Here is a 136,108-nt window from a genome sequence, read left to right as displayed (position 1 = left end):
TGCATGCACACCACTGCGAAATTTTGGCCCAGTGCTGCTCCACTTATTACCTGCAAAACAATATCAAATGCTCCAATTTGCATCAAACACACCGTGCGTAGAATTTCTCATTCTGTTGCTCCATCAACAACTCTGAGGATAGTGTGTTACAACAGAATGCAGACGGTTGTCACAACAAAATCCAGTCTCTTCATTCCTCGAACCAACTCCTGTTTCTCATCAGCACAAATTCATCAAACTATTTGAACAATCGCCAAATCGTGAAGCATCACCTCCTGATGACACTTGAGCCTTTGCTTCCTTCACGTATGCTTGGCTTTCTCTCTACACATATGCTTTTCCAACTCTTCTTTTTCTCCTATTGCTTCTCTCCAAAAATGTTGCTCTTTCACAATCTCACTCTCCTCCATTCTTTCAAAGCAAATTCTGCTCGTGAAAATCCAAAACATGAATGATATGAAAGTCGTGTAATATTTCGATATTCTTATGATCCCAAATTGTTTCAAACACCTCGTCAAAAAACACTTCTTTTTCTATTTCCAGCAAATGACAAAAACAATCAGAATAAATACAGACTGAGAACTATAGACACGACTTTCGTCCAAAAAAGTCATTTCCACTTCTTTTTGCATCTCTTTGATTTCTTCTTTCTTCAGCACAATTATTTGTTGATTATGCAAACATCTCCAATTGAAAATTTATTTTTTTTCAAACTCAGCCAACAACAGATGACATTCTGTCATGTTAATCATTAGCCTTTCATCCTTTTCTTTGTTTTTTTTTTTTTTTTTTTTTTTTTTTTTTTGATTGTTGCATATTTTCGTTTTTCCCACAACAAAGAATTCCAACCTGCATTTCCTGCTCCATTCAACACTTATCAAAAGCTTCAACGCTACGTTAACAAAATCGAGTTTTCTGATTCTATTTCCTTCTTTTCAATAATATTTTCGTTTTTCTTGATATCGACTCTTTTCATCAAATTTCCCAGCATATCTTTGTTCAACTCGTCTTTCACGCTGATCATCTGTCCATCTTGTTTATTTTTAATCTTTTCGAAGAAATGCAAATGTAAAAAGTCTGCATAATATCATTGAACCTGACATGCTAAAAACAAGATTTTTTTTAATTCCACATGATTTATTATCATTTTTAAGGATATTATTTTGATATTGTGAAGTGCTGAAACGAGTTTTATTCATCGGAGGAAAAATCAAAAAATGGATGAATTTAATGAAAATGGGTTTTAACAAAAAACATTTTCGAGAAATTGCAGCTCCTGAGAAAAAAAATATTCGGCTTTTTACAAGAAAACCACGTTTTTAGACAAAGATCGAGCTTGGGATTGGTTTTTCAAAAAAGTTCTGAGAGAAAAGCATCCGAAGAACAGAATTCACAGAAAAGAGTTTAAAATGGAAAATGATGGAGAGAATTTACACTATTGAACCTGCTGAAAGTTTGGAGCAAAAAGATCAGTGTTCAAAGAGACAACATTAACATAATCGAAGATCGGAATAGGATAATTTTTATTGATCATATAACTGTTGTGGATCGGAGTTTCAGCAAAGTGTATTCGTCTAATGGCAGGAGTTCATTATGCGGTTGTGGGCTATTGAAGAAGTGTATTAAGATGTGCCTGTGTGGATCTAATATACAAGAATCCAATGGTGATATGTGGGGAATGAAAGATAGTGGAGAAAGATAAATGCGTGTGGAGAAAAAGAAAATATTAAAGAGGGAGAAGAAAAAAACAAATATGGATCTTCTGCTCAATTGAAAGAACGGATGACACCTCACAAAATAAAAAAGCGATTGATTTTTGTTTCATCTGATCGTTCTGCTAACACTCTTGTTCCTCTCATCAAATCTCACATTCTTCAGGGGACAACAATAATGAATGAAGAGTGGAAGGCATATTCTTCTTTGGGGACAAGTTACAACATTCATAAGACAGTTTGTCATAAAAGACATTATGTGGATTCTCTTGCTGGTGCTTATACAAATACCATTGAAGGAATGTGGATGCATTTTAGAGGGCTTTTCCACAAACATAGAGTTAAAGAGAGATATCTGAGAGATTATTTGGCTTTTTTGATTGCAAAAAACACACTCTTAATTCCGTTTGAAGAAGTGATATGTGTAATAATTTATTGGAAAAAAAAAGAAATGGAAGAAGAAGAGGAAACTGGAAACAAAGATGAATCCATTCCAAATATGAATGATAATGTAAATATTGAATTTTCATTAAAGGAATCCGATGATAAGAGAAGCAGCCTTAGTGTTACTGATGGAGCTAACACATCGGAATGGACGGATGATGAATAAATTATGTTTTTTTATTTTTTGACTTTTTTGAAAATAATAATATCACATATATTCATATTTTTTTAAGAAAAATATAAATTCATTTTCAGATATTTTCCGGCACTATTTAATTCACAAAAATAGACAATAAAGCTGCATTACGAATGAGATAACTTCTAAAATCGTCATTTTGTCGTGTTCGATAACATGTCAATTAACCAAAAGTCTCGCTCAAATGATTTCATAAAATCTCTCATGAACAAGAAATCAATCATTTCAATGTTTTTCATAACTTGAGAATCAACAATAATGAATATTTTTGGATTTTTAATAAAAAAACTCTCACAAATATTTTGGTGCTGCTGACTATTCAAAAGTTTTATAGAGATATTTCCATGTTTTTTGATATTTATTTTTTTGAATAAAAAACTGTTTTGTTTCACTTTATATGAACTTCACAAAGAAGATCATCATTTCAACGATATCTTCTCCAATAAGGATTATTCATATTTCAAAAAAAGAATCACTGGAATTTGCATCATCTTTTTTACACAAGTTTTTTGAAGTGGATTTGTTTAATTTGGAAAAATGAAAGTTCACTCTTTTTTGTTTCAGCAGTGAAACGCTCGAAATAAAAATATATATGAAAAAAGGAAAGATAAGTTTCACCTTTCCTTTTCAAGAACACCTCGTTCAATACGAAAGAATGGCAGAGCGAATGAAACGAGAGAAGCCACAACAATATATAAACACAAGCACTGCCTCAGGCAATCTAGGCAGTCGGGGGAGAAGAAGCCTTCACCCAAACTGGAAAGAGACATTTCTCTTTACAAAAAAAATAAAAAATTTATAAAATAAAATTAAAATTTGAAAACATAAAAGAACAACTGAACATAAGAGAAGAGGAGGCAGATTCGGAAACAATGAAATACCAAGAAGATCATTCAAAATGAGATACATTGTATTTCTTCGAGCGTAAGAAAGGGATTTTTGGCTTTTGGCTGTCAAAAGGCAAATAATATTTCCATCAAAGAATGAAAAGAAGAAGATGATGATAATGAAGGGAGGTGAAATGTGCAAAATATGTCTTCCTGAATAATAGAAGCTGTTTGTTGTATTTCTCCAAATGAGAAGGTTTCAATGAACTTATTTCGTTACCAGTGGAAGATAATGATGTGTTTGAGGTATTAATAGAAGTGTAAAATGTAAAATGAAAAGAAAAAGATGAATAAAAGAAAGAAAGAAGAAGAAGAAGAAGAAAAAGATGAAGAAGAAGAAGAAGAAGAAGAAGAAGAAGAAGAAGAAGAAGAAGAAGAAGAAGAAGAAGAAGAAGAAGAAGAAGAAGAAGAAGAAGAAGAAGAAGAAGAAGAAGAAGAAGAAAAAGATGAAGAAGAAGAAGAAGAAGAAGAAAAAGAAGAAGAAGAAGAAGATAAAGAAGAAGAAGAAGAAGAAGAAGAAGAAGAAGAAGAAGAAGAAGAAGAAGAAGAAGAAGAAGAAGAAGAAGAAGAAAAAGATGAAGAAGAAGAAGAAGAAGAAGAAGAAGAAGAAGAAGAAGAAGAAGAAGAAGAAGAAAAAGATGAAGAAGAAGAAGAAGAAGAAGAAGAAAAAGAAAAAGATGAAGAAGAAAAAGAAAAAGATGAAGAAGAAGAAGAAGAAGAAGAAGAAGAAGAAGAAGAAGAAGAAGAAGAAGAAGAAGAAGAAGAAGAAGAAGAAGAAGAAGAAGAAGAAGAAGAAGAAGAAGAAGAAGAAGAAGTGAGTGAGAAAAGAAAAGAAGAAAAAGAAGAAGAAGACGATGATGATGTGTTTGAAGCTTGAGTTTGAGTTTGAGTTTGATTTTGATTTTGTTTGGAAGAAGAAGAAGAAAATGAATTTGCACAGATGGCTTTTTTTTATCTTCGGAATCGTGAATGAAACATGAAACGAAGGCTAATTCAACGATTGATCATCTGAGTTGAAGGAAAGGAAATGGAACAATTTTCGGTTCAATTTTCCCGCTCTGTCGAATCGAACGGAATAAATGCATTTGAAGATCGATGGTTTGGATTGGCAGGCAGTGAGAAGAAATCCAACAAAGAGTACGTTGAAGAAGATGAAGAAGGTGTAGAAGAAGAGGAAGCAGAAGATAATGAGGGATATGAAGGTGGAGCAATTGAGGATTGTGAAACGAATTTAATCCTTTTAATAAAGATGTTGATGATGATTTGAGCGAGGTTGATTAAATAAAATATATCATCCGATGAGTTGATTTCAGATAAAATAAACAATCTTCATCACAAAATGTGTGAAAGAGAGAGAGATACAAACAGATGAAGAAGGAAGCCCACAAATCATCGAATGCCTTTGTGTGGTTGAACAGCTTTTCCCTCAGAAAAAGGATAATTGTGTTTGTCCAATGCTGTCAACAATTCAAGTGAACTTCATGTGTGATGAGGATATTGGCAGAGAAGAAGACATTGATGATTGAAATTATTGCCATCGAAGTCAACTTCTTCAAATGCGAGGAGAAGAAAATGAAGAATTTTATGATTATGTGATTGATGAATCGATTGTGGCGATGAACATCCTTTATTGAATTGAGACTGTTGAGAAAGATAAGAAAGGTGAGGAAGAAGGTGAAGAAGAAGGTGAAGAAAAATAGAAGATACCAGTTTTTCCAAGTCATGTTGGGTGATAGAAATAACTGAATGTGTTCTGAATGCGAATGCCCTTCCAGCTCATCAGCTCCGATAAACGAGCCGTCTCTGCCCAATACCCTCAACAAATAAGCCGAATAAACTGCATTTATCTTTCAAGCTCATGCCAAGCATTATCAGGTTATGCAGCATGAAAAACAGATGGCGGAAGTCACAAATGTTATTGTTGAATGAAACACATACAGACAAATTTATGAAACATCTGGTTCTTTTGCAAAGGATTCCAGAGCTTCTCTCTCTTTGTGGCATTCCTGTTCGTGATCAATCTGTATTCATTCAAAGAACACCTTGAAAGAAAAATGAATGAAATTAAAAAGTCAAACCATCTTTTTGGTATTAAAATATTTTCCCATCTCTAATGGATTGGTAATAACAACCAAACTGGTTTTCTTGTTCTTAGAATCCATTGCGAAGTTTGCTGTGATATCTGATGAAAATATATATTCTCCAAATTTACTCCTTTTCAAAGTCTTATTCAACGTCAAGTCTTTGCTGACGGCTTTCTAGTAGGATTCGTGCAAAATTCAAAAGAGATTGCTGTTAAAACCAGCTGAGTGTTTCTCTCTGTTCGCTTCCTCCATTGTCCAACTCCTCAATTTCCTTTCCTTTTAAACAAAGCTCAACCTCCCAATAAAAAAAATCACCCAAAACAAATCCTGCTCAAATGATATGCCAAGTGCACTGCACTTTCCCTCGAAATGAACAAGCGGTTCAATTCAATCCTTCTTAAGTATTCTGCTCGCTTATTTTGTATCTTTCTTGAGTTTTTCTCTTTCAAAATATTGCAGCAGATGTTGCATCATATGTTTTGCAATTTTCTACCGCGTTCAAATTTCATGCAACTTCCCCCCACTAATTCACTTTTCAAATGCAATCGATGCAAACAGCCACTCGCTCCTTCATCTGCAAGAAAAGTACCTGTTCTTCTGCCGTGCAATAACTCGCATGGGTGCATCTGAAACTATGCATCTGAGCGCTCAAACAAGCTCATGCTGTCGCAAAGCTCCAAAAAAAATCTTCATTTATAAAATTATAGATCTGAACCCTTATTTATTTTGACAAAAACAAGATAATTTTGTTTCATTGATTTGCTTGATTAAAGGTCAAAATCATGATGGCAAAAGAGGTTTGGACTTCAGCTTTATTAGATATTTGATTTGATGTTTTTAATTCTATTTATGCGAATATTACGTGGCAATTCTGAAAATGAATTTATTAACTGTTTTGAAAAAATTTTACGATTTCACAGTCACCTTCAAAAATACAAATGTTTCTGGGTTTGCCAAAATTTTATAAGAAATGAATGGTTAAATCAACAAATGTGCGTTTTTTCTCTTATGATTTTTCACCTTTTTTAGAGAAACTCTTACAGTTGGAACAATTCACTGAAGCTGAACAGAAACAGAAAATTGAAGAAATGAATGAAATGATTGATGAAATGGATAAAGAAGAATTCAAATCAATTTTCAACAAAGAAACATTCAACAAAATGGACAAAATGATTGACGAAAAGAAACTTTCGATGAGAAATGCCACTTGGCTGCTAAAGCATGTTGGATATTGCCAAATGCTGAGATGCATTTTTGATTATGCATTTAATTATTCTTTTTTGAGTGATCGATTTCAGGAAATGATCATTGAAGAAGAAGAGAAAAAAGAAGGGAAAAACGAAAGACTTTTGATTGATCTTTGTGAATGCTATCTTTTGTTTTACAACGGAGTTCCATCTTCGAAGTTGTTTTCAATTTGTGTGCCCTGCCTTCTGGAAGTTGCGTTGAAAAAAGAGGAAAGCGAGGAGACTCGAAAAGAAGTGGAAATGGCTTTGTTGGCGTTGAGCAACATTCCAGTATTTTATGTTTGAGCGCTTCTTTTTCATTTTTGATTTATTAATTTTTTCTTATTTTTTGTATAGGAAGTGAAAAGAGAATTGTCAACGAATAAAATCAAAGAAATTATCAAATATCATCAGGAACACAGAAATCTAACAAAACTTGCCTGTCAATCAGCTTGGCTGTTTTTGATCAACAGATTACTCTGCAACAGATTTTTGGAAGATATTGTTGTGAATGAACTGCATTTTGGAAGAGAGGCAGCAAGAGAATTGGAAGAACTGTCAAGATGCGTGGAATGGAAGAGAAAAAAAGAAGAGAAAAGAGAAAGAGAAAGAAAAGAGATAGATAAAATTTTGAGATGGTTCGAGTTATTAAATACATATTTTCTCTATCATACATCTTGGAACGAGGAATTTGCTGGACTTTTGAGCAGCGTTGCTCAGCTATTTCGAGCATCAAGAGATAATTACAGAGATATTGGTTATGAATGCATCAATTCCTTTAGAAACGCAGCAAGTAATCGATATGTGAAAGTTGATGACTTGATGAAAGGCGGAGCAATTGGTGCTGTTTTTGAGGGAATTCATCAATCAACAGTGGATGACCAAATTTCATATGATTGCTTGGAGTTTTTTTGTTTGATTTCAAGAAGATTGAAAAAAGTGGAGGATTATGAGATGGAAGAAGAGGAAAGAAAGACAACGAAAAGGAAGGTTTTTGAAAAGATGGAAGAAGAAGGATACGAAGATTTCATTGCAAGCCTCTGTGTTATATTTGACTTTTCAAACGATAAATATGGCTGTGGATTACCACATAATATTTCAAAATATTTTACGAATGTTTGAGAAAATGAAATGAATTTTGTTACTCTTTATTTTCTATTTTCTCTTTTTTTATCATTTCACAAAACGGAACAAAAATTAATTTTCATATGTTTGCTGAACAGTGTTTTTTATCCTGCTTCATCAAAATGAAGTGAAGCAACAGCTGCAAAGAAGAAGAAGAAGAAGAAGAAGAAGAAGAAGAAAGAAAGAAAGAAAGAAAGAAAGAAAGAAAGAAAGAAAGAAAGAAAGAAAAAGAAGAAACCGATTGAAAAAGAATCAAGTTTTTTGAGTTTTTCTGTTTGTGTTGTGAAAAGAAAAAAATCACAACTTTGAAAAAACAATCAAATAAAATAAAAATTCATCAATAGAAAACTTTTGTAGTTTCTAATATGAAAATTTCAATACAAAACAATGGAGAATTAGGAAAACTGGTTTGTGGTTCACAGTTCTTCTGATTTTTGACATTCTAAATCATGTGAAAAGAACTTCCTCAAACATTCATAAGATAATCAGAAATATTCAACGATAATTCATGATTATATTTTCTGTTAAGATAAACATATATTTTATAAAAGCTTGTGATGATGTCTTCGTACCCTTCTTCTTCCATCTTTTCAAATAATTCCATTTTTGTTTCTTTTCTTTTTGCTTTCTCCTTTTCTTCTTTATCCTCTTCTTTCAATTTCTTTGAAACATTCATAAAAAATTTCAAGATTTTCGCTGCAATTTCGTTATCCATTGCTGATTTATGAAGCTCCCCCCAAACAGCATCAACTGCTCCACCTTTCAACAAGAAATCAACTTTCGCTGATTTATTTCCTGTTGCTGTTTCATAAAAAATCCGAATGCATGAATTTCTAATTCTTAAGTGATTATCCTTTGCCGCTCGTGATAGCTGAGCAATGCTGCTGATAATCCCAACGTATTCTTCCCTCCACAATTTGCATCCCAAAATGAAACACCTCAATGCATAGAGCCACCTCATCAAAACAAGCTCTTCCTGAGATTCTGTTCCTCTTTCCTCTCCATCTTTCTTCTTCCAATCCACACATTTTGTCAGCTCTTCCAGTTCTCTTGAAGCCTCTCTGATGAATTTCAGCTCATTCACAAAATTTTCTTCGAAACTTTTGTCATATCTCAATCTGTTGATTAGAAATTTCCAAGCTGATTGATATGCGAGTCGAGTCAGATTGCGATGCTCCTGGTGATGTTGGATGATCTCTCTCATCTCGTTAAAATACAAATCTTCATTGCCAGGCTTTCAAAAGCAAAGTCAAAAATATCGGTTGACAAATAAACAAACAAAAAATAATACAATTTCATACAGCTACACTGCCAATATTGCTCAAAGCCAAAACTGCCATTTCCACTTCTTTTTGTGCTTCCCTGCTTCCTTTTTTGTTCAATCCAACTTTCAAAAGACACGGCACAGCAATCGCAGGCAATTCCTCCTTGGAGTTGTAATAAAAGCGCAGCATCGCACAGCATTCGCAAAGATCAATCAACAGTTTTGGATTCTTTCTTCTTCTTTTCCTTTCTTCTTCTTCTTCTTCTTCTTCGCAAATCATCTCTTTCAATCTTTTGCACAACCTAGAATTGTCAAAGTTCACCATCCAAAAATTCCGCAGCAATTTGCAATATCCAATGCGCTCCAGCAGCAAAATGGCATTTTCCATCGGCAGCTTCTCTTCTTCAATCATTTCATCCATTTCATCAAATAATTTTGTACCGAAAACAGAATTGAATTCTTCTTGATGCATCTCATATGCAATCTTATCCAGTTCTTCAATCATGTGTCTTTGTTCACTTCCGTTCCAATCTTCCAGCTGTGAAAAAATCTCTTCAAAAAACAAATATAGAAATTAAAAAACAAAAAATTCGATTGCAAAAACAATCGCAAACGAGTGAACCTATCTTTAGCCGACATCTCCTGCATTTTGGCATCCGCAGCGCAACCTGCAAATACCCTCATCAATTCAATTCAAATAGAAAACGATTCCCAACAAAAGTGAAAAAAGACAAAATTCAGAAACTCGCTGCAAATATTCCAAATTGTGCACATACGCCATTCCCTTCGATATACGTATTTTGGTCAAGTGCTTACAGATTTATGAAACTCTTTTTTGTTGATGGTTTGCTGTTATGGACACTCGGATCAAATCGGTTGATTTGAACAGGAATATCCAACGGCAAATGGTGAGATGAATGAATGAACGTTTCCTATGGTGATAGAAGTTTTGCATTCTGTGGTTTTGCGAGACAACGACAACGAATTATCGAATTTGGAATTTTTGTGTGAGAATACTCCAAAAAGCATTGATGAAGGATAACAGATTTGAAAAAATTGAATGAAAATAAGCTGCTGTATGTATTTATTATTGTTCTATTATTTGAGAAGACATATTATTTTATAACCTTTCAAAAGTCAAGAATCTAAAGAATTGAAATAAATGGAAGTTTCTATTTTCTTGCAACGAGCATCAAATGCCTGTAGAGGATATTTTGACTGCTGGAACAGTGAATAATAAGCTTTATGGATTTCTGCTTTAAGTTGAATTTCAATGAGACAACTAAGTTTTTGAGAATAAGTGTGTGGGATCGAAAGAAAAAGAAAGTTAATGATTTCAATATTTTGCAGAAACATTGGAAGCAGAAGCATTTTGGGGTTTTAAGAGTCAACAATAAGGGTCGATGGCAAATCTGAGAAAAAGCAATTGAAAACGGAAGAAATGGAGAGAAATATATTGGATTGAATTTTTGTTGATAAAAACGAACACTGTCTTTGGAATTAGAAATTGGAAATGGCTCAAAAATTAATGATGAAGGTTTGTTTCTTTATCTGTTAGTGTCTTTTTTAAATTGTTATTTTTATTTCACTCGATTTAAAAAAAGAAGGATTTGATGTTTTTGAAGAAAGAAAAAGAAGAGCGTGAAAGAAAGAGAGGAGTGAATGAAAAGGCATTACAAAAGAATGTTGAGATTGGGATTTGAAAAAGGGTTATTTTTGGGGAAAGATGATTTGAGCGAAAGAAAGGAAGGGAAGGTGGAAAATGAGGAATGAGGGAAACAGAAAGAGGATTTTTTTGAATATGTGATGGAATGGGGGGACATTCGATCCAGAAGGGCATTGAGGAAGAAAAAGACGAAATCTTGAAGAAGAGAAATAAGCAACGTTTCTTTATCATTTGTGGCATTTCTCTTTTCACATTTCTTTTACCAACCATCTCATTCAATTCACTTCACTTCATCCTGTTTTTGTTTTGTTTTGTTTTCTTCCTTTTCTTCTCTTTTTTTTCGTTTTCTTCATTTTCCTCTAATTCCTTTTTATTAATATTATTAAAGCCATTCATGGTTGAACAAGCATTGATAAAATTTTTTCTCATATCACCCATTATTGTTTATTGGCCCTTTTTTCTGACAAATGTTTCTGGCTTGCGTGCTGGCATTTTCCGCGGCACACTTTGTGCTGTCGGAAGAGATTATTCCGACGAAAGTGTACACGTATGTGAACACGGATGTTCAGCCTTCTATCGAGCATCTCCTTCAGAAAAGAGAAATGGAATTTTCGACGATTCCAGTGATGGTGATGAACAAAAAATCTCTCCCATTCTATGCAGGGGAGCCAGAGTTGCCGCGTGAGTTTAATTCGCTGAATTTTACGATGCAGTCGATGGTGCTGCAGCCGATTATTCTAGAAAAATATGGCGGAGTTTGGATTGATCAGAATGTGTTTGTGAAAAACAAGCAACTTGTCCAATCGCTGGTGGAAGAGGCAAACAAAGAAGGCGCAGACTGTTTGTGGACGAGCAAGATTTCTGAGCAAGGAGAGGGTCCATTTAATGGAATTGTTGTTGCGCGCCCTCATTCCGCGCTGATGAAGTCCATTGCGAGTGAACAACGGAAAAATCCGTTCCAAATGACACAAGATAAAATGTTGCGATTTACGTCACAAAACGACCAAAAAGACAAGATTATTGTGAAGTCGATTGAGGATCGCTTTACTCATCTGAAAATTGACTGCACAAACAGGGAGAAAGCGTTTTCAGATTTGGAGAAGGTGCGCAGCAGCGGGGCATACGACTTAGTGGAGGTCGATTGCGAATTGAAGGCATTTTCATTTCCTGTTATTTTCGTGGTTGTGTTTCTGGTTGTGGTCTTTTTCAAATTCTATCCTTCCATCAAAAACACCAGACACAAGAAATCACTTCAATGACTGATATTTTTTATTTTTTTATTCATTCTGTCTTTTGTGTGCATTGCTATGAAATATATAAACATGCCGTATTTATTAATAAACTTATTAATTTTTAATGGAGAATGCCATCAGAATTGGAAAAAATCGAAAATTATCAAAAATCGTTTGTTTCTTTGTTGATGAAAAGATAATTTTGTAAAACGTTGAATAGAATGAAAAAAAAGGTGCAGAAGATTAAATGATCATTTCAATAATCAACACAGCTCTCTTCAGCTTCGCCGTTCCACAGTCCATTTGCAGTCCACTCGAAAGACTTTTCGCTTCTGAATGTTCTTCAGCAAATTGAGCATTTCACTCGCTTTTCTTTCTTTCTTTTTATTTTTATTTTTTCATCATTGCCTCTGCTGCATGAAGAAGATGCTTCCATCTTTTCTGTTCCAGATATTCTGCCGGGCAGTTTCGATGAACAACAAACGATCATTTTTTCACAAACTTGATCTCATTCGACTGCTGCTGCAGGCTGGGCAAGAGGCAGATGGAGGAAGAAGTGCTTGTGGATTGCCGAAGAGGAAGAAGAAGAAGAAGAAGTTGAAGAAGAAGAATGATGATGATGTTATTGATAGAAATAGATGAGTTTCAGGCGAAGTGGATAATGAATGAGAAAAATCAACAACAAAGTCTTTTGGAGGATGAAACGTGGAATGTTCAATGGAGGTGCGATGGAGATGATTGATGCGCTGAGGGAGATGGAAATGTCTTTGAAGAGACTCGCTTTGCTGGCATGAAGGACATCAGAAACTCTGCTCTCTGCTTCAGATATCCTTCAAACGGACAGTGTTCTGACGATGGCAACAAGAAAATAACTGACTCGCTTTGAAGATTGAAAATGACACTGAACTGTCAGATATTCTTGTGTTGTTGGAAGTCAAACCAGACAATGAAATCCAGTTCTGTCACTCTCACCAGCCCAAAAAAACAATGCTTTGTCTTTCTCCTCCCGTGAAATGCATCCTTCCCTGTCGCATCCGCAGCCCGTCTCCTGATCCATTCCTTTGAGCCTATTTCCCTTCCATCAAACAATTCTATCTTCTGCTATATTCGATGTCTCTCCGCAAATCTTTCCCACAAATTCTTGATAATGTCCCCTTCATTTTTGAAAAGGCTTTATTTCATGAATATTGGCCATTCTTCCATTTTAACAAAATTTTCCATCGAAATTATTAATCAAATTCCTTGATTTTGGAAAGGTTATAAAATAATATGTCTTCTCAAATAATAGAACAATAATAAATACATACAGCAGCTTATTTTCATTCAATTTTTTCAAATCTGTTATCCTTCATCAATGCTTTTTGGAGTATTCTCACACAAAAATTCCAAATTCGATAATTCGTTGTCGTTGTCTCGCAAAACCACAGAATGCAAAACTTCTATCACCATAGGAAACGTTCATTCATTCATCTCACCATTTGCCGTTGGATATTCCTGTTCAAATCAACCGATTTGATCCGAGTGTCCATAACAGCAAACCATCAACAAAAAAGAGTTTCATAAATCTGTAAGCACTTGACCAAAATACGTATATCGAAGGGAATGGCGTATGTGCACAATTTGGAATATTTGCAGCGAGTTTCTGAATTTTGTCTTTTTTCACTTTTGTTGGGAATCGTTTTCTATTTGAATTGAATTGATGAGGGTATTTGCAGGTTGCGCTGCGGATGCCAAAATGCAGGAGATGTCGGCTAAAGATAGGTTCACTCGTTTGCGATTGTTTTTGCAATCGAATTTTTTGTTTTTTAATTTCTATATTTGTTTTTTGAAGAGATTTTTTCACAGCTGGAAGATTGGAACGGAAGTGAACAAAGACACATGATTGAAGAACTGGATAAGATTGCATATGAGATGCATCAAGAAGAATTCAATTCTGTTTTCGGTACAAAATTATTTGATGAAATGGATGAAATGATTGAAGAAGAGAAGCTGCCGATGGAAAATGCCATTTTGCTGCTGGAGCGCATTGGATATTGCAAATTGCTGCGGAATTTTTGGATGGTGAACTTTGACAATTCTAGGTTGTGCAAAAGATTGAAAGAGATGATTTGCGAAGAAGAAGAAGAAGAAGAAGAAAGGAAAAGAAGAAGAAAGAATCCAAAACTGTTGATTGATCTTTGCGAATGCTGTGCGATGCTGCGCTTTTATTACAACTCCAAGGAGGAATTGCCTGCGATTGCTGTGCCGTGTCTTTTGAAAGTTGGATTGAACAAAAAAGGAAGCAGGGAAGCACAAAAAGAAGTGGAAATGGCAGTTTTGGCTTTGAGCAATATTGGCAGTGTAGCTGTATGAAATTGTATTATTTTTTGTTTGTTTATTTGTCAACCGATATTTTTGACTTTGCTTTTGAAAGCCTGGCAATGAAGATTTGTATTTTAACGAGATGAGAGAGATCATCCAACATCACCAGGAGCATCGCAATCTGACTCGACTCGCATATCAATCAGCTTGGAAATTTCTAATCAACAGATTGAGATATGACAAAAGTTTCGAAGAAAATTTTGTGAATGAGCTGAAATTCATCAGAGAGGCTTCAAGAGAACTGGAAGAGCTGACAAAATGTGTGGATTGGAAGAAGAAAGATGGAGAGGAAAGAGAAGGAAAAGAAAGAAAAGAGAAATGGATAATATTGAAGTGGATTTTAGCTGTCCAAGATAATGCTTATCACGCTAATTCGAGTAAAGAAGAACGCATGGAATTTATTCGTTGCCTTGGGAAACTGTGCAAAACAGCCAGAGTGAATGAAAAAGAAATATATGAACTTTGCATCACAACTTTTCGTCATGTTGCAGACATTGAAACAGTTTTTGTTGATGTTTTTCAAAAAGAAGGAATTTTTGATCTGCTGGTGGAGGAGATTCAGCAGTCGGCGTTGAAGGATAAAGTGGCGTATGAATTCTTGGCATTCTTTTTGGGCTTTTCAAAACTGTTGAAAAGAGAAGCTCACACCACTGCAGAAGAAGAGAAAAAAAAGGAGATAAAAAGGAAGATATTTGAAATGATGGAAGAGAAAGGGCATGAAGATGCCATCGTTAGCTTTCAAGGAAAATTTGATTTCCTGAAGAGAAAATATTATTATAACGCATTTTCATTGAATATTTCAGATTATTTTGTGAGTGTTTGAGGAATTGAATTTGATTTTTGTAACACAAATCATTTTATGTTTTTCATTTATTTTCATTTCACAAATTCGAACGCAAACACTTGTTTGAAAGTTGTTTTTAAGATTTTTTCATTCCTTCGAAATGGAGAGAAGCAACGAAAAATAATGAAAAGGAAAAAGGAATTCATCATGAAAAAAAGTGGAGGTTTCTTTGCAATTAAAAGATGGATGGACTGATTCGGATCAATCACAACACTTAAGAATGAAAGAAATGTTGTTCGATGAAAACTGTCGTTCTTTTCTTGTTCTCGCTCTTCCTTTTTTCATCTATCATCTTTTTCAATGTCATCCGCAATTCGTTCCATTTCACAAATTAGATTTTTTTGTCATATTTTATTCTTTTCAACAGGTGGAAATAACAGCAACTCAAGTTGTTTTTGACTGAATGTTTGTTTGAAATCAAATGTCTGTAAAAGTCAGAATGAATGAAAAAATAAATGATGAAAGAAATTGGAATTATAATCGTTAATAAAGAATCACGATTTTGTTTTTCAAAAACAAAAAAAAAAACCATCTCTTGTTTCAGAAAGAACAGAATGGCTTCTCATGAAAAAAGCAAGTGACATCCAAAATCAATAATTTCTTTTCTATCTTTCTTTTCTTGGAATTCATTTTTTGTGAGCATTTTTAATTGAGGTTTTTTTCTAAAAAGTGAAAATAAAAACTTCATGAAAATAAAGGGTTCCTTTTTCACATGCTGAATGCTGTATTTAATAATCAATAACTCTTCTCATTTTTTTTTTACAAATGAACAAAAATAGAAAGAAATACTCAGTTACTCGGAAAACTGCAACAAAATCTTACACTGTTTTGAGAGGAGCTAGGGAAGGAGGGTTTCGTGAAATCAAATCAAACAAAAAGTTGGTGAAATTGATAGATCTTGAAAAATTTCAAAACACTGAAAATAGTGCCTGATTAAATTGTTGCTTTTCCATCTCAACAAAAACACAATTCCTCAAAAAAAATATTCAATCAGAGGTTTGTAAACTGGTTTTCTTTTATTTTTTGTCTCATTTTTTTTTTCTTTTGAGACAGAAGGTCTTTTGAATTTGGGTGATTTTTTTGATATCATAAAAAATTCCGACGTTTGATCAAATATATATTTCATTAAGGGTTGGGCTGATAAGAAAAAAATAAGTAAAATTATGCGAAAATACTGCTAAAAATATTATTATTATTGTTATTGTTCATTTATAGATATTAATTATTTAATATTTGTTTTTTTCAGTTTTCAAAGAAAATTTTTAAAATTTTTATTTAAATTGCAAAACTTTAATAAAGAGAACTTAACACGCGTTCAATAGATTATAAAACATATCTGTTATAATTTTCATGACAAATAAAACTATTTTTTTAAAAAGAAATGCGGTGTTGTTGGTTATTGAGGTATTATAATCTGATTGGTATTTTTTAAGCAGTTATTATTTATTATAAACTCTCTATGTAAAAGGCAGTTTTCATTTAAAATGATTAAACAACAAATACATTATCATATTTAAACATCTGCGTCACCTTTGAAAAGGCGAGACCAAGTCAGTCAGTGCCCGTCAGTTTTTTTTTTTTTTTTTTTTAATTTGATAAAAACAAACAATTTTTTGAAATTTGTTTTGAAAAGGATAAAACACTTACCAACAATTAATAATTTTCGAAAAAAATTTCTGCACAATTGTCAATCAACAAACCTTAATTAAACATTATTTCATTTCAGTTCTTTTTCATACTTTCACAGAGGTTATAACTTTCACTTCAATTGTGCAACAAGATTGCTCAATTTGTTTGTTAAAGTTTTTGAAGTATTATTTTCAATTTTGCATTTTCATTATAATTCATATTTGAAAAGAATAAAACTTCAGTATGTATTTATGTTTAAAAAAATATTATCTTCAATAGACATTCTTTTAACGATTTTCCATAATGCTTATTGTCATTTGCAATAGATGATTAATTCTTTTTTGTTAAGAATAGTTTGTTTTGACAAAAATAAGAATATTGCGAGTTTTTTAAAATAAAAGTGAATCAAAGATATATTGTCCATGAATATGAAAAGAAATACTTTCATGTTTCATATTTAAAAAAAAAAATGATTTCAAAAATTACATATTTTTTTGTTTTCTGTATTCAGAATTTGTTTCTTTATTTTCATTTTGAAAGTTGTTCATCTCCTTTTTGTGAAAGTTTCTTTGTCTGAATAAAAAATTAATGCGCGTCATTGCTATTCATTTTGATGGTTTTGATTTTCTTCCTTTTTATTCATTCATCATCGTCGTCATTATCATATTCTTTTTCTTCTTTTTCTCCATTGAATACTTCGTCTTCACCTCTTTTTTCTTTCACCTCCTCCTCTTCTCATCTTCTTTTGCTATTTCTATTTCCATTTCTTTATCTTTATCTTTATCTTTATCTTTATCTTTATCTTTATCTTTATCTTTATCTTATTCTTTTTCTTTTTCGCCAGCCGCACTGCATCTCTTATTTCCCTCAGCTCCCTTTTCCTCCTTTCATTCCCATAATCTTCTCTCGCTAAAATATCCGGTGCCTTTGACTGCATTTCCCACTCCTCCGACGTTCGCACCTCTCCTCGCCGTTGGATCTTATCCTGCTTCATCGCCACATCCAGTCCATTCACCATCACTGCTCACGGGTTCAAGTTCATCAGCAGCATCCAGGACTCCCCGCTCCGCTGGATGTGACGGCACCTGTGCATACCCCACAACACAACTTTCTCTGAAAATTACTCGCAGTGCTGCTGCTCCAGCATCCGTCCTGCATTCTTATTCGCAACTCCAAACAATTCTCTAACTTGATATTCAGAATTATCTTCCTCTTCCTAAACCCCATACTTCACCTCCACTCTTCCGTTTCCACATCCCCCATTCCCTTTTTTATTTCCATCATGGATCTCCATCCTTCATCACCACTTTCTTCTCCAGCTCTTCCTTCAATTCCTTCGATGCTTTCGGAGCATCTATTCCACACTTTACTCTTCCAATTTGCTTCTTAAATCTCCTTGGGTTGCACAAGCCGCTGCTCCTGCTGCTTCCTCTTCCATCGCAGCTGCATGTGGAACCCCACAGTCATCACCAATGTCACGCCCACCGTACTCACTTCAATATGCAGTATGATCGTCCACCCATGCAGCTCAAACAGTCCCCTCCCACTGCCCACCCCTTTCTTTCTCCTTTCCACAGATAATTGCTGCTGTTGCGTTGAACTTTCTTCCTTCCCCTGCCTCATCGTTCACTGTATCCTCCCCTGCCCTCCCTTCTCCCCCTTCTCCCCCTTCCCCGTTTCTCCACTCCTCCACAGCCAGCTCCTCGCTCGAATACATCACCCGCGCTAGCTCCTCCTCTTCTGCCTCGCTCTCCTCAATCACCTCCCGCCCGATTCTCCCGAACCCCCACCGCTCCGTGTTCTGCCCTGTGCTCTCAAAACGGTATGTCCTCACCCGCTTGCCCCCATCTGCCCCCCCGTACAATTATCTGGAAGAACAGCCCGCACTGCACCAGCTCCCGCTCCACAAACTCCAGCCGCGCCTGACCCGCGCTGCTTGTCCAGCTGACGTTCGTCAGCACCGGCCGGAAGTACACACCGCCTGCCCCTCCACTCGCCCCCTCCACCACACACCACTCCTCCATGATCCACCACGACCTGCTCCCCCCCGCCCGCTCCCCGTTCCGGATGCCCCGCACATCTACCACCCCGCCCCCGCGCTGCCCGATCCCGCCCTTCGACGAGTTCACAACGCTCGTGTTCCACACCCGGCACTCGCACTCCTCCACAAGCACCAGCTGCGACTCCATCCGGCACAGCCCGCTCCTGCTCCCCGCACCAAACACCCCGCTCACTGCTGTGCTCCTTACCTCCGCACGCTCCCTCCTCTGTTGGATCACCTGCATATCGATCTGTGTCAGCTCCTCCCATCTCACTACACACTCCTCAACCACCAGCACGCATCCGTCTTTCCTCCTCAATCTCCCATTTCAATTTTGAAATATCATTGAAAACATGAATAACTGTGACTCCATCACAACCAACTCTGCTGCTGCTCTGCACTTTTCAACATCCCATGCCTGCTGACAAATTCTCACAGCACCTCGCACGCTACTGCACGTCCAATCTTCTCCGAACCGTTATTCGCTTCTGATACTCAGCCTCTAAACTCCTGCCATTGTTTGAGTTTTGATAAGCACATATTTTGTCCGATCCAAATCTATGTGAAGGGCGTGCTTTAAAGATTGAAATAAGTTAGAAAAAATATTTGAAAAAATGAAAAAATAAAAATTATTCAAAAACGATAAATAAAAAATTTTAACAAGTTTAAAACTTTCATATAAACATTTTTTCAAATAAAAAAAACAAACATTTGAAAAAATAGACCACTGACTTAAATCACGTCAGTGACAGGCAGTGAAGCGAATGCCTTGGTATTAATACCATTAAAAAATGATCACGACGCAACCCATTGTTCATATAAAAATTGAAATGAACATTTTATAAAATGAAAAAAATTTTAAAAGCCTTCTCAATAATGAAAGATGAATTACAAAAAATTCAATTTTTCTTTGCATGTCTTGTTTTTTATTTTTTCAAATTTTTTTTATAAGAAAATAAAATTTTTTCATTCACGTCACGTCACTCCTAAAATGTTCACGTCAGAAGGCATGTGACGCAGATGTTTAATCATATTAGCAATAGAAAGTTTCTTATTTTTATATATGGCTAAATTTTTTTGAAAAGTGACATCAGATCAAAAATTTGACCCATGGAAGTTTATTTTTAAACATTCCGTTACCATAATTCAAATGAAAAAATTAAACCTTTTCAACTATGTTTGTTTGTTCATTGCAAACTTCTTTGTGAGAAAAAACTATTTGAAACTAAAAATAATATATCCAGTATTTAGATCAAAATAAAAATTTCAGTTTTTGAATATGAAAAGGTTTAATTAGCATGGATGGTTATGCAATTGTTTATTAATGAAATGTGCAAGGTACGTTTCAATTCTTTATCCTGACAAACTTGATTTTAAATGTTTATTTAAAATTTCCTTTGAGTGGAGTTTTTCTTTTGCATTATGCACGTGAACTTGACATGATTGCGAAGATAGAACACACATACGATGCAACTGTTAATCGGATAAGTTTAGTGGTTTCCATTTAATTTTAACAAATAAATTTTATTTTTTATTTATTATTATATCATGTTTTTTTAATTGAATAGTTAACAATTGATAGACAACATTTGTATTCTCAATGACATTATATACATAAATCTGAGTTCATCTCCTTCTCTCTCCAGAAGAAATATATGTGAGCCATTCCGAGGCATCCGATCACTCACATTGTGGAATTGTTCAATTCCCATGTTTGACAATGAAGCGCTCTCTCACACGACTTGCAGGGGTTAAGAAAGTTGTTGTGAATGGAATGATTCAGATGAGTGATGAATTGACCTTTGCTGATCAGAAGCATGAAATCAGGGGAAATGATGATCAAAGTGGCTGCAGTCTCTGATTCAGGTTCAACATCCAATTCAGCTTTGATAAAAGCAATTGTTGAAACGGAATTATCAAAACTCATCTTCTCTCTTCCGTCATCCCTTTTTCTTCGCTCCATTTTCATTCTCTCTTCATCATCATCTCTTCTTCTTCCTCATCCCACTGCTCTTCTTCTTCTATCCCAAACACAAAAATATGCACATTTATCAAATGGAGAAACTCCAACACACTTGCCTACCTTTCACCTTTGTTATCTCATGCATTAGCACCACAGCACCATCCAACATGCATCCAACAGTATCCAAACCACAAGTTCAGATACACTTTTCTCCATTAACTACCATATAATCATCAACAAATCCACTTCTACTCTTTGCACATTCTTCTTCTCCAGAAACTCAAGCAGCACTTCATTTTACGCATCCTGCGACATATTTTTCCTGTCCCTCCAATCTGCCTCCAGTACCCTCCATTCTGCTTTCACCCCACCATAAGCCCTCACTCTCTGCTGCAACACACATTCGACGACCTAATCATCAAATGTTCTTGATATAGCACAAACACTTTTCTCAGCAAAAAGTGTTACCCACAAAATTACGTAAGAGTGCCATCATACCCAAGTGCAATGATTTATGTCCTTTTCGCACTGCCATTTTGCAGCGCGATCAATCCTGTCGCTTGCATCAGCACCTCTGCCGACATCTCCGAAGCTGTAGTGTTCATCATCACCACATCACACGCAAACATCCGCGCCGCATGCATCTTCTCCCTCTCCACATACTACATCGCCTTCCATTCATCCTCAATCATCTCCCTCTTTTTGCTCAAAACATTCAAAAACTCCTGCACAACCGCCTGCTTCATCTCCACTCGTTTCCCCAAACCATTCAACTCCAGCCATTGTTTCCTCTCTTTCCTTCTTCTTCTTCTTCTTCTCCTCCTTCTATTTCTTCTACATCTTCTTCTCTTTCTTCTTCTCTTTCCATTCCTTTTACTTCTTCACCTCCTCCCCCTCCTCTTCCTTCCCCTCCTCTTCCTTTATCTTCTTCTTCACCTCCTCTTCTTCCTCCTCCTTCTTCCCCTTCTCCTCCTCCTCCTTTAAATTCTTCTTCTTCTTCTTCTATATCTACTTCTCCTTCATTGACAGTTTCCACCTTTGCCTCTTTCTCAGCCACTTCCCCCATCTTTCCTGCACCCGCCATCACTCAAACAACCACGTCAATGGCACGGACACACTCATCAACAGCGCACCGCTTTGAAATCAGTACCTCAAACACTTCATTTTCTACCACTTTTGCGTTAGCCACGCTTCGCTCATTCTTTGATGACACATCGTATTCTGTGTCTGCATCTCTGTTGGCTCCGGCGATTGTGCTTGAGGGATCTTTAACTACATTCATTGAATCATCATCATCTTCTTCTTCTTCGTCGTAGTCGTCTTCACTTCCACCTTTATCATCCTCTGCTTTTTCTTCCTTGGCCTCTCTGACTTCTCCAACATCTCTCGCTTCCTCCTCTTTCTCTGCTTTTCTTTCCTTCTCTCAGCCCATCCGGCAGATGTCCACATCCACCTCGCCTGGCCCTGCACTCACCAGACAGCCTCAGCCTTCATCTCAGTCTCAGTCTCAGTCTAAATCTCAATCTCAATCTCAATCTCAATCATTGTCTTCCTCTTTGAACACGAACTCTCTCCACACCCGCACTTCCTCAGCCACATCGTAGCAGTCACTCGCACAGGCGAGCTCTCCTTCCCGCACTTTTCATTTGGCTCATCCAGGAAGCCTCCAACAATCTGCTGCTGTTGTGGCCCCAACTACCTCATCAAACTTGCCAGCTGCAGTCACTTCGTCTGTTATCTTCTCCACCACTTCCTCCTCATCCCTATCATCTGCTCTTATTGCGCATCTTTATTCTTCCGCAACTGATGCGCCTCCGCTTCTCATTGGCATGCTCTCTCCATCTTTACACACCTCGTCGCAGAAGCGCTTCTTCTATTCGCCTCCTCGTCTGTTCAAATCTCCTACTCACCTTGATGATGGACCACCTCCGATGCCTTTGTCCCTTTCGTCGCACAAGTGCTCTTCTTCGTCGCATCTGGAGATGAGGCGGTCGATGGAGCTGCGCAAACACTGTGAAGCCATTGATACAAGCACATCGATGAGCAACTTGTCGGAAAACACGCATTTGAAATCCTGTTCAAAGCAGGTGCTTCCAGAGATGTGTGCGCTGAGGCTGATGAAGAGAGAGAAGAAGAGGAATGTGACAGATGAGATACTTGAGATGAAGAGGAGGATGAGAAGAAGGAACAGACACTAAAAAAAAAAATAGAAAATTACAAAGAAGACGACGACGAGGAGGAGGAGGAAGAAGAAGAAGAAGAAGAAGAAGAAGAAGAAATAAAATTGTAATGCAGATTCTCTGCTGCCATCTTTAATGCTATGGGAGCATCCATAGGAACAACCGCTGAGAAAGCGTGGTCGGTTAGAAATGGCGTACGAAGCATCATAGCCGCGTAAACCCATCGTCTGTACAGCATTCGACTGTCTTTTCTGAACAAATTCCTCTTCAACACCGATTCTCTTGTCTAACGTTTTGAATGAACCCGCTTCCCCCTCTTCTGCACCTCTGCCTCCATTCACTCACCCTGCCAAAACAGTTGTTTATCCGCATCAGACGCCTTATCAAGCACGCACTCAAACGCATGCACTGACAGTGTAGCTGAACAATTGCTCAGAATCTCCTTCGCATTCCCTGCTTCTGCTCCTTCTCTGCTCTGCAGTGAAGCTTCAATTCTTTTCTCCGTTGTGAACTTCACCTTCGCGGAATCATCTGTGCTCCATCACAACAGACGCTTTCACTCCGCAGTACAGTAACCATTGCTTCATCACAATGTGCACATTCGCAAGGAGGTTCAGCTCATCCTGGCTGATATAGATATCAATCACAAACTCGAACTCCTCTGCTTTGTGCTCGAACCATTCAACAAGGGAGTTATCCATAACGACAAATTCCTCTGAAATCGCCTGCTTTATCCTTGTTTCACTCTCTGTCCCATGCTGCATGAGGATCTAGCTCGGCTCTAAAGTTAGATTCCTCTTCGACTTTGTTTCTCAACTGGATCTCCGCCATTTCATCTGCATCTTTGCACAGCTTCAAGGCAGCTGCATGTTCAGCTCGCCCAGCACATCAAAAGTCTTCCCATGTGCAATGCGCGCAAGCATCTTTTGTTGATTGCCTTTTTGGTTTTAGGCACTTCTTTTAATTCCTCAACCAAATAGAACAACCACGACACTCCATCTTCTATCTGCACTCAATTTTCCTTCCATTTTCCTCCTCTTCGTCTTCTTCTTCTTATCACTCCTCATAAGTCAAACGACTATCTAACCTTTCTTCTTCATCGGATTTATCTTTTTCCTCAATAATTGTCAAATGATCAACTTATATTTCCACCTGTTCCTCACACTTCCTTCACTTCCATCTGAAATTATTCCCAAAGGCCCATCTGCTGCTTCTTCTGCTCTTCTGTTCTCCTGTTGTATGCAATAGGCTGACAAAGAACTGCATACTTCTGGTTCCACCGCATGCTGCTTGCTTACACCCACCTCAGCATCAGCCTTCACAAACCTCAGCCGACACGGCCCAAGCTCCTCCACAACAAGCTGCGCCTCGCTTATTACAGATTCCCCTGATTCCCTTTGATTCTCTCCACAAACATTCAATGCGCTGCTGGATAGCCGCCTTTCTCCTCATTCCCATCACCTCCCTTTTCTTCTCCCTCTTCTTCTCCCTCTTTGCCTCCCCTTTCTCCTTCCTCTGCCTCTTCCTGCTCCTCCAGCACAGCCAGCGCAAGCGATACTTGTGACAGAATAACATCCTCCATCCCCAGCCACACCTCTGACAGCTCCTTCGAATCAATCTCCCCAACTTCACATCCGCACACCTCGACTGCTGTGATCTCCATATCTGCGTTGATGGGTCAAATAGATCATAGATTGACGGGATCGCATTCACATCTGCCACCGCAAATATCCACTTGCTCCCCGACTTCGTGCACACCGACGTTACAAGCGAAGAAAGCAGAGCCACCAGCGGAACCGAAAGCATCACCGAAAGCGCCACGTCATAGGCACACACAAAACACTCCCACACTGCAATGCTCACAGCTCCTCAATATGTCCCCACAGTAGCAGCAGCGACTGTGGTATGTGCAGCGCATTCAAACCAGCATCCTCAGATACCGCAATCCGCAGCCGCCTCTTGATGTTGTCCATCGCTCCTGCCGATGTGTATGACGCTGCCACCACCGACGCATCCGAAGGATCAATCGCAGGCGCTGATGATGGCTGATCATCTCCTGCCGCCTTCTTCTCTTCGCTTCTCCGCCTCCGAAATGGTGAAGTCGATCGGCGTGCTGCTCCAGTTGAAGAAGACAAAGAAGACGCAGGCGCTGAGCGAAGAGACGACTTCTGCGCAACCCCTGCCACAAGAAGCATTTTGAAATAGGCTTTCGTGTCATACAACAGCTCCAATGGAAATACAAACACAACATCCACATTCGGATCAGGAAGATCAATCAGCCACGGAAATCTTCATTTTTCGAGCAATAAAAATATTTGAAGCAGGATATCTTTCAAAAATGTATTTATATAAAATGGAAGGGAGAAGAAAAAGGCACATATCAAGATGAAAGAAACTTGAATGATTCAAACTATTTGAATATTAATTTTTATAAAATTTGTTTTTGTTTGTAACAACTCCAGTTTATTTCGGGAAAAAAATGTTTCATTCCACAATTTTCTGAAATTTTATTAATAATTGCTTTATGTCAACTCCTTTTTAAATATCTTCCGATTGTTACAAGTGTATTTTTGATAAACTTTTCCTAACTGATAATTTTTTAATGAAAAATTCTCGAATTAAAGCAAATCAATTTTATTTGGTTTGCAACAAAAGAAAATAACAAAAACTTAGAGAACATCCATAAATTTATAACGAATATTCGAACTAATGAAATGAAATTGAAGAAATAAAAATATGCAACTCATATGATTCAAATAGCTGGAAAGCAGTTGCTAACAAGTGTGTATTTCGTAATAAAGTTAAAAGTTTATATGATATGAACAAATTTGTATCCTATTTTTCAATAAAAAGCGAAATAAATAACAACAAATAACATTTTCGAAACTTAAATGGGAACGGAATGATCGATATTTTTTGATCATTTTTGATCTTTTGTGGGACAGAATTAAAGTCGAGGAACTTTTCAAAAAAATTTACCCATATACAAATGTTTCTCAATAAGATATTGATTTAAAAATTTGATTTAAAAAAGTTATAGAAAAATTATTAAAGAAAAAATATTAAGATAAGAATCTATGCAATTCAGGAAGTTTTTCTTTAGACAAATCAAAAGCTCCCTTAGCGTTTTTGCAACTTCCTTTCAGACATCCACACTTCTTTTCCCTCATCTTCCTCTCTGACAATCCTTCTTCCGCTTCCTCCTTTTTTAAGCTTCCTTCTGTTATCTGGACCTCAACATCGTTCAATGCTTTGCTGCGATAGCTGATCTGCCTGTTTGCAAAACTTCCATATTCACTGATAACTCTGCATCAATTGATAATAAAAATCTTTCTGACTTATCGTTTGAGTCAGAAGTTTGATAGCTTTTGGTGCATTCTACCGTTTGCGCAGCTTCCAATTCAACTGGCCATACCAACAGCGTAACTCATGTTGCACCTGAAAACTTTGAGATGTGGAAAGACAATTTATCAGGCAGGTATAATTAAGCTCTGAAAGGCCGATCCTGAGCGACTTCGAAATGCAATAAAATATGACATGCAGTTTGTTTTTATAAATACAGCATGAAGGCAGCAATGCTGTTCAATGAAGAAAATTGATTTCTGAGCGTGTGCCGAAGTGGAGTTGAGATGGCAGGCAGGTGAATATGGCAGGGGTTTGAAGAGGCGAGGCAGTGCAGGAAATGAGGAACCAAACAAAAGCCAGAGGAGGTAATGTTACAGCTGAGCTGGCGACAGGGGCTGTACTGCTGATAAACGGCTCATCCTTTGAGAGTGTACCGCCTTATCTATGATAAGTGAGGAACAGAGCCATGGCTTGGGTGGCGAAATGTTCTTGGATGCAGCTGATGCCATCAGGTTGTTTGCCCTTGTGCATGTGATGTTAACTGGATGCGATACGAGGAATGACAAATAGAAGTTGACAATTAAAAGCATGCTTCAGGCTGTTGTGGATATAAGCCAATTAAACAGGATCAAGTTCTGCACAAACTTGAGCTTTCTCAATAAGCTTAGCGGATTTGAGTTGGACACAGCCGATTCATCTCGCTCGATCTCTCTTGTGAGTATTTCTGGGCAATCATGGTCAACAAGGCATTTGTGAAAGAGGACACGGGCTTCGATTTGCTCGCAAGTGGGCATTCGGCTGAACAATATTACGAGATACTTCATTCCATTTTAACTGGAGTAGCTGTTGGGCATATTATCATAAATCCTCACATAATGCATCTGCTCCGGCTTAACAGTCAGAGGCAGCGAGATGTTTGTCGACTGCACCGAGTTCGAAAATACTCTATCCATTTCCCTATCTTCAACCACTGCTGTGCATTGAACGACGCCTTCGTGGATGAGGATGCCTTTCTCCAGTGCTCCAGCATCCGCTACCAAATCAACGAGCACCTCTTTTCCCTCGATTTCACCCAGCCTTCCCTCGCCACAAACACCTCCATCACCTGCTCCGACTCCTCCCACACCAACACCGTTACCGTCCTTGATCTCTCCTCCTCCCCTTCATCACCTTCTTCCACACCCACCAGATATTCGTCGAATTATATACTGACTCCTCTTCCTGCCAGTACTGCTCCCCGCTTGTCCCCTGCGCTTTACTCTCCACATTTACACTCCATATCTCCCGCGCCATCTGCAACGCCTTCTGAATCTTCGCCTCCTCCTTCGATACACCGATCTCCCTTGCTTTCATCCGAGTCGATTGAACCTCGGGAAATCTTGTACTTGTTTTCTTCCCCACAACTTTCTCATTGCTATTGTCGCTTTTCTCAATAACTGCATCCTCATCTTCTGCAATATTTCTTTTCACTCTTCCTTCGCATCTGCACACTCTTCCCTCTTCTCCTCTCGACAGATCCCTCACTGCATCCTCTTCCCTCTTTTCTGCAGCCGACAAGTATGTCCACCTCAACTCCGCACTTTTTTGTGTTTTCATGAGATAACTTCTTCTATAAATCTTCTTTTAAAATTTCGTCCATCTCTCCTGCCCCACTCTTCGTTCTCTTCACATTTCTTCATTCTTTATCTCCCACGCCAACCTCTCTGCTCTCGGTGTTTCCTCTTCACTGCTCGTGTTCGGCTATGGCTCAAGCTCCTCCATCGAGCATCTCAACGCCAATGATCTCGCCGTTGCAGCTGACAGCGTTGTTCTTCTTAATACCATCTGTAATCCCTCTTCTTCTTCTTCTTCTTATTCTTATTCTTCATTTCTGCAAAATCAACAAAAGAGCTTTTTTATTATCAGTATCTCCTTCTTTTGTAACTGCTTCTCCTTCACATCTTCCTTCTCGTATACTTCTTCCTTCTCAGATATACCTCCACCGACCGCTTTGAAGCTTAGCTATTCTAGTCAGCCAAGCTCACATCACCAGAAACAGAAATCCTCTCTTCTTTCTTGCATTAACCTCCTCTTCAACTCCACCACATTTTCATTCGGCCGTATAAAAACACACCGCCAGCCGAATCTGCGTACCGATTTTTTCTTTTGCGCCTTCTCACGACATCTTCAGTGAGAATACGAAAGTGAAAGAGTAGAAGAAAGGAGGGAATCTTAAGATAGAAAAGAAGCAGCGAAGGGAATGGAGGCTGAAGAAGGGGATAGAGAGAAAAAAAATATAACCAGGGGAGAGGAAGAGAAGGAGATGGAGAGAGAAAGTGAGAGAAAAAGAATGAATAGAATTAATAATTTTTAACTTCCTTTTTAGACTTTTCACTTTTCAAGAAACGCACACACAAACAAACAGACAGGCAATTCTGTTGCTACAACAGCGTCTTCATCTTCATCTTCTGCTTATTTTATCTTCTCCTTTATCTTCGTCTTTGCCACATTTTTCTGCGCATTTTTCAGGAGTCCAATCCCGTCGTTCTCATTCAAACATGATCCTTTCTCCAAACCACGATTCACTTCCTTGACACCAGACACGCTACCAATATCTACCGTGTTTGCGTATTGTCAACTGAGAAATATTAATAAGTCAACATCTCAATCGTTAAACATTTGCGTTCTATCGTGTCCAACAATCGTATTTTATTTTTGAGTGATGCTTCTCATGAAGGCGAACAAGGGTTCCTTCACAGAAGCGACAAGGGATTCACACACAAAATACATATCTCTTCCGACACTGGCCTTGTTGGCTGAAAACACGAAATTGGTGAAGGAAAAGGAGGATTCTGACACTTGTGAGCCTTCATTGAACTCGATCATGAGAGCACCGCCTCTTCCTCCAGAACTTGTATCCTCGCTCACAGAGCAGGTGGAGAAGGCTGTGTTGCTCACCGAAAATGTGTTGGCAGAGGCAGATGAGGCGAATGAGATGCACCCGCCATTGGTAGCAGTCTGTTGGTTTTGTGGAGCTGAGTGGATGTTGGTGATGGTGCATTTGGTATAGGAGAGGGAGAGTGTAGGGGAAGTGGCAATTAACGAAGAAATAAAAGAAGAAGAAAGTGTTAGTGCAGGATGAGTGGAATGAATTATTTTGGCGATTAAGGAGCGACAGAGGGTGTATGTGGAATGAGAATGTGAAAGAAACAATAATGGAAATTATTGGATGAAGAACAAAGGAGATGGAGAAGAAAGTTTGAACGCCAAATAATCAGGTGAATAGAAAGAGATAACGAAATTAAATCAATTGTTATTCTTAGAAACATTTCCTTTTCCACAGTTTTCAATTTTGTTTTACTGTTGAAGCTGAGCTACAAAGCTGGAATGATGATTTTGTGATGTTAAATCATAAGAAATTAAAGATATCTAACAGTTCTCTTTTTTTGAAAATCAAAAAAATATTTTTTTTTTCTAATATCAAACTTTTCCAATGTATTTTGTTTTTATTTTCCTATTATCAGTATTGTAAAGTTAGTCCTGAATCTTCTACTTTTTTCCTGAAGTTTTATTCGTTTATTTTTTGTTAATTTTTAAAAAACTTGATCAAAAAATTCTCTTTCATTAAAAAACATAAAAGAGGTATGTTTTTTTGCATAAGGAAATAAAACAAATATATACGACTGAAATAAAAGCTAATGCTTGTATAAAATTTGATTTAACTCTTTGATCAAAAAATGGCACAATTGATTTTTTTTTTAGACTTTTGATCTTTTTTTTTGGTGTCAAAAAAAATCACCCACTTACCGAAAAAGGAATGAGGAGCGAAAATGTTTCAGAAAAATAATAGGGTGATTATTTTTGAAATAATCATCTTTCTATCAAAATTTTCTGTTTGAGAATTCACTTAGAATATTGAAAAATAAACAATGAAAAGTGAAAACTTTTTTCAAGGACAATTTTTGAATGAATATAATCTTAAACATGTTTGCTTTCAACAAATATCATGCTTTTTTTCTTTTGAAAGAATAATTTCTCTCCAAAGATATGAAACTTTTGAAAAATCAACACTTCTGAAAAAAAATGTGAATTCTTATATGGTGGAAAATTCGGACTTTCAAGCTTTTTATGCACAAAGCATTGAATCTTTGTTTCACTCATAACTTTATTTCGCTTTCTTAGATTTCAAAATAAAATTGATTTTCAGATCCGTGAACAGGCATCGTTGTAATCAAAACATTAAGTTTTCCAACAATTCACGAATGTCAAAAAATGGACCCATTTTTATTGCGATTTTTGATATCAAAAAGTCAATGAAAAGTGCAGTATTTTTCAGTGAAAATGCCTGAGGTGAAATATTTTGTCCCATATACAAAATGTATCATGGTTTTTTAAAAAGTTAATGTGTGATGAAAAAGAAAATAAAGCCAATAAACTCAATGCCTAACAAGGAATGTGCGAAAGAAGGATCATTTTCAATAAATCAATATCAGAGAATAAAAAGTCAAAATTGATAAACAATAAAAGTATTTTTCTTTGTTAATTCAAGAATGAGGTTCAGTTGTTCCTCAAAATCGTTCTTCCTAATAATTTCAATTTTCAAATGTTTTTAATTATCGTTGTTTGTGAATCTTTTTCAGTATTTACAGTTTTCTTTTTCAAAAATAACTCGAATACAAAAAGGATGATACACAAATAGAATTGAAAAGGATTATTGAATTCAAACAAAGAAAAAAGATTTCAAACAATAAAAATAACTTTATTTTCAACAAACAGCTCCATTTTTCACAAATGAAAATGTGTTGTCTTTCATCAACGAATTTTCTGTATAAAAATACAAAAAATGAGTTAAAAAATCCTCGATAGTGATGAAATATAATTATTACAAAATTGTATTTTCAAATCACTGATAATCCAATAAAAGCATGCAACAATAAAGATTCCATGCACAAGAATTATACACATAAATTATTTTTTTGGTGAATCCATTGAAAATGTTTGCTCAGAAATGATGCTTTTCCATTTCGCAATAATTGGTTTATATTCTTCGACTTTAAAAGCAAGAATTCTTCTTTTCGTTGAAGAAAATCACATTTCATGTAAAAGGCGAATTGAATAGTTTTGAAAAAATCATATTTCAGCTTTTATATCGAATTTTCAGTTATAATTTGTTTTCAATTTTTTGATAAATGTTTCACAATTCAAAAATATTTGTAAACGGATAGATGTGATGTGGACAAATATGTATGTGGATTATTTATTGTGATTTCAGTTTCACAACTCGTTTTTCAAATTGAATTTAAATAAGGAAAAAAAAATATTCAAAAACAAATTGACATTTTATCCAAATCGCAAACATAAATAATAAAAAGAACAAAACCGTCAGTTGCTCATCTTTCCTCAAGCAATTGTTGCTCCTCATTTCGTTTTCGAATAATGGCAACAATCATCCTTTGAGATGTGAGCAGCTGATTGTGATCATCAAATCACTTCCATCCCAAATAAAACAAACTCTTCTTTTCAACAAATTATCAATATCCACTTATCCTTTGAAAAAGAAAAAACCACAACCAAATTACAAAACACATCTCACAAGCACTCCCACTGATTCTTCGATGCAAAGATATATCACATTCTCCTTTGATCTCTCTCTCTTTTTATTTTGTTTCACATTCCCCTTTTCCATCTCACTTTCACCGCTCTTTCATCTCCTGCTTTTCTGTCTTCTTTGTTGTCTCTGATGTGTTCTCAAAAACTGTCGAATAGCCTTCTTCCCCACTCGCAAAACTGCCTTCCCCCTCTCTCGTGCTCTCCCCACCCCTTTCACAGATCGCATCCGACATCGTCACAATCACAGCCCCTGCCGGGAAATGCCCATAAAACTCCCGCTTCATCTCGCTCAGTGTCGGACGATCGTTCCAGTCCTTTCCCATCGATGACCAAACAACCTCATACAGTTCACTCCCTCGGATCTTCTCAACATTCGGCCTCTCCCCTTTCGATATCTTATCTCCTGCCACCTCTGCCTCGTATTCTCCAAACGGGATATCCAGTGTCAGACACTCCCACACCATCATCCCAATCGAGAATGCCACTGACTCCTTTGTTTCTCCCATCTTCTTGTTCATCTGCAGCTCGGGTGCCTTCCACCTCAGACACTCCTTCCTGTTGTCTTCACAATCCTCAAACGCTGATGAACGTGGTGGTGAGTCGGTGAATCTCTCGCTCATCACTGAAACATTTGACGAGGATGAAGAAACCATGGACATCGAACAGATGGATGATGAATCGGAATCGTCTGAAGATGAGCAGTCGGAGTGGAGGGCAATGCAGATCACCATGTGCTCTGAGAACAGCACAATGTGAGGACTCAGATTGGCCAGCGATGGCAATTCCTTTTCTTCATCAAATGTATGCAGTGCTCCATTCGCCACCCAGAACAGGATCTGTGCAGCTGTCTGTTCCCTCTCCTTCAAACTCCCAATCGCCATCTCCTTCTTCTCATTCCTCCCATGAAGCAGCATGAACAGCGAATCCCTCAAATCCACAATCAGCTTCTCATGAGGCGATGAGCAGGCCATTGCATCCACCAGATTCGACATCGATGAGGTTGTGGGGCACAAATCCTCCCCACGAACAAAAGTGGAATCTGAATCAGTTGTTGAAGTGGATGAGATGGATGAAATGGAAGGTGAAGGTGTTCTCTTCCTTGTTTCCTCTTCTTTTTCATCAACTTTCTCCAATGCCCATTCTAAGATCTTGTCTGAATCTCTCCCCAAGATGTATTCAGTCGATCCACTTTCAGACAGAAGATGTTCTGATGACTCCGAATGTTCCATATTCCTCTCATACACCCTCTTCTTTATCCTCTCATCGTTCTTCTTCTCTGCCTCCCTCTCTGCTCTCCTCCACTGCTCCTCAGGCGACATCTCCATCGTCACCATCTCAAATGCCTTCGGATCTTTTCTGATGTTGTCATTCACAATCTCTCTCAGATCTTCTGCTTCATTCTTTACCTTCTTCCACCGAATGGCCAGAATGATGGAAACAACAAGAACGATTATCAATACGATTCCCATGATTATCACGATCAACAACCAATAAGATTTTCCCTCTTTCCCTCCTTCAACAATTCTGTCATCTCCCTTTCCTTGGGTTTCGCTTCTGTTCTTCAGAACAAATGAATCAGTCGATGAAGGAGATTCTTTCTTTCCAAACAGAACACTCACAGACACTTCTGTCTCTTCTCCCACTGCTCCCATCTGAGCCGATGAAACAACTGCAATAATTTCGTTCTCTGACACACTTTCCTTTTCACCAATCCCATAGCTCTCAATCACCTCTTCCCTTCCATTTCTGAAGCTCAACTTCAACGAAACATTGCAGGGGAGAAGAAGCCTTCCAATCAAAGTGATCATTGTTCTCCCATCTGATGCTGTCTCATTTCTCGCCTCTTCCACAACTGGAATGAACAGTGGAGATGCTCTCTCCTCAATCGTCCCTTCCAATTCACATCCTTCATTCAAAATCCACAACGATGTATTTCTCTCCAATCCATCTCCTCCTTTCAGACTCATCACATTCAACACTCCAGAATCTGAGCAGAGAATATTTCTTCTCACAGATGGGTATTTTGTGAATCTTGGATTGTTATTTGTGAACAACCCCATTTCAATGATAACGCTTCCGCCTCTCACAGACAACCCTCCAATTGAGGCATTTGATACGATGGTGTCTTTCACTGTTGCTGGTGTGTTTTCGAGTTCCACCATTGATCCGTTCCGTCTGCAAACATCATCCTGCACAGCATTCGACTCATCCCATTTATCGTTAACATCCGCAATTCCATCAAACAAAAATGAATCCAGAGCAATGTTTTGGCATGAACTCATTTTCAAAGCACCTCCTTTTTTGTTTGCAACACTTGTGAACAACAGATATATTTGCACAACCTATTTTATGTTCACATTTGTCAACACTTATCACTGAAGATTCTTCACCAAAAATGCTGATATTCTCGAACTTTAAGTGGAGAAAATAAAAAGATTCTCTGGTTTGATCGGTGTCAACATTTTCTTTCCCTTCGATAATGACAATATTCTTTTCGACTTGAACAGAATTCACTCTGACCTTGCCGAGAGACAAATTCCCACAAAAAGAGTGAATACAAATCAGAAAAGGATATGCCACAAAAATGTTTTCAATCAAGAGATCAAAAACACTCAATTCTGAATCAACAAGCTCCACAAGAGCAAATGAAATGTGAGATTTATCAATGCTTGTCTTTCCCGAGAATTGACAACATTCAATTGAGAGAGCTGCATGTTCTGAATACAAGAATGAGGAGTGAGCTGTTGTTATTTTTGTTGGGAAGCAGAAAGAAATTAGCTTTATAACAACCGAACCCGAACATTGAACAATGCATCTCTTTTCCATTTCCGTGATTTCTTCTATTTCAATAGCAGCTGCTGTCTTCTTTCGTGACATCAAGATCACATCACAGAGTTCGATTTCGCAGTTGGTCACACTCTGCAAGTCAACAAGAAGTCTGCTGTCCACTTTATGAGTCAGATGGATGAGGGAGTAGCCAATGGTGGCACAAGGAAGAGCAGTTGTTCGGCATTGCTTTGTATCTTTCCCTCCTTTGCTCTGTTCTGAGCTCACAATAACTGTGTCTGACTGATAAATGAGAATGAAGTCGAGAAGGTTCACAGGCTCAGATGAATATTCGTTTTTGTCAATCCCAGACATGGCATTCACATGAACAAAAACGCTCGGATCAAAATCCATTTTGAACATTGTCTCGTTCAGTTGTGTGTTCAGATCGTTGCATTCAATGAATATGTCTCTCCCAACATAGGCTGTATTGGCCTCGAACTTCATTGGTTCAATTTGGATGCTGAGCTTTGCTGCGAGTTCTGTTCTTAAATAAAGCCCACCTCCCCTTCCATTTGATGTTGAGCACCCACACATTTCAACGATGGATTCTTTCAAGTGGAAATTTCCATCCTCGCACAGTTTAATGAGAATGCATCCTCCTTTCTGTGTTTCCGGTGACTGGCATCCAGAAAAGTTCGATGTTCCTATGAATATGTTCGTGTTTGTGGAGTCAAGGCAACTCAGAACACGGCTCTCATCATTCTTTCCGTTCACTGAAAGAAAAGAAGAAGAGTTGATTTGAATCTGTTTTTTCTCCTTATTTCTTTCGTCTGTGGGAACATGGTCAACATTGATCAGACTTCCTTCAGCCAGATTCACTGATTGGATTTTCATTTCAATAATTTCAACATTCACCTTGTTGGAAGTCACGATCATGCTTCGCCCAATGTTTATTGATTCCACTTCCAAATCTTGAATCATCAAACATCCCTCGAGAATTTGGACAAATTCAACTGAAAGAGGATTTGTGTGTGGAGCAAGTGAGTGGAACTGGCAACTCATTATTGTGATGTTTCCATTTTGGCAGGCAATGAGAGCATCATTCAGACACACAAAATCTGAGCTTGTGGATATTCGAACATGATTAATTGTCATATTGCGATTAACGTTCAGCAACACATTTTTGTCAGGAGACACATTCTCAAGCATCAAATTGCTCATCTCAGGTTCATTAGTTGTGCTTGTTGATGATTCAATCACCAAATCGGAAATGAAAAATTCATCTCTGATAGAACATTCTCCTTTTGTCTTTATTTTCTTTTCAACAGAATCGGACTTGATTTGCTTCATCCCTTTCCAAAAGGATTTGCAAGGATCTTCATTGCTTCCACATCTCAAAACATCAGACCCATCTTCAGACACAAACACAGTTCCATTCTCATTTTTGATGAGGAATCGGAAAAGATCAGTATTTGACAGATTTGCATCGCTTCCAACAAAAAGCGTTTCATCACTCGCCATCTGTCCATATTGAAAAGCAAACTTATCATTTGTGACAGTGGAATTCAGATCATTGCCCTTCAGAAACATGTTTTTGCCATGTTGCGCTTTATTTTCTGAAAACATGTGATCTGCAATTGTGAATGAGGGATTCTCGCCAAATAAATCAAGAAATAGTGCACCACCTCTTCCATCCTTTGTGATGCCTTGTTGAGACCAAGGCGCATGGCATGAAGTGAAACTGCATTGCTCGACTGCTAATGAGATTTGATCTTCTGAACAGACATAAATTGCTCCTCCTCCGTTTGATTTTGACTCAACTCCACAATTCAAAAACTCACAATAAGAAACATTGACTGATACAGCTTCTGAGTTGTTTTCACTCGAAATGCAAAGACAAGCACCATTCTGCTTCTGGCGAGTTATTGAATGAAAATCAGTGTTTGTGATATTCACAAAATTTCCATTTTTGTTGAAAATGGCACTGCAATTGTCCAATGTGCAAGATGAAAACTCTGAGTTTTGGATGGAAAAAGATCCTCTTTCCTCGGCTACAACCAGTCCATCATTTGAATTTCTTGTGACATTTTTCAGAATAACAGAATCTTATGTTCCTATTGCATTCTCTCCACAAACACAAATGAAAGGAAAGCCACCAAAACACATGTCTGAAACTTCGAAGTGATCAAGGTCCATTGTTCCATTGAGATCGCAGCAGAAGCAGTATTCAATAACAACATTACTTTCAGATGGAACGACACAACAATTGAGGATATTCAACGAATGTGAAGTGCAGCACAGAAGTGGCTTGCTCTGAGGCAACGAGGATGGAAGAGAGAACGATATGTTTGAAATGTCTGTCTCAATTCTTGTTTCAATAAATCCATTCTCAGGAGATGATGAATCCCCAACAACCTCAATCACTGTCCCCTTCGTTTCAACAGAAATATCATATCCCCAGTAATCAAAAACTGATGAGCAATCAAACTTGAAAGGAGAGACAATTTTGATTTTTCTTGTGGAAGAACTGAAATGAGTCTTGACAGCATATTGTAATGTTCTGCATGGAGACACTGAAAATCCACATTTCAAATGATCAGAGCCAGTTGATCCACTCACAGTCACGAACAAAGGAAATGACTTCCAAAACAGAACAAGAGGGATTGCAGTCCCTATTTCGCTTTCCTCAAATCCCATCAGCTCATCCAGTGAATTTTCATCAAGAATAAAGCCAAACTTTGAACGAAAGCACAACTCTTCAGCCCCTGTGGCAATCACAAACACATTCTTTCTATTCACTGCTTGATTCCCTGTGAAGATGATGCTTCCAAATTCAAAAGTCTTCCCTCCAGCAGAGCAGTCTATCATGATTCCTCCTCCAACGCCTCTTTCACTTCCTCCTTTATCTGCCTTGCATTGTTCGAAACCACTTCCGAATTCATTTGAGCTTTTGTTGCCTATTGACACTTCACTTCTATCTTTCATCTTCACCATCAATGCACCATCATTTCCATCGAGACAAGAGCAGTTCCGAATCCTGAAATCCACAAGAATCAATTTCTCACCCTCGTCCACTGTCACTTCAATCAACGAACCGTTTCCTGACTTTCGCACAATGCCATCGAACACTGATTTTGAAAAAGCAACATTATTTACTGATTCCATTGAAATCAAAGGATCATCCTCCAAACAAATGTGCTTGAACAAACAATTGTTGATGATTATTGTCGATTTACCTTTTGCTTCAATCAAAGACCGACTGAATAGCTGTGCCTGACTTTCGGACTCGCTTCGAATCTCACATCCTTCAAACTTCACTATACTGTTTCCATTCACAGACAAAAGACTGCCACTAGCTGAGGTTGAAGAATCGTGGACGAGAGTGAACAAAGAAATGATAAGTTCTCCATTATCCACTGAAATCAGAGATTTTCCAGAAGTCACATCTATGGAGCGAACAATCGAATTGTCACATCTGTGACCGATAAATTCCGTTTTGAATGAATTGACTGATATAATATTTTCTTCGTAATGCCCATTGAAAACAACTACATATTGAGTTGACCGTTCAGAGCAAGCATATCCGATGGTCTTGAAAGGTCTGGCTCGATATCCACAGCCAGATTCATCTGCTCCTCTAAGCCAAGAGACAAACAACTCATCAAGACTTTCGAGAGATACAACAGCATCTGGAAGCCAATAATCCTTGTTGTTTGTGCCATCAACCACTCGAGGATAGCTGCTTGTTGAATAACATCCAACAACATCTGAATCAGATATTTTATTAATCCAGCTCTCCATGAGCGTGATATCTCTTCCACGTGTGGAATCATCTGCCTCATTTCTATTGAAAAAGCAGTATTTTATTGTTCCATCGTGATTGACACCATAAATGTTGTTGAAAGTTAAAGCCCCACAACATTCAGATTCACAGCTTTTAAAATAACTATCGGTGATGTATCCTTTTCCATTTGCTGCATAAAAACACATTCCTGCATTATTTGTCGCAGTGCATGAGGAGACCACTGTTGAATCAACAAAAGAACCATCAGGATGCTCGATCAAAATGGCTGCATAGAATTCAGAGTGGCAATTGAAAAAATAGCAGTTATTCATGAAAAACTGTTGATCTGAATTGGAAGTGATTCCTCCACAGCAGAAAGACGCATTTGAATTTGTGCAATTTGAATCAAAAATTTCCACTTTTTTGCATAATGTGGAGTACATTGATCCACCATCGCAATTGATATCTGGTGTTCCACAAGAGCATTCATTGAAATGGCATCTCAAAACAAGGCAGATTATTTCTTCGCCAACAAGGCTCAAAGCACCTCCAAAATTATTGGGTGATGAGCATTTGAAGAAACAATTAACTTACGAAATGTTTCCTTCGTTGAAAGTCACTCTTGCATCATATGATAAGTTGGGAAAAATTACGCTGTTTTGGCATGTATTGAATGATGAGTTTTTAGTGATGAAAGAAATGCTGGATGGAACCACCATTGATCCGTAATATGGCTGAATACAGTTTTCGAAAAATGAAGAAGAAATATCAATCCGTTTGGATGTTGGTTTGTCATTATAATCGCCGGTTGGATGATGAGAGCATGAAATGTTCTGAAATCGGCAGTGTTCCATCATGACGTTCGAAACCTTTCCAGAATACAACATTGTCCCATCAAATTCCATCAAAACAAAGTTTTCAACTGTTGAGTGAGCAAAAACAATCGATTCAAAGTTGTTGCTGTGAACAATCGAGTTTCCAATTGTTTGTGAATGATCCACAAGAACGATATTTATAACTGACATATTAACTTTTCCTGATGATGTGATGATTGGACTCAAGGATGAAGATGATGTGAAAAAGCTTAAACGCAAGATATTCAACGATGAAAGTGAATCACAACATAAAGAATGTGTTTTTGAACACGATTTCAAGCTCAAATGAATTATATCCATTGAGGAATTGAAAAGGAAAAACAGTTGATTGTAATTTAATGGACACACATATGCTTTTCGAGCGATATCTTTAGCCTCAAAATAAAATGAATAATCCAGACAGTTCACTTTTTTTTGACAACGAAAAGAATGTAATTGTGGTGAATATTGGAAATCGAAATCATTCTTTGCATTTCTATCAAAACACTTATTCAAAGATTCACCAAAAAAGAATCCTTGTAACAAAATATATAGTCGAAATAAAACAATTAGCATTTTTATTCTCACTTGTCTGTTGAATGTAAAAAAAAATTTTGATAGAGTTAGAAAAGAAAAACGATGTTTTGAAAACAGAAAGTAATATTAATAATAGGTTCAAATTTTTGTGTGAAAATAATATGGGATAAAATTTCAGGTTTGGTGAAAAAATAAAGATTTGTACCAAACTTTTTCTGAAATTATATCATAATAAGTTTTGTATTCAAATGTTAAAAAATTTTCGAAAATTGTAAAAATTAAGAAAAATAAAAGAAATTGTTGAGTGGAACAAAATTTACAAAGCAAAAAATTTCGTCCCAAATATGAGTTTTTTGATGATTTTTTATGAAAATAAAATTTTTGTCATAACAAATAAACATTTTTTTACAGTTTTCTCTTTTCTGTTTTCATATTCATTTTTGAAAACATAAAACTTTGTTTTTATAGTTGGTGTTAATAATGGTGGACACTTTCAATAACTGTGGACAGCAGAATTTTCTCAACAACCATTGTAAGTTGCTTTTTGACAATTAACCCAATTATTCCATTATTGAATACAAACTTATAAGTCACACAAAAATGAAACAGCTTTCTCTAAATAATAAAGAAAGATTCATTTTTAATTTTCGTTGAAACAAGGAGAAATTAGATCCTCCGAGTTTCTCCGAAAAGAAAAAATAATATCTGTTTAATTTAATTGTGTTGGTTGGGTGATTAAAACTAATCATATATGTTCTTATTCATTGAGGGAATAGTTGAGTTTATTATCGAAATGCAACTGTCAACGATTGTTGAGATAATACCACTGCCCACAGTTATTGAAAGTGTCCACCATCATTAACACTAACTACATTTGTAAATTTTTATTTTATTTTTATTTTTATTATTTTTTCTATTTTGCTTTATTTTTTTTTTTGAAAACAAAATTTTTTTTGATTCTGTTCATCATAAACATTTCTTTAATAAAACGATTGATAAAAATTTTTTTAAAAAATCTCTTTTGGGAGTTAGTTATAAATATGTCTTTTGAAATTGGCTCAAAGTTTATCATTCAAATGAATGATACATAATAAACAATTCAAAATCAAGTGTTTGTGATAAGTTAATGAAATTCAGACAACAATTGGAAAAGTCTTTGTTGAATGGTTAACAAATAACAATTAAAAAAAAGAACCAATTTGTAGTTTTTTGATTTCAAATAATTATGCTTTTTTTATAATCTTTCTTATAAATGTTAATTATTTTCCTGTTTTAATCATCAATAAAACATATGAAATAAACAAAATCATTGTTTTTCGAATATCATCAAATTCAAGAATTTTTATTGAAAAACGAGAAATTATTATATTTTAAAATCAAATTTTATTCATTTTCAGAATAGGGTGATTTTTTATCTGGATATAATTTTTGTTCAAAAATAAAAAATGTTTTATTTTTATATAAATCACATGTTGAAATTTTCGAATAAAATGCAACAATCAATGGCAAATATTATCCATTACAGATTATGAAAATAATACCGGACAAGATCGATATCTCAATAACCGCAAGAAGAAAAATTCTGACAAATTTCCTCAAAATATATCTCATTGATACAAACTCATTTGATATCCAAAACTTTCAGGACAGCTTCGTTTGAGCTCAGAAAAAATGAATGATTGAAATATCGGAGAAATAGAAATTTGAGTTTCTTCGAGATTTTGATAATTTTTTTCTGAGCACAAAAAAGGCTATTTTGAAAGTCTTGTATATCACATGAGTTTGTATTGATGAGATATATTTTGAGGAAAATTGTCAGAATTATTCCTCTTGCAGTTATTGAGAAATCGATTTTGTCCGGTATTTTGTGCGATGTCCGGTATTTTATGCAATATCTGTATTACCATTAGAATTCTCAAAAAAAAAAACAAAATTTTTTTATATTTTCTAATAACATTATTTGTTTGAATCAAATCGTCAAATCTTTTTTTTTTTTAATATGCAAATAACTTTGTTTTATCCTATGGATTTTTCGAAATAATTTTAACCATAAATGGATTTATTTGATAAGAAAAAAGTAATAAATATTGGAAAAAATCTCAATAATTTTAATGATAATGCTGATTGTTCAGGTCTTATATATTTTTGTATCAACAAATGACGTATAACCTTCGGATTTTGTAATTAATAAGAATGCATTTATTGTTTAATTAAAAAACATTTTTTTGAAAGATGCAATGTAAATACAGATTTTCAACCATCATTTTTACCAGAAAAGTTTTTCGGTATGCGAATGATAAAAATTTTGAAATCGATACATTTATGACAAAACAAAGAAATGTTTTTTGATCAAAAATGTTCTTCAGTCACTGAACAGCAGCAGATAATTTCTATTCTATTAGCTATTACGGATCACATGAAAAGGAAAGAATTGATGCATATTTCTATAATCAATCTATTTCGCAAAATCGACAAAATGAAAGAAAATAAAATTTCATTAGAAAATTCAGTTTTTCTTATTACGCGCGTAGAATTCAACAAAATTCTTGAAGGCTCACACACGACCAACATTGAATATTCATTTTTGCATGATAGAGTGGAGAAGATGCTTGAAGAGGAAGTTAGAAAAGAAAAAAAGAACGAAATGCTTCTTGTCAGACTGTGCGAATGCAATCTTACACTTTTCGAAGAAAATTACAAGATACCAGATGACTTGATCACATTTTATGTTTCCAAGTTGCTGGCAATTTCTTCAAAGATAGATGCAGATGAGATGACACAGAAAGAAGTGGAAATGTCATTAGTGGCTTTAAGTAATATATATGCTTGGAGTGTTTGACTATTTTAGCTTCTTTGTTAACATTCATTTATTTTTAACTTTTTTATTTTATTTTATTTTATTTTAAAAAATTCTTTCTCTCTCTCTCCCTATTATGCGTGTGTACGCTATTTGCATATGCACATAAATGCCTATATGAATGGGATATGAGCAGGAAATAGAAACAGAGTTGTATTCAGAAAAGATAACAGACATCATTAAGCGCCACCAGCAGCATGGCAACCTTACGCGCCTGGCCTATCAGTCTGCCTGGAAATTTGTGTTTCGAAGGATAATGAGCAACAAGGGCTTTGTGATAGAAACAGCAAAAGAGCTTCATTTTCTGAGGGAAATGGCTGGAGAACTGGAAGAGCTGGGAAAGTGTGTCGATTGGAAGGGAAAAGAAGAAGATAGAAGAGGAAAAGAAGCGAAAAACTTCAACACGATTTTGAGGTGGCTGAATGTGTTTGGAGTGTATTTGTGGTATTTCAAGGAGTTTGAGAAGGAGTTTGAGGGGATTATAAGATGTGTCATCAGGATGGGCAAGGAAGCAAAGGAGAATCACACAGAAATTTGGGAGGAATGCTTTTATCTGTTGGAAAGGATGGTTGTGGTGAGAAATGTGAATATCGACGCATTTTTGAGAAGAAACAGCTGCGAAGGAGAAAGAGAAAGAGAAGAAGAAGAAAGAGAAGTAGGAAAAAGAGGAAAAAGAGGAAAAAGAGAAAGAGGAGAAGAAAGATGTGCATTTGATGCGATTTCTGAGGAGATTATTCAGCCAACGATGAATTTCAATGTGATTTCGAGTTGCTTCTGTTTTTTGCAGAGCGTTTGGATTAGACTGAACCGAAAATGCCGCGAAAAAAGCGAAGAGGAGAAGCGAAAGAAGAGGAAAAGAGAGATTTTTGACAGATTGGAAGCAGATGGACACGAAGATTGTGTTGTTAGCTGTTGTCCATTGGTTAAGAATAATACTTTAAATGTGAAGCCAAACAATAGATTTGTTAATTGCTTCGCATATAAATGAACAATAAAATCCTATCTGTTTGAATTACAAATGGACAATTTTTTTATAATTTCAATGGTATGTGAGAAGGATGATTTGGATGAGAAAGCAATTTATTTATTTTTTCTTGCTTTCATTCAACTCCTTGAGACGTTTATTTTTTAAAAAAGCAAATATTTATTTTGCAAATTAAGATTTTTACAAGTTTTGTTATTGAATCAACATTCGTTTTCTTACAACTTTCAATTAAAATATTTTATATCAGATCGACTTTTTCATTTAATGTTCTGTTGTACGAATGAAAATTGAAAGAACAAGAAGTGAAAATTTTTATGAAAAATTCTTTTATTTTTCTTTTATTCACAACAAATTTGGTTTGATTGGTGCTCATTTCAAGCATTTTTTTCACCGCATCAAGTTCAAATTGATGACAGTTATATTTTAATCTTGGTCGCATGATCAATATTTATTTCTGTGGAAAATAACCCGTTCAAAAAATGGTATTATATATCAGGATACCCTATATTATTTTCTTAAATATTGAATGGCTCATGCAATCGTTGAAGCATTGGTGAATGTATTAATTCCTTCATTGATTTTGTTTCTTATTGGTTGGCTTTGCGGAGTTTTGAGAATTATCGGAACAAATGGCACAGCTATTCTGAACACTTTAGCATTATATTTACTTATTCCATGTGCCATTTTAATTTCATTTTTAACGTATGCTCTGTTAATTTTTGTAATAACTTATTCTTTTTTTAAGTTATCCGCTTACTCCCGAAGATCTTATGTTCCTAATCCCGATTATGCTTCATAAAATTATAATGGCGTTTGTTTTGGCCATTCCATTTATTTTTTCCAAGAGGTATTCAACCTCGGAGTACGTATCACTCTATTTACATTCAATATTTGGAAATTGTATCACATATGGCAAGTATGATATGTTTAACATTCTTTATATTTTAAATTTTTTTGTAAAGTTTTTATCTTGTATCATACTATCCCACTTATGCAATGTCTCTTCTTTGTGGGCTTGCATCTCTTCCGGATTCAGTTATTGGATTTCTCTGGGCTGTTTTCCTTCTGGAATATAGAAAGGAAAAGTTAAAACATATTAATGAAAATAATGATGGCTCTAGCATGACTTGCGGAAAGACTGTTAAAATGATACTTAAAATTGCTTTACGTGTTATCAAAAATCCTATTGTTTGGGGCAGCGTATTGGGAATTATTCTCAACTACAGCGTTCTTCAAACAACTGGTGTTATTCCTTCTTGGCTGATGAAGGTTGTTTCATCTGGAGCAAATTCGGTTCTTTGCGTGTGCATGTACACTCTTGGGGTATTTGCGTATGCACTTATTATTTATTTATTTATTGTTTTGATGCTTTTTTTCATCTCGAATATATTTAAAAATTATGTCTTTTTTTTCGATTGATTTGTGAAATAATGATGATTCAAATTAATTATTGCCATTATCCTCATCATTATCATCATCGGATGAAGCGCCCATTATCCTCCTCTGGCCATCGACTTCGCTAAGCACAAGAGAAGAATTAAGCGAGCATTGTTCCGCAAAAAGAAGCACAACAAAAAAGACACAGTGAATCAATCTAAACTTGTGGAGATGGGGCAATGTTCAGATAACAAGCAAGAAGAAGAAGAAGGAGGAGGAGGAGGAGAAGGAGAAGGAGAAGGAAAGGGAGGAAAAGGAGAAAGCAGCAGTGAAAATAGTAATGATAATAGTAAAGATAACAACAAAGATAAAGACAATGAAAAAGGCAAAGGCAAAAACAGCAGGAATGAAAGCAGTTCTTCGAGCGATCAAACTGATTTGCCAGACACACCTGAGAATGAATTATTAGTGTTTCCTGCTTCTGAGTCTGCAGGCATTGAAAATGAAGCAGAAAAAGATAGCAGGAATAATAATGATGATAAAAATAATAGTGGGAGTCAGGAAATGGAGCGGGCAAAGGGGGAATATTCAACAAATAATGAAGAGCAAAATGAAGATAAAATGGAAAGAGAAGAAAAAACAGCCGGAGAAAAACAGAAGACTTCGAGAAGTCGAATTGTTGTGACTGAATTTTCTTCTTCTTCCTCTTCTTCAAATTCTTCTTCCTCTTCTGATTCTTCAGATTCATCTTCATCTTCTTCATCCTCTTCCTCTTCCTCTGATTCCATTGATGTCTCAGTGAAGACTGAAGATATGCCCAATGTGTTTGTGCAGTCAGCTGCCGAAAGCGAAGCACTTCAATTTGGCCGGTTTTCAAAAGCAGACGAGGCAAAAGAAGGGAAAAATGAAAATGACCCAAATGAACAGAATAGAAGAGAAAGTGAATCAAATAAATCAAGTGAAGATAATAATAAAAGCAATAACAATAGAAGTATTAAAAATGATGATGACAACAATAAAAATAACAATGATAATAACAATAAAGAGAATAACACTAATAACAACAGCAGTATAAGCGACAACTCACCAGAAATGAGGGCAAAAGGAGTGCTTTCGCCGCCGATGACATATCTCGACGAAGAAGGACGGGCACATTCAGTTGCACTGCTACCCAGACAGAATGACGATTCTTTTGTGAAAAGCAAAGAAAAAGAAGAGAGAAAAGAAGAGAAAGAAGAGGAAAATAAAGAAAATAAAGCAGAAGAAGCAGGAAAATCGCAAGATTTGTGTGCAATGCAAACTCTGGATATCACTTCATCATCCTCTTCCTCCTCCTCTTCCTCTTCTTCCTCTTCCTTTTCTTCCTCTTCCTCTTCCTCTTCCTCTCCTTCTCTTTCCTCTGAGAGTAACACCCCTAAACAAGACTCAACAGCACCCATCTCTCCCAAATCCAGCGATTTCAGCTCTCCTTCCTCTTCCACCCAGCCTTTGGTCTCTCATAACAGTTTCTCCGAATCTCCGAATTTCTCCGGTTCCTCCGAATCATCCGAATCATCCGATTCCTCCAACCAAACACTGCAAATTATGCACCCTTCTGCAGAATTCTCACGAGCCGAGTATTCTCCTTCCCTTTCTTCCAATTCTTCTAATTCCTCCCATTCTTCCAACTCATCTAATTCTCCGGATTCGCCTTCGGACTCAAATAATTCCGGCGACCAACATTTGGAGCAGTGTTTTATTCCGGCGTCGTCGGCGCCGCCGAACAAAATCCCCTCTCCGTCCCCTCCGCCAGTTTCTCCTGCACCGGTAAAACTTTCGATCCCAATGCTTATTTCGCAAATTGTGCTCCGCTTCCTCATCGCCCCTGTGTTTATGCTTCCCCTCGCAATCGCCTTCCACCTGGAAAACTGGCAGAAACACGCTTTGTTGTTAATCAGCTGTCTTCCAGTGGCAAATGTCCCGTTTTCTATTTCGAAGGAGTATGGGGTGTATGAAGGAGAAACAGCGACGTCGCAGCTGATTGGCTCGTTTATTCTTACTCTGCCGGTGTTTATGCTGTGGGTGGTGGTGGCAGAGGCGATGTGGCCGTTGAATTAGAAAAGGAGAGGAGGAAGAGAGAGGAAGAAGAAGAGAAGAATGAAAAGAAGAGAGAGAGAAAGAAAGAGAAGGAAAGGAGAGGAATTAGAAAGAGAGAGGGAAGGGAATAGAAGGAATGAGGAATGGAGAATGGAGAATGGAGAAAGGAGAAAGGGGAATATCTTATCAACCACTCTGCTTATTTTGGGACTGAGTTTAAGTTTGATTTAAACATAAACTCGAATTTATTCTTTTTCTTTGACTTTGAATTTATTCTTTTTCTTTGACTTTTTTTAATATTTTTAAGTTAGGGCTTGGAATTGGAATTGGAATTGTATTTGGGGTTGTATTTGGCGTTTGGCGTTTGGTGTCTGAAAATTATTGTATTTTCCATTTATTTTTTTTTTTTAATTTTGAATCAACAGAAAAAAAATCAAATAAATAGAATGTGTTTAATTTAATTTATTATTTATTATTGACAAATATATTTTTTTTTTTAATTTTGTTATTTTTTTAAGAAAATTAAGATATTCATTATGACTTATAAATGTTAGATGTAAGTTATTCATGAATGTTATTTAAAGAAATACCATAATTTTTTTTCAGTTATTCTTCATATTTTTTAATTTTTTTTTATTAAAGGTTTTGAAAATTTATGAAGATCACATCTTTTTTGCAAGTTTGCTTCAAGCACCTTTCTTATGTTATTATTTTTTTTTGACTCAGTCAAAGAAGCATTTATTAGTTTGATAGACTTTCTCTTCATTTTCTTCGTCCATTCAGCTTATTTTTATTTTCTTCTATTTAATTTTTATTTTATTTATTTATTTTTTTTTTTTTGATGTTTTTTGAAGAGTCTATTTTATTTTTCTGTTTGTGTATGCTTAATATTCCCTCTCCATATTTGATAATATTTTTTTTTTCATTTTTTGAATTTAATTTAATTAAATTCAATAAAACTTAACAATTGTTTTGCCTTTCTTTCTTCTTTCCTTTCTTCGTTTGTTTATTTGTTTGTCTTTGTCTTTTTTATTAGTTTGCAATTTGCTTTGAATGACTTGTTCGTTAAAAGCAGAATGCATGGAAAATTCAACAAAACATTAAACAGAAGAAGAAATCTATAAGCAAACAAATAAATAAATAAATAAATAAAAAAGGATAATAAAAGAAAAGAAAAGAAATTTAATTTTTTGAACAAAATAAACCTAAACAAAGAAATACAGAAAAGATAGTGAAAGAGCTGTGATGTGTTAAAAGACATTTTAATATTTTAAATGATGCAACTTCAACAAAAATAAATCAAAAACATGTTATTTTGATTTATGGGCTTTCAACCATTTTATCTTTTCCCGTCTTCATGCTTTTTTCTATTCTCCCATTTATTTATTTTAATGGAAAATAATTCCTTTTTGAAAAACAAATATCCCAAACCACAAGATAAAAAAATAAAACAATAAAAATAACAAAAAATGGCTGAAAACAAAACAGAATTAAATTACATAAAAAGTTAAATATCAAAAAGCAAACCTTTCATATAAAAGCCAACTTTATTTTATCCTTTTCCTTTACTCTTCTCCTTCTCTCTCCTTTTCTCCTTCCCTTTCTCTCTTCTTCCTTCTTCCTTCTCTCTTTTTTCCTTCTTCTTTCTTCCTTTTTTCAACTTTCTTCTTTCTTCTTTCTTCTCCTTCTCTCTCTCTTCCTTCTCTTTTTCTTCCTTCTTCTATTAAACCCTCTTCCATACAAGATCCACATGGAAATCAGCTGGATATTTCTTGTTCTTTTTGTCCTTCACAACTTTGTCTATTTCCCTTTTTGTCAGGCGAAGAGGAGAATAATCAATAAATGCGGTGTTCAGCCAGAACTGGAAGATGGGCTGAAGAGAAGGGGAAAGGAAAGAAAGAAAGAAAGAAATAGAGAGGAAAAAAAAGAGAGAGATAAAGAACAGAAAAATATAATGTTGTTATAAAAAATCTCATTCATTTATTCATATCCATTATCTCTTTCTCCTTCTCTCTCTTCTCCTTCTCTCTTTCTCTCTTTCTCTCTTTCTCTCTTTCTCTCTTTCTCTCTTTCTCTCTTTCTCTCTTTCTCTCTTTCTCTTTCTCTTTCTCTCTTTCTCTTTCTCTTTCTCTTTCTCTTTCTCTCTCTTTCTCTTTCTCTTTCTTCTTCTCTCCCTCTTCTCCTTTTCTTTCTCTCTTTTCTCTTTTCACACACACACACAAATACAAACACACCTTCGTCTTATTTCTGAACACAAATTTCAGATCTCCATTTAATTCCACACTGAATCCGCACAAATCACAGCATGTCACTTCTTCTGGGTCATATTCCTTCAAATTCCCTTTCTTCTCCTTCATCTCAATTTCTCCTGATGTTTTCTTCGCTTTCTTCTTGTTTTTGTCATTTTTGCCATTTTTGCCATTTTTGCCATTTTTGTCGTCTTTCTCCTTCTCGTTTCTTTCTCCTTCTCTTCCTTCTCTTCCTTCTCTTCCTTCTCTTTCTCTTTCTTCCTTCTTCTCCTCCACCTCATAATTATCATGCTCGTCCCTTCCTGAGGCATCTATCACACAAACTCCTCTTCTGTTCTCTTCTGTCATCTTCTCTGCATATTCACTCCTTTTGATCCCTGCCATCTCAGACGCATAGTCAAAGACTACCGAGTCGTCTTGGAGAATCGTGAAGGTGGGGACTTTGTTTTGGAGAAAATTTAAAGATATATGGAAATAAAAAGAAAAAAAAAAAAAGAGAGAGAGAGAGATAGAGATAGAGATAGAGATAGAGAAAGAAAGAAAGAAAGAAAGAAAGAAAGAAAGAAAGAAAGAGAGAGAGAGAGAGAGAGAGAGAAAGAAAGAAAGAAAGAAAGAAAGAAAGAAAGAGAAAGAGAGAGAGAGAAGAATTATATTGTAAATAAATAAATAAATAAATTGTTTCGAAGGAAAGATATAAAATACAATAATAGAAGCAGAAAAGGGAAGAAAAAATAAGAATTCAAATAAGAAGAAGATGAAGAAGGAAAAGTGGAAGAAGAACAGTTAAAAAATTTGAAAAACAAAAGAAAAAAAAAAAGAAAAGAAAAGAAAGAAAGAAAAGAAAAGAAAAAGAAAGAAATAAAACATCTTCTTCTTCTTCTACTTCCAAACCGAATTTCTTGTTCTTCTTCAAGTAAGGAAGAGGAGCAATTCTGACTGAAAGCAAAAGAAGGCGACGAGAAACGAGAAGAGTCGAAGGAAAAGTGACTGGAAATTTAGAGGGAATTTTGGGTTTGCATTGAACTATGGAAGAAGAAGAGGAAGAGGAAGAGGAAGAAGAAGACGATGATGATGATGAAGTTTGTGATGAATTTACTTCATTATTTTCATTTTCTTTCTTTTCTTTCTCTTTCTCCTCTTTTTCCTCTTTTTCTTTTCCCTTCTCCTTCTCCTTCTCCTTCTCTTCTTTCTTCCCTTCTTTCCCCTCTTTCCCTTCCTTCTCCTTCTCTTTCCCCTCTTTCTTCTCCTTCTCCTTCTCCTTCTCCACATTAATAATCAGCCCCTTCTTCGAATCCACTCGATCCAGTGTCATTTTCTCCTCTACAGGAGCTGGTTTCAAAATGGCATTCCACATTTCTGGGCGGAGGAGAGGGAGAGAAAGAGGACGGTGGAGATAGCGTGTGAAATACTCCACATAGCGGATCTGGGAGGGGATGGTGAGACCCTGAGGGAGGGAGGGAGAGAGAGAGATAAAGATAAAGATAAAGAAATTGAGAGAAATGAGAAGAAGAAATATAAGAATAAAGAGAAGAGAAAGAGAAGAGAAAGAGAAGAGAAAGAGAGAGAAAGAGAAAGAAAGAAAGACATATATGTTAAGATGCATACAAATCAATAAATAAATTCGTAGGGAAATAAATGCATAAATTGAGAAACAAAATCAATTGATTTTTGGAATAAAAATTACAAAAAGTTAAAATTCAAAATAATTCAAGTTATTCAAGTTATTTCCATTTCCATTTCCATTTTTTTTTTCCGTCCCTTTTTTCCCCCTCTTTTCAAATAAAAACTATTTTCCTCCATCTATTTTCTCATCTTACACACACACACACACACACACATACATACATACACACACACACACACACACACACACACACACACACACACACACACAAACACAAACAAACAAACAAACAAACAAACAAACACACAAAATATCTACTCATCCTCTCATTCACATCACCCACACCTTGCTATTCTTCGTCCTAGCGTGCCCGTAGTATCGCATCGCCCCTTCTGCCGAGTCCCACTGGCGCTGATACAGAAGCAGGCAGCATATCATCAGCCCCGTCCGCCCTTTTCCGGCTTTGCAGTGGATGATACACACATTCTCCGGGTCAGCATTCATCCACGCATCCTCAAAGAATGAAAGGGAATATAAAAAATAGAAAGAAAGAGAAAAAAAGTGAGAGAGAAATAAATTGCAAGTTAGTAAAGAAAATTTTGATTTGTTGGATTCAATTTTGATTATCATTCAATGAAACACATTGGATTATAAATTGAAAAATGTTCATTTAAAAATTAACACAATTGCATTTTATCATTCATATTGCATAATCCAAACTGCATCGTGGCAAAATGCCTCCATCATCTCAAATCGTGGGCAGTTGTGATCCGCAAATGGGTAGCACCCAACTCTTCCTTCGAAATTCGAATGATCATATTGTCTGTTCGATTCACAACATCTAGATATTTTTCAAAAAAATAAGTTCATTTTTTTAGAAATGAGGATCAAATCAAAACAATTAGTTAAAACTATCAAATTTTTAAATTACATGTATGACAAACAAATTGTACAATCTGTAATGATCTTTGTGATGAAAGTTCAAGAACTTCTTGACTAAATCCATTGGATTTCGATAAATAACTTCCACTCCTGAAGAAGGATATCCCATCGCAACAATTCTGTTATTTGAAATATCGTAAATAGATTCATAGAAATAATAAAAACGAATGTGTTGAAATCGATAAATAAAATAGCAAAAACATTAAAAAGTTTGAGAAAATTTCACAAGAGATAACAACAAAAAGAAAAAATGCATTTCAATATTTTATGCATACCTTGGAGTTATATCTTCATATTTAATGGATAAAACATTTGCAATTCGAAGTGAAAATGAAAATCATGAACGAAAAGGTTCATCATTTTCCTAACGTTAAAATGATAATTGAATCATACAAGCAAGATCCAGTTCAAGATTAAGTTGAGTGTCCTTATGGCGACGTTTCTCAAGAGACACCAATCTTCTGAAAAAGTTCATGAAGTTTTCTCACAATTAACAAACTAAATATGGGAATATGAAAAAATAAAAAATGACAAAATTTCGATATCGAAGTAGTTATTTTCATTTGTAAAAAGCAATAATTTTAAACTATTATGAATATATGGTTATAAGCAATTTCCTTTATCAGAAATTTTCAATTTAGCTTGTTGAGACAACGATTCAAATTACGTGTTTTGTACATTAATGCTACATTCAAAACATTTATTCGAAGGGAATACTTTTTTAAACCGTAATTACGGGCCTTTGAGAAGCGTTAAAATGATCTCAATTTTCCATATCAAATTGTTCAGATGCTTTACAGTTTAGATGGAATTAAGTTCTCCGCTTGTTGTTCGCTTTTCTCCGTTAATTGATGAGCCACCGAAGATTTATTCAAAGGCATGCAACTTCTGCTGTTTTTTGTGTGGTTTATTTGAACTTTATTTCGATTAGTATCAACATGTTTTTAAATGTTTTTGTGGAAAGGATGATGATTGGAAAGGTGGAAGCGTTCAGTGCAATCGGTGCTATTGTTGGTTTTCTCTACTATTTTTATAAAATTGTTTATATTTCTTGAAATATGCAAAAACTGACAATGCATGCATTAAATAAAATATTTCGAGATATTCAGCAGGCATGTGGCTTGCTTGAAAGCACTAAATATTTCTTCTTCCGAGCCGTATTATTGTGAATTTTGTTCCGCAAAATTTATTGATTGCCCATGCAAAAAGGTGAGAAATTGATTGTTCTTTATTTTTTCAATTTTTTTTAATAACAATGAAAATCAACATTTGCTCATATTCACAGAATTGGGCTTGCAACAATGATGAAATTATTTTCATTCCACCAAAGAGACGATGGGTGCATTTTGCGTGCTCTCAACAATATGATCTAATTGAAAATTGGTTTGAGCTGTGGTTTGTAAAACATATTTTGTAATTTCAATAAAACTAAATTTTAAAAAAATAAATTTTTTAATGTATTTTTATTCTAAAAATATATAATTTTCTTCTTTTCCAGCGGTACAGCTGTTGAGGAAAGTTTGAAAGAGTTTGTGGAAGAACAGATCAGAGAAGAAGAAGAAAGGATGGAAATGTCAAAAGAAGACAATATTCACACAATTTCATTAAGAAGATCAGAAATGACTTCAGTTAAAACAACAGCGTCGGAGGCTTTTGATAAGGATAGAAAGAGAAAGGGAGAAAAAGCAAGGAAAAAAGGAGAAAGAGTAAAAGAAAAAGAAGACAAAGAAGACAAAGAAGAAAAAGAAATCAATACAAAAGTTAGAATGAAAGGAAAGGAGGAGGAGGAGGAAATGAGAAAAGAAAATGAAGAGAAAAGAGATTCAAATATCAAAGAGAAGGGGAAAAGCGACAAAAGAATGGAAGAAAGCGAAGACAGAACCGAAAGTGCAGAGATGATCGAAACAACATCAGAACAGAGCAAAAAACACAAAAAAATCAGAATTCGAATAATAGTCAAAAAGCACAAAAAGCAGGTAATTCCAAAAGAGATTGAAAAAGAAGAGAAAAAGGAAAGTGAAGACAAAAATGAAATGGGTGAAAGAGTTGAAGATGAAGAAGAGAAAAAAGCAATAGAAGGAAATGAAAGAGAGAAAGGAAAAGAAAAGAAAAAATTGGTCAAAAGAGCGAAGAAGATCAAAGATATTTTAGAGAAAAAGAGGAGAAAAATCAGCAAAAATTATGAAATTTCCGGAGAACAACTCAAAAAATACAGGAAAAATCTCAAATTTCACAGAAAACCTTCCAAAAATACCCGAATAAATTCAAAAAAAGAGCATAGTGACATGACTCAAAAAGAGAGAGAAACAGAAGGAAGCAACATCAAAAGCGAAACAGAAAGCGAATTTGAGGAAGAGGAAGAACTGCAACTGGGAATTTTGTCAACAACACCCTCTGAAACAAGTGCAGACGATGTTAACACAGACACATGGGCAAACAGCGTCGAAGGAAAAATATGTTACACATTTTGAGTGAAAATGTTTGATGTTAAAAAGATTGGAGAGAGAGAGAGGGGAGAAGAAAGGAAAGGAAAGGAGAAGAGAGGAGAAGAAATCGCATTCATATCAATTGAAAAGAGAAAGATTGCTGTTATTCCTTTCTAATTTATGATTAAAAGGATGTTTTATGTTCAACGCTGTTAATTGCTAAGATAATAAATTTTTCCATCCTCTTTTATTCAAGTCAGATTAATATTTTCTATCAAAAGCATTTCCATTTGTTATTTCCCAAAAAAATAAAAAATAAAAACAAAAATAAAAACAAAAATAAAAACAAAAATTTAAAAATTAAAATATAAAAATTTTATCAAAACAAAGTTATTCAAATGATAGCGAAAACTTCAAAAGACTAAATGAAGCACCATGGTATATGTCTAAATTTTTTTGAAAAGTTCTTTTTGTTTAATTTTCAAATAAAGAAAAAATATCATATTTCGATCAAATTTCAGTTCCCACTTACCAAATTTCACTGTCATGAAGATAAAATATTGGATGTGTAATTATTACTATTTTAGTGAAGTTTCGTTTGTGGAAACAAAAATTTGATTGAAATACGAATTTTTTATTTTATTTGAAAATTCAACAAAAAGAACTTTTCAAATAAATTAAGACATATTATTGTTGATTGCATCAGAAATATTTGTATTTTTCTCTTTTGTCAGTGACGGTCAGTGACTGTCAATGACAAATTGTGACAAAAAATTCAACAGACATTTCCTGACAAATTAATACACCAAAATTTTTCAAAATCAAAAAACTTTCAAACGTAATCAAAAAGCTATCAAGCAAAGTCGAAAGTTCGAAAAACTTCAAAATGGACAAAAAGTTGACAAAAATCCATAAAAGTCGAAAAACCTTTTTCTTTGTGGAAATATCAATGATATTTGTTATTGAAATGATTTTTCATTTCTTTTCCGATTTATTTTTGTGCATCCTTTTATATAATTGTGAAATAAAAAAAACATGACAAGAATTCTGACACATTTTTGTCTCATTTAAACTGAAAGCACACTTCTTTTCAGAATATTTCACAAAGAAAATTTCAGATTTATTTTTTGCATATTCAATGAAGAATGAAGAACACAGTATTGGCTATCTTATATCGTGTTTTTTTATCACTAACAACTCTTTTCATAAAGGAAAGAAATGTTCTAAGCCATGTTTCAAGCTAATTATTGAGTTTATTTTGGTTGGAAATCTTCAAAATTTGCAAAAAACAACATAAACATTGCTGATTATATTCACAAAAACAAAAGAATAACATGTGTGATTATTTTTTAATCACAACATTTTTCGGGGTGTTTAATCATATCGAAAATTCATTGTCATTTGCGAAATAGTCTTTTTTTTAAATTAAGAATGTTTTCCATCGTTTCAAAAGTCAAAGTTTGACTTGAAAAATACGGTAGAGGTGTATTGAGATGTTTCTTTTCCTTTTCAGAGTTCATTTTTGAATATTCATAATAAAAATTCAAACCGAAAATTTTTACTAAAAATAATATGGTTTCAAAAATAATTTCCTATATTTATCTTTTATTGAATACTCTTTATTAAAATTTCGTTTATTTTGTTAAAATTTTGATTTTGGTTGAAAGTTTTTCGATTTTGGTTGAAAGTTTATAGATTTTGAATTATTATAGGTCCATCAACTGTGAATGAAAGATATTCGACTTTGAATAATTTTAGGTGCATTTTGTTGGGTGCTTGATTTTCAAAAATAAAAAAAAGTAATTTTTTCAAAATAATAAGTTATGTTAATTATATATTTTCATAATAATTGTTTTTGTAATTGATAATTGTGAAATCGTAAAAAATTACCATGTTTGACAAATCATAAATATCTTGTCAGTCTTTTTGACATTGTTTCAATTATCTTTTGTCATATCCAGAGGTGTAAATGAAAAAAATCACTCAACAAAATCTGAGATTAAATCAGATATTAAAGAGGAAACTGACATTCTTCAAATACTCTCATTTAAAAAATCAGATATTCTTGGAGGAGCAAGAAACGATTCAAGCACATTTGTATTTGACCCTATGAAAGTTGTTTGATACAGATATCGCACAAAATACCTGACAAGATCGTTTTCACAATAACTGCAAGAGGAATAATTCTGACAATTTTCCTCAAAATGTATCTCATCAATACAAACTTAGTTGATAAACGAGACTTTCAAAGCAGCTTCATTTGTACTCAGAAAAAAATTATTTTTAAAATCTCGGAGAAATAGGATTTTGAGTTTCTCCGAAATTTCAATATTTATTTTTTCTGAGCACAAAAAAGGCTATTTTGAAAGTCTTGTATATCACATGAGTTTGTATTGATGAGATACATTTTGAGGAAAATTATCAGAATTATTCCTCTTGCAGTTATTGTGAAAACGATCTTGTCCGGTATTTTGTGCGATGTCCGGTATTTTGTGCGATATCTGTACAATTTTTTGAAAAAAAAAATTCTTTCTCAAAATTCTCTTCTAAAAATTTTAATTTCGTTTTTTTGAAAATTTTCATTTTCGCGACTGTAAATATTTCAAAAAAGAAAACTTTATTTCCGTAATTAACATGTGTGATTATTTTTGAAATCATATTTCTTCAATCAAATATTTCGGTTCTAAAATATTTCATGAATATCAATATAATAAAATTGAAAAGAAAAAAGGTTTATTGAATGCATTTTAATCTTTAATTAGGAAAAACCATTTGTTATTAAAAACAGTAATCATGCTTTTTCTCTTTTGAATTAAAATTTTCATTCAAAAAACTTTCAATATTTGAAAAATCAACACCCCGAAAAAAGTTATGATTTCAAAAATAACAACCAACATAAAACAATCCCAGAGGTATTTTACAAAATATCAATCATTTGATATTGTTCATTTATGAATATTCAAAACAAGGCATCAAACGTTCTTTTTGATTGAAATAGTACGTTTTCAAAAAATGATCGCCCATAAAACTCATTTATTTATTTCACAGAAAACAGTCCTTTGCCATTTAAAACTGTATTGTCCACATGTTTTTGAAAAATTTGTCAATTTTCGAGATTTCGGCTTTCGAAGATCGAAGAGAAAACACTTTCAAATAATATAACATTTATTAAAGCACAAAAAAGTGAAAATGTACGTCCTTAATAATTGTGTCCCCTCTAATTAATTGTTTAAAAAATTAAAACTTCAAAAACTCAAGAGTCTTTCATCAACATTTTGTTTCACAAAACAATTGCGCTCACTTTTGTGAACAGATTTGATTTGAAATTTTCATTTCAGTTGAATAAATCTTTTGTGAAACTTTCTTAAAAAGGAGTTTCATTTTTGAAGAATAAATCAATTATTTATTTGTCATTTTCAAATTCAATAGAAAATTATAATTTTTAATCTTTGAACTGTTTTTTATTATTCGACAAATGATATAAAAAAGAAATAAAAGAGAAGTGAAAAAAAATACCACCGCAGAAATACAAGAGATTCAACTGAACAAGAACAAAAAATATGATTCTTTATCATAATTTATCAAATTAAAAAATATAATTGTTCCAATGAAAATAACACATCATTAAATTTATTATAATTTTTAAATAATTTCTCTCTTTATTTTTTATTCATTTTCTTGTTTATGCATTTCTTTTTGTTTTCATTGGAGATTTGAGAATGCAAGGATGGGTTATGATCTTTTTATTTCGCGAATAAAACGGAGGAGAGCAGGGTTACAACAAAGAAAAATACCACAAATGAAAGGATAATAATAACACTACATGTATTCGAGTTACTTAAAGTTATATAATCTGAATGATTTGTTGGAATGATTATCAATTGTTTTGGATGCCAACAAATTTTGGAAATAAGATTTGAGCAGTCTATCAACCATATGCATCTATTCTGAGAGTTCTATCAGGAGGATGAAGGAAACAACATTTAAACTCTTTGTGGCAGCGCAATCAAAAGCGAGACTTTTTCAATAATCTTGCGATTTCTCGGATTCAAGCAACATTCAGCAACCGACACAGCATGGAACCTTCATAATATTGTATTTTCTCATAATATTATTTCCTTCTGTTTTTTTGATGGGCATAGTGATGGACAGTTACGAATGAATCATTTGTGAATTTATGATGCCAGCTCAACAAAATATGAAGTTGGAAATGACATTTGGCTCGATAGAGAACATATCCATTGGAGCATGGACTTTGGAGGAATTTAACAAGGAAAAATAATTGAGAGCATTTGCAAAAAGAAGATTTCTTTCAATTGGCAAACAGCAAAACTCGTCATTGATCTGAAAGAAAGAAGAAAATTTCGCAGTCGATGGGGGAATGTTGTTGATATTCTGTGGAAATGATAATATTTCTTCGAAAATGACAAAGTCTCATCTGAAATGTTTGGAATCATATTTTGTAATTTTTTTTTGAATATTTTGAGTGAAAAATCTATTTGTATGCTTGATAATCATTAATTTCTTATTTGAAATTATTTGAGGCTATTTTGAGAATTTGAAGAAAAAAATTGTATATCATGATGATAAAATGAAGAGTAATATGGGCTATGTTGTTTTTTTGATTTTTCACTACACGTTCTTATCTGGCACAAGGAGCGAATAACGCAGCAATAGAATGATGAACTTTGTGCTTTTTATCATTGCATGCGTCTTTGCTATTGATGAGGCAAAAGAAGCATCAGCTAAGGAGATATGCGAATTGGATGCAAATTTTATGTTTCGACTGTCAGGGGGCAGGAATGATAATTATGAATCAGAAAATAATCAGAATAGCAAGATATTATCGACATTTGTTGCTGTGAACAGCTCAGTGAGCACAGCGAGTGTGTTGCAGATTCAGCAGGAAGGAAAAGCTTGTTTTTTGGCTTGTGAGGGGTCAAGGCTGGATATCAAAGGATGCATGATTTTGATTTCATCACAAATGAGCCCATTTGCGGTGGATGGAGGAAGCATCCATTCAGTGAATCTGATGATTGGAACTTTGAAGCCATTTGCACCAATTCCGCGACTTTTTTGCTCATCTTTCAAAAATTCTGAGAGAGATGGAACAGACTCGATAACTCTTCGAGACTCGTCGTTTTCATCATTTGAATTGGCATCTGCTCCATTTCTTGCACCGAATACGAGCTGCTTTGTGAAAGCCTCTGACTTGAAGATGGCAAATATTTCTGTTGCTTCAGGAGCACAAAGAGAAAAGGATTCGAGAGCGAGAACAGAAACAACGATTGAAGGCTGCTCGTTTTTCAGAGTTTGGGATGTTATTTATGGAGGTATTTTGAGGTCAGTGAACAGCCCATGTGCCTCGCTGAGAGCAACAAACACCTCATTTGAGTGTTGCTTTCGAACGATGAATGTTAATGAATCAGGTGGACGCAACATGACAAGGTGTGAACTGGGAGCAAATGAAACACATTCTTTCACGGATTGCGAATGGTATCAAACGGGACATGTTGTATCTGGAAGTGCTATTTATTTGAATGGAAATTCGACTCTTGAATGTGAAAGATGCTCATTCAAGAACATGAGTCAAGTTGGCGATGGAACAGTTGATGTTCAATCAGCAGCAGGTGTGAAAATGTTAGGCTGTAATTTCACAAATTGCTTGGCAGAAACAAATACAGGTGGAATGATAATTTATGAGCAAAGAGGAGACTATTTTTTTTCTGAATGTATCTTTTTTGAATGCAAAGCATATAATCGCTATGCAGGAGGATTACGAATTCAACAGTCTTCTGGAAATGAGGATGAAACAATTGAGAAATGCAAATTTATTCGCAATGTCGCAGGATCATTTGGTGGAGGATTATATATGGAAAGACAGTCGAATTCATATATAATTTCTGAATGTGAATTTGAAGGAAATTTAGCAAATGGAACAGGAACAGAAATACTAGAAGGTGGAGGCGGAGGAATACGTTTAAATTCAGCAAGTTGGATGAAAACTGAACCACCTCCAAAATTGATATCGTTTTGCTTTTTCAGTGGAAACAAGGCAATAAATGAAGAAGGTCATGATGTCAAAATCAAAAATTATTTTTTGAAAGGTTCACCATTTGAGTCATCGTTCTCAACAACCCCCTCAAAGAGAGTATTTTACAACGACAGCCAAACAGATTTTGATTCATGGCTTTTTACAATCAAAACAACATTTGCCAGAGCAGATGGGATTACAGGGCCTGTGTGTGGGACAACACAGATCAGCCCCTGCAACACGATTGAGCAGGCATTCAACATGATTGAGAAAGGAGCAGAAGGAACAGTGAATATTCTTCAATCGACCTTTTCTTCAACGGCTCTATTCATTGGAGGGGGAGATATTACATTCAAAGGCGAAAGCGAGAGCGAGTGTGTCATTTCCACAAAATTGCTGAATTCACATGAGTGTTTGTTCACATTGGATTCGGGATCGATGGGATTGACTTTGGTGACAATTCGACACAACAGCGCAGAATCATCATCTTCATTGTTTGCGATGCAAACAGGAGCACAGAAACTGACACTGAAGAATGTGATCATATCAGGGGCAGAAGAAGGGCAGAGTCACACATTTGATGTTTCACCATTCAAAGTGATATTTGAGAAAATGAAGATGGAAAACTGTTTGATTGAGGATATTGGACTGGGAGATTGCACATTGTTTGAGGAAGAGGAGGAAAGTGGAGTTGGGAGAGGGATGCTGGGTAATGTGACGATCCAAAGGATCTGTCGGATGAGAGGGGATGGGGTGATATTCAGCACTGAAAGTGAGAGAAGCGATTCATGGGAGCTGGAGAACACCACATTCAGAAACTGTGTGTGTAAGGAAGGGAATGGAGGGAGCATTGCTTGGAGTGTTGGTCAAAGTGGGATACTCAAGATTGGCAGAGGAGAGGTGACAACATTGATTGGAGGATGTGGGGCAGAGAAGGGAAGTGGGGAGGAGAAGGGAAGAGGAGGAGGGGTGTATTTGGAGTTGTCTTCTCCTTCAGTTGTGTTTGAGATTGTGAATGTGGTATTTGAAAACAATCAAGCTGTTCATGGAGTGAATGTGTTTATTGCTTCGAATCAGCTGGAATTGGTTCCGAAAGGGAGATATGGATTTGTTTCGCTTTTGAGCGAGGATGTGCATGAAGTGGAGGGAATGGGAGACACGAACAATGCAACACTGGTGATTCCGATTGTGTGCTATCTCCTGGATGTTCCGAGGAGTGAGATCTATGTTTCAGCTTCGGGAGCTGATCATCCTCGGTGTGGGCACACATTTTTCGAGTGCCGAACACTGAGCTGTCCGATCGAAAGGGAAGAGAACACACCAGGAGATGGAACAACAACAGCGACAGTCAAAGTTGGAAATGGAGTTGAGGTTGGCTCGACAGTGATCTTTTCGAAAATGGCAAGAGTGATTGAAGGAACAGGGGATGATGGATCACTTGTGGTTAAAGGGGAGGCAGCGTGCAAAGGTGAAGAGGAAGGATGCATTGGAATGTTTGTGGTGCTGAAGGAAACAAGGATGAGGAAGATTGAGCTGGTGATTCCATCTGTTCTTGAGCATCATGAGGCGATATTCCAGTTGAAAGGAGAAACACTGAACTTGAGTGAATGTGTTGTTGGATTTGGAGTTGGAGTGAATTTTGTGGAATACAATTTGATCATTGTGATATGTGGAGAGGCGAATGTGACTTCACTGAGATTGGCATCAATGAGATTTGGAAAGCCTGTGATAAGAGTGAATGGGGGATGGTCATCTGTCTCGTTGAAGAATGTGGAGCTGAATGACATGACCTTTGAAGGAGAAAAGGGATTTGTTGTTTGTGAGGGAGGGAGCACACTCACAGCAGAAAGTGTGATTGCCAGTGATTGTGAAATGGGAGGAAGCAGCTTGATTTGGGCAGGGAGCAGTTGTATTGTTCGGATGAGTGAATGCAAGTGGAATTCATGTAATTTTGTTGATTCAGGGATAATAAAAGGAGTTGAGGCAAAGGAGACATCGATTTGGGGATGCAATGGGAGCAATATCAGAGTGAAGGAGGGAGATGGAGGGATGGTGAACGGAGTGGCTGCAGAAGGAGGCTTCGTGGATGTGTGGAACACGAGTATTGAAGGATGTGTGGTAGAAAAAGGGAATGGAGGAGGGATGAGAGTGGAATTGAAAGGGGATGCACAACTGAAGATCAGGAGTGAAGAAGTTACACTGATGAAGAAGTGTTCGGCTGGACTGGAAGGGACAACGAATGGAGGAGGGTGTGGAGGAGGGATGTGGGTAGGGATTGAAGGAGAGAGATATGGGTTTTCAGTGAGAGGAGTGAGGTTTGAAGAGAACAGAGCAAGGAGTGGGAGGGATGTGTATGTTGTGTGTGATGATTTGAGGAGGGTTGTGAACGGAAGTAGTTTCTCATTCAGTGGAGGGATTACTGATAGAGAGAATTCGCTGAGTGGGATAGATAGACAGAAGTTTGTGAGTGAGGTTGATCTGTTCATATTCATTGATGGTTACAGCTCATCTGTGATTGAGGTGGAGAGTGAGAATGGAGACAATGGAATTTGGTGTGGGATGGAGAACTGTCCATGCAGGAGTGTGGATTATGGGATTGGGAGGCTTGGTGGAGAGGGAGAAAAGAAAATTGTTGTGTCAGGGAGTACGAGTGTTGAGAAGGTGGGAGATGTGAGTGGAGTTCGGATTGAAGGAAAAGGCAACACGAGAATGAAGGTGGTTGTGGAGAAAGGAATTGAAGGAGAAGGAGAAAGTGTTCTTGATTCGAAAGGAGTGAGTGTGTTTGTGAATGTGGAGTTTCAATTGCCTGGATTATTTGAACAAAGGAAGGATGTGGTGATAAGCTCATCAACAGTAAGAGGTGTTTTGGAGATGGAATTGTGTTCGTTTGGGATGCAGGAAGGGGAAGGAGAGGAGATTGAATATCGAATCATCAGGAGCAGTGGACAAGCTGTGAGGATGAAGTGGGTATCTATAAATAATATCAGGACAAGAAAGTGCCTGATGGATCTTGCTCTTCTTGGGATGGAACAGAATGGAGGAGAGAATGAAGTTGTGAGCATCAGCAACTGCTCATTTGGGAGCCTGTTGGTTGTTGGCGCAGATGAATCAGCTGTGATATGTGGAGAGGTGAAGAGGGTGATGAAGATAGAACAGAGCAACATGAGTGACGTCATAGGAGGAGAGAGCATGAGTGGAGGGGCAGTGAGGGTGAATATCCTTGATTCAGGGATGATTCATGTGAAAGAGGGGATGATGGAGAGGTGTTCAGCAGAGAAGGTGAGAGGTGGGAAAGGAGGATGGCTGTATGTGAATTGCAGTGAAAGGAGAGGAGGAACGCCATTCAAGTTTGAGGGTGTGAAGTTTGCTGAGAATGAGGCATTTGTGGGGAAGAACATGTTCATTTTGGATTCAGATCTGAATGCGACAGTGAGGAGTGAGACATTTGCGATTGATGTTGAAGAGATGGAAGACGATCCGAATGAGTTTGTTGGAAGCGATGAGAAGCGGATGAGCACAGATCTATTGAGATTTGTGATTGAATACAACAGTGAGAGGATTGTGGTGTGGGAAAAGGGAGATGATGTTGTTCGATGTGGGAGTGAAGAGGATCCGTGTGAGACATTGGAAATGGGATTGAAGCACATTGAGAGAGGAGGAGAGAGAAAAGTGGTGGGAGTGAAGGCAAAGATAAGAGTGGAGGGGGAATTGATTTGAGTGGGATTGAAGTTGAATCTGTGGGAGCGGGATATGATGAGATGGAACATGGAAGAGTTGTGTTGGGGAGTGATGGAGAAAGTGGAGCAAAAGTGTGTCTTCGCAACAGTGGAGCATTCACTCTGAGAGCGCTGGAGATGTGTGTGATGAATGTTTTGGGAATTGGGGAAGCAGGGATGATTGTGAGTGAGGGAGGGAAAGTTGAATGGGAAGACTGTTCGATCACATGGAAGGGAAAGAGAGAAGGGATGGGGAATGTTGCATTTTGCATTGTGAAGAAAGGGGAGCTGGAGGTGAAGAGGTTCAAAGTGCTTTCGTATTTTGGGAAGAGAAGTGCATTTGTGGTTGGTGGAGAAGTTGTGAGTGTGATTGATGAATTTACAGTGATTGAAGCCACATTGGAGAAGGGGAGTTTGTTTGAAATTGAAGGAGAGGGGGCAAATGGAGGAGGTGAGATGAGGATGAAGAATTGCAGCATTGGATCAGTTGAAGGGGAAGGAGCTGATCCAAGTGTTGTTTCGAGCAAGAGTGGGAGTGGAGTGAAGCTTGTGGTGGAAGATTCGCTGATTGAAGGGTGCAGTCGTGGGAGAAGCACAAAGGGAGGGGTGATGCTGTTTGAGTTGAATGAAGGAGGATGGTTCGATGTTGTGAACACGAGTGTGAAGCAGTGTGGATGCTCTGTGAGCGAAGGGAAAGGAGGTGGGGTGTATCTGAAGACTGAATTGAGGGGTGAGTTGGATTATGTGTTTGATGGGGTGATATTCCGAAGGAACACAGCAAGGATTGGGAATGATGTGTTCATTGTGTGTGACTGCATCGAGAGGCAGATCAACGAAACACAGTTCAATCTCGACTTCCGTGATGTGGAGTTCATCAGGCAGAATGCGATCTATGGGATGGATGCGGGAGAGCACAAGGAGGAGGCGATGGACTTGATGAGTCTGATTGTGAAATACCAGTCAGACACGATTGTGGTGTCGAGCAAAGAAGGGAAAGGGGGAAGCAACGAGCAGCAGTGTGGGAAGCCTTCACTTCCTTGTGCAACGATTGGGTTTGGGCTGAGGCATCTGACACACGATTTCTTCAGCCAGGTGTTTGTTGACGAGGAATCTGTGATTGATGAGGAAATTGGACTGGACACACTCACGCTGAGCGGGATGCATGAAGTGCAGAGTCGAGTGGTTGTGAAAGGGAGGATGAATTGCAGCAAAGAAATGATTGTGGAGACAAATGGGCAGGTGTATGTTCGATGGATACAATTTGCATTTGAAGAAGTGGAATCAAAGCCAACTCCACTTCCAACAACACATTCATTGTTCATGAAGATAAGTTCGGGAAAGACATCGATCAGCATGTGTTCACTTGAAGGAGTGAGCTCGGCTGAGAGGGAAATGGTGGAAGTGCCATTCTGTCTGATATTTGTGGAAAGAGGGAAATGCTCAATGGGGAATGTGAGTGTTTCGTGGCTTTCATTTTTGAGTGAAGCAGCCATGATTATGGAAGAGGATACTGAAGTGAATGGATTGACACTCAGAAATATTGAGGGAAGCAAAGGCTGTTTAAAGATCAGTGAAGCTGGGAATTCGAGAATGGAAAAAGGATGGATGGGAAGGGCGAATGGCGATGAAGCAGAAATGAAGAACAGAGAGAATAGTGAATTTTCATTTTCAATTCTGTCATCTTCATTTGAGAACATCACATGTGTGGATGAGAGTGCAGGTGTAATTGATGTTGAGGAGATGGAAGGAAATGTGGTGTTTTCGAACTGTTCGTTTGGTGGGTGTTCATCAAAAAGAAAGAAAGGGAAGATGATATCACTTTTGATGTGCAAGAATATTCAGATGAGGCTGTGCTTGTTTGATGGAAAGGAAGAAAGAAAAAAAGAATTGAATGAGGAAGTGGATGTGTGCAAATGGAATGGATCAGTTGTTGAGGTGAAGGAGAGCTCAGGGGAGATAAAGGATACGAGTTTTGTGAACTGCTCTGATGGAGGTCTTTCTATTTGGGGAGGAAGTGTGGAGATTGAGATGGGATTATTTGAGAACAATAACCCATCCATAGAAAAATATCTATCACTTCGAAGAAACATTCTCTGCTCAGATTCTGGAGTGTTGAACGTGATGAGTCTGAAAGGAGGAGATGGATTGGAGAGAAATACATCATTGTGGATTCTAAATGAAGGATGTGAAATGGGAGGGATGATTGAGGAGAGAGCATCTCCACTGTTCATTCCAGTTGTGGAAGAGGCGAGGAATGAGACAGCATCTGAGGGAAGAACAATGATCACTTTGATTGGAAGGCTTCTTCTCCCCTGCAATGTTTCGTTGAAGTTGAGCTTCAGAAATGGAAGGGAAGAGGTGATTGAGAGCTATGGGATTGGTGAAAAGGAAAGTGTGTCAGAGAATGAAATTATTGCAGTTGTTTCATCGGCTCAGATGGGAGCAGTGGGAGAAGAGACAGAAGTGTCTGTGAGTGTTCTGTTTGGAAAGAAAGAATCTCCTTCATCGACTGATTCTTTCACTCTGAAGAACAGAAGTGAAACTCAAGGAAAAGGAGATGACAGAATTGTTGAAGGAGGAAAAGAAGGAAAATCTTATTGGATGTTTATTGTGATAATCATGGGAATCATATTGATAATCGTTCTTGTTGTTTCCATCATTCTGGCCATTCGGTGGAAGAAGGTGAAGAATGAAGCAGAAGATCTGAGAGAGATTGTGAATGGCAACATCAGAAAAGATCCGAAGGCATTTGAAATAGTGATGATGGAGATGTCGCCTGAGGAGCAGTGGAGGAGGGCAGAGAGGGAGGCAGAGAAGAAGAGTGAGGAAAGGATCAAGAAGAGGGAATATGCGAAAAGCCTTCAACATTCAGAATCGTCAGAACACTTGCTGAGTGAGAGCGGATCGACTGAATACATCCTGGGGAGAGATTCAGACAAGATCCCAGAATGGGCATTGGAGAAGGTTGATGAAAAAGAAGAGGAAACAAGGAAGAGAACTCCATCACCCTCCATCTCATCCACTTCAACCGCTTCAACAACTGATTCAGATTCCACTTTTGTTCGAGCAGAGAGTCTGTGTCCCACCACCTCATCGATGTCGAATCTGGTGGATGCAATGGCCTGTTCATCGCCTCATGAGAAGCTGATTGTGGATTTGAGGGATTCACTGTTCATGCTGCTTCATGGGAGGAATGAGAAGAAGGAGATGGCGATTGGGAGTTTGAAGGAGAGGGAACAGACAGCTGCACAGATTCTGTTCTGGGTGGCGAATGGAGCACTTCATTCATTTGATGAAGAAAAAGAATTGCCTTCGCTGGCCAACCTCAGTCCTCACATTGTGCTGTTCTCAGAGCACATGGTGATCTGCATTGCCCTCCACTCCGACTGCTCATCTTCAGATGATTCCGATTCATCATCCATATCTTCGATGTCCATGGTTTCTTCATCCTCGTCAAATGTTTCAGTGATGAGCGAGAGATTCACCGACTCACCACCACCCTCATCAGCGTTTGAGGATTGTGAAGACAACAGGAAGGAGTGTCTGAGGTGGAAGGCGCCCGAGCTGCAGATGAACAAGAAGATGGGAGCAACAAAGGAGTCAGTGGCATTCTCGATTGGGATGATGGTGTGGGAGTGTCTGACACTGGAGATCCCGTTTGGGGAGTATGAGGCAGAGGTGGCAGGAGACAAGATATCGAAAGGAGAGAGGCCAAATGTTGAGAAGATCCGAGGGAGTGAGCTGTATGAGCTTGTTTGGTCATCGATGGGAAAGGACTGGAACGATCGTCCGACACTGAGCGAGATGAAGCGGGAGTTTTATGGGCATTTCCCTGCAGGGGCTGTGATTGTGACGATGTCGGATGCGATCTGTGAAAGGGGTGGGGGGAGCACGAGAGAGGGGGAAGGCAGTTTTGTGAGTGGGGAAGAAGGCTATTCGACAGTTTTTGAGAACACATCAGAGACAACAAAGAAGACAGAAAAGCAGGAGATGAAAGAGCGGTGAAAGTGAGATGGAAAAGGGGAATGTGAAACAAAAAAAGAGAGAGAGAGATCAAAGGAGAATGTGATATTTCTTTGCATCGAAGAATTTGTGAAAGAGTTTGTGAGATGTGTTTTGTAATTTGGTTGTGGTTTTTTCTTTTTCAAAGGATAAGTGGATATTCATAATTTGTTGAAAAGAGGAGTTTGTTTTATTTGGGATGGAAGTGATTTGATGATCACAATCAGCTGCTCACAGCTCAAGGGATGATTGTTGCCGTTGTTTGAAAACGAAATGAGGAGCAACATTTGTTTGAGGAAAGATGAGCAACTGACGGTTTTGTTCTTTTTATTATTTATGTTTGCGATTTGGATAAAATGTCAATTTGTTTTTGAATATTTTTTTTTCCTTATTTAAATTCAATTAGAAAAACGAGTTTTGAAACTGAAATCACAATAAATAATCCACATACATATTTGTCCACATCACGTCTATACGTTTGCAAATATTTTTGAATTGTGATGTATTTGTTAAAAAATTGATAACTTATATTTCGAAAAATATGATTTTTCAGCTGAGAAAATATATTTATGAAACTATTTAATTCGCCTTTTACATGAAATGTGATTTTCTTCAACGAAAAGAAGAATTCTTGTTTTTCAAGTTGAAGAATATAAACAAATTATTGCGAAATGGAAAATCATCATTTCTGAGCAAACATTTTCAATGGATTCACCAAAAAAATAATTTATGTGTATAATTCTGGTGTTTTGAATCTTTATTGTTGCATGCTTTTATTGGATTATCAGTGATTTGAAAATACAATTTTGAAATAATTATGTATCATCACTATCGAGGATTTTTTAACTCATTTTTTGTATTTTTATACAGAAAATTCGTTGATGAAAGACAACACATTTTCATTTGTGAAAAATGGAGCTGTTTGTTGAAAAGAAAGTTATTTTTTATTTTGGAAATCTTTTTTCTTTGTTTGAATTCAATAATCCATTTCAGTTCTGTTTGTGTATCATCCTTTTTGTATTCGAGTTATTTTTGAAAAAGAAAACTGTAAATACTGAAAAAAATTCACAAACAACCGATTATTATCAAAATTTGAAAACTGAAATTATTAGGAAGAACGATTTTGAGGAACAACTGAACCTCATTCTTGAATTAACAAAGAAAAATACTTTTATTGTTTATCAATTTTGACTTTTTATTCTCTGATATTGATTTATTGAAAATGATCCTTCTTTCGCACATCCCTTGTTAGGCATTGAGTTTATTGGCTTTATTTTTTTTTTCATCACACATTAACTTTTTAAAAAACCATGATACATTTTGTATATGGGACAAAATATTTCACCTCAGGCATTTTCACTGAAAAATACTGCACTTTTCATTGACTTTTTGAGATCAAAAATCGCAATAAAAATGGGTCCATTTATTGACATTCGTGAATTGTTGGAAAACTTAATGTTTTGATTACAACGATGCCTGTTCACGGATCTGAAATTCAAATTTATTTTAAAATCTGAGAAAGCGAAATAAAGTTATGAGTGAAACAAAGATTCAATGCTTTGTGCGTAAAAAGCTTGAAAGTCCGAATTTTCCACCATATAAGAATTCACATTTTTTTCCAGAAGTGTTGATTTTTCAAAAGTTTCATTTCTTTGGAGAGAAATTATTCTTTCAAAAGAAAAAAAGCATGATATTTGTTGAAAGCAAACATGTTTAAGATTATATTCATTCAAAAATTGTCCTTGAAAGAAGTTTTCACTTTTCATTGTCTATTTTTCAATATTCTAAGTGAAATTCAAACAGAAATTTTTGATAGAAAAAAGATGATTTCAAAAATAATCACTCAATAATTTTCATGAAACATCTGCACTCTTCATTTATTTTTCGGTCAGTGCTCAAGACCTTCTGTCTCAAAAGAAAAAAAAATGAGACAAAAAATAAAAGAAAACCAGTTTACAAACCTCTGATTGAATATTTTTTTTTGAGGAATTGTGTTTTTGTTGAGATGGAAAAGCAACAATTTAATCAGGCACTATTTTCAGTGTTTTGAAATTTTTCAAGATCTATCAATTTCACCAACTTTTTGTTTGATTTGATTTCAGGAAACCCTCCTTCCCTAGCTCCTCTCAAAACAGTGTAAGATTTTGTTGCAGTTTTCCGAGTAACTGAGTATTTCTTTCTATTTTTGTTCATTTATAAAAAAAAATGAGAAGAGTTATTGATTATTAAATACAGCATTCAGCATGTGAAAAAGGAACCCTTTATTTTCATGAAGTTTTTATTTTCACTTTTTAGAAAAAAACCTCAATCAAAAATATGCACAAAAAATGAATTCCAAGAAAAGAAAGATAGAAAAGAAATTATTGATTTTGGATGTCACTTGCTTTTTTCATGAGAAGCCATTCTGTTCTTTCTGAAACAAGAGATGGTTTTTTTTAATAATTTTGAAAAACAAATTCATGATAACTTTATTAACGATAATAATTCCAATTTCTTTCATCATTTATTTTTTTATTCATTCTGACTTTTGCAGATATTTGATTTCAAATAAACATTCAGTCAAAAACAACTTGAGTTACTGTAGGTTAGTGTTTTTATTGGCACTATTTTTTTATTGGCACCAAATTTTTGAAGTGATAAAATGCAAAAAATACTGACTCAATAAGCTAAAATATACAAAACTTGGGTCAAATAATTTTCCAATTTTTCTTTTTCCTGAACTTTGATCTGTCGAATTTTCTTCTTTTGTATTATTCACGTCATCATGCAAAATTCTTCGATAAACTCTTTTCTTCTTTGACTTTAATGGAAGAGTATCTTCAATGTTTTCTGTTTCTTCTTCGGCTTCAGAACATTTCGCACTTGTTCGAATAAGTATATTTTCTTCCCACTTTTCTTAAAAATCCTCATTTGTGAGCAGTTTTCCGTAAAAATCAAAACGATTTGAATAAGTGGGCAAAGGAAATGAAGAGTGTTTGGGCAATTTACGTAAAACCAGTCCTGATGATCAAAACAAAACACCACTTTCTTCAAATGCATTCTATATTACTGATGGTGCGAATGCAGAGTGAAGAGCTTGAGGAAGGATGTCTGCCAAAGCCTTTTTGTTGGAAAAAGCTGTTAAGGATTGAGGGATTTCTATTGATGAATTTAAAACCGATTTAAGAACAGCAAAAACACCTCTATCGAGAGGTTGTGAAATATGTGTTGTGTGAGGAACAAATGTGATGACATCCACATTCGATTCCATACATTTTCTCCAAATAATAGGGTTTGTACGAGAGCTGCGCGAATCTACGAATAGCAAACATCTATCTTCAGTTAATTTCATTCTTTTCTTTTTTTCTTATATTTCTGGAAGCAGAACGTGCAAAGAGTATCGTTCGAATAAAGAAAAGTTCATACAACCGTTTGTATTGCTCCACACATCAAGCGAAGGAGATAACAGAGGAGTCAACTCTTCCGGAATATTGGAACTCGGCCAAAGAACAATTGCAGGCAAAGAAAAACCATCTGAGGAAACAGCAGCCACAAGCATCGCTTTTCGCACTCTCGAAGGAGAAAGGCAATAGGCAGAAGGAGACTCCGAGGATGTCCCAAAAAGTTTTTAGCTATTATCAGATAATCTTGGTGATGTATCATCAACATTAAAGATTAGTTCCCTTCAATATTTGTGATTTGAATGCAAATCATAAGCATTTCAAACCAAGGTTTCAAAAACATCTGACAAGATGCTGTAAGATGTTTTGAATTCAAAATTTTTGACTTTTGAAATTTCAATTCTGGTTGATTTCGCAAGAAGTAATAAGCCGCGGATTTTGAAATTTCTTTTTTTTAATGAAGCATCATATGAAATCTATGAATTTTCATCTTCTATCGCATTTTCAATCTAACCAGAAACAAATAAAAAGATAATAAAAATATTTTGCAAACCAATTCTTTTGTTTTCTTCACTGTCAGGTTTGTTCCACACTTTGCTTCAATTTTAATTACGTCTGTAACAATTTCCTTTTTTTCCTTGCGCATCAATGATGGCCTTCCCACTTTGGCAACATCCCTGTCACTTTGAAGAGCCTTCACTGCATGGATGAATGTTTTTTTTGCAATGTCACTAAAGTTGGTGGCATTCACAAGCCTGGCTTTTCCGTCAATTAGAATTCGCGCCATTCTCTCGAGTCCATTTTCATAAATTCGATAGTCAATCGTCTCCATTTCTGCTTGCTTTTTTCTTTTCCAACTTCAGCTATTTTTTTTGATCATAATAAACAAATCAATTTTTTGTGAAATGATCAAAAAAAAGTCCTTTTTTTTACAGCCAAAAGACATTTCAAGTTAAGAGATAGGAAAAATTTGCTTTTATTAAATTTTGTTTATTCAATTTGAAGAAAAAAAGAATTTGTAATGTTTTTTTCATACGATAATTTCACTAACGAATTTAACTGTTGTCCTGAAATCAAATTGGTACATCTGTACATCCAATGATGATAAAAACAATTGTTTGTGCAAATAATCTTTGTTTTAATAAAAACGCAGAGAGACAGGTTTGCTCCTCGATTATGAGTATTTATTTAATTTGTGGGTGGTTTGAGTGAAAAACTTCGCCCTTCCAAGAATGACGTAGAAAAAAGGGCGAGATGAAAATACAAAACAATAACATTAAAAATTGTATAATAAATAAAAATACATTGTCCTCTTCACTTCACCACCGACTTCGCCTTTTGCCTTTGTCACGAAGACCAGAGGGCAGGGGACATTGCACCTCGGAGCTTTCTCTTGCAGTCAGTGCAGGGATCCGGTGAGGCGAGTGTTATCAAAACGGTGCAGAAAGAAAACCCTCTCTCGCTTTTGCGAGGAGTGGAAAAGAAAGCTGTCTGCACTAAATACTGCCTTTTGCTTCTCTGTTGCATTAGCAGAGCTAACCCAATCATCACACACTTATTATTAACAATTTAATTCTTCTATTAGCAGTTTGTTCAACAATAATTAAAGGAGTAGGATTATTCTTTAAGCTATTAATTCTTTCCATGTTTCTTTAACCAGGTAATCCGTGCACACTATAGACTTCGGGTGGTTGATCTTTCTTTCTCTCCTCTGCTGTCTCGACCTTTTTCTCGTCATCTTCTCACTAGCATGTGGCTTTCCTTCGCATCCAGCATCTTTGAGTCTCTCCATCCGCGTTTGTATTATCTCGGAGCAAACCTGTCTCACTGCGTTTCTATTAATTCGCAATGGAGCGAATCAACAAACGCAAGGAGCAGGTTTGCTCCTCAATAATGAGTCTTGAAAACCCATATTTTTTTAAATTTTTTTATTCTTATTTAATTTTATATTTATTTATTTATTTATTATGATCTTTAACCCTCCTGCCTAGCACGTCATCGTACGGCGGATGAAAAGAGGGACTGCGGATGAAGGTGCGGCCACTGGCTCCACTCCCTCCTTTTCTTGGGGTGTTTCCGAGGCGTTCTCGACCGGGAATTCGTTTCTCTTGAGTTCTTTATCTTCCAATCTAGATATCTCACACCATGCTTCCTCCGGTCTGTGCCCTTCTTTCTCTGTGAGGCAGTGTGTTTGCTTCCAGTCAGCTCGCTAACTCTGCTGGGAATTATGAGATGTGTTCTCCGACACTCGTGTGGTCGGGCTGAGGAGTTCTGTGAGCAAGTTATTTCTCTTAGCTTTCTCTTTTCTCAACTCGGTAAATCTTGTCTCTTTAACTTCTTTCCATTTCTCATATCTTCTTCTCCCTTAGCTTCTGATGTATTTTTGGTGCAATTTTTCATCTCTAATTTCCATTTCTCGATTTTCATATCCTTCCTTCCTTTATTAATATACAGCTTCTCTTCTTCTCCACGAGGGGGTTCTTGGAAGTCGATCGTCAACAGAATCCATTACATATTTTGAACATGTTAAATGTTTTCAATCTTTTGGGTCACTCTTGATCCTGGATCCCCTCTTGCGTGCGTATTACTCGCTTTCCTATCCGAACCTTTTCGTCATGATATGTGTATTATAACTTTGTGTCTCATCGAGAACGCTGTCAAAGTGTCGTGTATTTCATACTCTCATTGAATAGCTTCTAATTCTTCTTTTATTCTCTGCATATTTGCAGGCTGACCTTTTATAATATCAACCACACATGTTCATCTTTTTAAGTTGTCCTCGCAAAATTGAACCAACGTTGGAGCGTTTCTTCTGCTTCGATGAGTGCGTTTGAATGTTTGTTAATATCGATTTTTATTGTCTTCCTAAAAGTTGTCTCTATATGCACTTCTATTAATACCGTATTCTTTTTCAATATATAACACTCCCTTCTCAATCTCTCCAGCTCAGCTGGCTCAAAAGTTACAAAATTATAGTGAGGATGAGGGCTTTCCTCTGAAGTATTTGTTGGTCTATGAAATTCTTTGTGGCTTCTTCCCCTTTTGTAATAGTTGAAAAAACCCACATCGAATTATATAATTTGCCCCTTCTCGGCTTATCTTCAGCGTGTATTTAAAGAGATGAATCAATATCTTTCACATTCGTCCTAATTTCTCTAAAAAAGTTTATGAACTCGAACACTTTTCGTTCAGCTTTATTAATCTCTCCCCTTGAAATATTTGAATTGGATATAATTTCAATAAATTCTACCATAATCCACTTGGCATCTTTGGTTGTGAAGGGGTCAGTATCATCAGTACTTCACTTGTCCAAGTATTGTTAAATCTTCTCAGCGCTCTCCATGTATCTCTTTCACTATTTGGGTTACTCAATATTGCTGCTGATATGTCCTTCGCTCCAATGAATTCTCCCCACGCTTAGAAGAGGTCCCTTCCTTGGATATTTTCCTCTCCAGTCTAATCCATATGACTTCTCATGGGGGTAACTTCTAGTCATCATTTCTCATCTTCGCTCCTAGTATCATGCACTTCTGAAAGGTCCCCAGGTTCCTTATCAAATGCCCAGGCTGCAGTAGCGGGGTCCAGGTCTGCCACCGCCAGACTGGCAGAATCAGGATCGTCAGATCCCTTTAAGAATCGTTCATCTTCTCTTTCAGCACCCGTCCAATGTTTCTCATGAAAGTGTGGACTAGTACTATCTCGTTTTCTTGCGTTTCTCTCTCTCTTCCTTCTCACGGAGGATGGTCTCCAAGAACTTTTGCAGAGCACCGGCGCAATCTGTTCTGAAATTGTATTTTATGTTCTTGATGCGACTGTTTGCAATATCTCTGCGACCTTCTCCCCCTTCAGTGCGTAGTCCGGCTTTCTCGCCATCCGACTGAGTGCATCTGCTTCCGTGTTCTGCTCTCCCGGGAGATGTTCCGTTTGTATCGTAATGTCCAGGCTGTTCAGTTTCTTCTGTAATGCTCTCAGTGTTGGAATGAGCGATGGCGCTCCCCTCTTCTTCTGAATCGTCCATCTCGTGGACATATTGTCTGTCCTCAGACGAATATGGTCTATCTTCTGTTGTTGCAGCCATGCTCCCTTTCTCTCTAGTGTCTTCAACACTGCTCTGGACTCCTTTTCGTTTATCGCTAACGCACTCTCTTGGTTAATCCAACTTCCGTGGACATAAATCTTCTCCTCTTTGTTCTCTTTCGGTATTGTTAATACTGCACCCCATCCCAGCTCTGACGCGTCTGTCATTAACTCTGCTAGCCTTGTTCTCTTCCTCAGACACCTCGGTCTGTTCCCTAGCAAGATCTTCCTCCAATGTGTTAATTCTCCCAGAATCATTGGGTTGGCTATTACCGTTCCATTCCATCCCCAGCGGGATATTACCTGCCTCAGCACGTATTGCATTCGCTTCATCCACAAGCTCGCTGGTGGGTGTTGTAACCTCACAAAATTCAGCCTCCCGAGGAGTGCTGACAGGTCTCTTGTCTTTTGGCTCTTTTTTCTCTTTGCACATGTTATCCAGATTCGCACATCCTCCAGGAGCAGCACTCTCTTCCTTTCTTGGAGCGTCACTTCCATCTTCTCTGAATTCCACAACCATCCCAGAAACTCCACGCTCCTTGTAGGTTCCAAATTCAGCTTCTCTTCAGACAGTATTCAGCCCTGACTCCTCAAGATATGGGCTATCTCCGGTGAGATCGATCTCAATGCATCCCTGTCTGGATGCATGAGGAAAATGTCGTCCAGATATATTACAAGCTTCACCTTCCACTGTTCTCTGTTGAAAGACGCTGCCCGCCTCATTATCTTCGTGAATACTCTGGGTGCATCCTTTGCCCCAAATGGCATCCCCACATAGGAATAGCATTGACTTTGAAAGCTGAAGCACAGTTAGGGACTGAATTGCTCGTCCACTTTGACATGTTGGTATGCACTCGATATATCCAAAGTGGTCATCCAATCGTTCTCCTCCAGAAGTTCCACCACTGTCTCCTGGGAATCCATCTTGAAGTGCTTTCCCTGTTCTTCCTCGTTTAGCGCCTTGCAGTCCAAGATCTTTCTCCACTTTCCTTTTTTCTTTATCACCATGAATGTCGGGTTGAAGCGCTTCACCTCCGACTCCTGTATGGGCTTCACCACTCCTTCCTTCAATTCCTCCTCCAAGAGGGATGAATAATTGTTCGTCATCTCCGTCATCCCCCGAAACTCTTGTCTGTGTTTTCTCTCCTCGAGTAAGATTGGGGATTGGGGACTTTTCCATCGAGCTTTTATACCACGGCTCACCAGTTTGTCTCCCCTTATCTTCTTCCACTCGCTCAGCCTGTTCACTAGTCCCCAGGAAGTGGCTCCTTCAGTGGCCCAATCTCTATACTCCTCCTCACTCCTGGCGTCTTGTGGCCAAACTGTATCTGTGTTCCCTCTTCTACTTCGAGAGTATCTGCAATAACTGTCTTTGAGCTCTCCTCCAGTGAGCTCCCTAATGCAGACCCGATAACAGTCCCAGAAGATCTCCAAACTATCTTCCCATTCTCCCTCTCGCTCTTCTGTCCCGTCACCCGGGGATATTCGGAGTCTCCTTCTGTTCTCGTTGTCTCGTGTCGCGCATTTTCTATCGATATCTCTCTCGCCGGAACCCCCGTGATTTCTCGTTCTCTCTCCTTTCTTTGGTATAACGAGCTCAGAGTCCCTCTGACGTTCACCTGTTGTTTCTGCATTTCCGTCTCTGATCGCTTTTCGCCCGGAACTACGGTTGCTCGTCGTATATTCATCTCGCTGTAATTTGCTTCTCTCTCTCCTCTCTCTACTCTCTCTCCTCTCTCGGTCTCGCGGCAAAGCGCGGCTCTCTCTTCTCTCTCTCCTCTCTCTCCTCTCTTCCTCCTTCCTCCTGCTATCATTTGCCGGCTTCAATTGTTGATTCCACAGCTGTCCCTCCTTGTGTCCTTGGGGGAGCTGTGGGCAATGGTCCAGTGATAGGGACTGGACTTCCAATGATGGATGAAGCGAACTGTGCCTGAAACTGGGGCGTTCTCTTCTTTCCCCTGAAATCTATGAAGCTCCTGCCGTATCCCCTTCTCTGGAGCTGTCTGTATACGAATCCTTTGGTACTCCTTCCCGAACTGTATCTTCTCGGGGGTCCACTTCTGGCCGTTGCGGGCCCGAAACCGGTTGTGGAATCGGGAGATGCACCGCATCCTGTTGCATCTCCCTCTGCTTGAAAAAAGTTGGTGCTCTCTACCAGCTTCTTCTGGTTCTCCGGCACCTCCTTGGACATTCATCCTTCAAAAAAGCCTTTCGCGCTCTCCCAGCCCGATTGGAGTTTAACCTTTAGTAGGTTAATTCTGCTGATACAGTCGGTAATAAGCGCATAGGCGCAAAATAGTCCTCTCAGGCGTTCTTTCTCCTCTTCTTCAATATGTGTTTTCCTTAACTCACTTGCTGCAAGGGCTGCAATCGCTTTCGCTGCTTCAAAGCCCGATTCTATGGCCGGCTGGAGGATTTCAATTGCTCGGCTTGCTTCAGGTGAATCTCTTCTCCCCTTTGTTGTAATAGCTGTCCTAGCTAGCGCGATCCAGCTTGTGTCTGTATGTCCTGTAAAAAACTCCTTCTCGTTATCTGGAATAAATGTATTCAGTATATCATCATTCATTCTTAACGATCCAGCCTTACAAAACTAAAAGAACTTCCTCAACTCGCTCACCTGTCTCCGGGGTGTCAACCACTCCCTGGGAAAGATACTAGTAAAGTCATCTGTTCCTTCTTTCTCTTCCTGAAATTCTTGCTCTTCCGAATCCCAGTCACTATCCTCTTTATATTCACGTTTCCTCGTACCGCTAATTAAACGACGCAATCTCTCACACTTTCCTTGTTTCCGCATCGCGATCAGGTCATCAAAATTTGCATCTGACTCCGGCTCGCTCCATCTCGATCTGTTTGCTCTCCTTAGCCGTTCCCTCTTCACTTTTCTCCTTGGCAGCATCCCCGTAGCTCCAGACTGACTTGGCCATGCTTGGCTTCTGGTGATTTCTTCGATCATGTTTTCTACCCTTGAAAGCCTGTGAATAAGATCAAATCCTCTGTCCTCGCCGTCGCTATTTGGCGCTCTAACAGTATCTTGACTCATTCTTCCTGCTGACAATGGTGTGTGAGAAAAGAAAAATTGTTGGCGATGTTTGATCTAAAACCACCCATACTTTAAATTAATACTCATTATTGATGAGCAAACCTGCTTTTTGCGTTTGTTGATTCGCTCCATTGCGAATTTGATCAACAAAATTTCAAATGATCAAAACGATTCAGATAAGGTTCGAAATGAGGAGATAAAAGAAATTGATAATAGTTTAAAAAAATACAAGGAGTTTGAAGAACAACCAGGTGATATCACAAAACTTCAAAGACTTTGCTTGGAATGCGAAATGCCAACATCTGAGCCAGACATTGAAGGAAAAATTGAGGAAAGCGATCCAAAATTTGAAACATCAGATGAATATGTTCCTTGATTTGATGCGGTTTTTAAGAGCGATGTCTGCTACGCAGGTTTTAACGATTCATTGGTTCCATTGAAAACTTTTCTACAAAAACTTCTTGATAGAAACGTCAGATGTTTTTGCTCAATAGAAACAATAAAAAAAGCTTATGAAAAAAGAATAAAATCGAAATCTCAAGAGAAATGCAATAACAGAAAAAAAGCTTACAAGATGAAAAAAAGGAAGGACTACCACAAGTTTATTCCTGGATGGCATTTGGGAGAATCATTTATTCCTGTTTATCAGTTTCATGCATTTTATGAAAATACGAAACTTAAAGAAAAATATGAAAAGCAGTACAAAAGATATGAGGCAGTTATTAATCAGTCCATTTATTTTGCGTGTTCTATTTCGCTTTTAAACAAAGCCATCGAAGATTATGGAAAAGTGTTGTGCTCAGGTGACAAGTGCATTGTTTTCTTAAACAAGAATACAAATGAGGTGACGATAAATAAATTTGAAAATTCAGATTTGTCGAAACTCATAGAATTTATCAGTTCAGAAGAATATGAAGCATCTTCGATAACAATGAAGATGATATCTTTGTTTGAACACTTCGAAAATGCTGGAAAAAAAATGACATTAGGCGAAACTTTTTCAGAGAAACCATTTATTTTCCCATTGATAAACATTTTGACATCCATTTTGAAAGAATTTGAAAAAGAACTGAATATCAGAAATTTGATGGAGCGAATTGTGATGAGCCATCTCCGAAAATCTTTGAACAAATTTTTCATGAAGTACGCATTCAAGACTGTTCAAGGGGGAAAGCCTAATTTTGGAGTGGATATCAGAGAATTCAAACTTATTGTTGACAACCCATCACGCAAAGTGTTTTTCATTGGAAAACAGGATGCGATCAATTATGTGGATAAAGTCGAACACCACATTAATGCTAAAGCCCAAAATTTAACAAAAGATTTTCATTATAACTGGATTGCAGATGAGGAGCTAAAAAAATATTCAAAAAGAATTATCCAATGAACCTTCCGAAAGTCGTGTCAAAAAGCTTCAGAATCAAAAAAAGAAATTGATTGGTACTGCTGAAGGGATGGAAGTCAAGGCAAATGAAAACTTCTCGAAATCAACTTTGAGCAAAATTCGTTTAATTGGTTCTGTGCTGAAATTTGGAGTAGATCTTGTGGAGTGGGGAATAGAGAAAGTGAAGAAATTCATTGATCTATTGCCTCAAAATGTGAAACGGACTTTGTTGAAAACTCTTGGTTTTCCAGTGAAAAACAGGAATACACATCTGTTAAAAGTTCAGATAATTCCCATTCTACTAATAAAAAGAAAATCACTAAAAAGAAGGAATCAAAATTTGAAGCAGCAGTTGAAGCAGCAGTTGAAGCAGAAACAGAAGTCGAATCAGAAGCAGAAACAGAATCCGAAACAAAACCTGAAGAAGAAGTTGAAACAAAAGCCGAAGCAGACGAAATTGATATTTCTCAATCTGATGCTGATAAAATTAACAGAACGTTTCCGGAATTGAATTTATCTCCGCAGCATATTGAGGAATTTTCAAAAGGATGCTTGTGTGTGATTAAGGCAGATGAAATCCGCAAAAAAAAGGAGAACATTTTAAACGGAATTAATTTCTGGACTGACGTTATGTTGTACAAGCACGATTTCACTAATTTGCTAAAGCTGTGCAACAAATTGAGTCGAGCTAATTGTAAAAAAGCAGATTGAAAAGGCATCTTGATAGATGAGCAAAAGAATGTTCATGGCGATGGTGAATATAGTTCTAAAGCACCCAAGTATAACGAGTATTATGTAACAGTTATGAATTATCTGGAATAGCTGAGTATCAGATTTATTATCAAAAAAGAAAAATTATGTGTATCATTTTTAATTTGAAAAAAGTTTTTTATTATTTTGATAATCTTCAAATTTATATTTTGATTTATTGCTTATGATGTTGAAAAACTTTTTGGATGAGAAATATTTTTCCGGTTTCATTTTTTAATTTTTTTATTTTGTTTTATTTTTTTCGCAAATTCTTATCTTCAGTATTTGAGGCGCTGATGTTTTGATTTATTCATTGTGGATTAGTTCCATTATGTATCAACCACTGTTTGAAGGGTACCTTTTTTTCTCCAAATTTTTTAGCTGTTCCACACTTTGGGGGAAAAAAATGAAAAACTCAATTCACTCTTGTTTTGCCAAAATTATTGAGATTTTTTTGGACAAAGTTAACATACGAAGATGTATTTTAATTGATTTTTTTTTTAAAAAAAAAAGCTACTACTTCTCATATAGGAGTGCCTTTATCATCATTGGAAGTCATTTTTGTATTGAAAATAACCATATTTCTTTCATAAATTATTTAATATTAGTGTTTTGTTTCGATTAAAATAATATTTATTTGCTTCATTCCAGGTGTGAAGAAGCGAAGAAAAGAAGTAGGTTGCATATGAGCAAACATCATTATCAGAGCTTGCGATTGACCCTTCGGATGCATCGGTGGTGGCTGCGTCATACACTTCGACAGGAGCGATGGATGATGTCGAGAGGTGGCTGCAGATTGTGGTGCCAGAGGCGGCTGGGGTGTATGGGCGGCACATGTCGCTGTCGCTGCAGACGCTGCGGGGATATGTTGTGGCGCGGCGGGCGGTGCTGTATGGGGGTGTTGTGTGTGCCTGCTATGTGGAGCTTTCCGCGATGATTTCGGTTCTGCTGGTGATGTAGATTTTGTCGCTTGTAGCGTCGGTGGGATTGAAACTTGACACTAAGTATCTTTTCGGCAGTGAATGTGAATGCGTTCTCGGAAGTTATAATCTGTTTGTCCCTTCGCTGCTTCTGTCTGCGATATTGTTGACGGAGTTTTTATCACCACAGCCGAGGCGTTTTATAACGAAAATAGACGACGAGGCGATTGGGCGAGGGATTGCAGAATCTTGTGTGAAAAAAAAGCTGATGAGAAAACGATGGAGAAGGTGGGATTGAAAATTGAAGACGTTGTTCTGTCACCAGCAGCGATTGTGCTGGCAGCGCTGGAAGAGCTGGAAAAGGCAGAGGAAGGCGATGGAGAAGGCTGTGTTGAGATAAGGAGAAGGAAGAAGAAGAAGAAAAACACGGAGGAGGAGGAGGAGAAGAAGAAGAAGAAGAAGAAAATTTCCACGAATTTTTGGTGGTTTGATTCGCATATGAATTCCCAGAAGAATATGCTGATGATATTGTTGCTGGCAAACGCTCACGTGGATCTGAAGCTTATGCAGTCGATAGCTGCTGCAGATGAAACAGCAGTTGAGATGAAGAAGCTTTCGAAGAAGAAGAATAGAAATTGAAAGGAAGAAAACGAAAGAATCGAAGAAGGCAAATATATCCAATTTATCTGCTGATGAATGTGTTTGAGCATGTGACAGAGATGTTGTAGGGGATAATTCTTCCATTCATTCTCCCTGTTTTTTTTTCCTGACCCGCAGATCAGTTGCTAGAAGAATGGCTTGACTCGCTTTCAAGCTCCCAGACAAGTGCTTGCATTTGCAGAAGATAAACAAAAGATAAGCAGTTTTGTTTGTAGATGATTCTGTTGCTTTGGAAGAAGAAGATGATGATGATGTCGATGAAGAAATAGCTTTGCAGACAAATAATTCCACCTTTCGATCCCATCGCATCCTTGGAATATCAGTAAGTTTGAAAATTCGCAAATGCCTGATCTCTTCTTTTGCTTCTCATTTTCCTTTCCTATCCCCCTCTTTTCAATCAATTCCCAAAAATTCATACAAAAATACATCAAGTCCAATGAGCTTCTTTCAATGGCTCTTGTTCCAGTCCGATTGTCATCTGCTGCCTTCTTCCTTTCGTATTCATCATCGCGGTCAATGTTGATTGTTCCTCTTCTCTTCAATTTCATTCTCATCCCAAACTGTCTTTGTATCTCGTTGCAATTCTCAAAATTCCACCAGCAAAAATAGATTTCTATCTGATTCTGTTTCAATATCCAATATCCTTCGAAATCTCTTTTCTTCCTCAAATATCCTCAGTTCTTCAGTTTTTCTTTCCCTCAAAGCCATCTTCCAAAAGAAGTCTTCCAGAATCAAAAGATATCTTGCAGAAGCCATGTAACTTCAAATGCTTTGTTTCATGAGAATGAAAAGATCAAAATCAATGCAAAATTGCCATTCTGAAACACAACAAAAAATAAACAATTTCGTTTTTCATGAATAACATTCATATAAAACAGAACAAATTGCACACCCATCACAACTTTCATCCCTTATGATAGCTTCGTTGCCTTCTCCATAAAAAATAATCTTGGCTCTTTTTCCCAAATTGAAACTTTCCTTTGACAGAAACTGAATCTCTTTCTCTCCACAACACACAAAATTCATCCAAATTATCAATAAAAAATCCAGCAATAAAGGCTTCTATTAACTTCTTCCATGCATCCCATTCCTTTGGTTGAGAATGTTTTATTTTGCCAAAGCAAGAATAAATTATCAAAACTTTTAAAATATCTCCACAGTTCCTGATGTTTGATATGAATAAAAAATAAAAGGTTGAATTATCACAAAACAAATAAAACTGCTGAATTATCATCAAATTTTTGAAATTCAAACTTCATCTTTTCGATAAAATAAGAATGTTTCTTTTAACTTCTCCAATCCGGATGATGCTTCTGATTGTAATGCAACATCTCTAAAAGACACTTCAAAAAAATAGTTCTCACAACTGTGTTGAGTGTGTGTTGTATTCTCCGTGATGGCTGAAATATCAAGGCATCAAAAGAAACTGGTTTTCCTATTGGTATTATATTTAAGATCTTTCATTTTCAAATAGTCAAAACGTTTGATTGAAATAGTTATTCATTGAATTTTTTCTATTCAAAGAACCATTTTTTCATTTTTTTGATTTTTCTCCCATAATAAAAAATAAGAAATCAGGAAAAAAAAGAAAAGGACATTCCTTGTGTGTGCTGGTTTCAATGCTTTCAAAAATATGCTGTTTTGCTTGCATAATATATTTTCAATGCATGCGTTATGATGCTTCAAGCGATGAAACATGTCAAATTGAGGAATTGAAGAAAGAAGAAATTGCAGATAATCTTGAAAGCACGTGGATGAATGTGTTTCAAAAGGGAATATTTGCCAATGGAAACACATTTGAAACGGATGTTGAAAGAAAAGAAGATGAGATGAGACATTCAGAGAAAATCGAAAGAACGAAGAATGGAGATGGAAAAGTAGGGAATGATGAAAAACTCAAATTTGGAGAATCCAGTCCATATGAAGTGGATTGTGGAACAAACATGACTGATGAACTAAAAATCTGGAAAAGACAAAGATTTGGAGATGAAAGTTGGATTGAAGGAAGCTTCATGATTGCGAATTCTTCAATAAAACTCCATTCTCTGGGATTGATGCCAAATGACTGCAATAGTATCTTGAATGCCATGAGTGGATGTTTTGTTGAAGTGAGCAGATGCGGGATAGAAATAAGGGGAGAAAAGCCTCCATTTTGTTTGAATGGCGGCTGTGGGCTATTCACAAACATATCTCTCCGATTCCCTTTGGATTCACATTTGCAGAAATGCCCATCTCTGTTCTCTTCAAAACCATTCAAAGGGGATCATTCAGAAAATTGCCATGTGTCCATTTGTTCCTCTCATTTCTCATCTTTTTGTGTGTCATCAGCCCCATTTCTGGCATCTCCCCTTGTGCCATTTGCCTCACTCTCCGAACTGTCCTTTTGCAACATTTCAACATCACCTTTAACATGTTCATCTTTGAATGAACTCTTGTGTGAATCCTTTTGTGTGATGAGCAGCTGCACTTTCATGTCTGTTTGTGATGCATGTGATGGAGGGATTGTCCCCTCCATCAACAACCCCTTGACCTCTTTGACAGCCTCAAACACATCCTTCATTGGGTGTTGTCGAACAAGGAATGTTGAACACATTGGAAACAAGGAGAATAAGTTGAGTCCAGGGAGACAAAACACAACTGACAATGGGAAAAACACTTTTCTTTGGTGTGAATGGAACGGATCGAAGGCTACAGGGACAGTTGAATCGTATGACGATGGAGCATCGAATGGCGGTGCTATTTGCATGCATGACCAAGAGAATGGAGAACTTTCTGTTTCTCATTGTGTGTTCAATGGATGCACTGCATATTGGTGTGGAGGTGGTATTCATTGCCATAAAATAAAATCTGTTGAGATTGTGAACAGTTCTTTCAATGGATGCATTGCTCAAAATTATTTAGGAGGAGGAGCAATTGTTCAGTTTATATCATCAAATGTCCAAATCAGTAGGTGTGAATTTCTGAATGGAAAAGCTGAGTATGATGGAGGGGGTCTATGTCTCAGTGACATTCTTGATAATGAGACAAAAAGCTTCAAAGTGCAAAAAAACGAAGAAAGCAAAGTTGAGTGTATGTTTGAATGTTCATTAGTTTTTTGTTCAATTTCAAAATCTTATGGAGGAGGGATGTATTGCTATGGTGTTCCTGCTGAGTTTAATATGAGGAGCATCCTTTTTATTTCTTGCTCTGCTGTTTCACATGGAGGAGGAATAAGATTATATCCGGTAAAAGAAAGTGATCCAAGTGACAGAATTTATTTTTATTTCTTTTTCTTTCACAATTGCATTTGCACAAACTCCACACCATACGGGCATGATATTTTCTTTTCTGATGACAAAAAGGAGTTTTTTTCATGCAATCCTTTCTTTGAATCATACACAACAAACACAGATGATAATAGAATATGCTATTCATATGGAACGAGCGATTGGGAATTTCAACATTTTGAAAAAAAGGGATGGTTAAAGGATGGGATGAAGAATCGGTTTGTGGATGTGAATGGAGATGATTCGAATGAGTTGTGCATAACAAGTGAGTCAACAACATGCAAGACAATTGGATTTGCAGTCAAAAAAAGTGATCAACAATTGAATTCCACAGTCACAGTTTTTGAGGGGAAGCATCAGAGCGAAGAAGAAACAATCAACGTTGGCGAAAAGCGAATCAGTTTGATTGGAAAAGGAAGGGAAGAAAGTGTGATCGAAATAAATTCCCTTTCTGAGGCTTCGACAACACTGTTCAGTGTGACAAGTGGACAACTGGAGGTGTTGCATATGGGAATCGACTACAACACAAAAAGAAGTTCATCTCCGAATGTGTTTGTTGTATCTGATGGGAGCGGATCACTAATGCTGGAAGATGTGCTTATCTCATCAAGTGTCTCAGAAGAAGAACATGTGATATCCTCATCTTTGTTTGTGATGCCACTCTCACAACTGTCCATGGACAACATTGAGATCAGGGATATGAAAATATCTGAAGCTCTTTTTTCTGAGCCTTCATCAGCAGGATCTGCATCTAGAGAGAGCATTCTGGCAAATGTGAAAATACAGAATGTCCATCGAGCAATAGGAGATGGAGCAGTGGTGGCGAAGAGTGTGAAAGCAGGAGAGACATTTGTGGTGTGGAACACTACAATGGCGAACTGTGAGTGTCTGAATGGGAATGGAGGGGGAATAAAAATTGAGTTGGAAGAAGCAACGAGCAAGGTTCTTATTGGAACGTCATCATCATGCAATGGAGGGACAACAACATTCAGTCAATGCAGTTGCAGCGGGCTTGGAGGAGGGGTGATGTTATGTTTGGTGGATGACTCATGCAAGTTTGAGATAACATCAGTGAACTTTGAGAGTTGTGCTGCAACATTGAGAGGGAAGAGTCTATTTGTAGAAGCACAGGACTTGTCGGCTGTTGTCAACAGCACTTCAATTGGATTCAATCCAGAAATTGGAATTAACATTGCAAAGTTTGATGAACTTTGTGGAAGAGAAAGAAACAAGGAAGAACTGATTGTTCCACTTGTTGTGTTTCTTCGAACATTTTCATCACCAGCATATGTGAGTGGGAGAGAACAAGGAAGTGAATTCAGGCTGTGTGGATATGAAGATTACCCATGCAGAGGAATTGGGAATGTTGGAGAAGTTCAGTTTCCGAGTTCAAAGAGAGTGATCAGACTGGCAAGCACATTTTCATTTGATGAAGAAGTTCAGTTTGTTGAACAGTCATATGAGATTGATTCAAGTGAAAAAAATTCTGGGATAATTGTTGGAGGAACAGGAACAAAAACACAAGAAGCGTTGGTGATGAACAATGTTTCATCAACGATCACAGGGATATTGTTTGAATTGGGAGGATCTATTGGGGATCGATCATCATTTGTCCATTCGACAAGAGGGATATTGAAATTTGCTGATTGCGGGATAAAGATGGGAAGTGAAGTGGATTCAGTGAATTATGTGTTTGTGAGTGCAAGTGAAGGGAAAGTGGAGATTATTCGGATGAGATGTGGAGGGAGTGTTAGAGAAGTGAGATTTGTGAAAAGTGTGATTGTTGTGAATGGAAGTTGTGAATGCATGATGGATGAGGTGATTATCAACAAAACAACATCAAATGGAGTGAATGGGCTGATAGAGATTGCCACAAGCAGCTCAGCCACAATCCAGAATTGTTCGATAACAAATTGTGATATGCCGAGTTGTGGAGTAATTAAGGTTGAGAATTGTTCATCAATCACGTTGAAGAACACATCATTTGAGAACATCACGAGAGTGAAAGGAGATGGTGGATGCGTTTGTGTTGATTCAAATGAAGATAGGAGCAAATGCACAATCAGAATTGAGAACAGCTCATTCATCTCATGCGAGGTGAGTGAGAATGGAAAAGGAGGGGGAGGACTATTGGTTTCATTGAAGAATCCCTCTGAGCTGCATGTGTCATCAGCAAGATTTGAAAAGTGTTGCGCCTCATCAACGAGTGGAAGTGAAGGGAAAGGAGGAGGGATTTTTCTTTCATTGGTGGATGCAGATGCAAAGTTTGAATTGATTGATACTCTTGTATTTGATGGAAATGATGCAGAATATGGAAAGAACATGTTCATTATGGGAAAGGATTTTAATTCTTCTGTGACAAATGAATCATTCAATTTCGATTATTCATCAATGATTAATGATAAAACTCTGTTTGTTGGGAGTGACAGCTATCATTCAAATAAAGATCTGTTCATGTTCCTCGTTCCATATAGCTCCTTTGAGATATTTGTATCATTTGAGGGATTTGATGTTGTAAGATGTGGAAGTGAAGAAGAGCCTTGTTTCTCGATGTGGAAAGGGATGAAAAACATGAAAGAAGGAGATGGAAAGAAAACAATTCAGATTGAAGAATCAACTATCATTCGAGATTCATTCAACTTGTCCAATTATCAGATCAAAAAGGATTCTTCAATGGGAGAAGAAGAGACAAAAGCAATATTGAATTTTGAAAAGGCAATTGGAAGTCAGCTGGAATATTTCATGGGAAATGATATTCATCTTGAATTGACAAATATCCATCTCCAACTGACGTCTGGATTTGACAACTCAGCCAAAACAATCATTTCGAACAGAGCTGGAGATTTGATAATATATGGATGTTCATTTCATTCAGAGGCTGGAGCTAATATTGGATTTGATTGTGTATTTTTGGATGTGATTGGAGGAAGTGTGGAAGTGAATGATTTGTCGATGGAGTCGTGCAATGTTGGAAACAGTATTTTTGTCATTCGTGATTATGGAGTTTCTTGCCATTTCTTAAATGTTCGAGTGGAGTCGTTGAATGAAAGTGGAGGTTGCATTTTGTCGATCAAGGGAACTGAACCAGGATTGAAGATAAATGAAGGAGGAGAGGAAATGAATCTCAAAATTGATAATTCATCATTTTCAGGAGTGAAGAGAAGTGATAATGGGCCAAGCATTTTTGAGTCAAAAAGTGAGAAAAAGATAGATTTGGATGTCAAGGAGAGCAACATCACAGAAGACAAGGCAGAAACAAGTGAAAAAGGAGGGGCAATATTCTTCACGTTGGGTGCATCTGGATCAATGCAGGTGATTGACTCAACAATCAGCCATTGTAGCTGCAGTTACAGTTCAGGAAGAGGAGGAGGAGTTTATCTGGCAACAAAGGAAAGAGGAGATTTGAATTTCACATTTGTGGGGATGAAGTTCAGTTCAAATACAGCAAGAGTGGGGAATGACATTTTCATCGAATGTTATAACATCACCTCACAAATCAATGAAAGCCAATTTCGATTTGATCTTCGAGAAGGCCGTTACACCCGGATGAATGCGATATATGGAAGAGATGAATGTGATTATCAAAGTGATACAGATCTGATTGGATTTGTGACGATTCATCAGAGCGACACAATCATTGTGAGCAGTGTGAATGGATCGGATGAGAGGCAATGTGGAACGAACATTCTTCCTTGTAACTCAATTAATCATGGAATGACTCATCTGACTTCAGAGCTGATTAGTCAAATACTCGTGATAGAAGGGAGTTTAATTGAGGAAGAGATGAATCTGGAGGAAATGAGCTTGTGTTCAAAGAGCAGGGAGATGTGCAAAGTTGAAGTGAAATCAAGTATAAAAAAAACAAAGGATGGATTGGTAACAACAACTGGAGCAGTCTCATTGTTGAGAGTGAATTTTGTGTTTGATTCAAATTTCATTTCTTCACATGAATCACTGATCTCACCAGAAGGAGGAATTCTTGAAATTGTGAATTGCTCATTCACAACAAAACAATCAGCAGAAGAAGGAAATGAGGCATTAGCAAACATTCCATTTCACATTATAAACATAGAAAAAGGAGAACAACAACTTATGGAATGTTCAATATCAAATCTCATTCTTCAAAAATCCACATTGTATCTTTCATCTCAACTTCCATCAGTAATTGATTCATTAACGATTAGCAATTCAACAATTTCAAAATCTCTATTGGATATAAATGAATGTGGTCAATTAACAATCAAGGATTTCAAAACAGAAAATATCTCAGTTGAAGGAAATGAAGAATCATTGATATCGTGCTTATCAATGAAAAAGACAATTCAATTGACAAATTTCACAATGGGTGGAGTGAGATCAAAGACCACAAAAGGGAAATTGATGAAATTTGAGAATTGTTTGGATATGAAAATGGATTGTTGCATTTTTGATGGAAGTTCATATGAAAAAAATGTGAAATGTTTGAATGCAAAAGAAGAAGAGATGTGCAGATGGGATGGATCTGTTGTGGATGTTGTGAAGAGTTCTGTTTTGATGAAAGAGACAACAATCTCGAATTCTCCTGAAGGGGGAATAACAATGAATGGAGGAAGTGTGGAGATTGAGAAAGGAGAATTTACGAACAATAATCCATCGATTGAAGGATATCCATCAGCCAGGATGAACATTCTCTGCTCAGATTCAGGAGTGTTGAACGTGATGAGTCTGAAAGGAGGAGATGGAGTTTTGCCAAGTACATCTCTTTGGATATTGAACGAAGGATGTAAATTGAGCGGGATTGTTACCGAGAGATTGTCATCCTTCTTCATTCCTGTGTTGGAAAGTGTGGAAACAAAGGAAGAGATGGGAGCAGAACTTCTACTGAAATTCAAAGGAAAGCTGTTGCTTCCATGCAACATATCGTTCAAGATTGTGAAACAAGTTGGTGATGAAGATGTTGTGGAAAGATATGAATTCAATAATGAAGGATGTGTATCAGAAAATGAAGTGGATGGAAAAGTCCCCATTGAAACAATAAACAATGCAGGAGAAGAGACAGAAGTGAGTGTGAGTGTTCTGTTTGGAAAGAAAGAATCTCCTTCATCGACTGATTCTTTCATCCTGAAGAACAGAAGCGAAACCCAAGGAAAGGGAGATGACAGAATTGTTGAAGGAGGAAAAGAAGGAAAATCTTATTGGTTGTTGATTGTGATTGCGCTTGTTGTTCTTCTTTTGATTATTCTCATCATTGCAGTTGCATTTATTGTTCGGTGGAAGAAGGTAAAGAATGAAGCAGAAGATCTGAGAGAGATTGTGAATGACAACATCAGAAAGGATCCGAAGGCATTTGAGATGGTGACGATGGAGATGTCGCCTGAGGAGCAGTGGAGGAGAGCAGAGAGAGAGGCAGAGAAGAAGAACGATGAGAGGATAAAGAAGAGGGTGTATGAGAGGAATATGGAACATTCGGAGTCATCAGAGCATCTTCTATCTGAGAGTGGCTCCACTGAATACATCCTGGGGAGAGACTCAGACAAGATCCCAGAATGGGCATTGGAGAAGGTTGATGAAAAAGAAGAGGAAACAAGGAAGAGAACTCCATCACCCTCCATCTCATCCACTTCAACCGCTTCAACAACTGATTCAGATTCCACTTTTGTTCGAGCAGAGAGTCTGTGTCCCACCACCTCATCGATGTCGAATCTGGTGGATGCAATGGCCTGCTCATCGCCACATGAGAAGCTGATTGTGGATTTGAGGGATTCACTGTTCATGCTGCTTCATGGGAGGAATGAGAAGAAGGAGATGGCGATTGGGAGTTTGAAGGAGAGGGAACAGACAGCTGCACAGATTCTGTTCTGGGTGGCGAATGGAGCACTTCATTCATTTGATGAAGAAAAAGAATTGCCTTCGCTGGCCAACCTCAGTCCTCACATTGTGCTGTTCTCAGAGCACATGGTGATCTGCATTGCCCTCCACTCCGACTGCTCATCTTCAGATGATTCCGATTCATCATCCATATCTTCGATGTCCATGGTTTCTTCATCCTCGTCAAATGTTTCAGTGATGAGCGAGAGATTCACCGACTCACCACCACCCTCATCAGCGTTTGAGGATTGTGAAGACAACAGGAAGGAGTGTCTGAGGTGGAAGGCACCCGAGCTGCAGATGAACAAGAAGATGGGAGCAACAAAGGAGTCAGTGGCATTCTCGATTGGGATGATGGTGTGGGAGTGTCTGACACTGGATATCCCATTTGGGGAGTATGAGGCAGAGGTGGCAGGAGATAAGATATCGAAAGGGGAGAGGCCAAGCTTGGAAAGAGAAATGGGAACATCATTCACAGAAATGGTGCATCATGCGTTTTCTCCCCAACCATTCAACCGCCCTTCCCTGGTTGAGATGAAAAGGATATTCATTCAGAAGTTTCCAGCTGGTGGGGTGATCATAACAGCATCAGATGCAATTGATGTGGAAGACGAGAGCGGAGATGAAGGGAGCGATATTGTTGGGTCAGAAAACATTTCAGCAACAAATGAAGTTTGATGTTTCTCTAAATTAAAGAAAAATTCACTTGAAATTACAAGCACACAATTGCAAACAAATGAATTGTCTGTCAATTGACATTTCGTATTCTCTTTTCGCAATAACTGTTTTGAATCGCAGAAAAGAAGGGAGAATAAAGACAAAAGATGCTCAATATGGAAATCGGAAACAAGAATGTCAGAAAGGTCACCAAATCAACAATCCCGAAAGTGAAATTGTTAGCAAAGCTCATTAATGTGGATTAATGAACTTTGCTATGTTTTTGATAATTTTTTTGTCTGAGATTTTTTATCGTATCTTTATTCATTTTCATATCACTTCTCTCTCAAAGAGCGGGATTTGATTCAAACAAAACGAAAAAGTTATTTTATTAATGAACTTTTCAATTTTGATTTTTTTTATGAATATGAAGAGAATAAGAAAATCACCATCAATTTTCTTTTTTCCATTTTTTGTATTAAAAATATATATTCTCAATGAACCTGAATATCAACAAGACAGCTGGAAACAAGTTAATTCATAATTTAAAAAAAAATGAAACATGATCCATTTTTTCAAATTCTGAATTAAAGAAAGCATTGTTGATACTTCAGATTTTGCATATAACAAACAGTTTGTGTAAATAAATAAATCTTTCATTGATTTTTCACATCAAAGCTAGAATCATAATGATGAAAACATTTAATTATATGGGAAATAATTTTTGAAATCATAACTTTTTTCGGTGTGTTCAAAATTACGAATATTCATTGTCATTAGAAAAATATTTTTCATTCTCATAAATAAAGTTCATATATCGTTTCAAAATCCAATATTTTCTCAAAAAAAAATTTTTTTTATTCTTCTCCTGAGCGCATTTGAATATTTTTTTCTTATAAAAAAAATACAAATTTTTGAAATTGCACAAAACTCCAAAGAATCAACAAAAAAGTTTCTTTCGGATTGAAATCGACTAATTTCTTTGATCATTCGCTGAAAGAGAAACAATAGACTTGATTCGAATATCAGAATATTTTTCTAAACTAATGATGATTAGGGTCAACTTTTTTATGGGATTTTTTCCTTTATTGGGATTTTTTTTATTTTCGATAACAAAAAGCTGAGAAGTGTGAAATGGCTTTCAGTATTTGGATAACCGATTTTAACAAAGTTGATTCGATTTATTACCGGTTTGTTTTTTAATTTTTGTTTATTATTTAACGAGATATTACGTTTTTTTGATAAATACGAATTGGTTTTTTCCACTCAACCAAGCATTTCCAGAAAATGAAAAATACTGTTTTCAAAAGCACAAACTTTTATCTATCTGTTTTGAAATTCTTTTTTTGACAAACATTTTTTTCGTGTTATTTTTGCATTTCATTTTTTAAACAACATGCTAACATAAAACTGATTATTTCTTAGTGAATACAATGAAATGATAAAAATAAAAATTTGATATGAAAAACAAATACTATAATAAAAATGTGTATTAAAAGTTGAATATGAAAAATTTCTAATTGTGAAGAAATCATCCAAAAAACCAAAGTTTGATCAAAGATCAAAAGCAGTTGGAACCATTTGGCTGTTCCAAACATTTAGAAATAAACTATGTTCTATTTTTGCAACATTTCATTTTCAAAGTATTTGTTTTTCATATCAAATTTTTATTTTTATCATTTCATTGTATTCACAAAGAAATAATCAGTTTTATGTTAGCATGTTGTTTAAAAAATGAAATGCAAAAATAACACGAAAAAAATGTTTGTCAAAAAAAGAATTTCAAAACAGATAGATAAAAGTTTGTGCTTTTGAAAACAGTATTTTTCATTTTCTGGAAATGCTTGGTTGAGTGGAAAAAACCAATTCGTATTTATCAAAAAAACGTAATATCTCGTTAAATAATAAACAAAAATTAAAAAACAAACCGGTAATAAATCGAATCAACTTTGTTAAAATCGGTTATCCAAATACTGAAAGCCATTTCACACTTCTCAGCTTTTTGTTATCGAAAATAAAAAAAATCCCAATAAAGGAAAAAATCCCATAAAAAAGTTGACCCTAATCATCATTTGTTTAGAATTATATATTTTTATATTGAGCAAATAAAACAAATTTGATTGCACCAATACATACATAGACAACTGGCATTTAAACTTAGATTGGTTCAATAACATTAAAAGACCGGAAAAAATCATTAACAAATAATTGTTATCTGTTTTTCAAAAATACTGATTCAAAACAAACTTATTTGTAATCATTATTTTTTTGAACAATGAACGGAGTTAAACCGCTTTTCTCTTACTTTTTCCTTATTCTTCTTTCATAAGCATTCCTTATTTCATCGTTGTCCACCTGTCTGGAACATGCGAAATGCTATTCTGCTCAATCAAACCATCAAAACAAAAAATCGCATATATAATGGATTGAATGATGACAAAGTTGACTTGACGAATGTCTCGACGATCAATATGGAGCTGATGTTCGGAAGCATTGAAGCTGTGTTGGTGCAGGCTGAGTGGAGAGGCGAGCCACAGATATTGAATGAAAATGGCAGTTCAACAGTGCAACTGAAATGCTGCACGCTCCATTCGCTTCTCCAAAATGCACCATCTGAGCCCTCCATCATCAGCTGCATTGGAAGCGAACCTTTCAGTGTGCTTGTGCAAAACACTTCGATCAAGAATTGTGTAAGCAGCCAGAGCGAGAGCGGCGGAGGAATGATTATGAAATTGAGCGAAGGAGGGGTTTTTGAGTGCTGTTTTCCCACAATCTCAGGATGTTTTTGCTCGGCAACAGGAAGAGGAGGCGCAATGTTCCCGAATTGTTCATAAATCGCGAACGATGTCCCTTTGCAGTTCCTCTTCAAAAACATCACGTTCATGGAGAACAAAGCATTTGTGGGAAGAGACGTGTATGTGAAATATGCGGATGTCAACACTCAAACAGGCGCCGAACTGTTTGAGCTCGATTTCAGAGCACCGTTTGTTCGGGATCTTGCCATGTGGGAACGCACAGCGCCAAACTATGCGGATGAACAAGATCTGTTTCTGCTTGTGGTTGCATATCAAAGCGAGATGATATTTGCCTCTTCTTCAGCAGACAACACCTCTGACACGCGCCAGTGTGGGGCGATCAGCGGTCCATGTTCTTTGTTGAATGTTGCGTTGTCACACATCATTCCCTCTGCTTACAGCAATTTACTCATCGAAAAAAGCGCCCTTGTGTCTGGCGAAGCAAGTGCGCGTGTCGTGACGATCAAGTCGCTGGAGCAGGAAAGCGACAAAGGGGTGCTCCGCCTGAACTGCTGCATCGAGAGCAAGACGGGCAGTCTTGTTTCGTGCTCGTCGAGTGTGAAAATGGAATTTATAGCATTTTTGTTTGGAAGCGCTTTTTCTTCTCATTCCAGTTTGTTATCGCTGACTGATGGCAACTTGTCTATTGCAGATACAGCATTTGCTCAAGAAGATTGGAACAGATACTCTGAAATGAAACTGAATTGCTCAATTGTTGAAATGAGCGGTGGAAGATTGACGATTTCTGACTGACGTTTTGCAGGCTACCATCTCGGTTCTTCATGCGTGGCAGCAAGAGGGGGACAATATTGCTCATTTATGAACTTGAACATTTCTGATGGAATTCTGAAAAGCTTTTTTTATTTCAAAATCTGGCAAACCACTCGATGCAGCAGGTACTTATTTCCAGTTGCGCACTTGAGCATTCTGCCCTTCTCTTTCACAACTTCAAAGACTCCCAGCTGCAGAAGGTTCAAATCAGAAATGCAGAGAGCAAAGCAAGCTTGATTGTGTTTTCCTCAGACAGTTCTGGAGTCCATTCAAACATCCAATGCTATTATTCTGAATTCGAAGTGCTCGCGTTTCAAGTGAATCGTTGGTTTCTGTTAAATGTCAAGATTCAGATGTTGAAATGAATTTGTTGGCTATTTCAAACACAGTGCTTGGGGATGGGTGTGCAGTGAACGTGACATCGAATGCTTTCACATTCCAGCTGAAGCAGTGATCGTTCGAAAACATTGCCCATGGTTCACTGGTGCATAACGCTTGGCCTCTTCATCTTCGTCTTTGTTGCTGGAATTAACTGCTTGAACAAAATGTGTGCTTCTCCGTATTAAAAGGTTGCATTGCTGCATTGGCAGATTTGGCAGATGCTTGCATGTCTTTGTGTGTGTTTGACTGAGCTATAAGCGGGTCAGATTTGAGATCGAACAATGAGCGATCAGAAGAGTTGTTCCAGCAGAGTGGATCGATGGCTGATCTTCAGGATTGCTCAGGAAGGACATCAGACACCACAATCTCCAATTCTTCCAAGGGAAGGCTGTCGATCTCTGGAGGAAACATTTCAATTCAGTTTGTGCTGTTTTCTAGCAACAATCCAAATGCAGCATGGATCCATCCAAGAGGAATAATATAGCATGCTCTGGTCATGTGCTGCTGGACATTCAAAGCCTGAAATGAAATGATGGCTTTATTTCGAACACTTTCATGTGAATTGCGGGCAACAATTGTACCCTCGTCGGCTTGGCGTAATTAGGAGTATATCCGTTCTTCATACCGCTGCTGCCCTCAGAAAAGTCTTTTCAGCAAGGGAGAAACCTTCTGATTGATCTTTATGGTTCCTTGCATCTGCACTGAGGTTTGGCTCTCCAAGTTGATTCATTTAATGAATGATTCACAAGCTCCAGGTGTATCCGCATCTGTCAGAGGAGTTTGTCGGAGAAATTGAGCTTCACACAGCCATTCCAGCATCAATTGCAACAATGCATCTGAGGAAACGTAAGTATCTGAAAAGATCTTGTTTGGAAAGATTGATTCTCTTCCATAAACGGAGTCATTCATCCTGAAGAACAGAAGTGAAACCCAAGGAAAAGGAGATGACAGAATTGTTGAAGGAGGGAAAAAGGGAAAATCTTATTGGATGTTTATTGTGATAATCATGGGAATCGTATTGATAATCGTTCTTGTTGTTTCCATCATTCTGGCCATTCGGTGGAAGAAGGTAAAGAATGAAGCAGAAGATCTGAGAGAGATTGTGAATGACAACATCAGAAGATCCAAAGCATTTGAAATAGTGATGATGGAGGTATTACTAGAAGAGGAGTGGAGGAGAGAATAGAAAAATATGTAGAGAAGATAAATGAAGAGTGGCCTTTAAAAAATCTATCTATGAAAATGAAATATATCCATTCAACGGAGAAAGTGGCAAAGATGAAAGCAGCTTTAACCTGTCGACTCGACTGAGAACTTCAAAAATATTTGCTTTGTTTGTTGTCGATTACTCTGTGAACATCAAAAGAAATAAATTTTTATTAAAGATATATATAATACATAGAGATCAAAAAAATGCAAAAAAGTGAAAAATAGAATAGAGGAAAAAGAATAAATTATGAATTTTCTATATTTCTCTCTCTTTTGTCAATTAAAGTCTTCTTTAGACATATCTGAAATTTTATTTGATAATATAAAAAATCTTTATATTTTTGGATTTTTCAATCTTTTTGTTGATGAAGTGAAAGATAAAACGCAAAAATATAATAATTTGCGTTTATTGATTTTTCATAAATTTTTTATTTTAGAGTATTGCACTTTATTCATGTGTCGCTTCAACCATTTAAAATAACATGACTTCATTTAAGAAAAACCTAGTTCATTCAAATAAGTTGAATCTATTCAAATAGAAAAATTCTATTTGAAATTCATTTATTTAACAAACATAACTCTTTTCACATCATTTTTTTATATTTTGGAGCATTTGAAAAATGGAAAATCTTGCAAATCAATGGCTGTTAACAATTTTATATTTTTGTTTTAGTGATGAACATTCAAAGGAACAGTCCAAACCTGATATAATCACATCGGGTTTTGCACAACTTTTTGTGACTATTTCAAATTGTGATTATACACGATGATGCTTTACACAAAAAAACAAAAAAAATTAATTTATTCATTAATTGATATTGTGTCAATTATTCCATTTTTGAAAATTCATCGCAAATACACTTTTTTCACTTGCGTAATTAATTTTATTCATTAATACATATTATTTTGACTTATTTGAGCAAATTTTTGAAAAAGCGAAAAATCGAAATTTTTGATCAAAAAACCGATTTTTCATAGAAAAATGAACCTATAATAAAACAAAATGTGATTATATATTTTCAACCCTGTGATTATATGCGATGGAAAATGAATGAAAAACAAGCAAAAAATGTCGGTGGATGGAAAAATGTGACTATAAACGAATGTGATTGTATTCGATGTGATTATGTCCGGTTTAGGCTGTATTTCTGCAATGATAAACATCAAAAAAAGATCATTATTTTGATTGAAAAATGAAATCAAAATTTTGAGTTTTTTCACTAAATAAAGCAATTAACCTTTAGATTTTTGAACAGAAATGCATTATCATTGTTTTTTGGCGAAAAAAAAAACATCTTTAGTGTATGTGCCAAAATTGAAATTATTTCAAAAGATTTTTAAAAGATAAATAAAATATTAACTTGAATATTGCTAAAACAAAAAACTCAAAAATAATATTTCTCTTTTGTAAATTATTGTTCAATAAAGAAAACTTATTTTCCAAAACACATATTATGTCTTTTCGATTTTATAGCAAACCAATCAGTTGTATTTGGTTGATGCACAATAACCCTTTGTCCAATAACTCTGAATGAATAGTCTGAATAGAAAAGCATCTTTTTCCAATCAAATTCCGTTGGCCATTTGCATGACTTGCTTTTTCTCACAAACACTGGAAGGTGCTTGCAAGTTTCCTTCGTTCCTTGTTTGAACTTATAAGCATTGAAATACTTTCCACTGTTTGAAAAGCCATTGCCATAAATAGAAGAAAATGAAGAAATGACATTTTGAGATGAAGACGATGATAGCAATGCAGAAGAAGTCATTGAATTTGAATCCATTTGCATCTGAGACGATGCTGTTGCATGTCCAGAAATAGAAAGTGTTGAAAAAGAAGGAGACATTTGCTCAGAAAAATCAGAAGAAAAAGACTTTCGCTGTGAACACAATGTGCCATTTGAGCAGCTCACATAGCAAGTACACGGAACAGCCAGACAATAATTGCGACGCTTGATGATGTTCAGCACAATTTTGGATCTCTTTCTTTCTTTTCTCCCCTTCTCTTCTTTCTCTTTCTTTTCTCTCTTTTCTTCTTCATCTTCATCATCATCATCATCATCATCATCATCATCTTCTTCTTCTTCTTCTTCTTCTTCTTCTTCCATAAGTAGTTTGTCATCTGCATCTTCGACTTTCCATTGAAGAGGCGTCACAACAGGAAGCAGAGATGTGCTGAGTTTGGATGCGAATGAATAAAACTCTTCGTTTTGTGCTTTGTTTTCAGAGGAGTTTGAATGTTGCTCGGGGGATGGATGAGGAAGGGATGACGAAGATGGAGAAGGAGAAGGAGAAGAAGGAAGAGAAGAAGGAAGAGAAGAAGGAAGAGGAGAAGGAAGAGGAGAAGAGAGAAGAGGAGAGGGAGGTGAAGAAGATGATAAAGAAGAAGAAGAAGAAGAAGAAGTTGGCGTTGATAAAACATTCGATGGAAGAGCAGAAGAAGACAAAGTGGAAGAGGAGGAGAAAGATGAAGAAGAAAATAACGAAACTTGCAGTTTCTTTGATGGAGAGTTAATCAAAGTACAACAACAAACATCACAAGACTGACCAGATGATGATGGAGAAGGAGAAGAAGACAAATATTGTTGCAAATGTTGAGGGGAGAACAAAGAAGAAGAAGAAGGCAATGGAGAAGGAGAAAGAGCAATTGAAGGAGGAGTTGAAGGAGAAAGAGAAGGAGAAGGAGAAGGAGAAGGAGACATGGAAAAAAAAAGCGAATCAGAAGGAGAAAGAGGAGAAGAAAGTGGAAGGACAGAAGAAGGAGAAGGGGATGATGAAGAAGGGGGAGGAGGAGGAGAAAGAGAAGAATGAGAAGAAAGAGAAGAAGGAGAAGGAGAAGGAGAAGTGGAAAAAGCAGAAGTTTGTTCACTTTTTGCCTCTGGAGTTTCAATAAGGAACATGTTTTCTCGATCAAAAGTTCGTCTAACCACAAAATAATTGCAGTGATTGAACAGAAGATTGCCAATCCTCAAAAAAAGCTCTTTTATCATCGGCTTCTTCGAATGGCGAATTAAAAAGTGGAAAAGAATTGAGCTAAGTTCAAATTCGTGAGAGTTTTGAGCCTTCTGGTTGATGTTGATTTCTTTCGTCAGTTCTTCCATTGAGAAGGTTGTTTCTTCTTTATCTTTTTCTTTTTCTTTCATCTTTTCATTCGTCGATTGTTCGTATTGATCTTTCGCTGTGAAATTTTTGGTTTGATTATCAAATTTCTCCTCTTTCAAAGAAGAGATGGAATTCACATTTAGCTCAGATATTTCAGCTGGATGTTGAATTTTCTGTGAAAAAGAAGGCAAAGATTGCAAATTTGTGGCTGTTGAAGAAGGCAAAGGAGAAACCTGAGAATCTTCCTGCTTCATTTCCAATATGTTTTGTGTTTGTGTTAATGTTTTCTGTGCAAAAGAAGAAGAATTTCTTGAAAAGTTGGCTGTAAAATCTGAGTTAATAGGATAACTTTGTGAAGGACTGTGAAAATGATTAAGTGGATTATTTTGTATTTGTGTAAAAGAATTCGATTGAGGAAGAGGAAAAGGAAGAGGGGAGAAAGAAGAACAATATGAAGGAGAAGAGGAAGAAGAGGAAGAAGAAGAAGTTGTTGTTGTTGTTTGCGTTGAATGGGAATAAGAAGCTGCAACTGAATTTTGCAAATTCGTATCGGAAAATTCTGAATTTGACAAGACAAATTTCTCTGGATTAATTTGACATGAATTTATTTTGACATGCCCATCCAACAAAAAAGATGATTCTGTTAAAGAAGCATCTTCTTTGAATGAGTTTTTGTCTGTCAGTTTTTGCGAAATCCACTTTTCTCCCGTTTTCAGCTTCAAAATGACTGTTTTTTGATTCATTTTGCTAACAAAATCCTTTCTGATGATTGAATTCAAGATTTCATCTGGTTCACATTGAGAAGTTGGATCTTTCTTTGAAGAATCAGAAGTTGTGTGCTTTGAAAGAGAAAAATCTTCAATTGAAGCTTCTTTTGTGGCTGAAGAGTTCTCGTTCTTCGGAGAAATATCAAATTTTCTTTGCGATGGAGAAATTATTGAATGGCTTTGAGAAGAAGGATTTCTAACCATGTTTTGTGGAATGCATGTACTAAATCTGAGTTGTGGCTGTGTCATATTCAAATTTTGAGTCTGTTGGAAAAAATACAAGTTTCTTTGAGACAACGGAGCATTCATGTTTGGCTGATTAAAAAAGGCATTTCCTCTGTTTTGAGGCAGAGAAGCAGCAAAATTGCTTTGAGGCAGAGCAAATCTTGTCAGATTTTGTGTTTGTGTTTGTGTTATTATTCCATTCATTCCACTTTGCTGCTTCGGAATAGCAGTATTAACCTGAGCTGAATGAAGAGGAGGAACAAAAAAACCTTTGTTTAATTGAGAGAACATTACATTGCTTTGAAATGGCTGCATAACAAAGCTATTTTGAGTCCGAAGCTGAGAAAAGGACGGAGATAAGGACGGAGAAATGATTGATCCTGCTGCGTTCGGAGAAATTCCAAAGTTTGTTAGCTTCGGAGAAATAGCAAAGCTGTTTGGAGGAGCAGGAAACGAAGGAAAAGAGAAAGAAGACTCAGAATGAGAAGAAGAAGGCTCTGCAATTTTGTTCTTATTCTTTCTGTTCTTCTTTTTCTTCTCTGTAAATTGAGGAAATTCTTGTTTCATCAAATTCTGCTTCAGACGCGCAAGTTCGATTTCTTCGTGTCTTTTCTTCTGTTCTTCTTCTGACAGAAGTGGAAGCGGAGGAACATCTAACAATAAATCATCTGCTTCTTCTTTCTTTTCACTCTCTTCTTTCTCCCCTTCTTTCTCCTCTTTCTCCTTCTTCTCTTTCTTCTCTTTCTTCTCTTCTTTTTCTTCTTTTTCTTCTTTCTCTTCCTTCTCTTCCTTCTCCTTCTCCTCTTTCTCCTCCCCCTCTTTCTTTTCAATCGAATGCAATCGAATCACAAACTTTCCTCTGTGACTTCGTGTCTTGCTCTCAGAAACAGGACAATCAACAAAGAAATTCGGATGCCTCTTAAACCAATTGGCAACTCTCAATGTTTTCTCATCTTCTGCATTGATTTCTTTCTTCTTCTTCTCTTTCTTCTCTTTCTCTTCTTTCTCTTCTTTCATTTCGTTTTGCTCTTTTTCCTTTGTTTCTTTCTCTTTCTCTTCTTTCTCTTTCTCTTTCTCTTTCTCTTTCTTCCTATTAACTTCTTCGTTTGTTCTATAATTCGCATAAACTTCTCTTGGCATATAAGAAGATAATGAACGAGCCATGGAAAAATATGAAGGTGTAAAAATTGGACTCATTTCATTGCGAATTGGAGGAAGCAGAAAAGAAGAATAAGAAGAAGATGATGTTGAATTAACAGCTGAAATAAAAGAATGTTGCATTTCATTGTTGTTTGATTGATTTGTCACACCATTTGTTTCTTTGATATTTTCGTTGTTTTCATATTTTCCTTTGTTTTCTTCGCTTTTTATTAAACTTTCTTCTCTTTCATTCTCAAATTCATTTCTTTTGCCAACATTTGCAAAATTCATCGATAACATTTCCTTCAAATGAGTTTGCTTTGTTTCCTCTTCTTTTTCTTCTTTATTTTCTTCTTCTTCTTCCAATTTTTGTTCCTTTTGAATGTTGTTTAAAAGCAATGGAGGATTAATCGAAGATGAAATAACTGAAAATTCTTCTTCTTCTTTTGGTGAATTCATTTGAGATGGCAAAATAGATGATGACGATGATGTTGTATTCTTAATGTTGTTATTTAGGCAAATATCTTCTTCTTCTCCTTTTCCTCTTTCTCCTCCTTTTCTTTCTCCTCCTCCTCCTTCTTCTTCTTCTTCTTCTTCTTTCCCTTCATTTCGAATCACTTTTTTCTCTTCTATTACATCAGAAGAATCAACAATACAATCTGAACAACTTCCTTTCAAACAAGGCAAATAATGCTCGTCTTCAAAAGAAGAAGGATTTTGCCTCATTTCTTCTGTTTGCATGTGTTTGTATGGATCAATTATTCCTTTCATCGAATAAGATGTTTGTTCATCTTTTCCGAAAAATAAGCCATTTTGAGGGGTTTTTTGATTAATGTTGGATTTGAAAATAGAAGAAGAAGAAGAAGAAGAGGAGGAGGAGGAGGAGGAGGAGGAGGAGGAGGAGGAAGAAGAAGAAGAAGAAGAAGAAGAAGAAGAAGAAGAAGAAGAAGAAGAAGAAGAAGAAGAAGAAGAAGAAGAAGAGGAAGAAGAGGAAGAGGAAGAAGAGGAAGAGGAAGAGGAAGAGGAAGAGGAAGAGGAAGAGGAAGAGGAAGGCAATTCAGAATTCATCTTTGTTGATTGCATGTTTGAATTAGAAATATCAGAATTTGCTTCATCTTTTGGCATGTCTTTCAAATCATTTGAATCATCTTGTTCATTCGAAACTATTTCATTTGTTTCTTCATTTTCTGTTTCTCTTCCCCTTCCTCTTCCCCTTCCTCTCCCTCTTCCTCTCCCTCTTCCTCTTCCTCTCCCTCTCCCTCTTCCCCTTCCTCTTCCTCCTCCTTCTCTTTTCTCCTCTTCCTCCTTTTCTTCTTCTTCTTCTTCTTCTTCTTCTTCCTTTTTCAAACTCCTTTTCTCTTCTTTCTTCCATTTCATTCCTTTCACTTCTTCCATTTCATTCTTCGCCTTCGTCTTCGTCTTCTGCTTCATCTTCTCCTTCATCTTCATCGTTGCTGTCATCGTCGTCATCATCGCTGCTTTTGCTTGTGCAAACAAATCTGCCAAGTTTCCATCATTAATTTTGACTTCAACTATTTTCTTTCCCTTTTTGTTGAACAAAACTTCTTTTCCGCTCTCTTTTTGTTTCGTTGGCGGCCTTCCTCTTCTTTTGGGTTTGATTGCTATTTCTTCTTTTATTTCTTCTTTTTCCTTATTTTTCATTTCTTCTTCTTCTTCTTTTATTTCTTCTTTTCCTTCTCTTTCTCTTTCTCTTTCTCTTTCTTCTTCTCTTTCTTCATTTCTCTCCTTTTTATCTTCTTTCAAATTTTCATTAGGATTTCTCCATTTCATTGAAAGTAACTCTTTCTTTGATATTTCTTTCTTTCTCACATTTATTTCACATTTTTCCTTTCCGTTCATTTTCTGTTTGTTCAAATAAGATGCCAAGAGAAGCATCGAAAACAAAGCAGAATTTTGTTTATTTTTATTTCCTTCTCCTTCTCCTTCTCCTTCTCCTTCTCCTTCTCCTTCTCCTTTTCTTTTTCCTTTTTTTCCATTGAAATTCTTCACTTCTTTCGAATTCAAAAACCTCATTCCAACTTTGAAGAAATTGCGATTCGCACAAAAAGAAGGAAAGAAATTGAAAAGAGCAAAATTCGTGTCAATTGCAACAGCAGAAAAGGGAACAGAAAGAGAAGAAGAAAGAAGAAAAGCAGGTTGATTGAAGAGAAGAAGAGAAGAAAGAACAAAATACATTGAAGAGGAAGAAGATGGTGAAGAAGAAGAAGAAGAAGAGGAAGAAGAAGAAGATGATGATGATGATGAAGGTGAATAAGAAGATGAAGAAGAAGAAGAAGGTGATGATGATGATGATGCAACTTTTTCTTTAAAACCACCAATTTTTTTCATTTTATCTTCAAAAGGCAAAGAAGGAGACGAGAAATACTTGTAGTCCAACACAAAATCATCGTCATAACAGCCAGAAACCCTGAAATCATCAGAACAATGAGAAAAAGCGCAAAACAAGCTCAAAAGTGGCAAAGTTGTTCTTTTTCTCGCTGAAATCGCAATTTTTTTCTCAGCTTCTCTTAAAATCTCAATAACTTCAGCTAGCTCTTTTACTCTGTATCCAAATGTTGGCAAGCAATTGATCTGATGCAATTCGCACATGCTGTTCATTTTCATTGCTTCTTCAACCTCCTTCGCAATTTTTTTGATTCGAATTTTGATTTCTGAGGGAGAAAAGGAAGGAAAGGAAGAAAAAGAAGAAAAAGAAGAAGGCTTATTTTTGAGGTAATTTTTGTGGTTAAAATAGGAAATTGTATCTGAAAATGTTGTTTTTGATGAAAATTCTTTGATTTCTGTTGGCCAACAAACAGAATTCAATGAAGAAACGAACTTTTCACTGGGTTTTAATTTCTTTCCTTCTTTTGACGAAATTTTGGATTCAGATTTCTGATTGAAAATTGCTTCGTCGCTTGAAGAAATGCTGCAAAATTCATCTTTCTTCTCATTTTTGTTGTTATTTTCATTTTCATTTCCTTCTTCTTCTCTTTTTCTTTCTCTCTCTCTTTCTCTTTCTTCTCTTTTATCTTCTTCTTCTTCTCTTTCTCTTTCTCTTTCCTCTTCTTCTCTTCTTCCAAATTCTTCTCTTTCCTTCTCAAAAGGTTTGTATCTTTCATCCAAAACAACAGAAAAAAGCTTGTCCAACTTTTGTGCTGCCAAAAAGAACAAATAAACAGACAAATAGAGAGATGCATCAACATACATATAGTTCTTCGAAAAGACATTTCTTGGTGAAGAAGGAGAAGAAGAGGAAGAAGAAGAAGAAGAAGAAATTGAAGAAGAAGAATTATGAGAAACAAAAAATGAAGAAGACAAAACATCGCATATCAAAGCAATACACAACAGCTCGTTTTCGCTTCTTTTCCTTTGTTTTGAGCAAACGTGAACGAGATGGGCAACAAGAGAAAAAGAAGGAAGAAGAGGATGTTCGAAAGGAAGAGATGAATAAAGAGAAGATTGAAAAATAGAAGATGTGATGATGGTGGAAGTTTGTTGGTTGAGAAGGGAAGAGAGAACGAGAGAGGGAGGGGGAGAAGAAGAGGAAGAGGAGGAAGAAGACGAGGAAGAGGAAGAGGAAGAGGAAGAGGAAGAGGAAGAGGAAGAGTTTGATTGTGAGAGATGGGGAGAAGGAGAATGAGAAGAAGGTGAAGGTGAAGGTGAACTACACGGCGCAAGAGAAGGAGGAGGAGATGATGAAGAAGATGATGATGAAATGTGAAGTGAATCAGAAGATAAAGGAGAAGGTGTTCGTTGAAGTGAATGTTGTGATTGAGGTTGAAGTGAGAAGGAAGAAGAATGAAGCGAATGTGAAGAAGAATCAATTGTTGGTATTGAAATAGAAAGAGAAGAAGAAGAAGAAGTTGACGTTGATGATGATGATGAGGAGGAGGAGGAAATGAAAGAAGATGAAGAAGGCGTTGTTGATGATGATGTGGAAAAAGATGTTGGATTTAAAGATGGAGAAGGAGAAGAAGAAAAAGAAAAAGAAGGTGAGGGTGTAAATAACGGCTTTGCAGATAAAGAAGATGCTGATGTTTGAAACGGTGCTGGTGTGAAAGGAAGAGGAAGAGAAGGAAAAGATGATGAATGTGAAGAAGAAGAAGAAGAAGAGGAAGTAGTAGGAGAAGGAGAAGAAGGAGAAGGAGAAGGAGAAGGAGAAGGAGAAGGAGAAGGAGAAGAAGAGGATGAAGGCGAAATATCTTTCATCTGAGTCGATGCTGAAGGTGAAATCAAAGAATTTGATGCTTCTTTCTTCAAAAGGAGCGAAAGAGCATTCGTTTTTGGGTTTGTTTTCTGCTTCAAAGGAATGTTGGCAAAGAGAATGTGTCGCAAATGAGAAGGAGGCGAAGAAGAACTGAAAAGAACTGATTTTCTGCTTCTGTTACTTCTGCTGCTGTTAATTTTCTTTTGATTTTTGTTTTTCATTTTCTTTTCTTTTTTTGTTTCTTCTTCTTCTTCTTCCTCTTCTTCTTTAATTTCTTTCTCCTCCTCTTCCTTTTTCTCTTCTTCTTCTTCCTCTTCTTCCTCCTCTTCTCTCAAACCCATCCTAATCCTTTCACACACTTCCTCCTTTTCCCCTCCACTTGCACAGAAAGGCCATCGAATCAGCCCTTTCACCCACGAATGCCTCAGCACCCTGCTCTCCTCCATCTCTTCCTCAAACTCCTCCTTCATCTTCACATGGCCCCTCTTCACTGCCATCGCACTCATCTTCTCTCTGTCTCTCAGAAAACACAGCGCCAGCGTCGCTTCTCTTTCCCACACCGCTGTCTGCCTGTACGACGCCCTCAGCGCGCTCATCCTCTGCTCTTTCTTCCACCCAGCCAGAACTGCCTGGAAAAGAGACAAAGAGGCAGAGGAAATGACAGCCGGGTCTGTTTGCAGCAGCTCCACAGCGCGGGCGAGGGTGGAAGCGGCGTGGGGGGTGCTGAGCAAGCGGTTTCCGCTTTGGAGTGTGTCGCGGAAGAAGCGGAGGTGGTTGGGAGTTAAAGTGGCTTGGACGAAAGAGGAGAGGCAGAGGTGGAGGGAGGAGAGGGAAGGGATGGTGAGGAGGGCGGTGAGGAGCTGGAGGGAGAGGGGATGAGGGGGTTGTGGAGAAAGAGAAGAAGAGGAGGAGAAAGAAGAAGGGGAAGGGGAAGAAGATAGAGATGATAATGATGATGAAAACTCTTTTATTGAAGAAGAAGAAGAAGAAGAAATTGATTTTGATGAAATTTCGGTCTCTTCTAATTTTTGTTCTGTGAATGACGAAGAAGAAAAAGAATGCGAAATCTTTCGTTCAGTCGAAGAATTAAAAGGCAAAGAAGCAGAAGAAAAATTCTCGCAATTGCTCCTCTTTACCTCTTCTTCCTCTTCTTCCTTTTGCTCCTTTTGCTCTTTTTGCTCCTTTTGCTCCTTCTCCTTCTTCTCCTTCCTCCCCTTCAATTCCACATACGCCTCTATCACATTGCATATGGTCTGGAACAAGTTCACCAGCGTTGCCGCTGACAGTATCTTCATCTCGATTGCCTCGAGGACGTCTTCCTCTTCTGTGCGGAACACATCTGCCTGCTTCCTCTTCAGCAGCAGCACCCTCCCTTCTCTTCCCGTTCTGACACATCGATATTCGCTGTTGAAAAACTCACTGTAATTGTCGCATATTTCACGTGCTTCCGAGCTGCTGGTGCTTCTTCGGCTGGCAAATGGGTTGTCTTCTACTGCTTCTCGTTGGGTTTTGGCTCTTTCTTTAATGTTTGCAGGTTCTGTTTCTGATTTTTTCCCTTCTTTTTTGATTTCGTTTCGTTCTTTTTCTTCGCTGACTTCGTCATTTTCGTCGTCATCTTCTGGTTGCTCAATCTGAATTCTGTAGCTGGGACCGTATCTGCTGAACGAAGAGCGTTCATTCAGCGAAAGTGCTTGCGCAGATGGCAATTTATTCGCATGGTGAACTGGTGACATAGAGAAAGACAGCGGCCCTGAATGAAACCAGATTTGTGAAAGAATCGGCAAAAACAATTTGAAGTCTTTTTGATCCTGTGGGCCATATCTATTATCCTCCTCAATTATGATATGTCCGTCAAAGTGCTTTGCGTATTTGCACGAGCGAATTGATTTTGAAGAAATTGATTGAAAAATTCTTAATTGAAGATCTTTTGACGAGCAGGGCTTATATAAAGATTGAAAAAAAGCACATTTTGAACAAATTGAATTTATTGGCTCAATTTTTTCTTTACTTAAAAATTCCATCTGGCCATGCGTAAAAGTTGTCATTTTATCTGCAGAAGCAACAATGTTCTTTTGAAGAGGTGGAATCTTGTAAAAATGAGAAGAATGATTCAGAAGTGATGATAATTCTTCGATAAATTTTAAGCATGTAGCGGTGGATTTATTGTCTTTTAATTGCTGATCTTTGGTATTAAACTGTTCCTTTCCCTTTTTGAATGTTAGAAACGATAAAAGATGTTGAGTTGAGTAATCCATTCTTCATATATTATCTTTAGAATGCAAAAGCTAATAAACAGAAACAGTCTTTATGTGTTCAATTGTTTTTAAAAATGTAACTGTTTGAGAAACCCAATGTTTTGAATCAATTAAAAAACAAAAAATTAAAACTTATAAATCCCTAAATTATTGGTTTCTATACACGCAACCAGACAATGAAAAAATTGTCAAGTTAATGAAGGGTAAATATATTGAAATAAATGTTAGTTACCCCGAAGGGCAAACTTTTTTTCTTTTTTGTTGCCCATCATAAATTTTCATCCAAATATAAAGAAAGAAGTAATTTTTCACTTTGTGTATTTTGTTCCATTCAATATTTTCTAAAATTTTTAAAGAAAATTTTGAATTTTGAAAAATATTTTACATTATTTCGGTTGATTTATAATAAAAAGATTACAGAAAAAGTTTGGAAAAAATCTTTGTTTTTTCAAAATTGCAAAATTTTTGCATAAATTATCTTCAAAAAGAAAAAATAAAATGTTCCTATTTTCTCAATTAAACACAATCTTTATCGACAATAGAAACTATGTGTGGATAATATTTTTCCTTTTTTAACAAAAAATCAATTATCTTTTCTTTTCTTTTTCTGTAATCTTTTTATGGTAATTGCAACTTTGCTCATCGAATAAGAAATATTAGTTGACAATTGTATAAACAAAATGATAAAAAAATTATTGTGTGGAATACAATTATGAAAGCAAAAAAATATGTGCAAAACCTTAAAGTTAAATTATTTTATTATGCTTATGATCTTTTTTGAGATAAAAAGTTAAAAGCTTCCAGCCAGTGGATTTATACAATGTTTGATATTGGTTTTTCGCAAATACAAAAATAATTTTATAGATTTGAAGGGCTAAAAAAGAAGAAGATTTTGAAAGCACTTCAACAAAAGAATTATCTTTTGAAGAGACAATTTATAATTTTACACAAAAGAATATTGAAAAAGTTCAACAAGACATTATTCAGCAGCTTGGAATGCGTCTGGCAAGCATTCCTCTTTGTAAAGCTCAAAAATTAACAACTAATTCTTTTGGAATGCTTTCAACTTATATTGAAAATCCTTCAATAGAATTAAAAAGTTCAATTCTTTCCCTTTTGGAGCTTATTGCTTTTAAAGCGTCGTCTTCGTGCTCATTATATTACGAAGATAAAATTAGATCTATTTTTGAGCGTTCTCAGATGAAAAAAATACTTCTGAACCAAATAGTTTCGCGAAGAACGCCTCAGCGCTTGAAAAACGTAATTGCGCGCATTGTGGCAATGGTTGGTTTCGATTTGTCATTTGAAGAAACGAGTACAATTGCTGAAACTTTTGAAATTCTTATGAATAAACCATTAAACGAAGAAGACTCTTTTATTACGTGCTTCTCCTTTTTGAATTTTTCATGGAACGGTTTGTAATTGTTTAATGATTTTATGATCACTTGGATTTATCAATTTCTGTTGATATGCATTTCAGTTTGTGAATTAATAAAGCAAAAGAAAGGCGATAAAATTTTCGATTCTTTGCTGAGCAATGCATATTCTCTTCCTCCGTTGCATCAATGGTTGTGCCTTGAATCACTAAATTCTATTTTTGGTTATGATTATGAGCCAATTGCATTGCTTGGAAAAGAGAGAGTTCAAATGATAATGAAATTATGTTATTCGCTTGCAAGAGAATGGTTCAACAAGTCACCTGAAGATGGTTTCAAGTGTACTCAGCAATCTTCTTCGTTAAATGCCAGCGAATCAGGGCAGTTTGCTTCGTCATCAGGCACCAGTTCAATTCTTGCTTCTTCTACAGCGTCAAATTCAGTGTTACGTGCCAAACCAACAAGTTCTGCAAGCTCATCATCTGTTTTATTGTCTCCCCAGAAAACAATCTCGAAAGTTATGATTTCAAGCTCAACAAGCACAAAATCTATTGTTTCTGGGCGCAAAGCTGTTTCATTGCAAAATCCTGGAAAGAATGTGAATTCTTCAGTTCGTCAGCTGAAAGGCAAAGAAACAAGAGAAAGAAAACAAACGAAACCTGTTTGCCGGATAAGTTGCTTACGTCACCAATCAGCTCCAAATTATTGTTTTATTCCGCTCTCGTTTGTGTGTATTCAGCCCCTTTTGGTGCAGAAAAGAGGGTTTTACTTGAACCCAGTGAACGTTGACTATTCTGGATATGCTGAAAGAAGGCTGTCATTCGAGGCCTTCCTTCAACTCACTGAATATGTAGAAGAGCGTGGATATTGTGATCCGTTGTCATCAGTTGTGAGATTTATAACCACTTTGATTGAAAAAAAGAAGAATTTAGTGCGATTTGCGGAGACTCCGGAGTTTCGGGAGTTTTTGGTTGTTTGTTTGCGTGCTGTGAAGAAAAACACGATTCATTTCTCTTCACATTTTATGTCTAATCATGACTTGCCCCCTGCAATCAAATATGCAAAGCATTCGTGGAAATGCTATTTGAACGTAATTTTGAATGGAATTTTGGATTCAAAGCACGCCGTGTTTGAGCTCTCAAAGCATCCAGAAGTATTTTCAGGTGCATTCGATTTTGTTCTGTATGCCACTGGATTGTTTGTCCGATTGAATATTCTGAGAAGATTTGTGACGACTTTAACAGAAATGTATGTGGAAATGTTATCGTATCTCAGCAATCAATTGGAGGAAGAAAAGAACTCATCGGATGAGCAATCAGGAATTTTTCGGTTTAAAAATGACTTTCTTAAAAAATATAGCACAAATGAAGTGAAAATGGCTGTTATACGGTGTGTGAAATTAGCAGAGCTTTTTGAAGAAGAAGGTTGCACAGATATAGTTGACCTACTCACGTATCTAAAATGGGTACGTTTTGATAGAGGTTACGATGAAGGTGTCAGAGCAGTGAAGAAGGATTTGGTTAAAATTGAGAAAATGAGAATAAAGTGAGTTTATTCAAATGAGCTAAATTATTTTTTATATATGTAATGTTAATTTTAATTAATCCACATTATTCCCATTTTGTAAATGAATATTGAAACATACATTATTATTTATATTTTTTTATCCAATATGTTTTAAATACAGTTTTTTTTTATTTTTTTTTTATGTTTGTTTGCTTATTTTCATATTTGTTTGTTTGTTTCAAAATTATAAAAGTTCAGAGTGTTTTGTTAGTTAATATTGTTTATGTTTAATTCAGTTTGAACATCACAGAAAACTTTATGTAGAGTTAACATTTTTTTTGAAAATAATTTTTCGAAAAGTACGATATTGGGATATACCCACATTTTGCAAATTATCAAAAATGGAAAATGAAGCCATTGTGCTGAAAACATGCAAAACGTTTTTACAACATTGCAACAAAGGGAACAAGGGAGGATCTTCTTTATTTTCTGCATTTCGTCCAATTCGAATTGATTTCATATTGAATCGAGTTCCATTGATTTCACCTTTAAGGCCTCGTATTTTGTATGTTGATAAATCATTTATTTTTTATCTTGCTGTGCTCATTGAAAATTGTAACATTGAACGAATGCGATATTTAGAAAAGTCCCACATAAACCATTTGGAGAGCCTCTTGATGTTTGTTTAATTGTGAAAGATGAGGATAAAAAGCGGATAAAAGAAATGCAACTCGAAGGAATCAAAAAGGTTCTTATTTTTTTTGTTTGTGGAACTATTTTAGCTTGCCTTTGTTAGGTCATTCCACTTCGCAAGTTGAGAGATAATTACAAAGTTTATGAAGATCGTCGTATTCTTGTTGCATCCTACGATCTGTTTCTTGCTGATGATCGCATTATACCTGCACTTCCTCGTGTAACTGGAAAGCCATTTTATCACCGTCATAAGTATGAAGAATGCCATTTTGCATTTTTAAAGCTTTTGAATGTATTTTTTGCAGAGTTCCGATTGCAATTCGCGTTGGAACAAAAGAAACAACACAAAAAAATGTGGACACTGTTCTAACATCATCGTATATGTGGGTTCCAAAAGGAGTCAGAGGGTTTGGCAAGATCTTTTTTAAACATTATTTAGATCATATAAAACTTATTCTCTTTTTTTAAGGAGCATACAAGTTGGAACAACCCAAATGGATGCACAAAAACTAGGAGAAAATGTTTTGGCTGTTATGAACCAGCTTTTGACGTCGTCAGACAAGCTTTTTATCAAAGAAAGACCGCCAAAGCCTTTGACAGAGGAAGAGCTAAAAGCGAAAGCAGCAAAGAAATCAGCAGCTAAAAAGGGCAAAGTTAAAAGTGAAGAAGAAAAGATAAAGAATGAAGAAGGAGAAGAAGGAGAAGAAGAAGAAGAAGAAAAATCCGTTGGCAAAGCACAAGAAGTGAAATCAGAGCCAAAGGAAATGAAGGAGGAAGAGAGAGAGATGGGGAAAGAAGAGAGAGAAAATGAAAAAGAGCAAATTTTGCATGTGAATGTTAAAGCGATGTATCTGATGTCTGTAGATGCGCCAGCAGTTCCGATTTACTATGGAGAAGAAGAAGCACACGAAATCATTGAAGAAAATGAGAGTGAAAGTGAAAGTGATGAGGGAGAAGAGGAAGAAGATGATGAGGAAGAGGAGGAGAAAGAAGAAGAAGAAGAAGGAAAGAAGAAAGAGAAGAGAAATAAAAAAGAAAGTGAGAAAAAAGAGGAAGCAAAAGCACCAAAAAAGGGAACAAACAAGAAGGAAAAGATGATGAAAGAGAAAGCATTGAACAAAAAGAGTGAATTAAGCCAACAAAATACCCAAGGAAAATCCAATGAAAAGAAAGGAATGCAAGAGGAAAAAGATTTGTTTAAGAAAACGAAGACACCTCTTGTTGCAAATAAGCACAAAGTGAAAAGGACGAAAGCAGAAGATGATCAAAATTAAATATTTTTTAAATGTATTTTAAAAATATTTTTTTGGAGTTATTTATTCACTTCATTTTGAAAAATTCATTTCACAAAAATCAATTTTGGAAAAAAAATGTTGTTTTTCTTCAATTATTGCCTCTCAAATAACATGCTGCTTTTTATTGTTAAGTTCATTCATCATTTAAGAATCGGATGAACAAGAAAATAATTTCAGAAATGAAGAATGATCAAGTAGACCATAAACAAACAATTAAAGGTTTTTATCGATTTTTTATTTTTTGTTTGAATGAATAGTGGAATTTAATAAATATTTTTAGATCACCTGCAGCATATTTTTTATTGAGCGATATCTAAAGCAAGACATACCAAGACTTTCTTTGAATATTTCGGATAATTAATAGAAATTTTTTCTGATGCGTTATCTGGAATATCCTTGCCTTCAGTTTGCTCAATCCATGCTTACAGGATTAGAAAATCAAGCTTCAAGGTTTTTTTCATATTATTAAAAGAGCATGAAGTTTTTATTGTCTTTTTTTGAAGAATACATGTTCAACTAGAATGCTTTTCATGCAAGAATACTTCAGAAGAAAAAAAAGTTGCAAAGGAAATTCAAGATATGTACACTGAAGATATAACAGATACATCAGCATTCGGGTTCTTTTTTCTTATATTATATTTATTTTGTATAAATTAAACTTCAATTTTTTTTATAAAGGCCTTTAGAATTACCTGCAAACAAAAAAACCTTTTTAACACTAATTTCAGTGCTAATGACGCTTTTCCCAACATTTTCTTTTGGAAAAATTCAGCCTTATCAATTTGTTAAGGAAGTTGATCCAACAGTTGTACAAGTTTCAATAGACACTCAAATGCGAGAGGTTGTTGAAGGATATTGCCCCGAATTTCAGTGTGTCATGAGTTTTTCATTATTATGTTTAATTTTCCCTTTTAAAAAAGAACCTTGCTATGGAAAGCTATCCATCAAGTGGTTGAGGTGTCAAATTGCGAAATTTTTTCATTTGTTCCAGGCAACGATGGAGAAGAGCAGGATCCATTTGCAGAAGAAGGGACTATTTGGTCATTCAATTACTTCTTTTACCAGAAAGAAGCAAAGAAAGTGCTATTTTTTTCTGTTCGGTGTGTTAGCAGGGTAGGAGAACTGAGCGAATGGATGATTAAATCATTATCGGATGAGGAGAGCGAAGAGGAGGAAAGAGAATTAGATCGCCACAGCTCAGATGTGGCCGCGTGGAAGAGGCGGCATGGGCTATATGGAGATGGGAGAGAAAGGGGAGTTGATAGGAGTTATGAGCGGATTAGCGATATTAATGACACACTTCACTTGAATATCGGCTCAGAGAAGGAGGAGGACGAAGAAGAAGAGGACGGGGAAGGAGGAGAAAGAAGAAGCGAAAGCACGGAAAAAAGGCTGTTGAGAGAGATTGAAGAGCAAAGAAAAAAAAGGAAAGAAGAAGAAATGAAGCAGCTTTTGTACAAACCTCAACCTGTTCATGCTCCAATTTTGCTGATGGAAAAGGAATACGAAACAGAACAATGATAAAAGTTGCTTTGGAAAAAATAAAAGTGAATTTTTTGAAAAAAGTTGAAAAACATTTTTTTTATTAAGAAATTAACATTGGCTTTGCCATAACAGCCAAGCAACAACTCAGTTTCACACAGAAAACACTTCTCTTCATTTCAGCACTTTTCTTTCTGTTTGATATCTTATAATTTCATAATTTTCATATGAATTTTTGCATTTTTTGTTCGTTTTATCTGTATAATTTTTTAATTCAATTATTGGATTATTACAGTGTTTAAAATTTTCTTTTCTATTTTATTAAGTGAGATTTATTTTTGCAAAAATCATTACAATTGATTTCAATTTTAAAAATTCAACATAAAATAAGTGTATTTTTTTCAAAAAATAATCTTTCAAAAATTAAAAATTCGACTGTAATATTTTTCAGAATAAATTTTTGTTTTTGTAATTTTCAGCATTTTTTTTTTTTCTTTCTTTCTTGATTTTTCGAATTAATTTCTATGAACAAATCAACAATAAATAAATGAAAAAATAGAAAATCAAATATAACATATTTCTTTATCCAAAATTTTTTCCGAAAAAGTCGAAAATAATCCGCCCATAATAAAATATAATTATTTATTCAGAATTAATTTACCAAATCGATGTCATTAAAGCGGAAATGAGTGTTGCTTTACGTGAAACTGGAGTTACCATCAAAAATCGCATAAATAGACTTTGTTTCGGTGAACTACATTGAGTGGAAAGATATCTTTTACCAATTTTAAAAATTTTTCCATTTTTTCGTTATCATCTTTGTTAGCAAATTTAAAACTGGAATGCAATTAACCTTAAATCGTGGAAAAAACATTTTCAAATCGAGCAAAGCCTTAAAACTCAAAATTTGCATTTTTTTGTTGAAAGGGATATTAACATCAGCAACAATTTGATCATTCAGAGCGATAATACACACAAAAAATCAAATGTCTCTCACACTCAGGAAAAGGAAAATAGTACATTTGTTTCGGGTTAAGTGCTCAAAAGAAAGAAAAGTGCGAACTTAAATGAGGAAAATGGAAAATGTCTGTGATTCAATTGAAGGATGCAGAATCACCCATATCGGACCATTTGAAAGTTCATTTGTTTTTTCAACAAAAGAGCAGTGGACTTCACGAAATGCTCATTATTCTTTTAAATTCGTTTGAAAGCCTCATCCATCAAAGCTTCAAAACTCTGAATCTTGAATTTCATCCGTTTTCTGCGCTTATGCATCCAGATTCACACTTGGGATTACCTTTACGCCAGCATTCTTTTAAATCTATTTTATCACAGGACTTCAGTTTTATTGATTCGTGCCATCTTCATTGGATTTATCACTGACATTATTCATTTTCATCAGACAACAACCATTTTTTTTTAACAAATTACCATTTTCCTTTGGTGGCTGAGAAATCAAAGTTTGCAACTAATTGCTATTTTTCAATTTCTTATTTTCTGTTTTGGTGAATGCAATATATTTTCTTCTTATTCATATTCCATTGATAAGTTCTTTTTCAGAAGAAAAGTCAAATTTCGCCTCAAAGTCATTCGCGAAGAAGGCTTGCTGCTAAGTTGAACAGAAGAAGGGCATTGAATGGAATGCCTCCAAAAGAATTGTGAATGATACAAAAGAGAAAAAAACGAGACAAATGAGGATATTGGAAAATGGGCTTATGATTTGAATGGAAAAGCAAAGGAAAAGCAAAGCAAAGAAATCATTGATCTGATAAAAAGAACTTTTGAAAAGGGAGCTGTTTGACGAACGAGGAAAAAAGCATAAGGGCAGACTGAATTTCAAGAAGATCAAAGAAATTGACGAAAGAAATGAACTTAAAACGGAACAAAACAATAAAAAAGAATATCAGAAAAATAAGAAAGGATTGGCCAATCAAAAGGCAACAGCAAAGTTGAATTTCCGTTCAATCGCAACATTGGTGAAAGCTTTTAGAAAACCGAATTTAGAATATCTTTTGCAAGAAACTGTTTGCTTGAAGTGCTTGTGAGGTTTGTATTGAACTTCATTTTGAGTAATTATTCAAATATTTATTCAAATTTTGATTTCCTCGCATTTTATTCATTATTGCCTTCTCTTTTTCATGGTGGTATATTTTATCTTCCCAAGAAATAGAATAAATGACAATAACATTTGATGTTGTCGTTGTGCATTCTTGCAGGCTCGTGCTGATGCATTGAAGAGATTCAATTTCTTGGACTGCTTTTTCTGCTTTTGGCGAGTTTCATCTCACATTTTCATTTCTTCAACCAGCTATTTGAACATCGATTTTCAGCAGCTTTCTCTCAGTTAAGATGTGGAAGATTCAGCAAGAAAAATGCTCTGAACACCTCCATCAAAAAGATTCAAGGAGAATGCACCACTTTATCAAGATAAAGAGATAAAAAAAATGATTTTTGCAGGAATGAGTGGATGCTGTTTATTTCGAAAGAGAAAGAGAAGGAAGGAGCAGAACATGCAGGCATTGAGTCAAAGATATTGAAATATGAAGATATTGCAATCAAATGATGAAGAGAATGCTTGTGAAGAAGATGAACAAATTGTTGATGAAGAAAGGAAAAAGGAAAAAAGAAACAGTGAAACAGAAAAAGAAAGTAAGAAAAATACAGAGTCAAACAAGAAAATTTCTGTTGAAAGTTGAAAAATAAATGGAAAGGAATTTTGAAGGAAAGTGATTTCAGAAGATCATTTTTTCAGATTTGAGCGGAAGAGGCACAATTTTCTCAATCATCATCTTCTTCGAACGATCAACAGTGCCTTTTTTCTGCTTTGAGTTTCTTTTGCAAAATCGAAGCGCATCTTCATTTTCAACTCACATTTCCCCTGTTCATCTGTTTCAACGCTCATGATCTCTCCTTTTGCTGGAGAGTTTGCTTCTTATGATGGAATTCAATTCCTCCATGTTTTTTTCCAGTATTTGTTTGCAAAATCTATTCAATATCATTTCGATTTGGGATCATTTCTCATCCTTTCAGAATACATTTCATGTGGATTAAAATGGTATGCAATGGAAATATTTTTCTTTTCTTTTCTATTTATTTTTCATATATTCACTCATTTTTGTAATTGGATTCTTCATATATTTTTTCTTCATAAAGATAACATTTTATCCTTTTTGCCTTTTTTGAAGAGAGAAGCAACAAAAGCAATTGTTGAAGCAAGAAAGGGAGAAAAAACATCGCAATTGCAGTTATGGGCATGATCAGAATTATTCAAGATTTTGAAGAGCGCTTTCTTGAACATGAAGGCATCAAATTATCTTTTTGCTGTGCTTCTGCCTTTTATTACCAAAATGGCAACATGTGGAGGAATGACGGATAATTTCTGGACAAAGGAGAGTGAGGAAGCAAGGGAAACATCAAATTTGCTTCTATTTATTCCCCCAAATTCTTTGCAGATGCTGCACAATAACGGCAATCCACAAGGGGATATGGAGAAAAATGATGGGAGAGAGAGTCAAAGCTGCGGGAGTTCGACTCGAATTGATGTGAGCATGCACATAATGAATTCCACTTTTTCAGTGTGGAACACAGAGATCTATTCAAGAGAGAAAAGTTCAGTGTTTTTCATCAACGAATCTTCTGTGTCTTTGAGCTGCTGCTCGATGAAATATTCAGCAAAAAGATGCATCCCTTCATTCGCGCAAACTGGTGGTTGCTTGTGTTGTGAGAACATTTCACTCACAACATCTGCTGCTGAAAAATGCATTCCTTCATTGATAGCTTCCCATCCAACTGAAGCGTTTTTAACACACGAAACATCAAACAGAGTGAGCATATCGAATTCTGCTTTTTCGTCTCTGCAACTGCAATCTTCTCCGTTTCTTTCTTCATCAGGAAAGGAAAATGTGGATTTAGCAAGATCTTCATTTTGCAACATTTCGATCGCTTCAGCACAAACAATCAGAATTCCTTCTTCTATTTCAGAGAGTCTGAATTCGATTTCGGGATGCTCGTTCTGTGAAGTTTGCGATGTGTTTTATGGAGGTGTTATTCGATCAATAAACACTGAAGGCACAACATTGTGCTCATCCAACAACACATATCAACGATGCATCAGAAATGCAAATGCAAATGCACACTATTCAGGAGAATCTGGGCACCAAGTTCTGACCCAATCAGAAACATTTGAAGACGACACATTTGATGGATGCATTTCTCCGGAAAGTGGAGGAGCAATTCTTGCATCAATATTACCAATAACACTCACCGCTCGAAGGAGTGAGTTTATTTCGTATGCTTTTTATATTATTCCACAAATGATAAAGATTAATAATTTCATTTTATTATTATTTCCATTTCTTTTTATTCATTTTATTGTATTTCTTCATTTTATTTGTTTATAAACAACAATTCGTATTCATATGTGAAGTTGCACAGCTCCTCATATTGGTGCAATTTGCACTGATGCAATTTTTGGTGCGATTATCGAAGATTCGAATTTTTCTTGTTGCTATTCAACTTCAAACGGGGTTGGTGCTCTTCAATGTCATAATTTTTCAGAGGGTTTTATATTGGTCTCTGGATGTCTTTTTGATGATTGTAACTCTAGCGACTATTATGCAGGTGCTATGAGGTTGGTGACGATTTTTGGAAGAGACGGAAAGAAAGTTGATCCATTCTTAGTTGATAAATGCACATTTTTTAAGAACAAAGCAGGATCTTTCGCAGGAGCCTTATTTGTTCATGACGAAATTGAAAATTCATTTCTTTTGAAAGAATCTGAATTCCAGGGGAATATTGCTGGAAATAATGGTGGAGCATTTCATATATATCAAAGCAAAAACATGCAATTAGGCGAACATTTTATTTTTATGAAATATTGCTTTTTTGATAGAAACACTGCAGGAAATGGAAATGGTCATGATGTTTACGTTGTTTATCCAAATTTGATTGGCTGTCCATTTGAATTATCGTTCACAACCACGGAATGCCAAAGAGTTTGGTTTAATGGCAGTCAAACAGATTATGATTTCTGGCTTGGAAAGGGGTTATTGAAGCGTTATGTTTCCAGCAACGGAAGTGATGCTGAGTTGCTTTGTGGGAAATCGGAAGACAAACCTTGCAAAACGATTGAAAGAGCTGTGAGCAATTCAGGATATGCCACGGTTCAAGGAGTGAAGCTGTTGGCTTCCACATTTGCTCCACGTGCTTCGATTGAGTGTGGAGAAAAGCACATTGAAGTTTCTGGAGAAAACCATCTTAACTCAATTGTTCGAACACAATCGTTGGAAGCCTCTTCAGTTTTATTCAGCGTGTCGAGTGGGAGTTTGATGATAACAACAATTCAAATCCAACATGATTCAACAGCACCTCCATCTCCACGACTTTTTGTGGTGAGCTCTTCCGCAGGAGTGCTTTCTTTGTCTGATGTTCTCATTTTATCCCCAGGATCTGAGTCAGGAGGGAGTGAAATAGATACATCACCATTTGTGTTGAATATGAATTGCATTTCACTGAGAAATGTGGAGATTCGGAATATGGTTCTTTCAGCGCCAATCTTCAGTGAAGTTGAACTGTCTTCGAGAAATTCTCCAAGAATAGTGAATGTGACCTTTGAGAATATCACAAGAACCACTGGAAGTGGGTCTATTTTCTCCAGTTCATTGGATTCTGGGTGCTCTTTTGGCTTATCAAACACAACGCTGAAAAGATGCTCTTGTGCAAATGGCAATGGTGGAGGGATGCATATTTCGATGCAAACAGGAAGCGAATTGCGAATTGGAGACAATTCAAATGTCGGGTTTGAATCGTGCTCATCGCCTGCTGATGAATCAAAGAAAGGAAAAGGAGGGGCGATGCATCTGACATGCCTGACCAACGAATGCAGCTTCAGGATTGAGTTTTGTGTCTTTGATGAATGTGATGCCTGGAGAGGAAAGAATGTGTTTGTGGAAGCGCAGGATTTATCAACTGTGATCAACAGTGCTTCAATTGGATTTCATCCCCAAATTGGGATTAATGCGACAGACTTCAGTGAGTTGAGCGGAATTGAAAGAGATAATCCTGAGATGATCATTTCACTTGCCTTGTTTCTGCGAACTTTTCAGCCACCTGCATATGTGAGTGGGAAAGCAAATGGAAATGATTTCAGACTGTGCGGTTTTGCTGATTACCCGTGCAATACAATTGAAAAAGCTGCTGAGTTTCGGTTTCCCAACTCGAAACGAGTGGTGAGGCTTGCGGTATATTTGGATTTGAGGAGGAAATAACTTTGAGCGAGCAGTCATATGAGATAGATTCGAGTGACAAAGCTATTGGATTGCGAGTGGAGACAACAGAACCAAAAGAGCATGACTGGTTGGTGAAAAACAATGTGACGACAACACTCACAAACATCACCTTTGAGCTGGGGCAATCGATTTCAGGGCGTTCCACATTTGTACATTCGTTGGCCGGAGACATGAGAATTATTGACTGTGCGATTGATGGGATGGGCAATGCTAATGAGATTGGGTATGCATTTATCAGAGCGAGCGGTGGGTATATGCAGATGCTGAGGCTGAGATGTGGTGCTGAGAGAGATGTGTTGCTTGGAAGTTACATTGTGCTTGTGGATGGAAGTACAAAATGCACAATTGATCAATTAACGATGAACAATGTGAGAGCAAGCGGGACTGGAGGAGTGATCAGAATGGACACAAGCAGTTCAGCAGCAATACAAAATAGTTCATTAGGAGATTGTGCTTTGGAGAAGAGTGGAATTATTCACATTGAGGCGTGCTCATTGTTGAAGCTGAAGAACGCATCATTTGATAACATCACGAGAACAGCTGGAAATGGGGCAAGCATTTCCATGCAAGCAGATGAGGCAAGCAGGTTTGTTGTTGATATTGAGAACTGCTCGTTGAAAGGATGCAGAGTGGGTGGAAATGGCAATAGAGGAGGAGGAATGTGTGCGGTGATGGGAAAGGCGAGCGAGTTGTATGTTTCATCGACTACGTTTGAAGAATGCAGTGCACCCTCAGAAAGCGGAACGAATGGGCGAGGAGGAGGGATGCTGCTTCATCTTTTGGATTCTGAGGCAAGAGTTGAGCTGTCAAAAACACTTGTTTTCAGATTGAACGAGGCAGAGCATGGAGCAGATCTGTTTGTGTTATCTCCAGATTTGGCAACAAGTGTGAGAAAAGAACAGATTCAATTTCCAATTCACATTTCTGATCTCAGCTCGTTGGCGATGGGGATTGACTCAAAGTGGGGAAACTTAATCATTCCACTGAAATATTATCTTACAGACGATCCTGAGGCGATGTTCATGAGCAACAGTGGAGTGGATGTTGTTGTGTGTGGATTTGAAGAGTTCAGGTGCCAAACAGTTGATTATGCATTGAAGAGAGTGATGGGGAAAGAAAGAAGAGTGCGATTTGGAGCAACGTATTCATTTTCAGAGAGTGTGACACTGAGCCAAAGTGAAGGATACGAGTTTTGTGGGGTTGCAACAAGAACGAGGATGGAAATGAAGGGGAATGAGACTGAAAGTGAATGTGTGATTGAAGTGCTTTCGAGAGTCAAGTTTGAGCTGTTTGTTCACATTCTTACTGGATCGCTTCCATCTGCTCAAACAAGTGTATTTCAAGTATCAGGAGCTGGTGGAGAGCTGCAAATTGAAGAATGTGCAATTGAGTGCGAGCCTTCTGTGACTCGGTGCAATTATTCGTTCATTCACCTTCAAAGTGGAAGTCTTTCAATGGTCGGATTCAGGATAGAAGCTGTGCAGTTTGCATCAGCTCCCATCCTGTGCTTGAAAGGAAATGGAAAAGCATTGATAAATAATGTCTTTATCAGCGATGTACAGATGATGGACGCAAATGGTCTAATTGAGTACACCTCCGAGAATTCACTTTTGCTGGCTAATGTGACAGCACAAAGCTGTGGAAACAAAAATTGCGGATTCATTAGTGACAGAGAAGGAAGGGATCTTTCGATTGCAAACAGCTCATTTCAGGGGGTGAATGAATTGGAAGGGAATGGAAGTGTTGTGAATGGAGTGATTGGTGATGAGTGCATGATGAGTATTTATGATGTTGAGATTGAAAGCTGTAGAACATCAAAGGGATGTGGGGGAGGAATAAGCGTGATTCTGAAAGGAACAGGAGTGATGCGGCTGGGAAGTTTGGAGAGTGAGACATATTTTGGGAAGTGTTCAGCCATTGGTGAAGGATCAGTTGGGGGATATGGAGGAGGGGTGATGCTGAGGTGTGAAGAAGGGGGAAGAGATTTTGTAATGACGAAGTTGACTTTTGGAACGGAAGAGGCAGCTAATTCAGCAAGTTTTGGAGGCAAGAATGTGATGATAGAGTGTGAGAGCTTGTCAGAGCTTGTGAATGAATCATCGTTCAATTTTTCGTTTGAGATTGATGCTGACAAGAATCCGGATTTGCAAGAGTTGATGGGAATGGAAAATAGAAATATCGGACAGCTGATTCCGCTTGTGGTGCTGTTTCGCGAAAAGCCCACAATTGGATATGTTCATGGGAGAGATGGAGGAATGGATCACGCAAAATGTGGGTATTTTGATTTTTCGTGCAGCACACTGAAATATGCAGGGAAAGCCTTGTTTGGAACATCATTGGCTGTGTTGCGTCTGCTGTCGCCTTTTTCAATTGAAGAAGAAATTGTTGTTGATTCACAGGCAATGATGATTGACGGAGAGATGCAGATGCAACGAGTTGTTGTGAATGAATCAGGAGAAGGTGATAGGGAAAAGGAAAGCATGATTGAAACAATGCAAAATGTGAAGTTTTGCAATTTAGCATTTGTTGTTTCAAGGTTTGCAGACTCGACAAAGGAAAGTGTGTTTCTGTGCAGTGGCAACATTTTGAGAATTGAGAGATGCTCATTTGCAGCCGAAGAAGGGATAGTTGAGACAACATGTGTTTATTGTAAAGGAGGAAAGATTGAGATGGTGAAATGTGAATTCGGGAACTTTGAGACACTTGGAAAAGGGATGATTGTGATTGATGGTGTTGGTGTGGAAGGTCTGATTGATGAAGTGACAATTAGGAATACTACAAGGGAAGGAGGAGGGAGTGTGGTAGAATTGAAGCGAGGGAAGGAAGTTGTGATTGCAAACTCAACGCTGAAAGAAACAGACTTTGCTGACAGGAATATGATTCTGATTGGAAATGGAGAGGAGGGATGTGGAATGAGCCTGACGATGAGGAACAACACATTTTTGGAGATAACGAGAAATAATGGAAATGGAGGAGTGATGAATGGGAATGTGAAAAATGGAGAATGCATTGAGATTACAAACTGCACTTTTGAGAAGTGTGGTTGTGAGGCAGATGGTTCGATGGGAGGAGGAATGGTGATGATTGTGAGAGAAGGAGGGAAGTTTATGTTTGAGTGCAATAAGATGGACAAGTGCGCTGTGCCATCTGGAAGTGGAAAGGGAGGAGGGCTGTATGTGAGGTTTGAGAGCACGAACATCACATATTCGATGAAAAACAATGAGTTCAGAAACAGCGTGGCAGAAAAGGGAGATGATGTGTATCTGGTGTGTGAGTCACCGTGGCTGATGCTTCTTCCGACATTGTGGTATGGAACAGCCACGAATGCGACAGTTCAGAAGCTGATGTGGGTTGAAGACCTTTCTGATGCAAGCAAGGAAGGGTCTATCATAAGCTATTTGTTCCCATCTTTGGGATCGTATATGTTTGTGGATGGAACAGGGAATGACGGGCAGAACTGTGGATTGAAGGAAAACCCTTGCTTGTCTGTTGATGTGGGATTTGCTCGGATGAAGGATGAGCATGCGATCATGCAGCTGGAAGGGGAGGCAGAAGTGAATGGGACAATCAATAGAAATGGAAAATCACTGACCTTTCAAGGGAATGATGAGGCACAGAAAATGGTTGTTGGGGAGGAAGGAAAATTTGAGCAAACAGAGGGAGAGGCATTGACATATTTAATTTTTTCAGTTCTTGAGTTTGTTCTTCCGCGAGCACCGATAAATCCAGCAGAAAAACAGTCAGTTGTGGAAGTGAGGGTGGGGCAATGCACTTTTGTTGATTGTTCATTTTCTGGCTGTGGAAGTGCGCAAAATGAATGTGGGAAATGGATTGTTGCTGCGAAAGGAGGATTTGTTCATTTTGACAGGGCTGTGATGAAAGGAGTGCATTTTGCAGGAAGTGGGATTGCAGTGTGCAGCGGTGGAAGCACAGCTTTTGAAAACTGCACAATCGATGATATGCATACAAACGGTGTTGGACTTGTAATCAAAGCGCAAGCACTTTGATTCAAAAGAAAACATTCTCTCACTTCCTTCTCTTCTATTTACGAGAGCATCACTTAAGGGTCAGTCACGATCACTGATCAAAAAATGATGATCCCTAACAATCCTCTGGGAACAGGACTTGCGGCCGAACCGAGCGCAGCTGCGCTGCCTGGTGGTCCAACAAGCGGGTTTCCGACATTTCCCGGACCCTTTTCCGCTTCCCAACCTTCTTCTTTTTCATCCTCACTCTCCCCACCTTCTACCACCCTTGGCGAAGAAAAAGAAGAAGAAATTCCACTGGAAAATTCATTTCTAAAAATTTTTGGAAGACCCCCGGAATTATCGTTATATGATCTTCCATTACCGGAACATGAGATAAATGACTTGGTTGCTTCGTTGAAGACAGAAGATTTATCCCCTTTCCTCCCTAATGCGCCTCCACCTTTTGTAAGGACTACCAGTCCGTACAAAGACGCCTTAGATCAAGCAGGAGAAAGATGTGAGACGTTTCTTTACCCCGCAATGAAACTTATTTTATTTGCTCATACGAAAACTAAAGATGATGAAGCTCAGGGTGCCGTAGCGCAAGCATGTTTATTGCTTGCACAAGCCTTGAAAGAAGCCAGAAACGCTCGCATCCAAGCGAGATTTGGATTTACCGAAGCAGCGAGAATGAAAGAGGATTCAGCATCACCGCTTTTAACGAAAAGGCAAAGTGATTTATTGGAAGAGGTCAGGAAAACCTCACAGTCAACAGCGAAAAGATGGACTTCGTTCTCATTTAATTCCAAATCCTTTGGGAAAAGCAGATATGGAAAACATGAAAGCTACCAACGCCCTCAGTTTTTTCGTTCGGGTCCCCGGTCGTGGGCAGGGAGAAAATCCTCAAATACATACAGCAGAAGTCCTTCTCAACCGCGATCCAGGGGAACGAGAACCAACTAAGCCAGTCACCTTCAATTGTTGGAGGAAGAACGGAATATTTTCGAGAAGCGTGGAGAATGATAGATGGAGAGAAGTTGGTAAAAAGAGGCGTCATTCCAATTTGGAAAAACAGGAAAGCCAGGGAGAAATTACTAAACTCAAAAATGGAAACATACAGCCCCCATCAATCAGGGGAAGCTACCAAAGCGATGGCAAAGCTGATCCAGAATCAGCTCGAAACGAACATAATACAAAAAATACAGAAAAGAAAGGTGAAACATTTAAATCCAGTGTTTGTGATAAAGAAAAAACAAGGGGGATGGAGACAAATTATCGATTGCAGAGCGTTGAACAATGCAACGAAGTCAATCCATTTCAAACTGGAGGATTACAGGTCACTAGAACGAATTATAACAAGAGGAGATTATGCAACAACTTTAGACCTAAGCCAGGCCTACTATTTAGTGAAAGTGGACGACAACTTCAAGCCGTTTCTTGCGTTCGAATTCAACGAAAATTACTACTGTTTCAACGGAATGCCTTTTGGATACAAAGATTCTCCAAGAATCTTTACAAAAATCATGAGGAAGGTGATACAATTCATCCGGGAGCGATGGAACGTAAGAGCAATCGCGTACCTCGACGATATTATTCTTCTTCACCAAGATCAAAAGAAATTAAAATGGATAACTCAGAAAGTCGTTTCTCTTTTCGAAAGCCTTGGTCTTCTGGTAAATACAGAAAAGAGTCATTTGATTCCCTCGCAAACTTTCACCTATTTGGGTTTCGATTGGAACACGCACCAGTTCAATGTAGCTCTGGAAATGAGGAGAACGAAAGAACTTATAAAGGAATGTACCAGATGGAGGAGGAGGTCCCTCAGAGCGAAAGAAGTGAGAGTAAGAGACCTTGCAGCGTTCATTGGAAAGCTGAACGCTACAAGGTTCGTGGTTCGAGAAGCTTCTCTGTTTCTTTCAGATCTTTATCGCACCTTAAACAAAATGGTTTCGATGGTAGGATGGAGAGGGAAGATGAGGATCAACCCGTCCATACTCCACAATCTAACCAAATGGATGTCGAGATTGAAAACCAACACACCAAGGCAACTGTGCCCACTCTTTCTTCCAGATGCAACACTTACGACGGATGCTTCCAGAAAAGCTGTGGGAGCTTATTTAAGAATCGGAAACAGTATTTTGGATTTTCATCGCAGACTCCCCTATTGGCAAAGAAACCAAAGTTCAAACTATCGGGAGATGTTCGCAATTTTGTCTGCTCTAACTCACTTTTCCCCAATTCTGTTATCCAATCGCATCCACAAACTACTTATCAGATCGGACAACTCAACATCGGTGTTCAACCTGAACAGGTGGCGGGCAGGAGCGAATTTGAGAAGACTCCTATTAAAGATTTGGAAACAAACGCACACGATGCAGATTCAAGTGAAAGCGCAACACATCCCCGGTCAAAGAAACGAAAGGGCCGATTCTCTTTCCAGGCTAGAAAGGGGAGGCGACTATCAGATAAAGCAAGAATCCTACCAGGAGCTTGTAACGAAGATGAGATTGAACATAACGTTGGACGCTTTCGCCACAAAACAAAACAAGAAAGTGAGCAGATGGTGCGGGCCAGGAAGCCCGATAAACGAAGACGGTCTGCAGCAGCCTTGGCGAGGAGAGACAGTTCTTGCTCATCCTCCAATTCCTCTCATTCTTCCGACAATCAGGAAAATGATTCTCGAACAAGCTCGAGGTCTTCTCCTTCTTCCCGATTGGAAGGGACAAATATGGGAGCCGTTGTTGAAAAGAACGACCCATATAGAATGGATGTGGAAGAGCCAGAGCGAACTTCTTACCCCGGGACCATGGATGAAGAGGATGGATGCTTGCCTGCCACCAGGGAAGCTTCGAGTTGTACTGATGAATCCTTAGCGATCAATGGAGAACACTGGTTCAAAGGAGTTTTGCAAACAAGAGGATTTCCAATGGATATATGTGATCTGTGCAAATCCAGTCTTTCGCCTTCGACGTGGCATGGGTACTTACTCAGTTATGCTCATTTCGGAGACCAGTGGACAAACTGCGGCTATGGTCTTTCTGTTGGAGATTGGTTCAATTGGGTCGTTAGATGTGCCGATGTTTTCCTTAAGCTTTTCAACAAGGGGCTGAAGGAGCAATCCCTTTGTAAAATACGATCTGCCATCTCTCTCATTTCTCAATTATTATTCGAGAGAAGTTTGGGAGATTACCCGCTTATGAAGCTTCTCTTCCGATCATTTAAAAGATTGGAAAGGAGGAAGAAGAAAAAGAAGCCTGATATATGGAACCCCAAAATACTTCTTGATTATATATCGGGGCTAGGCGAGAACGCGAACTTATCCTTCACTACTCTCACGAAGAAAACAATTTGTCTTTGCATGCTATTCTCCGCCTGCCGGTTCACCGAGCTCGAGCGGATTAGTCTGAAACATTCTGCAGTGAGAGAAGATTCAATTGCATTGGATACTTCGCTGAAAACAGGGCCCGAAAGAACAGACATAATAATACCGTTTCTCACAGATACTCCTTCAATATGTCCTGCCTCAGCAGTGTGTGAATTGTGGTCCAGAATAAGCAAACTTCAAGACAACCCTGACCACTTGTTTATTAACGATCGCACAAAGATTCCACTTTCCGCAAGAGTGCTGAGAAAACTTGTTGCAAATCTCCTTCACGAGACAGGTATACCGAATTATTTCGGTCCTTACTCGATAAAGCATGCCTCAATATCTGCATTGACAATGGCTGGACTACCAATAGCGCAAGTGGCAAAGTTCGCAAGGCTGTCTCCACGAAGCGATACCATTATCAATTACTATTTTCAAAAAGATATCGCCACATCCTGTGCGAAAGTGATTGCAGATCAAGCGGCTATTAATGCAACTTCCTCCCAGACCCAGTCATCACCTTTAAGTCTGCAAACTCTTCGCAAACCTAAAATTACTTTTGATGACAATTCAAGTTCAGAAGATATTGAGGACTCTTCGTCAACTGACGAAGAGAAAGATGAGGAGGACTACAGTCTGAACTCAAAGTCTGACAACATCGAGAGCGAAAAAGGAATCAGGATCAAGTTGGGAAAACCTAATCTGCAATATGACAACAGAAGCCAAACGATCTACAACGACGAAGAAGAACCATCAAAGCCAGACTACGTAGAGGAGCCAGACGAGAACAGTAATAAAGAGTATGAAAGAAGGAATTTTCGTGAGAAAAGACTAGTTAGAGAAGTTGTCCAGAAGAAAACAATTGAGATAACAATTAAAACCAGAGCGCAAGCCAAACGTGAGCAGCTCGAACAATTGCTGAGGGATGACAAATAAGAGGTCAATCAAATAATAACAACAGCAGAGTATTCTCCCAATTATGGAACTCTCTCGTAAATAGAAGAGAAGGAAGTGAGAGAATGTTTTCTTTTGAATCAAAGTGCTTGCGCTTTGATTGAAAAAGAAAATGTGAATCTCACTTCCTTCTCTTCTTCCCGCCTCGATACACTCCCACCCTTATTATAAACAGATTCTGTTAATGACCCATCTTCCTTCTTCTTCAGGCGTGATATGTAAGGAGCGCCATAACATTGTTATGTTTTTTAATGTTTCTATCCTTTTTAGCTATTTCACATCACCGTTGTAATCTATTACTATTTTTGCATTTCAGATCAGTTGGGTGACTGACCCTTAAGTGATGCTCTCGTAAATAGAAGAGAAGGAAGTGAGATTCACATTTTCTTTTTCAATGAACGAAGCAGGATCTGATGTGTCCTTGCAAAATTCAACAGTTACGAAATGCATTGTGGGATTGAGCTCATGTTTTGTGTCGAAAAGAGGAGCCAAATTGAGCATCAATGAAGAGAGCTCTTTTGAGGATATTCAAACTGAAAGCATGCAAGGTGGATGCATCAGATGCGAATTGGGAATGAATGATCAAATCAAAGTTGAAGCTGTATCATTTCTGAAATGTGCAGCAGATGAAAATGAAGGAAGAGGAGGAGGAGTGTATTTGGATGTGTTGGATGAAAGCGAGAACAACATCAGATTTTCAGAAGTGCGATTCAAAGGCAACCAAGCGTTTGAAGGGAAGGATTTGTTTGTCTCATGCAAGAAACTGAACGAAACGGTGACAAGCGCGAGGTTTGGATTTGAGTATGAAGACGAAGAAGGAGTGTTTGTTGATATGAAAGGAAGGGATCGAGATCGGTTTGAAGAAAGTGTGGATCTTCGGTTGTTTCTTGTTGAAAGAAAGGCGGAGGAAGTGTTTGTGTCTTCGGAGGGATATGATGCAGCTGGGTGTGGAAGCGAGATTTTTCCTTGTTGTTCTGTGTGGAGTGGGATTAACCATATTTGTGGGAATGAAGAGGGAACTGAAAGGAGACTGGTTGTGATGGATGAAAGCAGAGTTGAAGATTGCTTCATGTTTGATGAAGAGGTGGCTTTTGATGGTCATGTGAATGAAGAGGAAGAGGTGAAATGGAAGCTCATTCACTTTGCCAGCTCAACAACTGGAAGTGGCATGACTTCAGTGATTGCTTCGAGCAATTCACTCAGTTTGCTTTCTCTGAAGCTTGAAATTCCTTCATCATTTGAGGCGAAATTGATGTCACTTATCTTGTCGAGCGGAAAGCTTCGATTTGAGAATTGCTCTTTTGCTGTGATGGTGGCAGACGTGGTTGAATTCTCGCTTGTGAAAACAACGAATGGGACATGCTCGATGATAGGGTGCTCACTGCAATGTTGTCTGTTTGCTATTTCTCCGTTTGTGGCTTCATCTTCGCTGGAGCTTGAACGCTGCAACTTCTCTCAATTAGAGAATACCGGAGGCAATGAAGGGGGTGTGATGAACGTGATATTGAAAGAAGAAGAATATGTTGCGATCAAGGATATTAATACGTCAGTCTGCTCGCTATCAGCTGATCGCAGCAGAGGAGGGTTTTTGTTTTTGAATTGCCAGAAATGCAGCAGCAGCAACAGCATGCCTTTGCTTCTGGATATTGGTGTGAAGTTTGACAAGAACAGAGCAGAAATAGGAAAGAATATGTTTATTTTGGCAGCTGATTTGAACAGCACAGTGAGGGAAGATACATTCAGATTTGATTATGAGTCGATGAAGGAAGACGGATTGCTGTTTGTTGGGAGCGACAACATTCATGCAGACAAAGATTTATTTATGTTCCTCGTTCCATACAACTCATTTGAGATATTTATCTCATCGAATGGATTTGATGTGGAGAGGTGTGGAAGCAAGGAAGAGCCATGCAGAACACTTTGGAAAGGAATGAAAAACATGAAAGACGGAGAAGAAATGAAAACAATTCAGATTGAAGGATCAACCATCATTCAAGATTCATTCAATGCGTCCAGCTTCAAGTTTGAAAAAGCGGGGACAATGGGTGAAGAAAATGAAAAGGCTGTGCTGTTTTTGGAGAAGGCAGTTGAAGATGGACTGGATTGCTATTTGGTGAATCAGAAATCACTTTCGTTCACATTCATTGCACTTCACTTGAGAACTGGAGTTGATAATGTTTGCAGAACTGCAGTTGCAAATAGAGCTGGGAAGTTGGAAATGACTGAATGCTCATTTCGCTCCGATGCTCAGCAAAGCACTCCAAGCAGATGCGTGTTTGTGGCGATGGGCGCAGGAGAACTGGTTGAGAAAGATTTGTTGATGGACTCCAGCAGTGTTGGAAGCAGTGTTTTTGTGATCAATGAAGTTGGTGTTGCTTGCACAATGGAGAGTGTTCATTGCTCATCTCTGAATGAAACAGAAGGATGTGTTTTCACAGTGAAGGAAACTGAGGAGCAAATATGCACAAACTATGGGAAAGAAATGAGCAGCATTTTGATTGAGAATTGCTCTTTTGTGGGGATGAAAAGAAGCGATGATGGAGCAAGCGTGTGTGAGATGAAAGGAGAGAGCGGGATTGAGCTGAGGATTGAGGACAGTTTGTTTGTGGACAACAAAGCAGAAGCATGCGAGAAAGGCGGAGTGATGCTATTTGTGTTAAGTGGGTCTGGGGCATTTCACATTTCGAAGTCTACGATAAGTCGGTGCTGTTGCAGCCAGAAAGGGAAAGGAGGAGGAGTGTATTTGAGAAGCAGAGAAACAGGAAGGCTGAATTTTGTGTTTGAGAAGATGAATTGGAGTGCAAACACAGCAGGCGTGGGAAACGATATTTTTATCAAGTGCTATAACATCACGAGCCAGATTAATGAAACTCAGTTTCATTTCGATCTGAGAGAGAAGTATTATGTTCAGCTGAATGCGATATATGGGGCTGATGTGACTGAGCACACTGGAGATACAAACTTGATCGATTTCATCACGATCCATCAGAGCGATACGATTATTGTGTCGAGCGAGAATGGGTCGAATGAGCGCCAGTGTGGCACGTACACTCTTCCGTGCTATTCAATTGATTATGGGCTGATGCACCTGACATCAGAGTTCATGAGCCTTGTGTTTGCAGATGGAGCAAGTGTGATCAACGGGGAGCTGCAGCTGGAAGAGATGAGTCTGAGTTCGAGAGGTCGAGGATTGTGCGTTGTGGAAGTGTGTCCTGCGATCGAATGTTCCCGAGAGGCTCTGATAGAAACAACAGGCGCTGTGTCAATGTCAAGACTGAAATTTGTGTTTGAGCCGGAGTTTGCTTCATTTCATTCTATTCTTCTTTTCCCTGAAGGAGGATTGCTGGAAGTGACAAACTGCACATTCAGCACCAAAGTCACAGAGGGAATGGGAGATCAAGCACAAGCGAATATTCCATTTTGCATTGTGCGAATTGAGAGAGGTGAATGCATGCTTGAGGGCTGTATGGTGTCAGATCTTTCACTGTCTGATTCGGCTGTCTGTATGTTTCAATCTGCAATCCTTTCTTTGATTTCGTGTGACTTTTTCGATCTCGCGATGGGGACAAACCTTGTTAATACAGTTGAAGGAGAGCAATTGACTATAGAAAAAATGAGTGCAACAAATATAACTTCAACTGAAAATTGGGCATCGTTGATATCATGTTTGAAAATGAAAAAGATGGTGCAGCTAACGAATTGTTCATTGAGAAATATTCTTGTCACAAATAGAGAAGGAAAGGGAAAATGCATTTCTGTGAAGGAGAGTGCAAATACAGTGATTGAGAGCTGCCTTTTTGATGGTAACACGAATGAAAGAGAATTTATGAAGGAAAGAATTTTGAATGAAAATGACAACGAGAATGAGATATGCAAATGGAATGGATCAGCTTTGGAAGCAATAAGTTGCAATATGAAAATGAAAGATACAACAATAACAAATACACCAGAAGGTGGACTTGCAATTAGCGGAGGAAGTGTGGAGATTGAAGATGGCAAGTTTGACAACAATAATCCATTTATTGAAAAATATCCTTCAATCAGAAGAAACATTATCTGCTCGGATTCAGGAGTGTTGAACGTGATGAGTCTGAAAGGAGGAGATGGATTGAAGGATGATTCATCTCTTTGGATATTGAATGAAGGATGTGAATTGAGCGGGATTGTTACCGAGAGATTGACATCCTTCTTCGTTCCAGAGTTGGAAATCGTCGAAATAGAAGAGATGGGAGCAGAACTTCTTCTGAGGTTCAAGGGAAAGCTGTTGCTTCCATGCAACATATCGTTCAAGATTGTGAAACAAGTTGGTGATGAAGATGTTGTGGAAAGATATGAATTCAATGAAGAAGGATATGTCTCCGAAAATGAAGTGGATGGAAAAGTCCCCATTGAAACAATAAACAATGCAGGAGAAGAGACAGAAGTGAGTGTGAGTGTTCTGTTTGGAAAGAAAGAATCTCCTTCATCGACTGATTCTTTCATCTTGAAGAACAGAAGCGAAACCCAAGGAAAGGGAGATGACAGAATTGTTGAAGGAGGAAAAGAAGGAAAATCTTATTGGTTGTTGATTGTGATTGTGCTTGTTGTGATATTGTTGATTGTTCTGATTGGATTTATTTTATTTGTTGTTCGGTGGAGGAAAGTGAAGGAAAGAAATGAGGAATTGGAAGTGATTGTGAATGATAACATCAGAAAAGATCCGAAGGCATTTGAGATGGTGACGATGGAGATGTCACCTGAGGAGCAGTGGAGGAGGGCAGAGGGAGAGGCAGAGAAGAAGAACGAAGAAAGGATAAAGAAGAGGGTGTATGAGAGGAATATGGAACATTCGGAGTCATCAGAGCATCTTCTGTCTGAAAGTGGCTCAACCAAATACATCCTGGGGAGAGATTCGGACAAGATCCCAGAATGGATGCTGGAGAAGGTTGATGAAAAAGAAGAAGAGATAAGGAAGAGAACTACATCGCCATCCATTTCATCCACTTCATCCACTTCAACAACTGATTCAGATTCAACATTTGTTCGTGGGGGGGGGATCTGTGTCCAACCACCTCATCGATGTCGAACTTGGTGGATGCAATGGCCTGTTCATCGCCTCATGAGAAGCTGATTGTGGATCTGAGGGATTCACTGTTCATGCTGCTTCATGGGAGGAACGAGAAGAAGGAGATGGCAATTGGGAGTTTGAAGGAGAGGGAGATGACAGCTGCACAGATCCTGTTCTGGGTGGCCAATCTTGCACTTCACTCCTTTGATGAAGAAAAAGAATTGCCTTCGCTGGCCAACCTGAGTCCTCACATTGTGCTGTTCTCGGAGCACATGGTGATCTGCATTGCCCTCCACTCCGACTGCTCATCTTCAGATGATTCCGACTCATCATCCATCTGTTCGATGTCCATGGTTTCTTCATCCTCGTCAAATATTTCAGTGATGAGTGAAAGATTCACCGACTCACCGCCACCTTCATCAGCGTTTGAGGATAGTGAAGACAACAGGAAGGAGTGTCTGAGGTGGAAGGCACCCGAGCTGCTGATGAACAAGAAGATGGGAGCAACAAAGGAGTCGGTGGCATTCTCGATTGGGATGATGGTGTGGGAGTGTCTGACACTGGATATCCCGTTTGGGGAGTATGAGGCAGAGGTGGCAGGAGATAAGATATCGAAAGGGGAGAGGCCAAGCTTGGAAAGGGAAATGGGAACATCATTCACAGAAATGGTGCATCATGCGTTTTCTCCCCAACCATTCAACCGCCCTTCACTGGTTGAGATGAAAAGGGAATTCATTCAGAAGTTTCCAGTTGGTGGGGTGATCATGACAGTCTCAGATGCAATTGATGTGGAAGACGAGAATGAGGATGGAAGGAGCGATATTGTTGGGTCAACAAACATTTCAGCAACAAATGAAGTTTGATGTTTCTCTGGATTAAATAAAAATTCACTCAAAATTACAAACACACAATTGCAAACAAATGACATGTCTGTTAATTGACATTTCGTATTCTCTTTTCGCAATAACTGTTTTGAATCGCAGAAAAGAAGAGAGAGAAAAAGACAAAAGATGCTCAATATGGAAATCGGAAACAAAAATGTCAGAAAGGTCACCAAATCAACAATCCCGAAAGTGAAATTGTTGGCAAAGCTCATTTATGTGGATTAATGAGAAAAATCTATGTTTTTGATAATTTTTTGATTGAAATTTTTTATCGTATCTTTATTCATTTTCATATCACTTCTCTCTCAAAGAGCGGGATTTGATTCAAACAAAAGGAACAAGTTATTTTATTTATGAACTTTTCGATTTAGGTTTTTTTTAAGAATTTGAAGAGAA

General features: G+C 37.1%; 35 protein-coding genes across 35 annotated transcripts; 20 read left to right on the top strand and 15 right to left on the bottom strand.

The window, feature by feature from the left end:
• Window positions 1-8,140: 8,140 nt before the first annotated feature.
• MONOS_17382 (uncharacterized protein) lies at window positions 8,141-9,792 on the bottom strand (the record flags this gene model as incomplete). The annotated part of the gene is made up of 4 exons (XM_067870297.1): window positions 9,715-9,792; window positions 9,553-9,617; window positions 8,976-9,490; window positions 8,141-8,908 (listed from the first exon to the last, which is right to left on the bottom strand). The coding sequence occupies exons 1-4, from the start codon at window positions 9,717-9,719 to the stop codon at window positions 8,141-8,143; spliced, it is 1,353 nt and encodes a 450-aa protein (XP_067730565.1). The 5' UTR covers window positions 9,720-9,792.
• Window positions 9,793-10,803: 1,011 nt separating this feature from the next.
• Window positions 10,804-11,946, top strand: MONOS_16115 (uncharacterized protein). The gene has a single exon (XM_067869027.1). It carries the CDS (start codon window positions 11,072-11,074, stop codon window positions 11,861-11,863), a length of 792 nt encoding a protein of 263 aa, XP_067730564.1. The 5' UTR covers window positions 10,804-11,071; the 3' UTR covers window positions 11,864-11,946.
• Window positions 11,947-13,363: 1,417 nt separating this feature from the next.
• On the top strand, window positions 13,364-15,121 carry MONOS_17381 (uncharacterized protein). Its single transcript, XM_067870296.1, has 4 exons — window positions 13,364-13,443; window positions 13,541-13,605; window positions 13,668-14,182; window positions 14,250-15,121. Exons 1-4 carry the CDS (start codon window positions 13,439-13,441, stop codon window positions 15,018-15,020), a joined length of 1,356 nt encoding a protein of 451 aa, XP_067730563.1. The 5' UTR covers window positions 13,364-13,438; the 3' UTR covers window positions 15,021-15,121.
• A 3,077-nt stretch (window positions 15,122-18,198) lies between these two features.
• Window positions 18,199-18,980, bottom strand: MONOS_5607 (uncharacterized protein; the record flags this gene model as incomplete). The annotated part of the gene is made up of 2 exons (XM_067875773.1): window positions 18,199-18,476; window positions 18,533-18,980. 2 exons carry the CDS (start codon window positions 18,978-18,980, stop codon window positions 18,199-18,201), a joined length of 726 nt encoding a protein of 241 aa, XP_067730562.1.
• Window positions 18,981-21,443: 2,463 nt separating this feature from the next.
• On the bottom strand, window positions 21,444-21,758 carry MONOS_5608 (uncharacterized protein; the record flags this gene model as incomplete). Its single annotated transcript, XM_067875774.1, has 1 exon — window positions 21,444-21,758. The coding sequence occupies one exon, from the start codon at window positions 21,756-21,758 to the stop codon at window positions 21,444-21,446; it is 315 nt and encodes a 104-aa protein (XP_067730561.1).
• A 355-nt stretch (window positions 21,759-22,113) lies between these two features.
• MONOS_5609 (uncharacterized protein) lies at window positions 22,114-22,872 on the top strand (the record flags this gene model as incomplete). Its single annotated transcript, XM_067875775.1, has 2 exons — window positions 22,114-22,274; window positions 22,338-22,872. 2 exons carry the CDS (start codon window positions 22,114-22,116, stop codon window positions 22,870-22,872), a joined length of 696 nt encoding a protein of 231 aa, XP_067730560.1.
• A 16-nt stretch (window positions 22,873-22,888) lies between these two features.
• MONOS_5610 (uncharacterized protein) lies at window positions 22,889-23,092 on the bottom strand (the record flags this gene model as incomplete). The annotated part of the gene is made up of 1 exon (XM_067875777.1): window positions 22,889-23,092. One exon carries the CDS (start codon window positions 23,090-23,092, stop codon window positions 22,889-22,891), a length of 204 nt encoding a protein of 67 aa, XP_067730559.1.
• Window positions 23,093-23,381: 289 nt separating this feature from the next.
• On the bottom strand, window positions 23,382-23,618 carry MONOS_5611 (uncharacterized protein; the record flags this gene model as incomplete). Its single annotated transcript, XM_067875778.1, has 1 exon — window positions 23,382-23,618. The coding sequence occupies one exon, from the start codon at window positions 23,616-23,618 to the stop codon at window positions 23,382-23,384; it is 237 nt and encodes a 78-aa protein (XP_067730558.1).
• Window positions 23,619-24,271: 653 nt separating this feature from the next.
• Window positions 24,272-25,049, bottom strand: MONOS_5612 (uncharacterized protein; the record flags this gene model as incomplete). Its single annotated transcript, XM_067875779.1, has 2 exons — window positions 24,272-24,519; window positions 24,779-25,049. 2 exons carry the CDS (start codon window positions 25,047-25,049, stop codon window positions 24,272-24,274), a joined length of 519 nt encoding a protein of 172 aa, XP_067730557.1.
• Window positions 25,050-28,900: 3,851 nt separating this feature from the next.
• MONOS_17380 (uncharacterized protein) lies at window positions 28,901-29,248 on the top strand (the record flags this gene model as incomplete). Its single annotated transcript, XM_067870295.1, has 1 exon — window positions 28,901-29,248. The coding sequence occupies one exon, from the start codon at window positions 28,901-28,903 to the stop codon at window positions 29,246-29,248; it is 348 nt and encodes a 115-aa protein (XP_067730556.1).
• A 2,623-nt stretch (window positions 29,249-31,871) lies between these two features.
• On the bottom strand, window positions 31,872-32,252 carry MONOS_10548 (uncharacterized protein; the record flags this gene model as incomplete). Its single annotated transcript, XM_067863007.1, has 1 exon — window positions 31,872-32,252. One exon carries the CDS (start codon window positions 32,250-32,252, stop codon window positions 31,872-31,874), a length of 381 nt encoding a protein of 126 aa, XP_067730555.1.
• Window positions 32,253-36,663: 4,411 nt separating this feature from the next.
• Window positions 36,664-38,673, bottom strand: MONOS_16015 (uncharacterized protein; the record flags this gene model as incomplete). Its single annotated transcript, XM_067868924.1, has 1 exon — window positions 36,664-38,673. One exon carries the CDS (start codon window positions 38,671-38,673, stop codon window positions 36,664-36,666), a length of 2,010 nt encoding a protein of 669 aa, XP_067730554.1.
• Window positions 38,674-41,753: 3,080 nt separating this feature from the next.
• MONOS_16288 (uncharacterized protein) lies at window positions 41,754-44,038 on the top strand. The gene is made up of 2 exons (XM_067869203.1): window positions 41,754-42,565; window positions 42,726-44,038. Exons 1-2 carry the CDS (start codon window positions 42,071-42,073, stop codon window positions 43,575-43,577), a joined length of 1,347 nt encoding a protein of 448 aa, XP_067730553.1. The 5' UTR covers window positions 41,754-42,070; the 3' UTR covers window positions 43,578-44,038.
• Window positions 44,039-44,085: 47 nt separating this feature from the next.
• Window positions 44,086-48,002, top strand: MONOS_16287 (putative Auxin Efflux Carrier (AEC) Family Protein). Its single transcript, XM_067869202.1, has 4 exons — window positions 44,086-44,276; window positions 44,320-44,385; window positions 44,537-44,905; window positions 45,062-48,002. The coding sequence occupies exons 1-4, from the start codon at window positions 44,101-44,103 to the stop codon at window positions 47,046-47,048; spliced, it is 2,598 nt and encodes an 865-aa protein (XP_067730552.1). The 5' UTR covers window positions 44,086-44,100; the 3' UTR covers window positions 47,049-48,002.
• Window positions 48,003-48,028: 26 nt separating this feature from the next.
• On the bottom strand, window positions 48,029-52,339 carry MONOS_16214 (putative voltage-sensor containing phosphatase). The gene is made up of 9 exons (XM_067869127.1): window positions 52,236-52,339; window positions 52,118-52,130; window positions 51,845-51,961; window positions 51,621-51,741; window positions 51,246-51,413; window positions 50,168-50,720; window positions 49,262-49,716; window positions 48,555-48,900; window positions 48,029-48,500 (listed from the first exon to the last, which is right to left on the bottom strand). Exons 1-8 carry the CDS (start codon window positions 52,315-52,317, stop codon window positions 48,751-48,753), a joined length of 1,659 nt encoding a protein of 552 aa, XP_067730551.1. The 5' UTR covers window positions 52,318-52,339; the 3' UTR covers window positions 48,029-48,500; window positions 48,555-48,750.
• A 19-nt stretch (window positions 52,340-52,358) lies between these two features.
• Window positions 52,359-54,596, top strand: MONOS_16213 (uncharacterized protein). The gene is made up of 5 exons (XM_067869126.1): window positions 52,359-52,719; window positions 52,774-52,856; window positions 52,952-53,051; window positions 53,128-53,237; window positions 53,341-54,596. The coding sequence occupies exons 1-5, from the start codon at window positions 52,648-52,650 to the stop codon at window positions 54,311-54,313; spliced, it is 1,338 nt and encodes a 445-aa protein (XP_067730550.1). The 5' UTR covers window positions 52,359-52,647; the 3' UTR covers window positions 54,314-54,596.
• A 4,656-nt stretch (window positions 54,597-59,252) lies between these two features.
• On the top strand, window positions 59,253-64,019 carry MONOS_7950 (uncharacterized protein; the record flags this gene model as incomplete). The annotated part of the gene is made up of 1 exon (XM_067878317.1): window positions 59,253-64,019. One exon carries the CDS (start codon window positions 59,253-59,255, stop codon window positions 64,017-64,019), a length of 4,767 nt encoding a protein of 1,588 aa, XP_067730549.1.
• A 41-nt stretch (window positions 64,020-64,060) lies between these two features.
• On the top strand, window positions 64,061-68,554 carry MONOS_7949 (uncharacterized protein; the record flags this gene model as incomplete). The annotated part of the gene is made up of 1 exon (XM_067878315.1): window positions 64,061-68,554. The coding sequence occupies one exon, from the start codon at window positions 64,061-64,063 to the stop codon at window positions 68,021-68,023; it is 3,963 nt and encodes a 1,320-aa protein (XP_067730548.1). The 3' UTR covers window positions 68,024-68,554.
• Window positions 68,555-75,094: 6,540 nt separating this feature from the next.
• On the bottom strand, window positions 75,095-75,478 carry MONOS_7948 (uncharacterized protein; the record flags this gene model as incomplete). The annotated part of the gene is made up of 1 exon (XM_067878314.1): window positions 75,095-75,478. One exon carries the CDS (start codon window positions 75,476-75,478, stop codon window positions 75,095-75,097), a length of 384 nt encoding a protein of 127 aa, XP_067730547.1.
• Window positions 75,479-75,550: 72 nt separating this feature from the next.
• On the bottom strand, window positions 75,551-75,997 carry MONOS_7947 (uncharacterized protein; the record flags this gene model as incomplete). The annotated part of the gene is made up of 1 exon (XM_067878313.1): window positions 75,551-75,997. The coding sequence occupies one exon, from the start codon at window positions 75,995-75,997 to the stop codon at window positions 75,551-75,553; it is 447 nt and encodes a 148-aa protein (XP_067730546.1).
• A 45-nt stretch (window positions 75,998-76,042) lies between these two features.
• MONOS_7946 (uncharacterized protein) lies at window positions 76,043-76,657 on the bottom strand (the record flags this gene model as incomplete). Its single annotated transcript, XM_067878312.1, has 1 exon — window positions 76,043-76,657. The coding sequence occupies one exon, from the start codon at window positions 76,655-76,657 to the stop codon at window positions 76,043-76,045; it is 615 nt and encodes a 204-aa protein (XP_067730545.1).
• A 67-nt stretch (window positions 76,658-76,724) lies between these two features.
• On the bottom strand, window positions 76,725-77,291 carry MONOS_7945 (uncharacterized protein; the record flags this gene model as incomplete). The annotated part of the gene is made up of 1 exon (XM_067878311.1): window positions 76,725-77,291. One exon carries the CDS (start codon window positions 77,289-77,291, stop codon window positions 76,725-76,727), a length of 567 nt encoding a protein of 188 aa, XP_067730544.1.
• A 377-nt stretch (window positions 77,292-77,668) lies between these two features.
• MONOS_7944 (uncharacterized protein) lies at window positions 77,669-78,585 on the bottom strand (the record flags this gene model as incomplete). The annotated part of the gene is made up of 3 exons (XM_067878310.1): window positions 77,669-78,009; window positions 78,133-78,525; window positions 78,579-78,585. The coding sequence occupies 3 exons, from the start codon at window positions 78,583-78,585 to the stop codon at window positions 77,669-77,671; spliced, it is 741 nt and encodes a 246-aa protein (XP_067730543.1).
• Window positions 78,586-81,419: 2,834 nt separating this feature from the next.
• On the top strand, window positions 81,420-82,210 carry MONOS_7943 (uncharacterized protein; the record flags this gene model as incomplete). Its single annotated transcript, XM_067878309.1, has 3 exons — window positions 81,420-81,554; window positions 81,612-81,703; window positions 81,787-82,210. The coding sequence occupies 3 exons, from the start codon at window positions 81,420-81,422 to the stop codon at window positions 82,208-82,210; spliced, it is 651 nt and encodes a 216-aa protein (XP_067730542.1).
• A 1,688-nt stretch (window positions 82,211-83,898) lies between these two features.
• Window positions 83,899-92,449, top strand: MONOS_7942 (uncharacterized protein; the record flags this gene model as incomplete). Its single annotated transcript, XM_067878308.1, has 2 exons — window positions 83,899-85,300; window positions 85,622-92,449. The coding sequence occupies 2 exons, from the start codon at window positions 83,899-83,901 to the stop codon at window positions 92,020-92,022; spliced, it is 7,803 nt and encodes a 2,600-aa protein (XP_067730541.1). The 3' UTR covers window positions 92,023-92,449.
• Window positions 92,450-94,883: 2,434 nt separating this feature from the next.
• MONOS_7941 (uncharacterized protein) lies at window positions 94,884-95,549 on the top strand (the record flags this gene model as incomplete). The annotated part of the gene is made up of 1 exon (XM_067878307.1): window positions 94,884-95,549. The coding sequence occupies one exon, from the start codon at window positions 94,884-94,886 to the stop codon at window positions 95,547-95,549; it is 666 nt and encodes a 221-aa protein (XP_067730540.1).
• Window positions 95,550-98,460: 2,911 nt separating this feature from the next.
• MONOS_7940 (uncharacterized protein) lies at window positions 98,461-108,331 on the bottom strand (the record flags this gene model as incomplete). The annotated part of the gene is made up of 1 exon (XM_067878306.1): window positions 98,461-108,331. One exon carries the CDS (start codon window positions 108,329-108,331, stop codon window positions 98,591-98,593), a length of 9,741 nt encoding a protein of 3,246 aa, XP_067730539.1. The 3' UTR covers window positions 98,461-98,590.
• A 1,866-nt stretch (window positions 108,332-110,197) lies between these two features.
• MONOS_7939 (uncharacterized protein) lies at window positions 110,198-111,778 on the top strand (the record flags this gene model as incomplete). The annotated part of the gene is made up of 2 exons (XM_067878304.1): window positions 110,198-110,267; window positions 110,334-111,778. 2 exons carry the CDS (start codon window positions 110,198-110,200, stop codon window positions 111,776-111,778), a joined length of 1,515 nt encoding a protein of 504 aa, XP_067730538.1.
• Window positions 111,779-112,130: 352 nt separating this feature from the next.
• On the top strand, window positions 112,131-113,851 carry MONOS_7938 (putative structural constituent of ribosome). The gene is made up of 5 exons (XM_067878303.1): window positions 112,131-112,300; window positions 112,378-112,483; window positions 112,532-112,680; window positions 112,734-112,835; window positions 112,898-113,851. The coding sequence occupies exons 1-5, from the start codon at window positions 112,137-112,139 to the stop codon at window positions 113,700-113,702; spliced, it is 1,326 nt and encodes a 441-aa protein (XP_067730537.1). The 5' UTR covers window positions 112,131-112,136; the 3' UTR covers window positions 113,703-113,851.
• Window positions 113,852-113,926: 75 nt separating this feature from the next.
• On the top strand, window positions 113,927-115,768 carry MONOS_7937 (putative repressor of rna polymerase iii transcription). The gene is made up of 5 exons (XM_067878302.1): window positions 113,927-113,942; window positions 114,004-114,173; window positions 114,227-114,340; window positions 114,402-114,593; window positions 114,644-115,768. Exons 2-5 carry the CDS (start codon window positions 114,100-114,102, stop codon window positions 115,242-115,244), a joined length of 981 nt encoding a protein of 326 aa, XP_067730536.1. The 5' UTR covers window positions 113,927-113,942; window positions 114,004-114,099; the 3' UTR covers window positions 115,245-115,768.
• A 2,889-nt stretch (window positions 115,769-118,657) lies between these two features.
• Window positions 118,658-121,471, top strand: MONOS_7936 (uncharacterized protein; the record flags this gene model as incomplete). Its single annotated transcript, XM_067878301.1, has 2 exons — window positions 118,658-119,493; window positions 120,097-121,471. The coding sequence occupies 2 exons, from the start codon at window positions 118,658-118,660 to the stop codon at window positions 121,469-121,471; spliced, it is 2,211 nt and encodes a 736-aa protein (XP_067730535.1).
• A 191-nt stretch (window positions 121,472-121,662) lies between these two features.
• On the top strand, window positions 121,663-125,499 carry MONOS_7935 (uncharacterized protein; the record flags this gene model as incomplete). Its single annotated transcript, XM_067878300.1, has 1 exon — window positions 121,663-125,499. One exon carries the CDS (start codon window positions 121,663-121,665, stop codon window positions 125,497-125,499), a length of 3,837 nt encoding a protein of 1,278 aa, XP_067730534.1.
• An 84-nt stretch (window positions 125,500-125,583) lies between these two features.
• On the top strand, window positions 125,584-129,763 carry MONOS_7934 (uncharacterized protein; the record flags this gene model as incomplete). Its single annotated transcript, XM_067878299.1, has 2 exons — window positions 125,584-126,070; window positions 126,189-129,763. The coding sequence occupies 2 exons, from the start codon at window positions 125,584-125,586 to the stop codon at window positions 129,761-129,763; spliced, it is 4,062 nt and encodes a 1,353-aa protein (XP_067730533.1).
• A 412-nt stretch (window positions 129,764-130,175) lies between these two features.
• MONOS_14867 (uncharacterized protein) lies at window positions 130,176-134,891 on the top strand (the record flags this gene model as incomplete). Its single annotated transcript, XM_067867705.1, has 1 exon — window positions 130,176-134,891. The coding sequence occupies one exon, from the start codon at window positions 130,176-130,178 to the stop codon at window positions 134,889-134,891; it is 4,716 nt and encodes a 1,571-aa protein (XP_067730532.1).
• Window positions 134,892-134,917: 26 nt separating this feature from the next.
• MONOS_14866 (uncharacterized protein) lies at window positions 134,918-135,691 on the top strand (the record flags this gene model as incomplete). Its single annotated transcript, XM_067867704.1, has 1 exon — window positions 134,918-135,691. One exon carries the CDS (start codon window positions 134,918-134,920, stop codon window positions 135,689-135,691), a length of 774 nt encoding a protein of 257 aa, XP_067730531.1.
• Window positions 135,692-136,108: the final 417 nt, after the last annotated feature.

Source organism: Monocercomonoides exilis, assembly GCF_001643675.1.
Source record: "Monocercomonoides exilis strain PA203 chromosome Unknown scaffold14-1859848, whole genome shotgun sequence".
Classification (NCBI taxonomy): Eukaryota; Preaxostyla; order Oxymonadida; family Polymastigidae; genus Monocercomonoides; species Monocercomonoides exilis.
The sequence above is the reverse complement of the archived record's forward strand: the minus strand, read 5'-3'. Positions and strand labels throughout refer to the sequence as shown.

What these genes read in the sequence shown, in the direction of transcription:
- MONOS_16115 (XM_067869027.1), top strand. Translation starts at nt 11,072, where the DNA reads ATGTTTCTGGCTTGCGTGCTGGCATTTTCCGCGGCACACTTTGTGCTG.
- MONOS_17381 (XM_067870296.1), top strand. An exon ending in GGCTAAAGATAGGTTCACTC is followed by an intron (nt 13,606 to 13,667) that starts GTTTGCGATTGT and finishes TGTTTTTTGAAG; the next exon opens with AGATTTTTTCACAGCTGGAA. An exon ending in GCAATATTGGCAGTGTAGCT is followed by an intron (nt 14,183 to 14,249) that starts GTATGAAATTGT and finishes TGCTTTTGAAAG; the next exon opens with CCTGGCAATGAAGATTTGTA.
- MONOS_16288 (XM_067869203.1), top strand. Translation starts at nt 42,071, where the DNA reads ATGTTTTTTGATCAAAAATGTTCTTCAGTCACTGAACAGCAGCAGATA. An exon ending in GTAATATATATGCTTGGAGT is followed by an intron (nt 42,566 to 42,725) that starts GTTTGACTATTT and finishes GGATATGAGCAG; the next exon opens with GAAATAGAAACAGAGTTGTA.
- MONOS_16287 (XM_067869202.1), top strand. Translation starts at nt 44,101, where the DNA reads ATGGCTCATGCAATCGTTGAAGCATTGGTGAATGTATTAATTCCTTCA. An exon ending in ATTTTAATTTCATTTTTAAC is followed by an intron (nt 44,277 to 44,319) that starts GTATGCTCTGTT and finishes TCTTTTTTTAAG; the next exon opens with TTATCCGCTTACTCCCGAAG. An exon ending in CTTCATAAAATTATAATGGC is followed by an intron (nt 44,386 to 44,536) that starts GTTTGTTTTGGC and finishes TTTTTTGTAAAG; the next exon opens with TTTTTATCTTGTATCATACT.
- MONOS_16214 (XM_067869127.1), bottom strand. Translation starts at nt 52,317, where the DNA reads ATGAACTTTTTCAGAAGATTGGTGTCTCTTGAGAAACGTCGCCATAAG. An exon ending in AGGCATTTTGCCACGATGCA is followed by an intron (nt 51,414 to 51,620) that starts GTTTGGATTATG and finishes TCATTCTTTGAG; the next exon opens with GATGCGTGGATGAATGCTGA. An exon ending in CTAGGACGAAGAATAGCAAG is followed by an intron (nt 50,721 to 51,245) that starts GTGTGGGTGATG and finishes TCCCTCCCTCAG; the next exon opens with GGTCTCACCATCCCCTCCCA.
- MONOS_16213 (XM_067869126.1), top strand. Translation starts at nt 52,648, where the DNA reads ATGGAATTAAGTTCTCCGCTTGTTGTTCGCTTTTCTCCGTTAATTGAT. An exon ending in CACCGAAGATTTATTCAAAG is followed by an intron (nt 52,720 to 52,773) that starts GCATGCAACTTC and finishes TATTTCGATTAG; the next exon opens with TATCAACATGTTTTTAAATG. An exon ending in TTGATTGCCCATGCAAAAAG is followed by an intron (nt 53,052 to 53,127) that starts GTGAGAAATTGA and finishes TCATATTCACAG; the next exon opens with AATTGGGCTTGCAACAATGA.
- MONOS_7938 (XM_067878303.1), top strand. Translation starts at nt 112,137, where the DNA reads ATGGAAAATGAAGCCATTGTGCTGAAAACATGCAAAACGTTTTTACAA. An exon ending in CCTTTAAGGCCTCGTATTTT is followed by an intron (nt 112,301 to 112,377) that starts GTATGTTGATAA and finishes TGCGATATTTAG; the next exon opens with AAAAGTCCCACATAAACCAT. An exon ending in CCATTTTATCACCGTCATAA is followed by an intron (nt 112,681 to 112,733) that starts GTATGAAGAATG and finishes TATTTTTTGCAG; the next exon opens with AGTTCCGATTGCAATTCGCG.
- MONOS_7937 (XM_067878302.1), top strand. Translation starts at nt 114,100, where the DNA reads ATGCGTTATCTGGAATATCCTTGCCTTCAGTTTGCTCAATCCATGCTT. An exon ending in ACAGATACATCAGCATTCGG is followed by an intron (nt 114,341 to 114,401) that starts GTTCTTTTTTCT and finishes TTTTTTATAAAG; the next exon opens with GCCTTTAGAATTACCTGCAA. An exon ending in GGATATTGCCCCGAATTTCA is followed by an intron (nt 114,594 to 114,643) that starts GTGTGTCATGAG and finishes CTTTTAAAAAAG; the next exon opens with AACCTTGCTATGGAAAGCTA.